General features: G+C 49.2%; 1 protein-coding gene across 3 annotated transcripts; it reads left to right on the forward strand.

The window, feature by feature from the left end:
* Positions 1 to 26894: 26894 nt before the first annotated feature.
* Positions 26895 to 117098, forward strand: crfb16 (cytokine receptor family member B16). 3 transcript variants are annotated; one of them, XM_072474919.1, is made up of 7 exons: positions 26976 to 27119; positions 75615 to 75738; positions 98388 to 98575; positions 105354 to 105478; positions 107401 to 107545; positions 111308 to 111456; positions 113070 to 117098. In XM_072474919.1, exons 1-7 carry the CDS (start codon positions 27041 to 27043, stop codon positions 113391 to 113393), a joined length of 1134 nt encoding a protein of 377 aa, XP_072331020.1. In that variant the 5' UTR covers positions 26976 to 27040; the 3' UTR covers positions 113394 to 117098. The 3 variants fall into 3 exon arrangements, with proteins under 3 accessions (XP_072331021.1, XP_072331020.1, XP_072331023.1); XM_072474920.1 differs by lacking the exon at positions 75615 to 75738 and having other exon boundaries at positions 26895 to 27119; XM_072474922.1 differs by lacking the exon at positions 111308 to 111456 and having other exon boundaries at positions 113070 to 113132.
* The last annotated feature ends 4798 nt before the right edge of the window (positions 117099 to 121896 follow it).

The following is a 121896-nucleotide window of genomic DNA, read 5'->3' on the forward strand; positions in this document are numbered from 1 at the left end:
GCATTCTGCCGCCAATCTGAGCCCTCTCCTGTCTGTTGTGGGCCAACTTCTCCAGAGGGGACATTGTGAACAGCACGCATCATTTATCGCGGGGCTGGGGGTGGGGGTGGTGAGGGGGGAGATTGGGGGTACGGGGGTTAGGGAGTATAGGGGGAAATTGGGAATATGAGGTGATAGGGAGTAGTGGGGTATAAGGAGTAGTGGAGGGGTCGGGAGTTTGTAGGGGGAATAGGGAGTATGGGTCGAAATGGGAAGTATGGGGGGGGCAAGACAGTTAGGGTTGGGAGGGTTCAGAGGAAAAGGTCAGTGGTGTCAATTGTGGAATCCTGGAGAGGGACGGCAAACCGGGGGTACTACTGGTGGGTGGGAATAATAACAGTTAAAGGGGGTTGTATGATGCAGTAGGGTGGTAGGGTGAGGGTCTGTTGGTGGAGGGCCAAGGGTCGGTTTGTGTTGTTGGAGGAGACTCTGAAATCGGCATGGTCCTTGGGGGTGAGCAGGATAAGAGTGGGCATAGCGACCATGACTGGGGTGAACTCATTGTGGGGGAAGGGCAGATAGACGGTGACAGTGATAGGCTGCAGGGTTATGGAGAGGCTTCAAGGGTGACTGTTGAGAGGGTAAAGGTTATTCTTTGGGGGTTGGGGGGGAGGGGAGCAGCTCAATGGTGATGTGGGGGAAGGTGTGGAGGATAGTAGATGCTTGAAAGGAAATGAGCATCATTCTGATGCTGAGGCACTGTACCATTCTCTCCATGTCCAGCTGACAAAATGCAGGTTGGGAGAAGGGTCAATGGGTGGGCAAAGTGCAGCTTAGCCCAACTGGTCAACTGCAGGGAACCCTAATGTGCTGCCCTCACAAGGGAAAGGTGTTTCCACAGACCAGGCAGTGGAGGGCAAGGGAACAGGGGATTTTCTCACACATGTCCCTCAAGGGCTCCGGCAAAGCTCAAGGCCTCCATGCGCAGACATGATTCAGGGGGATATATAATTCCAACCAGGGTCACTCCTTTGAATTGGGGGGATCGGGGTCAGTCAAAGGTAAAAGACATGGAGGGCCTAAAGGATGGGGCTAATGCTGTCCACATGTGGACCTGTCTCATGGTATTGTCTGGTAGAGTCCTTACAGTGTTTGAGTTCACCTAGAACATTTCAATTACCCCACTCAGAGTGATTGCGGACAATGTGAGAAATGAAAGGAAATGAAAATCGCTTATTGTCACAAGTAGGCTTCAAATGAAGTTACTGTGAAAAGCCCCTTGTCCTTTACAATGCATGGAAAGGAGGCCCAACTGAGCCTACAAGTCCAGCCAAGTCCCACAGAGTGACGAGTACAACACTGGCCAATAACATGGACTTCCAATAAAACACAACATTGTTTCTTCCACAGTAAAGAAAATGTCCCCAACTCTCCAATAACCATCAACGTGTCCCGATCACTGGGGCTGACAGAATATTTAGCTCTCGGACTAAGCTAGTCCCAATAAATAATGATGATTATGGTAAGATTCTGTTCACAGAAGGGTGGCACAGTGGCGCAGTGATTAGCGCTGCTGCCTCACGGCGCTGAGGACCCGGGTTCGATCCCGGCCCCGGGTCACTGTCCGTGTGGAGTTTGCACATTCTCCCCGTGTTTGCTTGGGTCTTCCCCCCCCCCCCCCCCACACACAAAGATGTGCAGGGTAGGTGGATTGACCACGCTAAATTACCCCTTGATTGGGGAAAAAAAATTCTGTTCGCATGGATGGATGGATTTGTTTATTGTCACGTGTACTGAGGTACAGTGGAAAGCATTTTTCTGCGAGCAGCTCAACAGATCAAAGAAAAGGGAATAAAAGAAAATACATAATAGGGCAACACAAGGTATACAATGCAACTACATAATCACTGGCATCGGATGACGCATACATGGTGTAGTGTTAATGAGGTCAGTCCATAAGAGGGTCATTTAGGACCCATTGGTAACAGTGGGGAAGAAGCTGTTTTTGAGTCTGTTCGTGTGTGTTCTCAGACTTCTGTATCTCCAGCCCGATGGAAGAAGTTGGAAGAGTGAGTAAGCCGGGTGGGAGGGATCTTTGATTATGCAGCCTGCTTTCCCCAGGCAGCGGGAGGTGTAGATGGAGTCAATGGATGGGAGGCAGGTTCGTGTGATGGACTGGGCGGTGTTCACGACTCTCTGAAGTTTCTTGCGGTCCTGGGCCGAGCAGTTGCCATACCAGGTTGTGATGCAGCCAGATAGGATAAGTTCCTTAGTTTCCTGAGGAAGTACAGGCGTTGTTGTGCTTTCTTGGTGGTAGCCTCGACATCCGTGAGATTGTGGCAGGACCACATGCAATGGGATAGCGGCCAGTGGGACAAAGCACAGCAAGGTTACATCCAATGGAACTGCATGCTAGATTGGTGCGATTTGCCAATTATTTTGAGAGATTGCTGTGGGAGGGCTTTGGGAGGCACCATTTGATTACAACCAGGCTAGCTTGACGGGTGTGCTTCAAAAGGTTGTTGAGAGGTTGTTTCCCTTTGTGGGAGAGTCTAGGACCTGAGGGCATCATGTCAGAGTAAGGAGTCACCCATTTGAGACAGGGATGAGGAGGAATATCTTCTTGCTGAGGATAGTCAAGTGAATCTGTGGATTTCTTTCTCGCAGAGGGCTGTAGAGGCTGTGCCATTCGGTATGTTCAAGGCTGAGATAGACAGATTTTTAATCAGTAAGGGAACAAAGGCTTTTGGGGATAAGGCAGGAAAGTCGAATAAAGGATTATAATGTCATTTCAGTCATGATCTCATTGAATGGTGGAGCAGTCTCGATGGGCTGAATGGCCTACTTCTGCTCCTACATCCTCTGGTCTTATAGTCTAAAAGGTAAATAAGAATACTGGAAGCCAAAAACCCACTCAGCTTATTTCCATCCTGCTTAAAATAATAAAATTGAAGCATACGAATATTGGTAACAGGTCTGGAAGTAGGCCATTCGGCCCCTCGAGCCTGCTCTGCCAATCAATATTATCATGGCTGATCTGTTTGCGTTGAGTTACCCATTCTCATCTATCCCCGATAACCTTTAATTCACTTTCCCAACAGGAATCTATCCACCTCCTTCAAATTATTCAGTGACCCTGCAATTTAAAGAACTGTTGACCTGCTTCCAAAAGGTATTGGGCTGTGGGCAGTTGGTCAAGTCGGGTAGGGTGGCGCTAAGGGCCGTTTGGAGTGGGGTTAGAGCAGCGCACTAAGCCATGAACTAATCTGTATTACGTTCTGGTGCTTGGTCGGTAGGAATGATGCACAGCAGAACGTCTAGTTCTTCACTAGTTAAAGTATTTTATTATAAAATAAATGCACGGTAAAGATAACTATAAGAAATATATTACAAACTACTCATACTGATAAATTATCCTCGGGCTACCGCAAGTATGATTATCCACTAACACGACTAACTCCCAGCTCCGCGAGGTACAGAGTCACATGGTAGATTTACACTGACACCTGCTGATCGCAGGTTGTTTACATCATTATATACATGATTGCTTCTGCATATCATAACAACCTGGAGCCATACTGTGCCAATGCAGGGGCTAGCCGAATTATGCAAGTAACTTTAAAATACATTTTACTCAATTAAAAAGCGATGCACTGAACATTATAAAAGCTTCTGCCTTTTGGACAGCTCCAGTTTTTCGGCAGCCGGACTTGAGACACTGTATCTGTATTTAACCCAAACTTGAGCTTTCAAACGCACATCATCACTGAGATCATCTATTTTAATATTGCCCTAATCTGATTTGCTGACGAAGATTTAATCCAGGTGTTGTTAGTCTTATCTCGACTATTCCAACGCCCTCCCGGCTGGTGTCCTGCCGTAAGCTTGGGATCGGCATGGTAACGCAGTGGATAGCACTGTTGCTTCACAGTGCCAAGGACCCGAGCTCGATTCTCTGCTTGGGTCACTGTCTGTGCGGAGTCTACATGTTCTCCCCCTGTCTGCGTGGGTTTCCTCCGGTTTCCTATCACAAGTCCCGAAAGACGTGCTTGTTCGATGAATTCGACATTCTGAATTCTCCCTCAGTGTTCCCGAACAGGTGCCGGAATGTGGCAACTAGGGGCTTTTCACAGTAACTTCATTGCAGTGTTAATGTAAGCCTACTTGTGACACTAATAAAGATTATTATTATCATCCTAAACTCTGCTGCCCATGTCCTAACATTTAAAAAATAATAATTTAGAGTACCCAATTCTTTTTTTTCCAATTACGGGGCAATTTAGTGTGGCCAATCCCTCTGCACATCTTTGGGTTGTTGGGGTGAGACCCACGCAGACAAAAGGGAGAATATGCAAACTCCACTCGGACGGTGACCCGCGGCCGGGATCGAACCCGGGTCCTCAGCACCGTGAGGCAGCAGTGCTAACCACTGCGCCACCATGCCATCCCCCTAGCCGTCACCCATGTGCTCGCTGATCTACATTGACTCCTGGTCAATCAATGTTTTGATTTAGAAATTCTCATCCTTGTTTTGAAATCCGCTCGGTGTCCCTGCCACGCCCTATCTGTGTCATCTCCTCCAGCTTTACAGCCCTCGGAAGTCATTCCCAGGAGCAGTAACAGTAACAACAACATGGGAGGAAGGAGGTTACAGCAGACGAGTTGGGGGAAGGCGCAAAGTTGGGCAGTGTTACAGAAGTGGATGTTTGCAGTTTTGGTGATGGAGCAGACCTGATGTTAGAAAAGGCAGCTCAGCATTAAATAGGATGCCAAGTTGTTGAAGAGTTTGGTTCAGCCTCAGTTAGTCAGCAAAGAGAGGGATAGAGTTGGTGGCGAGGGAGCAGAGTTTGTAGCAGAGAATGAAGCTGATGATCAGCCCAGTAGCTCTCAGATATTTATCAAAATGTGTGCTGCATTTGCCAGCCAGTCTTCTGATGCTTTATTTTTTCTCAATCGTAAATTATCTTGTTCACATTCGACGTGGGAAATAAACAATTTCCTTCCGTTACAAAACCGTCTGATCTGAAACTTGGCAGTCCTACAAAATATTTATGGATTTCCTGAATACACATGTTGTTTGTGTATTGTTCCTTTTAAATTTATTTTAATACTGGAAAGAATTTACATTCCTGTAGCACCTTTCACAGTCCAGGAACGTCCCAAAGCACTTCATGGCTAACAGAGTTCCCTTGAAGTGTTATCTTTGGGAAAATTCCACAACTGATCTGTACACACAGCTGGGGAGAACTGTGTGTTACCAGTGTACATATGTGTAACTTGAAGTTGTGTTTACAGGTTAGCATATAGATAAGAAATAGTGTGTTTGAGGGTGGGTAGGGAATAAGAACAGATTGTTTGGATGCTACAGAGGGAACAGTAGGGAAGGGGAAGAGCGGCCATTGCAAATGTTTCTCTGGCTATGGCTGTATGGAACCAGATGAGTGCAGGCCCAAAAGAGAAAATGCTGGAAAATCTCAGCAGGTCTGATAGCATCTGTAGGGAGAGAAAAGAGCTAATGTTTCGAGTCCAGGTGACCCTTTGTCAAAGCTAAAAGACACAGAAAGTGGGAGACATTTATACTGTGGAGTGAGGGAATGAAAGATGAGTCATAGCCACAGAAACCAAAGGAAAAGAGTGCTCATAGCCACAAAATTCAAGGGAAAAGAGTTCTAATGGCAGTCCCCAGAGAGAATAAAAGGTGTGAAAGGCCAAACAGCAGAGAAACTAAAATCAGAGGGTAAACTCTGACAGATGTAGGTGGGGGGAGGAAGCAAAGGGGAGAAAAGGTAAGGAGAGGGTGGATAAGATAGGGTGGGGGAAATATATATATAAAGGAAAGGAATAAAATGTAAAAGACAGTTAAAATGAAATGGAATGAAAACAAATGGGTCGAGGTGGGGTTGAGCTAATCATCTGGAGTTGCTGAATTCGATGTTGAGGCCGGAAGGCTGTAGCGTGCCTAACCGGATGATGAGATTACATTCAACCAGTTTGCGTTGAGCTTCACTGGAACATTGTAACAGGCCAAGGACAGACATGTGGGCATGGGAGCAGGGTCTTGTGTTAAAATGGCAAGCAACACGCTACCCCCGACGATGTCACAGGCTACCATTTCGCTGATATTAAATCGGGATAAAGACCCGGAAGCGTGTGGGTCATATTGACAATCTCCCTGATCAACGTCAACGCCAAGCTCCTGGCTAAGGTCTTGGCGCTTAGAATTGAGGACTGTGTCCCGGAGGTGATCGGGGAAGACCAAACAGGGTTTGTGAAAGGCAGACAGCTGGTAGCCAACTTGAGAAGACTACTCAATGTGATCATGATGCCCCTGGAGGGCAGAGAGGTAGAGGTAGAGGCAGTGGTGGCAATGGATGCCGAGAAGGCCTTTGACCGGGTGGAGTGGGACTATTTGTGGGTGGTACTCGGACAGTTTGGGTTCGGGGAGGGCTTTTATATTTTTTTATTTTTTTTAAATTCTCCTCCTTTTTCACATTTTCTCCCACATTTACACCCATCAACAATAAACAATAATCAGCAAGATATGTCAGTCCCCATAATAACAACGATCCCATCCGCCCACCAACCCCCAAACATCAGCCCGCATGTTTACATAAACAAATGACAAAAAGGAATCAGGGATTACCCATAGTCACCCTTAATCTACACAGCGCCCCCCCCCCCCCCCCAAACTAATGTTCGATGTTATCCAGTTCTTGAAAGTGCATAATAAATAGTGCCCATGACTTGTAGAACCGCTCCGAGCTTCCCCTCAGTTCGAACTTAACCTTCTCAAGGGTCAAGTATTCCAACAGGTCCCCCCGCCACGCCAGGGCACTGGGTGGAGAGGCTGCTCTCCATCCCAGCAGGATCCGCCTTCAGGCGATCAACGAGGCGAAGGCTATGATATCTGCCTCCGCTCCCGTTTCCAACCCTGGCTGGTCCGACACCCCGAATATGGCCTCCTGGGGACCCGGGTCCAGTTTCACACGCACCACCTTGGAAATTACCCTAAACACCTCCTTCCAGTACTCCCCTAGAGTTGGACAGGACCAAAACATATGAACGTGATTCGCGGGCCCCCCCCCCGCAACGCTCACACACATCCTCTACTCCTTCAAAAAATCGGCTCATCCTCGCCCTCGTGAGGTGCGCTCTATATACCACCTTCAGCTGTATCAGCCCCAACCTCGCACATGAGGTGGAGGCATTCACTCTCCGGAGCACCTCACACCAGACCCCCTCCTCTATAACCTCTCCCAGCTCTTCCTCCCACTTTGCTTTGATCCCTTCCAGTGGTGCCTTATCCTCTTCCAGAATAGCTCCGTACAACGCTGACACTGCCCCCTTCTCCAGTCCCCTTGTCGTCAACACCTCCTCTAGCAATGTGGAGGCCGGTTCCTCTGGGAAGCTCTGTATCTCCTTCCTGGCAAAATCCCGAACCTGCATGTGCCTAAACACTTCTCCCTGCTCTAGCCCATACTTCGCTTCCAGCTCCCTCAATCCTGCAAACCAACCCCGAAGAAACAAATCTTTTAGCGTCTTAATCCCCTTCTCTTCCCATTTCCGAAAACTTCCATCCCACCTTCCTGGCTCAAATCTGTGGTTTCCCCGAATCAGCATTTCCCTTGACCCTAAACCCAACCTGAAGTGTTGGCGAAACTGCCTCCAGATTTTCAATGAAGCTATTATTACCGGACTCCCTGAATATTTCCCTGGAGCTATCGGGAGTGGCGCTGTTGCAAGTGCCTTCAGCCCTGACCCCCTGCACAAACTCTCCTCCATTCTGACCCACTGAGAATCCACCCCTCTGACCCAGCTCCGCACTTTCTCCACATTCGCCGCCCAGTAGTAGTACAACAAGTTCGGGAGACCCAAACCCCCTGCCTGCCTTCCCCTCTGTAGCAGCACCTTTCTCACTCTGGCCACCTTCCCTCCCCATATGAATGAGGTAATCCTTCCCTCAATCTCCCTGAAAAAAGACTTTGGCAGGAAAATCGGTAGGCATTGAAAAATAAACAGGAATCGCGGCAACACATTCATTTTAACCGCCAGTACTCGACCCGCCAGTGACAGAGGAAGGCCATCCCACCTTGCCAGATCAGCTTTCACTCTCCCTACCAAACTAGTGATGTTGTACCTGCGAAGCCTCCCCCACTCCCGGGCAACCTGCACCCCCAGATACCTAAAATGAGTCCCTGCTCCACAGAATGGCAGCCCCCCCCCCCCCCCCCCCCCCCCCACCCCTGCCCCCACCCCCGGCCGAGACACCACAAAGTACTCACTCTTGTCCAGGTTCAACTTGTAACCCGAGAAAGACCCAAATACCCGCAGTAGCTCCAATATTCCTCCTATCGACGCACTCGGCTCCGACACATACAGCAGCAAGTCGAGGCATATAAGGACACCCTATGCTCTATCCCACCCTGCACTATTCCTTTCCATGCTCCCGAACTTCTCAATGCGATGGCCAGCGGCTCAATCGCAAGTGCAAACAGCAGGGGGGACATAGGACACCCCTGTCTCGTCCCACGGTGGAGAGCGAAATATCTTGAACTGATATTATTTGTGCGGACACTCGCCTTCGGTTCCTTATATAATAGCTTTACCCAGTTCACAAACCTTGGTCCAACCCCAAATCGGTCCAGCACTGCCATCAGGTACCCCCATTCTACCCGATCAAACGCCTTCTCGGCGTCCAATGCCTCAACTACCTCTGTTTCCTTTCAGGGAGGGCTTTGTTGACTGGGTTAGACTATTGTACCAGGCCCCAAAAAAGCTAGCGTGAGGATGAATAGGACAACATCAGAGTACTTTAGACTACACCGGGAAACCAGACAGGGATGCCCACTCTCCCCATTGCTGTTTGCACTGGGTATAGAGCCGCTGGCGATTGCCCTGAGAGCTGCGAGGGGGTGGAAGGGAATGATTAGGGGAGGGGTGGAACACAGGGTATCGCTGTACGCGGGCGACCTGCTCCTGTACGTATCTGACCCGCTGGCTGGGATGGACAGTATACTAGGAATATTGAGAGAATTTGGCAGGTTTTCAGGGTACAAACTGAACATGGCTAAGAGTGAGATGTTTGTAGTGCAGGCAAGGGACCAGGAGAACAGGTTGAAGGGGCTGCCATTTAGGATGGTCGGAGAAAGTTTCCGATACTTAGGGAAACAGACTGGGGCAGGCTGCATAAGCTAAATTTGACTAGAGTGGTGGAACAAATGAAGAGCGAGTTCAGGAGATGGGATGCACTCCCGCTATCACTTGCGGGGACAGTGCTGACGGTAAAAATGACAATCCTCCCAAGGTTCCTGTTTATTTTTCAGTGCCTCCCGATTTTCATCCCGCGGTCCTTCTTCAAAAGGGTCAACAAGATTATTATGGGCTTTGTCTGGGTGGGGAAGTCCCTGCGGGTGAAGAAAGCGATGCTTGAGAGGAACCGTAGCGAGGGGGGCTGGCGCTGCCGAACCTCAGCAACTACTACTGGGCGGCCAACATAGCCATGGTAAGGAGTTGGATGGTGGGTACAAGGTCTATTTGGGGCGAGTGGAGGCGGCTTCGTTCCTGGGCACCAGTTTGGCAGCCCTGGTCACGGCCCTGTTAACGCTCCCGCCGGCCAGGTACTCCACCAACCTGGTAGTGGTGGCAGCCCTGTGGATCTGGGGCCAGTGGAGGAAGCATGTAGGGGAGGTGGGAGCATCGGTTTGGTCTCCAATATGTGACAACCACCGATTCACCCCTGGGAGTATGGACGGTGGATTCCGAGCGTGGCGGCGAGCGGGGGTGGGAAGGATGGGTGATATGTTCTTGGGGGGGAGATTCTCGAGCATGAGGGCCTTGGAGGTGAAATTCGGACTAGTCAGAGGGAATGACTTTCGGTACAGGTCCCATCCTTCCCATGCCTTCCGCCAAATGGGATCCAGGACAGAGTAGTGTCTAGGGGAGAGATAGGAGAGGGGAAAGTCTTGGATATTTACCGTGAACTTATGAAAGGGGAGGAGTCCCAGACAGAGGAACTGAAGCTCAAGTGGGAGGAGGAACTCAGCGAGGAGATGGAGGAGGGGGTATGGGCGGAAGCCCTGAGTAGGGTAAATTCAACTGCAGCATGTGCTAGGCTTAGCTTGATTCAGTTCAAGGTCATCCACCGGGCCCACATGATGGTGGCCTGGATGAGAAATCTTTTGGGGTGGAGGATAAATGCGTTAGGTGTGCGGGAGGGCCAGTAAATTACGTCCACATGTTCCTGGCATGCCCAAAACTTAGGAGATACTGGGAAGGATTTGCGGACATCATGTCCCAGGTACTGAAAACTAGGGTGGTGATGAGTTCAGTGGTGGCAATTTTTGGGGTCTCGGAAGACCCGGGGGTCCAGGAGGAGAGGGAGGCCGACGTCTTGGCCTTTGCCTCCCTGGTAGCCCGGCGACATATACGGCTGGCGTGGAGGGACTCAAAGCCCCCAAAGACCGAAGCATGGCTCTCGGACAAGTCGAGCTTTTTAGGGCTGGAAAAAAAATTAAGTTTGCCTGAAGAGGATCTGTATTAGGGTTCGCCCGAAGGTGGCAACCATTCATCGACTTCTTCACAGGGAATTAAATGTCAGCGGGGGAGGGGGGTAGACTCGAGTAGAATAGGAGGGATAAATAGGCGGGTACTGTTTATGAGAGATGAGTGATCTTTTGCACTATGTTTCTGCTTTGTGTTGATATTTGCACATTACTGTACACTGTAACTGTTTACAATGCCAAAAATACATCAATAAAATTGTTTATTAAAAAATAAATAAATGGCAAGCAACAGGAAGGTCAGGGTCCTGAATGCGCACAGACCGAAGGTGCTCAGCAAAGCGATCACCCAGTCTGCATTTGGTTTCTCCGATAAAGAGGAGACCACATTGGGAGCAGCGAACGCAATAGACCAAATTGAAAGAGGTGCAAGTGAAGCACTGCTTAACCTGGAATGAGTTTTTGGGCCTGGGCTGTTAAGCATGGAAGAGGTAAAGGGCAGGCATTGGAGGAGGGAGGTGCGGTCAACCGGGTCAAAAGCTTCAGATGAGGAAGATGAGAAAGGATAGTTTGCTGTGGTCACAGACATAGGATGTTGTTATAACCCGCACGGGTCTTACGGGGTATAGTGATCTCTGTATGTAGTAATACAAGATCAGACTATGTTAAGCAAGTACAGGCAATTGAATACTAGATGGCCACACTATCAGGACCTACATGAATGTTTTCCCGCTCTTTTCTACAGGAGTGTGTGTCAGGATTGCAGAGAGAACAGAAGTGAGAAAACTAGAGAGAAGAAGTTATTAGTTATCAGAGTATTGTATCATCTAATTTAATAGTTTATTCTACAGTTGTTTGTTTGTTTTACTAGTTCAGTATTAAGTAAAAAGAACATCACGAAATTATTTTATATTACTCAATAAATTACTTATCATCACTGGAAGACTATGGCTATATTTCGACAACTCGGCTAGATAAAAAGAGTAACATATATATTACAACATCGTAATATAACACGGGGTAGGGATGATCCACTGCCCCATGGAGCTTGCAGAATACGGGCTCCCCCGATAAGGGAGCGGCGGACCCTTAACTAACGCAATGAGCCTTTGTATAAATATAATCAGCCGGTCAGGCACCTGTGGTGATGTGCATCACTGTAAATACATGTAAGCTAGCCAGACACTAGAGGGAGCACCAGAAACATCACACACACACACACTCAACCAATAGATAAGTTAGATAGGAGGCGACCAATGGACATTCACGATACACAAGGAGGTGACACGACCATATGGGCATTACACCAACCCATATATAAAGGACACCACACACATGATCTCCCTTTTTGGCCAGTGGAGACAGTCAGTGAGGAGAGGCACAGGGTTGATTCAATATTACACCCACCACGTGGAAGACAGCAGCTGGTTAGTCAGTTTAGGTAGCTATAATAGGATTAGCAGTAGTATCGAACTCAAGTTATAAAAATGTACATAGTGTAAATAAATGTGTTGAAGTTATCTACACGTCTGGACCTCCCTTTGACAAATGCAACACAAGGAAGCCGCTTATGTTACAAAGGAAACATAACAAAACATGGTACCAGTAGTGAACTGTTTAAATCCAGATAGCAATACCTCAGCATACAGTAACAACCAGCAATACACAGGCAAGATGTTCGAGCTCCTGGTTCCGCAGCAGCTCCAGTGCCACGGCGATCTCTGCGAAAACTGGCAGATATTCCGGCAAACGTTTGAACTCTTCCTGGTGGCAACCGAACTTAAAGACCTGGCCGATGATGAAAAAACAGAGCTTCTCCTCACCATCGCCGGTGCAAGAGCAGAAGAAATCTTTAAAGATTCAAGTTCTCCAAGGGGCAAAACAAGTGCGACTTCCAGGCAGTCCGGGACAAATTCGGCAAATACTGTGAGGAAAACACACTCCAATCGGCAAGAAAAGGTAAGAGAAGCGCCAGTACTCACCGCGAGGCCGAAATCCCGGACCAGAGAACGATTTGGGTCGGGGTCGGCAGCCATCTTGCTAAAGGGACTACACTCGCGCAGTTGCGCGAGAAGTGCGCAGTACCGGGAGGTTCGTTTGCGCATGCGCGAGACGCCGTGCATGCGCAATCAAGAAAACGGCCATCGATAAAGGACCAGCGATCTGCGCATGCACAATCGCTTCCGACGTGCTACGTCACGTGCGTCATGACGTCAGAGGCCCCAGACCGCACCAATTTAAAGGGGAAACGTCCCAAATCAAAGAAAAAATCTTTTAAAGCTGTAAAACAACCTTCCTTCACCTGGAATGTCAGCACAATGCCTCAAATTGAACAAGGAAATGAATTTAACCTCCGAAGAACCCTGCAACAAGTGGTTACCTACGCACAAACCGATAATTCCGTCCTTGAATACTTCGATACCGACCTTTACATTTTCTCTGGACCTCGCGAGCCCAATGACAGCTCCATGGTCCTAGACGACTACGACTCTACGAACCTTTCACCTTGAGAGGCTACCCCAGTACCAAATCCGAACCGCAACTGGACGTGTTGCACATTGGCGACCCCCGCATTGAATCCGACGCAGATGCGGATTCATTCTTCGGATTTGAGGATCTTCAACCCAGCAGATATGATGTCCCCACTCATCAGTGCCGGATGATGCTGCAGCCTGAAATTAAGAGACAGAGAGCGGTACAAGCCCACAGAGAGCGGCCTGCTGCCACACAGAGCCTGGTCCATGCCCCGCTCAGGGTTCCCGACTCTACGAAAGAAGACAGGCAAGACTCCACACCGCAGTCCTTGCATGCACAAGAAGTGACTCCAGTATCACAAGACTCCACAGCAAGCTCGTGGACAGACTCCACAACGGCAGAAACGCATGACTCCGATGCGCAGTCCTTGCAGGAACAAGACCATGAGGGTCTAGCAACCTCCTCTGACCAACTAGCGGCAGACGATGCAAGTCTGCCATGCTCACGTAAACAGCAAGAAGACTATAACAGTCTACCACGCTCCACTGCACAGCAGGACGTCCATGATGGTCTATCATGCTACAATGAAGGACAAAGCGATGATGACTGTTCAAGCCCAAATGAAGGACAACGGCAAGACAATGACAGTCCACCCACATTGTTTGCACCACCAGATGAAAACTCTGACAATTTACCCAACCCTAGTGAACAGCAAGCAGCTACTGAGGATCTACCCACGGTATGTGAGACGAGTGACGACAACATCCCACTTCCCATGCAAGAGGTACAAAGTGACAGACCTCAGCTAGTGTGTACAGAGGCACTCGACGATCACTGTGAGACTACTGGTGACTCCGGTGACACCACACTACTTCCACCCTCAATTGCTCGAACCTCTCCACTAGTCAATGCATTCCTGCATGTTCCGACTCCAGACGTGCAGCTTCAAGAAATCTCAGCTGACTCCAGTGAACCTGCTAAGACTCCGGACGGGGAGCATCAACAAAAAACAGACCAGACTCCAGATGGGGAGCAACCAAACGCCGACTCTGATTCACGTAAGCCAGACTTTACTCCAGACAGGCAGTGCAGCAACCTCAGTGATGGCACGCTCAGGGTGACAGCAGATGCCACAACGAGAGGAGATGCATCACGTAACACACCCAGTGACCCACAGCAATAACAAGCAGCGGCCACAGTCCAAGAGGAATACACCAATTTTCACCACAGCTATGCCCACACATTTGTTCCACACCGACAGTTTGGTCAGTGACAGCTCATGCTGGACAAACCCAGTATTCAAGCCTGCAGCAGCCAGCAGTCTATGCAGCATATTCTCAAACAGGCCAGCACTACGGATTGCCCACTAATGGAATCAAGACCGAAGGAGGACTACTGCCAGTGCAATCTGCACTACAGACTGGATGCCTTAGTTACAGCCCAGGATTTGCTGCACCACAGCCTGGCCAGACAGCATATTCCTATCAGATGCAAGGTTCTAGTTTCACACCATCACCAGACATTGATGCGAGCAGCAATTCTGTCTCCAAATCGACAAGCTTCAACGCTTCTCAGCAGAATCACCCTTCCAGCACAGCATGTGGCCAGAACCAGTATGCACAGTCTCATCCGACTTCAACATCTGGCACATCCATGACCTCGAATTATACTGTTGATGGTACCTCTTCAATGTCAACGACCTATCAGCTACAAGATGCCATTCGACAGCACCACCACAAACATAAAAAAAGGAAAAGACTCCAAACCAGATAGCGAAGTGATTTGACCACTTCTTGGTTCCTGTGGCACAGGGACGTTGATGGCGATCATAACCAAGAGAGACATTTGACCATGATGATTGATAGTTTATGGACTCACATGAATGATTTGGACTTATTGTTTAATCACCGTTCCCATGACGTGTATATATCTTACCTTATCTACCTGTTCTTTGTTCAGTTTTTCTTAAAGTGTACAGAAAATATGAACATATAAAAAAGGGAGGATGTGGTGATGTGCATCACTGTAAATACATGTAAGCTTGCCAGACACTAGAGGGAGCACCAGAAACATCACACACACACACTCAACCAATAGATAAGTTAGATAGGAGGCGACCAATGGACATTCACGATACACAAGGAGGTGACACGACCACAGGGGGGCATTACACCAACCCATATATAAAGGACACCACACACATGATCTCCCTTTTTGGCCAGTCGAGACAGTCAGTGAGGAGAGGCACAGGGTTGATTCAATATTACACCCACCACGTGGAAGACAGCAGCTGGTCAGTCAGTTTAGGTAGCTACAATAGGATTAGCAGTAGTGTCGAACTCAAGTTATAGAAGTGTACATAGTGTAAATAAATGTGTTGAAGTTATCTACACGTCTGGACCTTCCTTTGACAAATGCAACACAAGGAAGCCGCTTATGTTACAAAGGAAACATAACAAAACAGCACCGACTAGAGAAGACACGGTAGGGAACTACTGGAGCTGTGTATACAGTTAATGTGTTAAAGGGTGGCACAGTGGTTAGCACTGCTGCCTCACGGTGCCGAGGACACAGGTTCGATCCCAGCCCTGGATCACTGTCCGTGTGGAGTTTACACATTCTCCCCGTGTCTGCGTGAGTCTTATCCCTGTAACCCAAAGATGTGCAGGGTAGGTGGATTGGCCACGCTAAATTGCCCCTTAATCGGAAAAAAGAATTGGGCACTTCAAATTTATTTTTAAAAAGTTAACGTGCAAAATAAAATACGTTTTGTTTTTCTCTACAACTCAGTGTGGACTCCTTTTGTTGCCCCTTTCAAAAGATGTCATTGACTTTGATAAAAACATAAATATGGCAGGAGTAGAGAGGGATGATAACAGCATATTTGAAAGAGAGGGAAACAATACCCTTGAAGAGAAAGCCATTGTCAATACCAGCTAGCATGGAGGCTGTGCTAGCTAATATACTTACAGTAAACAGAACTGATGACTGAAACTACAGCAACATGGAGCTGTTAAAAGCATGGTGATTTCTACAAACCCTATGTACAAATTCTGTGTGTACAATGAATTCTAGTCACTTAGAGCAGGGCAACTTCTAAATGTGATTGACAGGGAAATTACTCAATCACCTCCATTCTGGCTTGAAATTGTGGCAGCATTGCACACAGCTAGAAATGTATATTTGCATGTTGTGCGCATGTAGCAAGTCTGCATGTATGTGATGAACGTATGTATACAGGAGTAAGTCCTAACTGCAACTTGGAACTGAAGTCTAGTGTGCTGACACAAAGCAAAATAATGTGTTTTAACATCGAACTCCACAGCGACACACTCTTGCCTGACCTGTCAAGCTAGTTTGCTGAGGAGCTCTGAAAGAGAACAATAGAAACATCTGCCCCCCTTGCTTTCTGCTCATTCACACCCTCTTCATGCGTCAAGGCATTTCGACAAGGCCATTTTCTATAGCGCAGCGCATTAGGCCTAATGTGCGAGCAGTTTCAAAGCTCCTTACAAAGCACCAGGCAGTCAAGTCTTATCAAAAGTAGAGGCCCCCAAAAATGGCCCCTATGCTGGGCTGCTGCTGGGTTATTGTCCTGTGTCAGTGTGAGCCCGAGTTTTGTGTCGGACACAGGAAGGTACGTGAGTGACAATTGCAATGAAAATTTATCAGATTAATAAATGGATCACAATGGATGATTGGCATTGGGTAACTGGCTTGGACAGACAACGCTCTTGGATTATCCTCGAATCTGCTGGAGAAAAATAGGAGAAATCATTTTTTATAAAAATGGTGTATTTTTTCTCCAGTTTAGTTTATTGTTCTAAACATATTGGAGATTGGGGAATAAAAGCAGTTTGGGCATGTAGGACAGTTAGAGATGCTGGGTCATGTGGCATTACCTCCAAAAATATGCCCAGCCAGAGTAGGCAGCCCACGGCAATGTGTCAGTTTGCTTCCAAAACTGTGATCAGCGACCATGTGATCAGCACAGTTCAGAGATTTACTCTTGGGCATTGCATTCTTCAGCCATACACCATGTAGTGCATTTACCTCACTGGGGGTGCTCTCTGCTGATTTAAATTACACCAGTCACAAAGGCGACATAAGAGCATTCAAAATAATGTTGTGGAGGTGCTGGCGTTGGACTGGGGTGAGCACAGTAAGAAGTTTTACAACACCAGGTTAAAGTCCAACAGGTTTGTTTTGATGTCACTAGCTTTCGGAGCGCTGCTCCTTCCTCAGGTGAATGAAGAGATGGGTTCCAGAAATATATATATAGACAAAGTCAAAGATGCAATACGATACTTTGAATGCGAGTCCTTGCAGGTAATTAAGTCCTCAGGTCCAGACGGAGCAACTGGAGAGAGGGATAATCATAGGTTAAAGAGGTGTGAATTGTCACAAGCCAGGACAGTTGGTAGGATTTTGCAGGCCAGATGGTGGGGGGTGAATGTAATGCGACATGAATCCAAGGTTTCGGTTGAGGCTGTACTCATGTGTGCGGAACTTGGCTATAAGTTTCTGCTCGGTGATTCTGCGTTGTCGCGCGTCCTGAAGTCCGCCTTGGAGAACATTTACCTGAAGATCAGAGGCTGAATGCCTCTGATATATATATGTTTCCGGAACCCACCTCTTCATTCACCTGAGGAAGGAGCAGTGCTCCAAAAGCTAGTGATTCGAAACAAACCTGTTGGACTTTAACCTGGTGTTGTAAGACTTCTTACTGTGCTCACCCCAGGTGAGGAGCGAACTTCATTCATTTCAATTTCATTAGCGAGGGATTATGTGTCTGTGAGGCCTTCAAGCCATGTTTAAATATTGTGGAGACCCATAGCAGGGGCAAGCTACAACCTGTATTACAAGACACTTCCGGGTCAGAGTCTTGTTTTGCCTTCAATGCTGAAATCATTTCCCTTTCTTTGACTGTGAGCAGCCTCTAGCTGCACAGCTGAAGGCTACTGCAAATGGCGAATTAGCCTTGCTAGTTGTGACAACACTTCACATTCCTCAACTCTCAGGTGCCTACCCCAGGATATACGTGCCATGCCTCAGAGGATGATTAGTGATTAACATCTCAAGGAAACTTTGAAACTTGAACACTGTGCCTGAACTCTAGGAGCGTTGGCACCATACAGGCAGCTGGCAACAATCACTAAAGACCAGAGAATCCCGCCTCCAGAGAATGGCCTGAGAATTCCGGCCCATATGATCCTTCTACAGAACTGACAAGGGATAGAAACATGAGGCCTCTGGCTGCACGGCTGAAGGCTATTGCTTATAGGGAATTGGCAATCGTAGTTAAGTGAGCACTTCATACCTCCCAAGTGGATCCTCATGTGGGTGTCTGGGGTTCGATGAGCAAGGGGTGCATTGGCAGGGCTTTCTGGGTGGGTTGGGGGTGTGTGAAAAGAAGCATCCAGGACTTCCATGTTCGGGGAGATGCGGCATGGGATTGGTGCTTGGTCCGCATTGCGGAAGAAATGTCAGAGGCATCATGTCGATCAAGGGCAATGATTTTTATTATTTAACAAATGTCAACTGCTCCAATTCCCCTTGCCCACACCTCCCAGATTCTGCCCCACCTCTCCCGCACGCGACGCACCCCACCCACCCTTACCCCCTCCCCAGTTTCTTCCACCCAGTGCCCTCTCAGTGGGACTAAAGTGTGTCCCCACGATGCACATCAGAGGTGGAGGCAGCCTGCTGCTTACCACATCCCATGGCCTTCGATGCCCATGGTGGGCATCCTCTGTGGGCTCTGGGGCCAGAGGTCACCGGTGCACTTGCTGGTGGCACTTGCCCCGCCCCATGCCACTCTGTTCCAGGCTGACTCTGAGAAGACGCACCAATGAGAGTGGGGTGGGTCTCAGTGGAGGGGTAGCTGTCGTTGTCAGTCCATATGTTGGCTCGGGATGGCACCCAGTGCTCCCTCCTCCATGTTGGTGCCCATAGGGCCCTGGGATTCACCTCGGGACGGAGGGCCAGTTGGATCGAGCCGCGGCTGCCCCTGCGTCATCTGGCTCTGCCAACCTTGCCAGCTCTCCAATGTCTGCAGCGCAGTGTCAACACACACGGCAAGACGCCTCAGTGACATGGACATGCTCTGGAGCACCCTGGCAATGCACACCTGTGACTGGGACATGTCCTGCAGCACCTCAGTTATGCCCACATGGGACTGGGAGACCTCCCCTAGTGACCGGAGATTCTCTGGAGGGCCTCGGCAGTGCACACCTGAGACTGGGACATGGCTCATCAAAGTCTGCCTGGTTGGGCGGCATGTGGCGCAGTGATTAGCACTGGGACTGTGGCGCTGAGGACCTGGGTTCGAATCCCGGCCCTGGGTCACTGTCCGTGTGGAGTTTGTACATTCTCCCCATGTCTGCGTGGGTTTCACCCCACAACCCAAAGATGTGCAGGTTAGGTGGATTGGCCACACTAAATTGCCCCTTAATTGGGAAAAAAAATAATTGAGTACTCTAAAAATTAAAGAACAACATTATTGGGTCACCTACCCCAACGAGTGGGACACACTGTCGAGGCACTCAACCATGGCCGTCACGGACTGAGCCTTGCCTTGGACACCTCCACTCATTCTCCTTCCCTACAGGATATTAGTGAGCCAGGTAGTTCTTATGACAATTGACAATGCTTTCATGGTTATCATTGGGCATGTAATTCCAGATTTTTATTGAATTCAAATTTCGCCATCTGCTGTGGTGGGATTCGAAACCGGGCCCCCAGAGCTTTACCCTGGGTTTGCTGGATCACTAGTCCAGTGACTTTACCACTATGCCACCGCCTCCAATGCACCAGGCTCTCCACTACGGTCGCCGCCCTAGCAATGATGGTCTCTGCGACACGCATTGCCGACGCCATCTCCTGCACTAGTAGCCTCTGGGAATCTTCTAATCGGCTATGGAGCTGCTGGAGTGTCGCTGACGTCCCACTCTTAATCTGACGGCCACATAATAGCGCCTGCATCAGCTCCGGGTAAACCTGATCCAGAGGCTCAGCATCTGATTGAGACCCAGCTGGGTTCTGGGATCCAGCAGATCTCCGATTGCTGCCTCACCTGGGGGTTCCTGCCTCCATCCGATGTGCATCAGCAACTTTGAGGTGCTCACCAGAATGTGCCCCAGAAATCTGACCACTACCGTTGCCCACCAAGGCGCCTGTCTCTGTGCTGGTGGAGGGTGGGGGTGACCGCTGTGATGCTTCGATGATTGTCCCTTGGTGCTCTCCTTTGAGGTGTTCGCATGGGAGGGAAACCACCCTGGATGGACTGGCGCCATCGGATGGAGATCCTGCGGGAGAATGAACACGTGGTCAGTGGGAGGGATGGGTCAGTCTGTTTGATATCAACAACTCACGTGTGACAGCTCATCTGGCGGGGGGCTGGTGGAACCTCACCTCTGCGGTGTACACAAACCTCTACGTTGGTTACTAATCTGTCCTCGGCCACCCCCATGACCTCCAGGACCCGATCCTCGTATGGGGTGAAAACTCTAATGTCCGGCGCCCCACCACCTGTCAGGGCCCTCTCCCGTCTATTGTGGGCCAACCATTTGGGGGGGAGGGGGAGGGGCAGTTAGTCCTGAACCACGGCTGCACAATGCTGATGTATAACCAAACTGTTTATCTATTCTTTTTCTGTTTCTCATGTAAGTTAGTTCAAGATATCTTTTATTTATTTCTTGTTTCTATAAAGTCAATAGAACTGAGGATCTTCCTAAGCTGCATGTACATAACTTACAAGTATTATGGGTAAAAAGTTAATGAGGAAAAGAATAGGGCCCATTAAGGACCACAGTTGTAATTTGTGTGTGGAGCTGGACGATGTAGGTAGGTGATATGTTATGTACTCTGGGATAACACAGGCTGCAACTGGATGCAGCTTTAACCAAAAGATACTCCAGACCTTGAAGTTAGTTCAATCTGATTTATTGAACCAGTAGCAGAGTTAGCACAGTTCTCTATGAGTTTGACTCTCTGCTAACCTAAGTGTGATTACTCTGTCTGACTGAACCAGACTAGCTCTTAGCCACGTGCTGGAGGTGTGATACTGTACATACATCCTGACTCACTCTGTAGATGTTCATCAGTGGAAAGAGACGGAGTGTGAGTGCCTCGTGCCTTTTATAGTGAGATACCACCCCTGAGTGACCTGCCTGTTCATTGGTCATGTCCTGTTTTCTGTGTTAATTAGCTGCCTGTCTATATATCATTATCTGCATATCATGACATCTCTCCTTTGTTTAATGTTTTGTTGGCATATGGGAACGTACTTACATGTGGTGGCATATATTAACATATTTACAAGTGGTGGCATATGTGAACGTATTTACATGTGAAGACAGCTGTCTAATGTGAGAAAACAGAACATAGCAAACAAAACAAATGTTCATGAGTCCAGTCTCTGGGGCTTGCGTCTGATCCTTGTCGACCGCCGGAGAGGTGGTGGTGGGGACGACAGTGTCTTGACAGGCGGTTTGGAAGCCTGACTGGTGGCCTCGTGGTTCGAGGTATCAGGAGGTGGCAAAACAACGGACGGAAACGGAGAAGAAAGCGGTTACGGGCAGGCAACTTTGCACAGTGCCCGTCTGTTTCGTCGCACAACAGAACCATCAGCCATACATACAACATACGAGCGGGGCGCAGCCTGTCGAACAACGACAGCTGGAGCAGACCAGCCACCATCTGGTATCTTGTTCCTGACACTGTCTGCCGGGGATAACACGGGCAAATCGGTGGCATGAGCATCATAGCCCTGCTTTTGCTGGTTTCGGAGCTGCTGCACCTTCTGCAGCAGCGGGAGGTGATCCAGGTTGGGCAAGTGTATGGCTGGAAGGGTCGTCCGCAGGTCGCTATTCATCAGGAGTTGAGCCGGCGACATGCCAGTGGACAGTGGGGTCGCCCTGTACACAAGCAGCGCGAGGAAGATGTCAGAAGCAGAATCCGTGGCCTTGCAGATGAGCTGTTTCACAATGTGCACCCCTTTTTCAACCTTCCCATTGGACTGCGGATAGTGTGGGCTGGAAGTGACATATTTGAAATGGTATGACTTGGCAAACATAGACCACTCGTGGCTGTTGAAGCACGGGCCATTGTCACTCATGACAGTGAGTGGGATAGCATGCCTGGAGAACGTCTCCTTACAGGCCTTGATGACGGTCCGAGATGTGAGGTCTGAGAGCTTCACGACTTCAGGGTAGTTGGAGACATAGTCAATAATCAACACGTAGTCACGATCATTCACACGAAAGAGGTCAATGCCAACCTTGGACCACGGGGAGGTCTCGATTTCATGCTGCTGGAGCGTCTCCTTGCTCTGCGCGAGCTGGAAGTGTTGACAGGTTGCCCAGTTGAGGACCATGTTCGAGATGTCCTGGCTAATACCGGTCCAGTAGACAGCCTGCTTGGCTCTGCGTCTGCAGTTGTGCGTGTGCCACCTCACTGGTGGATGTTGTTGTGTAAACCCACTGCACGAGATTCAGCTGCTTGCAGGCCTGCGCGCCAAGTAGGGATGCCCTGTCTGGCTTGACAATTTCAAAACGTAACCGTGCATGGGTGCTCCGGTTGGAGACGATTAGATGGCAGGATCGCAGTGCCGTGATGGCATTTCCATTGCAGTCCAGGAACCTGCAGGCTGCTGAAAGGACCTTGGGCGGCTTCTTGAGGCGTTTGAAATCTGCCTGTGAGAGGAGGTTGGCAGAAGCACCTGTGTCCAGCTTAAACTGGATGTAGCAGTGGTTGACCTGCATCACCACATGCTATTCATCCTCAGTATCCACAGCAAGGATGGATTAAATTTGTGATGAGTTGGATGTGGCATATTCACATTTGGTAATGATGCCCACACAGTAGGCGGAGTCCAGGCATTCTTCCTCTGGATCCGTTGTGCTGCCAGGTTCAGAATCCTGTAATCGTTGTTGCACACTCTGAACGCGCTGTTGTCGGAATTGGGAGCGCTGGCCCCTGACTGGTGGTGCAGACCTGCACAAGGCTGCATAGTGTCCAGGCTTCCCGCAGTTTAAACATCGCCTGCCTCTTGCAGGGCAGTGTTTCTTTGAGTGGACATTACCGCAGTTCGAGCACGTCATGACGTCAGCATCCTGACGCTCCGCGCACATGCGCAGTGTGGGTGTTGGCCGCTTTGTTATCCCGTTCGCATCGCGCATACGTGGGGCCCTGGGAAAAGCTCACGAAATGGCCGCTTTCATCAATGCTGAGGCGCTGCATCCGGGAGATGGCCTACCCACTCGCTGCCTCGTGGGAGGCACGTTTCTCATTTTCAGCCGATTTGTACTGGGCATAGCGATTTTTGGCATGCTCATGCACTGTGCATGTTTCAATCGCGACTGGCAGGGTCATATGCTTGATTTTCAGTAGCTGCTCTCTCAGGGGATCAGAGTGAACTCCAAAAACGATTTGGTCTCTGATCATGGAGTCAGCAATATCACCAAAGTTGCAGGACAGCGCTAGCAGGAGGAGGTTAGCTAAGAAGGAGTTGAAAGATTCATCTTTACCTTTTAGACGCTGTTTGAATATGTAGCGCTCGAAGATTTCATTGGTATCCACTTCACAGTGACTGTCAAACTTATCCTGCCTGCTACCTTGTAGACGCTGTTTGAATATGTAGTGCTCGAAGATTTCATTGGTGTCCACTTCACAGTGACTGTCAAAGATGAATCTTTCAACTCCTTCTTAGCTAACTACATCTTTAACCGATGTTCAGTCGTCCCTCCATCTTGGAGCCAACATACCAGGGCTGGGTTTTGAAAGAGCAATCCAGTTTGTGCATTCTCTTGCTTTTCCCAGAGATCGGGAATATTTTCCTTTTGTAAGCATATACCCAATCACCCTTTCAAATTGTGCATTCCCAGATCGCCAGTAACTCCCTGCGTAAAAATCATTTTTCTCATTAACCCCCTGCATCTTTAGCCAATGAACTTAAATCTGTGATCTTGTGTCACTGGACCTTCTGCCAGTGGAAACAGTATCCCCTTCATAATTTTGAACACCTCTGTGAATTACCTGTCAATCGTCCCTGTTCCAAAGGGAGCAATCCCAGTTTCCTTAATGTTATTGAAACGTCGATAGTATTTAAAGACTGTGTTACCATTCGGTGCGGTAATCATTATTTCCTGACAGCAACACCTCTACATCCAGCAGCAATTCGCCGTTGTTTTTTATTGGTGATATTAGCAGAGGAATGTCAACAACTCTGCTGCTCTGTGAACAGTGCTATGGGACATTGGAATGCCGTATGCATGACTGTAAATGGAAATTAGGGCCGCAATTCAATTTCATCGAAAGACAGCACCTCTAACTGTGTGGCACTCCCCCAGCACTGCGCCAGAACACCAGATTACAAACTGGAATCATAATCTAACATGCAAACTCACAACCTTTTTGAGTCGGCAGTGAGAGAACCTGCAACTTGGCTCGGCGCATGCATACTTTGAAATATTTTAGAAGGGACAGAGCATATTGGGGTACTGATTAACCTGTTCTTATTCTTGGCTTAGTTATTCGCACTCTTTGCCTCTAAGTAAGAAGAATGTGAACACTTATCTGACTTCAGATATCCTGATCCTTGTTATGATCGCAGTTGATGTTATAACTGAATGGAAAGACCCCAGGGTGGAACCCTGGCTTAAAAGGCAGTAGTTTTAATTTTCTTTTATGGAGGAACAGAGTCACAGGACCACTAATTAGTTTTAACAACAAAAAAAAACATTTATTAAAAACGGAAAAATTGGATTGCAATAAAATACTCCCCTTAGCTTAACAATTAAACACATGTTTTAAGATTAATACGGATGACACAGTAAATTTGAAGCTACAGTGGTCTCACTGACACACAAAATCCTTCTTAAAAACGCACAGATTGCCTGTGGCCAAACATACATTCCATTGAACCCAAGTTATTGTCTGCATTTCTCCTCAGAATCCTGTCCAGATGATTTTCATGTAAGAGTTTCAAAACCCCACTTCCACAAGCATGCTTTAAAATCTTCTCTCATAATCATATGTTTCCATTTAAGGTTTGCATGCTGAAATCCAGTCCACGTTTTCCAAAAAGACTCGCGAGTACAGAACTTCCTCTCCACATATACGAGCAAATCCACTCCAGGATTTACCACCAGCCCTGTCTCCACTGACTTCCACTGTGAACACAAACTCTGATAACCAGCCAAGACTGTCTTCCCAATTACTCTAGAATTTTTTTTGCAGACTGCAGTAAGACAGTCCAAACTTCAGGATTACTTTAGAAACCTTTAGAAACTTATCTTCTGACCAGCCGATTCTTTCTCGGCTTTGTCTGTGCTACACATGAATACTATCCTGTTCTATTTACAGGTTTCTAGAACCAACTGTCTTTTTGTTTCCCTGGAGTTTGCTTTCTTGCATTGTAGAGCTTTGAGCAGAGCTACGAGAGCTGACTTCTTGCTCTCTCCAACTTCTGTTAGCAATGCTGTGGTTAATGCTTCTTCCCCAGTGGTCTATTTGCACTAACTGCTTTGACTTCCAGTTAAAGAACAAAGGAAAGTTTTTTTGCCCTTACCAGGGTCTCTAGTTGCCAACAACTATATTTACTATACACGCTGTAGCTCCCTCTATCACAGTTGGAATGTAACCAACACACACACACACACAAACACCTTTGTCACAAACACGTTTAATGATAGGTTTCTTTCAGGCACAGAAACATTAAATTAAATGTACCTAACACTATATTTTATTTCTAATATTTACTCATACAAATATAAATTATTTTAAACTACCTTTGTTTTCATAACAGCCTACTTTTTAAGAACATAAGAACAATGGAAATAGGAAGCTGAGTGAACCACATGGCCCATCAACCCTGCTGTACATTCAATATGACCATGGATCACCTTGGGTTTCAACTCCATTTTTCCATCCACTCCTCATATCCCTTAATTCCCTGACAGACCAAAAATCAGTCTATCCCTGCCTTAAATGTATTCAATCACGGAGCATCCATAACCCTTTGGGATAGAGAATTCCAAAGTTGATTTACAAGGTTGTGTGTTCAGAACAGAGGCAGTTGGAGTTATGCACAGGAAACCTTGATGTATGGGTTTGTTGAATGTTCGTTGTTTTTAACTTCAGGAGGTGTCTTATATATTTCGCTGCAGCTTTATTGTTTGACAGCACCATGACAGGCAAGTTGCCTACCTGGGCAGAAAAGCTTGTCACACAAGGCCGCATTTAAGCAGAGAGCAGGTAGGAAGGCAGAGAGAGATCAGAGTTTGAGGTGTTCAGTGGTGGTTGAGAGGTTTTGTGGTAATTGGAGGGGGAGAGGTGGCGGGAGAGGGGTGTGGGGGGCACAGATTGCGCATGATTGTGAGGGACAAGATGGTATTCAGGGGAGTCAGATGATGATCAGGTGGCAGTGAGAGGCAGGTTGACAATCATAGGGAATGAAGCATATACGCTTATTGGTCCTCGAGAAAACATTTGCTACTCTAAGCCCACAAGCATTGCTGTAAAGCCATTTATTTACCTTATGAAACTGATCCACTTGCCTGCTTTCATCTGCCAGGTTTCTTGGGATTTCTACTGTGGCTACATTTCAAACTTCATTGGCTGTGAAGCACTCTGGGATGTCTGAAGGTTATAAAATGTGCTTTATAAATGTGCTACATAAATGCAAGTTCTTCCTTTTTCTAATGAATAGCACCAAAGGGTGACTTGTAGCAGTTAACAGAGTAATAAATTAGTTTTTTGGAGAGTCAGTGATGAAACTTTACTATTTTTTGCACTTTAATGAGATAAATACCTTTACTTCCCTCAAGGCATTTGCATAACATCCTCCTAGTTGAAAAATGTTTTTCGCAATCAAGACCGCCTACTTAGCAGGAGAATGTGAACTGACAGGACAAGGCTTGACAAGCAGAAGTCCAGGCGCCTGGGAGAACCGGAATATATCATCAACGCCAGGTTTTCAATGTAAAGCGAAAGAGGGGAAAGAAACGAGGGAGAGAGAGAGAGAGGGAAAAAACAGAGAACAAAAAGAAAATGTACGGCAATGGGGAGGAAGAACGCAATTCAGAATGGTTTTAAGACAATTTCTGAACGCAATGGGACGTGTCATGTTTACATCAGTCTTTCTGGTTTCAACATCAGGGAGAGGTAAGTGCATATGGGGTGAGGGATTTGATTATACTCTGGGTGCAAATAGACAGCACTCTGGGTCACTGCACTTCCAGGCTGTGCAGAGCCAACTAGAATTATAGTTCGGAGAAGTTAAAAATGAGTGAGAGGAAAGAGCAGCTTTGCAGTTCCCCTTTTGACTCAGGTCGTCGAGGAGAAGGACAATCCAGCTCTCCTCAAATTGGAAACAATTTTCAAACTATCGTTTCAAAACATCTCTTCTCAAGATATTTTTTCTCTAAATAGTTTCACGAAATTCCTTTCTATGATAAAGGTGCTGCCTGAAGTTAAACACAGGAATATAATTTTTGCAGCAGAGGGTGTAAACTAACCACCTTACTCTGTAACACGAGAAAGGTTTTTGTTTTCATTCAACGGCGTGTCATTAATTTTGAGGAGATGATGGCAATCTGTGGGTTTACATTGGGGATTTAACCCAGCTTTTCACATAACCACACATCGGCGTCTTGCATAACCACCAACACCGATCCGCTGCCTGCTTAACTCTGCTGACCAGTGAGACGCAGCACACTTTTAAAATTTGTGAGTCCCTGAGGTCTATAAAGAAAAAAAAAAACAACAGCTGCCTCACAGCGCCGAGGATCCGGGTTCAATCCCAGCTCTGGGTCACTGTCTGTGTGGAGTTTGCACATTCTCCCCGTGTCTGCATGGGTCTCACCCTCACAACCCAAAGATGCGCAGGTAGGTGGATTGGCCACGCTAAATTGCCCCATTAATTGGAAAAAAAAGAATTGGGTACTTTAAAATTATTTTTAAAAAGGCAACGAAAAAGGCCTTGGGCGGGATTCTCCAATAATGGGGATATGTCCCCACCCCAGTGTAAAAATGGTGACGAATCACTTTGGACTTTCCTTAAGAAAGCCCAAAGTGATTCTCCTACCTGCAGGGGGCTAGCAGGGCCCCAGAGTGCTTCTCGCAGCTCTGGCTGCAGATACGGGACCCCGCACATCCGGTCAGGAGTCCGCGCATTCGCACATCGGGGGCCTGCAGCGGACATGGCGGACTTGCACGGTGGAGTGGCACAAGAAATGTAGGCGCCCCCAGGTCTGTGACGCGCGATCTCCTCCCTGGCCGTCCATGAGGCCCCCCCCCCCCCGGTGATCGATCCCCTGCGCCCCCCACCAGGGCGGCCGCGGAGTGGGTCCGCAGCCGCCACCAGCCATTCCCGATGGCCAATAGGTGGTTAGAACCACGCCGTCGGGAACTAGGCCAGTTTTCCTCCGAGAATTGCAGGGGGGGGGCCTCTGTCAATGGCCCCCTACCCGCGCCACGTAGTTCGTGCGCGAGAGACTCCCGAGCGATTCTCTGAGAATTGCGGGAGCGGCGTCAGACCGGATTTTGGGGTAAACACCCATTCTTTTTGCAAGTGAAGCTGCTGTTCTAATGTGAGACACCTGGCAGCCTATTAGCGCACAGCAAGCTCCCACAAATGGCCATTTGTGATGACCAGATGATGATTGGGGGATAAATATTGGTCTGTGTATCAGGCAAAACCAGCCCTGATCTTCTTCAAATTAACGTTATGGGGTCATGTACATCCACCTAAGAGGCCAGGCAGTCCCTCGGTTTAACATCCCGACTGAAAGTTCTTGTGCATCTCCAATTATAATTGCTTGTGCTTCCGACTGCTGAGGCGTTAAACACTGAACTCTCCTCCTTAAACGTCTTTGCTTCTCACTCTCTCTCTCACTCTCCACCTTTGAAATGTTCCTTGTATCCTACGTCTTTGACGAAGCTTTCAGTCACCTATTCTAATGTCTTCTTACATCAGTGTCAAATGTTGCTTGAGATGTTTTACTATGTTAAAAGTGGTATAGAACTGAACACCACTGTTGTTGTGAATGCTTGAGTTTACCATCTCGGTCAAGATCTCTGCTGTTTGGGAACTGCTGTGACAATGCTCCCCGTGATGGTATGTAGCTCGCTCTGATGGTCATGCACCGCCGCAAAGGTGTAGGTATGGATTCCCTTAACTGTGCAGATAGCTTGCACTGCATTTGAATGTAGGAGTGTGAGTTCAAAATCCTTGGGCTTATCAGCTGAAGGCACGTTCATGGTGATCATGTGGCCTGCAACCCACATGTTCATCTGGTCTTGCTTCTTCTCACTTGGGCTTTCACTTGAAACTGAGTAAATATGTGCAAATGGATATAGATAGGTTAGGCGAGTGGGCCAAAATGTGGCAGATAGAGTTTAACGTGGATAAGTGGGAGGTCATCCATTTTGGTCGGGGAAAATTGAAAGGCAACTTATTGTCTAAATGGGGAGAGACTTTGGGGTGCTCTGGTGCAGAGGGAGCTGAATGTCCTCATGCACGAGTCGCAGAAAACAAGCATGCGGGTACAGCAGGTAATAAATAAAGCCAATGGAATGTTGGCATTTATAACTAAAGGAATAGAGTATAAAGGTAAAGAAGTGTTGTTGCAACTGTAGAAGGCATTTGTGAGACCACACCTGGAGTATTGTGCACAGTTTTGTCCCCTTATTTGGGGAAAGATGTAGTGGCATTGGAAGCAGTTCAGAGGAGGTTCACTAGATTGATTTCAGAGATGAGGGGCTTGTCTTATGAAGAGAGATTGAGCAGTTTAGGCCTATACTCTACAGAGCTCAGAAGAATAAGGGGATATCAAATTGAGGTATTTCGAAGACAAAAGGCACGGATAAAGTTGGTGTGGAGCAGATGCTTCCTCTTGTGGGGCATTCTAGAATGAGAGGTCATAGTCACAGGATAAGGGGTAGCAAATTTAAAACAGAGATGGTAAGAAACTACTTCTCCCAAAGGGTCGTGAATCTGTGGAATTCGCTATCCCAGAGTGCGTGGATGTTGAGACAGTGAGTACATTTGAGGAGTTAGACAGATTTTTAATTAGTAATGGGTTGAAGGATTACGGAGAACGGGCAGGACGTTGGAGATGAGGCCATGATGATGTCAGCCATGATCATATTGAACGTGGAGCAGGCTTGAGAGGCTAAATTATCAACTCCTGCTCCTACTTATTATGTTCTGAGAAACAACTATTCTGTCTAATTCTACCTTCCAGCTCTTGGTGTGTAGCCCTGTAGGTAAACAGCAAGTCAAACACAAATCTGGTGTTCTTGATCAATAAGGGGATTTCTTGATTAATTAGGAGATCAGGGGTTATGGGGAGAAGGCAGGAGAATGGGGATGAGAAACATATCAGTCATGATCGCATGGCGGAGCAGACTCAATGGGCCGAATGGTCTAATTCTGCTCCTATCTCTTATGGTCTTATGACAACCTACATCCAACCCGCCACAGCAGCACCTCCATACCACCTCCAATGGTCAGTGATGCTGTCAATGTTGTTTAGGCAGCTTCGGGTACTGGCTTTACATAGGAGCAGAATTAGGCCACTCGGCCCATTGAGACTGCTCCGCCATTCAATCATGGCTGATATTTTTCTCATTCCCATTCTCCTGCCTTCTCCCCGAAACCCCTGATCCCCTTATTGATCAAAAGCCTACCCAACTCTGTTTTAAAGACACTCAGTGATTTGGCCTCCACAGCCTTCTGCGGCAAAGAGTTCCACAGATTCACCACCCTCTGGCTGAAGAAATTCCTCCTTATCTCTGTTTTAAAGGATCGTCCCTTTAGTCTGAGATTGTGTCCTCTGCTTCTAGTTTTTCCTACAAGTGGAAACATTCTCTCCACGTCCACTCTATCCAGGCCCCCAGTATCCTGTAAGTTTCAATAAGATCCCCCCTCATCCTTCTAAACTCAAACGAGTACAGATCCAGAGTCCTCAACCGTTCCTCATACGACAAGCTCTTCATTCCAGGGATCATTCTTGTGAACCTCTTCTGGACCCTTTGCAAGGCCAGCACATCCTTCCTTAGATATGGGGCCCAAATGAGCGGCATGTGGCGCAGTGGATAGCACTGGGACTGCGGCGCTGAGGACCCCGGTTCGAATCCCGGCCCTGGGTCACTGTCCGTGTGGAGTTTGCACATTCTCCCCATGTCTGCGTGGGTTTCACCCCCACAACCCAAAGATGTGCAGGTTAGGTGGATTGCTCATGCTAAATTGCCCCTTAATTGGGAAAAAAAATAATTGGGTACTCTTAAATTTTAAAAAAGATATGGGGCCCAAAACTGATCACAATACTCCAAATAGGGTCTGGCCAGAGCCTTATATAGCCCCAGAAGTGCATCCCTGGTCTTGTATTCTAGTCCTCTTGACATGAATGCTAACATTGCATTTGCCTTCCTAACTCACTCGCCATAAGGGGATGAAATTTAACTCCACCCCCTGCCCCACCACCATATTTGAAGGCAGGGGGCAAGTATATTAAAGTGGGTGGCCAGTCCCACCAATTCCCCACCACCACAAACTAGCCCCTAGACTAAAGTGGGCGGGGTCAGGTATCAGGCAGCCTGTCTATCCCTAGGCCAATTGAGGCCTGTAAGTGGACAATTCACTGCCACTTAATGGCCTCATTTCACCTCCACCACAATTTTGTGGTCCATGGAGATAGGCAAACAACCCAGCAGCTTTTTTTGCACGGGCTGCTGCATGTCTGGAGGGGGGTAGTTCCTTTGGGGGGATCATGTGTGCCCAGATTGGGCAATCCCTCACTGGGTGGTACCCTCCCAATGTCTTTACCTGCCTGGGCTCTCTATCCTGACCCCCAAAACACGGTGGAGTTTCCCAGCTGGGCCTGCCCAAAATCCCTGGGTTTAGGTGAAGTCTGGTATCCATCTTCACCTTTTTGCGAATGGTTGTAGTACCAGCAGTGCCCACTGCTCTCTTCTGGCATTGCTGGGGCTACAGAGCTGCCGGCCAATCTAATTGGTGTTGATGTCCTACCCAGGTCCACTTAAGGCCAAGTCCAGGATATCATCACTGCAGGGGTAACCTTTATTTTGCAAATGCATACTTTATTCAAAAAATATATCAAACATAAAAGATTTCAAAATGTCCATCACAGAAAGTGCAATAATATTCAGGTTTTCTATTTAGATCATGTTACACCCGGAGGTGCTTCAATATCGTGGGCCGAAGGGCCTGTACTGCGCTGTATTGTTCTATGTTCTATTAAAAGTTTATTGGATAAACATATGGATGATAATGGTATAGTGTAGGTTAGATGGCTTTTGTTTCGGTGCAACATCGTGGGCCGAAGGGCCTGTACTGCGCTGTATTGTTCTATGTTCTATGTTCTATGTTCTAATACAGTCAAAGGAACATTACAGACATTCCAAAATAGTCATTACAAATGGTGCAATGGTATTTAAATTGTCTACATCAATCATATTGCATTCTGAAGGGCTTCATTGCAATTGCGATACATGTAAAATTCACTCGACACATTCGATGTGACTCATACTGCCAGAGGGTTCTGTAGAATTCCCAGTCCCTCAGGGCACTATGGTTGAAAGGTCTTAGACAGCAACCTTTACCATTGCGGGGTAACCAGATTTCATACTGGCAAGATGCCAACCAACTTTTAGGTTGAGGGGTGGATAATCCGTCCTCCCACCCCTTAAAGTCTAGCTCAAGGTGTCATAGACTACAGCCTGCTTCTGGTTACCTGAAGTCTTTCGGCACTAACAGATAGAAAAGGAACATACGTCAGGAAAAGAAATGTGAGAAAATTACTGAAAAACGAAACATGTTGTCAAAGTTTTTTGCCTTGCACGGATCGGGACAGATGTGCAAGAATGTTAATTCTAAAGGGAATAATGATTTGTACTGCATGAGAAGCGAGTGCTGATTGGTTGCTGGCTTTCTTTTCAGCAAAGCTGCAATAGGAGAAAAGGTGGTGTTCTGGAAACCAGCCGGGTTATGTGAACGTGCAGCATTCAGTCCCGTGAACTAGCAACATGTTATTTCATTGCCACTAGCAATATTTAATGGGTAACAAAGTGAACATACTGTTAGGAGAACAATGCACAAAAGCTTGTGTACGTACAATGCATCTTAGCAGTTGGAAAAAAGTAGTGAATCATGTATCTGTGATTGCAGGCAAGATAAGTACAGACAATACTGTACCATGATATCCCGTGCAAACATGTTGACAATAAAACCACCAACATCAACAACTTTAATGTAAAGAATGTTCTGAGGCATTTCACAGATAGATGTTGGCCTGGATTCTCAGTTTGGGACACTAAAGGTGGGATTTACCGAGAACCCGTTTTTCGGCAGTGGAGATGCCTCCCCACCGCAGCAGGATTTTTTGCCCAAGCATTGTCAACGGGATTTCCTGTTGACTGCACCCCTCGTTGCCAGGAAACGCGTGTGCTGAGAGTGGAACCGGGATATCTTGCCGGTGTGAACAGCTGATAAATTCGGCCCAGTGTCGCCAGCCAGAAATGAATTGCGTGGAATTTGCATTCCCACTGGGAATTCCCAGCCCTGCTGGCATGAGATTCACTGGGGCAGGGATTTGCGTTAAAGAGCCTGACAAGCTGGAGCTGCTAATAAGCGCTCCACTCACCACACACTCTCGTTCCAGCCAAGACGATGGCTCATAGAAGACCTGAGTCCCCAATTGCGGGTGGCTGGAGTGTACTGACTGCCCGATGCCATTGAGGAGACGAGGGACAACCTCCTCCCTAGGGTGCGGCAGAGACTCAAGCAGGCACCTAGAAGAGCACCTGGGTGGAGGTGGCAGAGGCAGTCAGTGCTGCCAGCTTCACCAGGAGGACCGGCATGTAATGTTGGAAGAAGATGAATGATCTCCATCGGCTGGGCATCCTTGTGGGCCCGGTCCATATTGAAGCTGAAATAGCCTGATGCCTAGGAGCATAGGGCATCCATCACAGCGTGGATGCTCAAGCCCTGAAATGAGCCAGAGGCATAAATGTTCAGGCGACCATCACCTTAACGACCACCAGAAGTGGGTGTCCTCCTCCAACTACCTGCGGTGCCAGATTCACCACCATTTGGCACAGGTGGCGCATGGCCTCCCTAGTGAGTCGGAGTTGGCGATGGCACATGTGGTCCGGCAGCTCCTTGAGCGACATGTGCCGATGGTACACATGTCTCCAGATGTGGCGCCTCCTTCGCACCTCCTCCTCAGCTTGTTGAATGGTCGGCACCTGAGGCTCCTGACTGGTCCCTGCCCTCCTCAGGTTGCTCCTCCCTGGACTGGCTCTGGTGCTCTAGCCTCTGTGCATCCGCAACAGCAGCAGCGGCCAGGTAGATAGTGAGCATTGCTGGCTGTACTCCAAAATCCGAAAGAGATAGAGAAAGTGAGCAAGATGAGGATTCCCTTGACCATCCAAAACCATCAGGTTAGATAGTGACCCTGCATCACCCTCAACATGTCTCCCCCACCCCTCACCTGGCCTCTTTGATATGTTGTTGTCTGCACTGCACCCCTGTCCCCATCAGAGAGTGGTACCTGGCCTGTGATGGGGGCATCCTCTATTCTCACCACCCGTCCCTGTCAACAGGGGTACCAGTGGCAGCTGCAACCATGTCAGCGATAGGCTCTGTGGCCCCAGTCCTGGTTCCCCCAGTGGGATCTACTGTGGGACTCCTCACTGAATGGGCCATATGTTACCCCGCCAGCAGGGTGCAAACTTGTTGTGTGGTAGAAACAGTCAATGTGTGCCGCCATGCTTAGAGGCCTGTGTGCGGGAGGTCCTATGGGGGTGAGGGAGGGATGTGTGCAATTGCTGGGACCTTACCTCCAGTGTGATGTGGGGCCTGGGTGCCACGCACCCAGTGACAGAGAGCTGGTCAGGTTTCCTGGCCAGGGCAGGATGGATGGAAGCAAGGGCACAATGGACATTCAGCGCTTTGAGATTTGAGATATTATGGGGTGGGCAAGCTGATAATGTCACTTGTGAGGCTTCTACTCTTTTTTTAATTACTTCATGGGATGTGGGCATCACTGGTTGGGCCAGCATTTATTGCCCATCCCTGAGGGCATTTACAACTATATTGCTGCAGGTCTGGAGTCACATATATAGGCCAGATTTCCTTCCTTAAAGGACATTAGTGAACCAGATGGGTTTTTACGACAATCGGCAATAGTTTTCTGGTCATCATTACATTTTTAATTCCAGATTTTATTGAATTCAAATTACACCATCTGCCCTGGTAGGATTCGAACCGAGGTCCCCAGACCATTACCCTGAGTCTCTGGATTATTAGTCCAGTGACAATACCAGTTCACCACTGCCTTCTCTCTGAGAGGGGCTGTGAGCTAAGGAAGGTGCCTAAGGCCATGGTGCATGTCTATATTGTTTGGAGAGCTCTGCTATTCCTCTACTTCCTGTGCTGTGGGACGGCATGGACGTGGCACCAAGTCACTCAAGTCATTTACTTCTGCGGCCCAGGCAGCTACTCTCCAGCAAGTCTGACAGACTTAGAGAGTCTTCTTACATTCACTCTCCCCCTCAACAGCCATGGTGCCCAGGTCCCGTTTGTAAATACTTGCTAAGTTCACACACGCGCGACTCCCGCCTGAGAGCTGTGGAGCATCGCGGAGTTAGTGTCCAACCTGCTAATTGCAGTCAAACCCATGCAAATGACGGATTTGCATGGGCCCGCCGATGTGGGGCATGACCCTTGCTAACGCAGCCAGCGAGGGACTGGAACGTTGTGTCGGAATCGGCGACAGGCGAAAGTTCTAATTATGGCTTCACCCAGTATTCTCTGCTTGATCGTGATGATCGCTACCTGCTGTCCAGCCTGTTAGCAAATATGAGCCGCACGGTAGCATTGTGGATAGCACAATTGCTTCACAGCTCCAGGGTCCCAGGTTCGATTCCGGCTTGGGTCACTGTCTGTGCGGAGTCTGCACATCCTCCCCGTGTGTGCGTGGGTTTCCTCCGGGTGCTCCAGTTTCCTCCCACAGTCCAAAGATGTGCAGGTTAGGTGGATTGGCCATGGTAAATTGCCCTTAGTCTCCAAAATTGCACTTAGTGTTGGGTGGGGTTACTGGGTTATGGGAATAGGGTGGAGGTATTGACCTTGGGTAGGGTGCTCTTTCCAAGAGCCAGTGCAGACTCGATGGGCTGAGTGGCCTCCTTCTGCACTGTAAATTCTATGATGAGAGCCAAGCCAGGAAGAGAGACAAGGGTCTGGGACAAGGATCAAACTCCTACTGGAACAAAATGGAGTCTGAAAAGGATTTTAAGCAGTTTCAGAAATTAAAGATGTTTACAAAAGAGAAAATTTGCATTTATTGAGCAACTTTCCCAACCTCACGCTGCCCCAAAACGCTTTATGACCAATTAAGTATTTTGGAAATGTTCTCATTGTTGTAATGCAGGAAATGCAGCAATCAATTTGTGCACAGCAAGATCCCACAAAAATCAATGAGCAGATGACCTGGATCAGTGAGGTGGGTCAGAAGTTAATTGTAAATAGTAGGGTCGACGGCGGTGAGGGGGGCGGGGGAGGGGGGGGGGGGGGGGCGCTGAATTGTGTAGCAAAGAGATGATGGGTTGCAAAAAAATGTCCAGAGTCAGGAGTGTTCGGGATGAAGTTGAAGTAGATTGAAGACATAGGGTGGGATTGAGGCTATGAAGTAAATTTAAACCAATGGCAAGGGTATTCATGCAAAATCAAAATGCTGAAGATACTGGAAATCTGAAACAAAAGCAGAAAATGCTGGAAATACTCAGCAAATCAGGTGGCATCTAAGGAGAGAAACAGAATTAATTGCTGGAATCTTCCATTCTGCAGTCGAAGAGCTGTGGTGGAGGTGGAAGTGGGAGCTCCAAGCTTCCCAGTATCTGTGGGACTGGAAAATTCCACCCAATGTTTCACATCAATGAACTCATCATCAGAACTGGATGGGTGAAAGGTCATCACCTGAATATGTTAATTCCTGTTTCTCTCTTCATAGGTGGTGCCTGACCTGCTGAGTATTTCCAGCATTTTGTTTGTTTTTATTTCAGTTTTCAGATGATGATTCAGTACTCCTCCATGTTGAACTCATTTGACAGAAGCATTGAGGGCGGCAAGGGCGCAGAATGTGCTCTGGGTGGAGCACTTCAATGTCCATCACCAAGAGTGGCTCGGTAGTACCGCCACAGACCGAGCTGGCTGTAAGGACATAGCCGCTAGACTGGGACTGAAGCAAATGGGGAAGGAACCAACAAGAGGGAAAGACATACTTGACCTCATCCTCACCAATCTGCCTGCTTCAGATGCATCTGTCCATGATAGTATCGGTAGAAGTGACCACCGCACAGTCCTCCATCGTGTTGTGTGGCACTACCACCGTGCTAAATGGGATAGACTTCAAACAGATCTAGCAACTCACGACTGGGCATCCATGAGGCGCTGTGGACCATTAGCAGCAGCAGAAATGTATTCAACCACAATCTGCAACCTCATGGCCTGCATATTCCCCACTCTACCATTACCACCAAGCCAGGTGATCAACCCTTGTTCAATGAAGAGTGCATGCCAGGAGCAACATCAGGCATACCGAAAAATGAGGTGCCAACCTGGTGAAGCTACAACACAAGACTACTTGTGTGCCAAATAGCATAAGCAGCACGTGATAGACAGAGCTAAGCAATTCCACAACAAATGCATCAGATCTAAGCTCTGCAGTCCTGCCACATCCAGTGAATGGTGGTGGCCAATTTAACAACTCACTGGAAGAGGAGGCTTCACAAATATCCCCATCCTCAATGATGGAGGAGCCTAGCACATATGTGCAAAAGACAAGGCTGAGGCATTCACAACATTCTTCAGCCAGAAGTGCCAAGTGGATGATCCATCTTGGTCTCCTCCAGAGGTCTCCAGCATCACACATCTTCAGCCAATACAATTCACTGCACATGATATTAAGAAATGGCTGAAGACACTGGAGACTGCAAAGGCTATATGCCCTGACAATATTCCGGCAATAGTATTGAAGACATGTGCTCCAGAACTTGCCACAACCCTAGCCAAGCTGTTCCAGTACAGCTACAACTGGCATCTACCCGGCAATGTGTAAAATTGCCCAGTTGTGTCCTGTACACAAAAAACAGGACAAATGCAACCCAGCCAACTACTGCCCTACCAATCTACTCTCCATCATCAGCAAAGTGATAGAAGGAATCATCAACAGTGCTATCAAGCAGCACTTACTCAGCAATAACCTACTCACGGACGCTCAGTTTGAGTTCCGCCAGGATCACTCAGCTCCTGACCTCATTACAGCCTTGGATCAAACATGGACAAAAGAGCTGAATGCCAGAGGTGAGGTGAGAATGACTGCCCTTGACATTAAGGCAGCATTTGTCCAGGTGTGGCATCAAGGAGCCCTAGTAAAAATGGAGTCAATGGGAATCAGGGGGAAAACGCTCCTCTGGTTGGAGTCACAAAGGAAGATGGTTGTGGTGGTTGGAGGTCAATCATCTGAACTCCAGGACATCACTGCAGGAGTTCCTCAGGGTAGTGTCCTAGGCCCACCAATTTTCAGCTGCTTCTTGAATGACTTCTCTTCTAGAATAAGGTCAGAAGTAGGGATGTTTGCCGATGACTGCACAATGTTCAGCACCATTCGCGACTCATCAGATAATGAAGCAGTCCATGTCTAAACGCAGCAAGACCTGGGAAATATCCAGACCTGGGCTGACAAGTGGCAAGTTACATTAGTGCCACAAAAGTGCCAGTCAATGACCATCTCCTACAAGATGGTGTAGGAGGGAGGGTTTCCATTATCTGGACCACTGGGAGCTCTTCCGAGGCAGGTGTGACCTATATAAGAAGGACGGGTTGCATCTAAACTGGAGAGGCATAAATATCCTGGCCGCGAGGTTTGCTAGTGTCACACGGGAGGGTTTAAACTAGTATGGCAGGGGGGTGGGCATGGGAGCAATAGGTCAGAAGGTGCGAGCATTGAGGGAGAACTAGTGAATAGGGACAGTGTGGCTCTGAGGCAGAGCAGACAGGGAGAAGTTGCTGAACACAGCGGGTCTGGTGGCCTGAAGTGCATATGTTTTAATGCAAGAAGTATTACGGGTAAGGCAGATGAACTTAGAGCTTGGGTTAGTACTTGGAACTATGATGTTGTTGCCATTACAGAGACCTGGTTGAGGGAAGGGCAGGATTGGCAGCTAAACGTTCCAGGATTTAGATGTTTCAGGTGGGATAGAGGGGGATGTAAAAGGGGTGGCGGAGTTGCGCTACTGGTTAGGGAGGATATCACAGCTGTACTACAGGAGGACACCTCAGGGGCCAGTGAGGCTATATGGGTAGAGATCAGGAATAAGAAGGGTGCAGTCACAATGTTGGGGGTTTACTACAGGCCTCCCAACAGCCAGCGGGAGATAGAGGAGCAGATAGGTAGACAGATTTTGGAAAAGAGTAAAAACAGCAGGGTTGTGGTGATGGGAGACTTCAACTTCCCCAATATTGACTGGGACTCACTTAGTGCCAGGGGCTTAGACGGGGCAGAGTCTGTAAGGAGCAGCCAGGAGGGCTTCTTAAAACAATATGTAGACAATCCAACTAGGGAAGGGGCGGTACTGGACCTGGTATTGGGGAATGAGCCCGGCCAGGTGATAGAAGTTTCAGTAGGGGAGCATTTCGGGAACAGTGACCACAATTCAGTAAGTTTTAAAGTGCTGGTGGACAAGGATAAGAGTGGTCCTCGGGTGAATGTGCTAAATTGGGGGAAGGCTAATTATAACAATATTAGGCGGGAACTGAAGAACCTAGATTGGGGACGGATGTTTGAGGGCAAATCAACATTTGACATATGGGAGGCTTTCAAGTGTCAGTTGAAAGGAATTCAGGACCGGCATGTTCCTATGAGGAAGAAGGATGAATACGGCAATTTTCGGGAACCTTGGATAACGAGAGATATTGTAGGCCTCGTCAAAAAGAAAAAGGAGGCATTTGTTAGGGCTAAAAGGCTGGGAACAGACGAAGCCTGTGTGGAATATAAGGAAAGTAGGAAGGAACTTAAGCAAGGAGTCAGGAGGGCTAGAAGGGGTCACAAAAAGTTATTGGCAAATAGGGTCAAGGAAAATCCCAAGGCTTTTTACACGTACATATAAAGCAAGAGGGTAGCCAGGGAAAGGGTTGGCCCACTGAAGGATAGGCAAGGGAATCTATGTGGAGCCAGAGAAAATGGGCGAGGTACTAAATGAATACTTTGCATCAGTTTTCACCAAAGAGAAGGAATTGGTAGATGTTGAGTCAGGAGAAGGGTGTGTAGATAGCCTGGGTCACATTGAGAATCAAAAAGACGAGGTGTTGGGCGTCGTAAAAAATATTCAGGTGGATAAGTCCCCAAGGCCTGATGTGATCTACCCCAGAATACTGAAGGAGGCTGGAGAGGAAATTGCTGAGGCCTTGACAGAAATCTTTGGATCCTCACTGTCTTCAGGTGATGTCCCGGAGAACTGGAGAATAGCCAATGTTGTTCCTCTGTTTAAGAAGGGTAGCAAGGATAATCCCGGGAACTACAGGCACCCGGTGAGCCTTACTTCAGTGGTAGGGAAATTACTGGAGAGAATTTTTCGAGACAGGATCTACTCCCATTTGGAAGCAAATGGGCGTAGTAGTGAGAGGCAGCATGGTTTTGAGAAGTGGAGGTCGTGTCTCATTAACTTGATAGAGTTTTTCGAGGAGGTCACAAAGATGATTGATGCAGGTAGGGCAGTGGATGTTGTCTACATGGACTTCAGTAAGGCCTTTGACAAGGTCCCTCATGGTAGTCTAGTACAAAAGGTGAAGTCACACGGGATCAGGGGTGAGCTGGCAAGGTGAATACAGATCTGGCTAGGTCATAGAAGGCAGAGAGTAGCAATGGAATGATGCTTTTCTAATTGGAGGGCTGTGACCAGTGGTGTTCCGCAGGGATCAGTGCTGGGACCTTTGCTGTTTGTAGTATATATAAATGATTTGGAGGAAAATGTAACTGGTCTGATTAGTAAGTTTGCAGACGACACAAAGGTTAGTGGAATTGCGGAAAGCGATGAGGACTGTCAGAGAATACAGCAGGATTTAGATTGTTTGGAGACTTGGGCAGAGAGATGGTAGATGGAGTTTAATCCGGACAAATGTGAGGTAATGCATTTTGGAAGGTCTAATGCAGGTAGGGAATATACAGTGAATGGTAGAACCCTCAAGAGTATTGAAAGTCAGAGCGATCTAGGTGTACAGGTCCACAGGTCACTGAAAGGGGCAACACAGGTGGCGAAGGTAGTCAAGAAGGCATAAGGCATGCTTGCCTTCATTGGCCGGGGCATTGAGTATAAGAATTGGCAAGTCATTTTGCAGCTGTATAGAACCTTAGTTAGGCCACACTTGGAGTATAGTGTTCAATTCTGGTCGCCACACTACCAGAAGGATGTGGAGGCTTTAGAGAGGGTGTAGAAGAGATTTACCAGAATGTTGCCTGGTATGGAGGGCATTAGCTATGAGGAGCGGTTGAATAAACTCGGGCCTGTTCCTGTGCTATACATTTCTTTGTTCTGTGTTCTTTGTAAGAGAGGATCTAACCACTGCTCCTTGACATGCAATGGCATTACCATTGCTGAATGCCCGCAATCAACATCCTGGGGATTACCATTGATCAGAAATTGAACTGGACTAGCTATATTAATACTGTGGCTACCAGGGCAGGCCAAAGGCTAGGAATCCTACGGTGAGTAAATCATCTCTTGCCCTCCCCCAAAGCCTGTCCATCATCTACAAGACACAAGTCAGGAGTGTAATGGAATACTCTCCACTTGCCTGGATGAGTGCAGCTCCAACAACACTCATGAAGCTCAACACCATCCAGGACAAAGCAGCCTGCTTGATTATTCCCCCTTTCATTCAAACATTCAAACCCTCCACCAGTGATGAACAGCGGCATCTATGAGTACCATCTACAAGATGCACTGCAGTAATTCACCAGGGTTCCTCAGACAGCATATTCCAAACCCACGACCACTACCATCTAGAAGGACAAGAGCAGCAGATACCTGGGAACCCCACCAGCAGGAGGTTCCCGTCCAAGTCACTCACCACCCTGACTTGGAAATGTATAGACATTCCTTCGCTGTCGCTGAGGCAACATCCTGGAATTCCCTCCCTAATAGTACAGTGGGTGTACCTACACCTCAGGGACTGCAGCGGTTCAAGAAGGCAACTCACCACCACCGTCTGAAGGGCAACTAGAGATGGGCAATAAATGCTGGCTAACCAGCGACGCCCATATCCCATAAATGAATAAAAGAAAAATGGCCCTCCGGCCGCTTTCTCACTCTTTTCCCATGACCCCTCCTGATATTTCCCTGAGTTTTCTCCTTGATGCCTCCCCTCCTTTGTTCCTATCTGTTCTATGTGGTCCTGTCTGCCTGCATTGGGCTTCCTGTCCCCCTCCCTTCCTATCGGCTATTGGCATCGAACGGGTCTTGGAACAGGCTGATGAATAGCCCCACGCTTTGTGGAAGCCCTCATCCGACCCTCCTCCAGGTGGATGAATTCCCACAGGTCTGCCAGCCAGTCTGCAGCTGTGGGTGTTGCTGCTGATCGTCAGCCGAGACAGGATTCTCCAGCAGGCAATTAAGGCAGCAAAAGCAAGGGATCGGCCCTCCTCCCCATATGTAGTTCTGGCTGGTCCGATACCCCGAAGACTTCCACTCTCCAGCCTCACCCCCACAACCTTGGACATTGCCTCGGAGAAGGTTATCCAGAACCCGACAAGTCTGGGGCAGGCCCAGAACATGTGGGCGTGGTTGGCCGGGCCTCCCTGGAACCCTTCACACTTATCCTCCACCTGTGGGAAGAACCTGCTCATTCGGGTTCTGGTTACGTGCTCTCTGTCCACCACTTTAAACTGCATGAGGCTTAGCCTTGTGCAGGAGGAGGTAGAGTTGGACATGTTCAGTGCTTCACTCCATGGACCTCACCCTACTTCCGTCCCTAGTTCGTCTTCCCATTTCTGTCTTGCTCTAGTGGTGTTCTCGCCCTTTCTAAATGTCGTCCGTAAATGTCGCCACAGTTTCCTTTCTCCCTACTGTCCGCAGTTCCTCCAGCAATGTGTCACTCGGGGCCCTAGGGTACCTCGTCGTCTCCTTCCGGAGGAAGCTTATTGATTTGCAAATGTCGGAGCTTCTGTCCGTTCGGGAGCTCCAGTCTCTCCGTCAGCTTGTCCAGAGTTGCGAGTCTTACCCCCATGTAAAAGTCCCTGATTGCCAGCATCCTCCCGTCCAGTCTCCACTTCGTAAAACAGGCGTCTTGGATGGCTGGTGGGAATTTGTGGTGACTGCTGATGGGGGGCATGGTGGACCCCTCGGTTAAGCCGGAGTGTTGTCTCATCTGGTTCCAAGTTTTTAGCGTTGCTGGGCTGGATGAGAGCGTCGCCGGGGGGATGGGAGCTCTATCGTGGCTAGGGCTCAGAGGATTATTCCCGTATTTCACCCATTCCTTGCTCAGCTCCCTTGCTCTCTCGGCTGTGGTTGCCCAGTGGTGGCATTGCAAGTTCGGATGGGACAGTTTCTTCTCCTCTGCAGTGTTATCTTGGGGATTCTTGGATTCTTCCCCCACACAAATCCCATAATCATTTTATCTATTCCCTGGAAAAAGGCCTTGGGGATGACGATCAGTATGGATATAAACAGGAAGAGGAACCTTGGCAGTTCGTTCATCTTGATCATCTGCACTCGCCCTGCCAGGGAAAGCGGGAGTGCATCCCATCTCTGTTTTTGACTTACTCTGCCAGACAGGACAAATTCCACTTGTGGATCCGTGTCCAGTCATGGGCTACCTGGATCCCCAGGTAGCGGAATTTGTTTTGGGCCTGTTTGAATGTTAGACCCTCCAGCTCAGTCCCTCTCCCGTGTGGGTTCACCGGGAACACCTAGATTTTGCCCAGGTTAAGCCCAAGAAGGCCCTGAACTCTTCCAGGAGCTTCATGATTTCCTTCAAGCTGTTCTGCGGGTCCCAGATGTAGAGGAGCAGGTCATCCACATTGAGTGAGACTCTGTGCTCTCTGCCTCCTCGTGCCCTTCCAGCCTCTTGTGTCTCGCAGAGTATTCACCAGGAGTTCAATTGCCAGGGCGAAGAGGAGTGGGGACAATGGGCATCCCTGCCGAGTGCCTCTGTGAACAGGAAGTATTCAGAGCTGGTGGTATTGGTCCAAAGGCTTATCTTGGGGGTGGTGTACAAGAGTTTCACCCACGAGGTGAACCCCGTTCCTAACCCAAACCATTCCAATACCTCAATGAGGTACTTCCGTTCGACTATGTAAAAGGCCTTTTCTGCATCCAGAGAGATGATTACCTCTGGTGTTTTCTCCCCGGATGTGGTCAGTATCACATTCAACAACCTTCTGATGCTCGCAGTTAGCTGTCTACCCTTGACAAAGCCCGTCTGGGCCTCTGCTACCACTTCTGGTACGCAGTTCTCCAGTCTCTTAGACAGGATTTTCGCGACTACATTATGCAGCACAATGGGTTATATTATCCGCATTCTGTTGGGTCTTTGTCTTTCTTGGGTATCAGCGATATGGTTGCCTGTGTTAGCGTAGCAGGCAGGGTGCCCCTTGCTACCGAGTCTGCGAACATCTTCTGTAGGTGCGGGGCCAGAGCTGCTGCAAATTTTTTATACAAGTCCGCCGCGAACCCATCGAATCTCGGCGCCTTCCCCGCCTGCATGGAGTTGATGCTCTCCATGACCTCTCCCAGTCCTATAGGTGCTTCCAGCTCCCTCTGTCTATCATCTCCCATGACTGGCATGCCCAGTCCATCGAGGAATTGTTTGATCCCCCAGTCCAGGGGCTCAGAGGTGTACAGTCCCCGGTTGAAGGCCTCAAATGCTTGGTTGACCTTTTTTTGGTTCGGCTACCAGTCCACCTCTGCTGTCCTTTACTTGGGCTATCTCCCTCGTGGCTGCCTGGTTTCTCAGCTGGTGAGCCAGTAGGTGGCCAGCCTTCTCTCCGTCCTCATAAAAGGTCCCCCATGTCTGGCGGAGTTGGTGCACTGCTTTCCTGGTGGATAGCAGGTTAAAGTCCATTTTAGCAGAGTATTTTGCTCTGACTATTTCTGGAAGCACTATTTCCCCACTGCTAAGAAGTCGATATGGGTATATATCTTGTGTACTGGTGAGAGGAAAGCAGGAGTGGGTGCAGAGGAGGCAGAGGGAAACAGCTATCTAGTGGGAATTGGAAAGGGGTAAGATCAGCCCGGTGAGAGGGGCCACCACACAAACGGGCAAAGCTAAAACTAGGAAGCACAAAGCAAGGGGAGGCCGATGATTGGGTCGTCGGTCTATCTCTCTCTGAGGTGTCCGGGGACCCCTCACCCCGTGGGTCTGCTGACTCTCTCACCCGCTGCTCGTGGCTTTTTCCTCCGCCCTGCCGTCTCTGCGGCCTCTCGAGCTCTCGTTTGCTGGCATGTTGTTCCTATCCTCTCCCTTTCTTAATTGTGGGTGAGGTAAATACGAATTTTCAGGCTAACTTTGACTAAATGTGCCTATTTGTTTGTGTTCTGAAAGAGGTAGACCGGAAGTCTACCTCTGTAAATATGCCAACAACCATAGCTATGGTATTAATTTTTATGATGTTATTGTTGGAGTTGGTAAGAAATCGGTTGTGGCTGTCTTTCAGAGAATGAAAATGTCATTGTGATGCAAGCCTTGGGCTTCAGATGCAATCTCAGGGCCATCACAAATCTAGTGAGGGCAATTAATCTTTGCAGTTGGTTGACCGTTTGTCATTGGCATTGGCAGGAATTTGTACTAACACTGTTTCTCTCCCCAGCGTCAACATACTGTTCAGTTCAACAAAATAACGTATTCTGAAATAAAAGGAAATTCATTTGAGGAACTGTTTGGAGAGCTTCCTTTCCGTAAGGACTTTGCAAAGCAACCAGGTTGTGTGGGTACATGGGAAGTGTGAAATTAAGCTGGTCAGTTTTTTTTTCAGGCTTGCTTCCTGCTCTTTATTCTATTGTTTCTTTCTGTCCCTATCTCTCATCCTCTCTATCATTCTACATGAATGAGAAACAACTAGAGCCTGAGCGAAGTTTGTTTTGACGTTGGTATCTTATGTAGAAGGAACTATTTCAGGATGGGGAATATCTGGTGCTCTTAAGTACTCTGGTGCCAGCCATGTGGATAGTGCTCTTGCCTCTGCACCAGGGGGCTGTGGGTTCCATTCTAACTCCAGAAATTTGAACAAATGTTGGCTTGTGTTGGGTGCTGTCTTTTGGATGAGAAGTTAAAATGAGGGTCCAGCTTCAGGAGTACCTAAATGTTTTCTTGGTACTGTTTCAAAGAGGAAGAGGGAGGTCTCCCCAGGATCCTGGCTAATATTCATCCTTCACTTGAAAAAACCCAAAATATATGGTCGTTATCACGTTACTCTTTGTGGAATCTTGCTGTGCTGTTTTCCTACAGTGACTATGCTCCAAACGTATGCAATCCTCTGTAGAGGGCTTTGGGGCATGCTAAGATTATGAAAATCATCATATCTATAATCGTTATTATTGTCACAAGTAGGCTTACATTAACACTGCAATCAAGTTACAGTGAAAATCCCCCAGTCGCCACATTCCGGCGCCTATTCAGTTACACAGAGGGAGAATTCAGAATATCCAATTCACCTAACAAGCATGTCTTTCGGGACTTGTGGGAGGAAATCGGAAGACCAGGAGGAAACCGGAACACCCGGAGGAAACCCATGCAGACACGGAGAGAACATGCAGACTCCGCACTGACAGTGATCCAAGCCTGGAATCGAACCTGGGACCCTGACACTGTGAAGTAACAGTGCTAACCATTGTGCCACTGTGCTTCCCATATATAAATGCAAGTCCTTCCTTTACACTGTCATTATGGGCCAGGGTTTAGAGAACCCCAAAGTGTATCATGACCCATACCTTTTAATAGATTTTGGCTATGGGGAGTACAAGGACCCACTTTACAGGTGTGGTGCAACAGAGAGCTAAAATACTTTTAAATTAAAACAATGTTTATTCTATGAATCCAGTTAACATTTTTATAAACACACAGTAAACATGTTAGCAACTATCAACTCAAATACTTCCCCCAAAGAATACAGTACTCTATAAGTAACCCTTAATCTTTCCTTGCAACATCCATAAGACAAATACCCTCTTCAACACAGATATCAGATTTAAATTCTCTATTGAGAGCAGTTATCACTTTTAGATTAGCAAGTGATTTGAAGTCATTCCTTTCAACCAGAAATAAATCAGAATTACACCTGGTTTTGCTGGATGCAGTTTCCAATCTGCAAAATGAAACTAAACACACCCTGTAGCTGCTAGCAGAAAGCAAAAGTAAAACAGACAGACAGCCCAGCTCCACCCACACTCTGACCTCACTGCAGCTATTTGATAAACACCCATTTCTTAAAGGTACATCCACTACAGCCATTTGATAAACACCCATTTCTTAAAGGTACTCTCACATGACACTGTTAACTCCTATACTACGCCTCTAAAATCAAATTGACTGGGATGAAGTAGATAACTTCATGGAATCATAGAATTTCTACAGTGCAGAAGGAGTCCATTCAGCCCATTGTGTCTGCACCAAACCTCCAAAAGAGCACTTTACCTAGGGTCACTCCCCACCCACTCTGCCCTTATCTCCATAACCTAACCTGCACATCCCTGGACACTAAGGGGCAACTATATCATGGCCAATCTACCTAACCTGCACATCTTTGGACTGTGAGAGGTAACCGGAGCACCCGGAGGAAACCCATGGGGAGAAAGTGCAAACTCCACACAGACCAGACCTGAATTGAACACCGGGTCAATGGCGCTGTGAGGCAACACCGCGAACCACCGTGCCACCGTGCTGCCCAGACAACTTAGACCAGAAATGCTTTTGCTTTTTACATACTAAAAGCCAAATAATACCTTACTTGGCATTCAGATTCTGGAGGATGATCATCAGCTAATCATTCAGTTGTAGAAAGTGCTGGTAGAGTCTTACAACTATTACATTGTTCCCAATTTTTTTTTAAAATTTAGAGTACCCAATTATTTTTTTCCCAATTAAGGGGCAATTTAGCGTGGCCAATCCACCTAACCTGCACATATTTTGGGTTGTGGGGGTGAAACCCACGCAGACACGGGGAGAATGTGCAAACTCTCACGGGCAGTGACCCCAGGCCGGGATTCGAACCTGGGTCCTCAGTGCCGTAGTCCCATTACTAACCACTGCGCCACCGTGCTGCCCCACATTGTTCTTAATTGATTATAAATGAGATGGGCATCCATGAACCAATGCCAACTCTGTCAACTGAATACGGCAGGTGGATGGAAGGGCCCATTTTATCTGGAAAGTTTATCAGGCTGGTGCTGCCAGCCACATGCTTGGCATCAAATCAATTATCTTGTATTAATTCATAGTACGTAGGCATCTCTGGCAAGTGTTTGCTGTTCTTCACTAATTTCCCTTGAGCAGGTGGTGGTGGCCATCCTCTTGAACCTTTGCTCCCCAGATTGCGAGGATTGTACGGGGAACGAGATGATGCTTTACTCAGAACTCTATACATAGTTAAAATAAATTCATGTTTAATTTTTGCCCACTTACTAAAGTTACTAAAGTCACAAAGAGCAAAGTTTTACAATAGGCTTTGTGAACTGGCATTAGGATGAAATGGGGAATCCTGAGCCTGCAATTGATGGTAACAATATACCTGGTAGTGGTCTCCTAATTGGCCCCTGATACACTATCAATTACGACGCTGCCGAAATGGCTGCAGCTCGGTGAGCGCCAACATTTATACTCCGCCTACTCGGCGGAGCCAGCAGGCAGGGATCTACCCCCGTACCTGTCGTATAGGAGCGTTACCGTATTACATCTCGTATGTGATATATACAACAGTGTTGACTACCACATTCACCCCCTGTTAAAAAACAGTCCAGTGGGGGTGGTGGAAAACTATTTACATGCATTTTAAGGTTAACATTTTGGGTAAAGTTCACAAATTCAGCCGATCGAGTGCCTTGATCCTTCGTTGTGAGCGCCGCAGACCCGGTGGCGATGCAGGCGTTGGCTCGGTCGTCGGTGACTCCGGGAGCGTGTAGACCTCATCTTCATCCCCGGGTGGGACCAAGGGGAGGACGGATCGTCCTGGAGCGGGGGCTGTGGTGAGGTGCGCTGGGGGGAGGAAGGGTGGCGCCGGGGCAGAGGGGGGGGGGTGGACCCAACTGGTGCCAGGTCCCTGAGGGAGACTGTGTCTTGGTGGCCCGTCGGGGTACGCCACGTAGGCGTACTGCGGGTTTGCATGGAGTAGCTGTACCCTCTCGACCAATGGGTCCGCCTTGTGGAGCCGCACGTGTTTACGGAGGAGAACGGGTCCTGGAGCTGCCAGCCACGTTGGGAGCGAAACCCCGGAGGTCGACTTCCTGGGGAAGGCAAGGAGAGGTTCATGGGGGGTTGCATTAGTCGCCGTGCAAAGTAGCAATCGGATGGAGTGAAGGGCGTCGAGGAGGACCTCCTGCCAGCGGGAGACGGGAGATTTTTGGACCGTAGGGCCAGCTGGACGGCCTTCCAGACCGTCCCATTCTCCTGCTCCACCTGCCCGTTTCCCCAGGGGTTGTAGTTGGTCGTCCTGCTCGAGGCGATGCCCTTGCTGAGCAGGTACTGACGCAGCTCATCACTCATAAAGGAGGATCCCCGGTCGCTGTGGATGTCGGCAGGGAAAACGAACAGGGTGAAGATGGCGTTGAGTACTTTGATGACGGTGGCAGACGTCATATTGGGGCATGGGACGGTGAAGGGGAATCTGGAGTATTTGTCGACCACGTTAAGGAAGTACATGTTTCGGTCGGAGGAGGGGAGGGGCCCTTTGAAATCCACGCTGAGGCGTTCAAAGGGGCGGGAGGCCTTCACTAGATGCGCGCGATCTGGTCGGTAGAAGTGCGGTTTGCAATCTGCGCAGACCTGACAGTCTCTGGTGATAACCCTGACCCCCTCAATGGAGTAGGGCAGATTGCGGGCCTTTATGAAGTGAAGGAACCGGGTGACCCCTGGGTGATGGAGAGCGTCGTATAGGGTCCGGAGTCGATCCACTTGTGTGCTGGCACATGTACCTCGGAATAGGGCATCGGGGGTCTCGTTGAGCTTACCGGGGCGATACAAAATCTCGTAATTATAGGTGTAGAGCTCGATCCTCCACCTCAAGATTTTATCATTTTTGATCTTGCCCCGCTGTGTGTTATTGAACATGAAGGCAACCAACTGTTGGTCAGTGAGGAGAGTGAATCTCCTGCTGGCCAGGTAATGCCTCCAATGCCGCACAGCTTCAACAATGCTTGGGCCTCATTCTCGACGGAGGAGTGACGAATTTCAGAGGCATGGAGGGTGCGTGAAAAGAATGCCACGGGCCTGCCTGCCTGGTTGAGGGTAGCGGCCAGAGCGACGCCTGATGCATCGCTCTCGACTTGGAAGGGGAGCATCTCGTCGACCGCGTGCATTGCGGCCTTGGCGATGTCGGCCTTGATGCGGTTGAAGGCCTGGTGAGCCTCGGCCGTCAGGGGGAAAACGGTGGAGTGAATGAGTCGGCGGGCCTTGTCCAATAGTTAAGGACCCACTGGGCGTAGTATGAGAAGAACCCCAGGCATCGTTGGAGGGCCTTGGGGCAGTGGGGGAGGGGGAATTCCATGAAGGGGCGCATGCGATCGGGGTCGGGCCCTAGAACTCCATTTTGCACCACATAGCAGAGGAGGCTAAGCGGCTGGTGCTGAACACACACTTCTCCTTGTTGTATGTTAGATTGAGGAGTTTGGCGGTGTGAAGGAATTTGGAAAGGTTAGCGCCGTGGTCCTGCTGGTCGTGGCCGCAGATGGTGACATTATCAAGGTACGGGAAGGTGGCCCGCAGTCCGTACCGGTCAACCATTCGGTCCATCTCCCGTTGGAAGAACGAGACCCCATTAGTGACGCCGAAGGGAACCCTAAGGTAGTGGTAAAAGCGGCCGTCCGCTTCAGACACGGTGTACGGTCCGACTTGCGAATGGGGAGCTGGTGGTAGGCAGATTTCAGGACCACTGTCGAGAAGACCCGGTACTATGCAATCTGATTGACCATATCAGATATGCGTGGGAGGGGGTAGCACCTTCTAAGAGGCGCTGGCGGATGTATGCCGACCCTATGCCCGTAACGAAAGCGTCCCTAATTTGGAGTTCGGAATGTTCAACGGCCGAAACGGCTTGGCAATCGCAGTCCCTCGCCAGGGCGTGCAGGGCAAGCCAGAAACCTTCCACAAACTCACCGGGGAGTTGATGCCGCGTGGACAGGAGGTGCCTGGCGTAGAGCTTGTTGGTCTGCTGAGTGTAGTTCTCTTTCAGTAGCGCCATGGCCTCAGCGTAGGGAGGTGCGTCCTGGATGAGGGGAAAGATATCGGAGCTCAGCTGCGTATACAGGATCTGGAGATTCTGTGCCTCTGAGGGTTGTTCTGTCACAAATCCGATGTAGGCTTCAAAGCAAGCTAGCCAATGTGCAAAGGCCGACTTGGCGTTGTCTGCTTGAGGGTGCAGCTGCTGGCGTTCCGGCTTGATGCGGAGGTCCATTGTTGTAAAATCTCTGCTTAATAAATTGATGCACTATCAATTACGACGAGACGAGAGTAGAATGTAATCGAGGCTTTATTAAGCAGAGATGTGTAGCCTCCTGCAGCTGCTGCTGAAATGGCTGCAGCTCGGTGAGCACACACATTTATACTCTGCCTACTGGGCGGAGCCAGCAGGCAGGGATCTACCCCCGTACCTATAGTACAGGAGCCTGACCGTATTACATCTCGTATGTGATATATACAACAGTGGTGATTACCACAGCCCCTTCTGGTTATGCACTTTAGCTTGTCAGCCGAGCTCCCAATATTCCAGTTCAATTAGCTGGCTGCCAGCTCTGGAATCTCGGCAGCCCTAACAGGGCAGGTGAGCACTGTTGAGATAGATTAGGAACCGAGGCAAGTTTTTATTTATAATTCAAAGGGGCCATGCAGATAGGCTCCTTCCAGATGGCTCACTATGGCATCAGAGGTGGCTTTCCATAACATTGCCGCATACACCGAGGGGGGGATTTTCCATCCCTTCCTGCCAGCGGGATCTTGCCGGCGGCAGGACAGGTGAGCCAGGCAAAACATAGACATCAACAGGACCGGAAGATCCTGCTGGTGGGCAATGGCGTGCCATCTCCGCTGCTGGAAAACATGCCACAGGAGGACCATAAAATCCCCCCACCAAATGCAACCTGGGAACATGGATCTGTTTCTCCTGCTGTTGCTGATTTACCTCCATACCCACAAGAGAATGAAGACATTTCTGATTCTTTCAATTTCCATGTTGTCCTGCTCCCAGCCTTCATGCCATCCTGCCCTCCACCCATCCTGGTTGCTTGCAATTTCTGTTCCCTGTTCTATAGCTGCTCTTCATCTCTCTATTGTCTCCTACCAGTCATCACTTCCGCTACTCTCTTCCACTATGTGAAATTCTATCTCCCTCAGCTGCACGCCTCGTTTCCCTATCTTTCTGTGTTTTTTATTATAAAGTTTTAAATTTTTTTAATAGTGCCCAATTCTTTTTTTCCCAATTAAGGGCCAATTTAGTGTGGCCAATCTACCTATCCTGCAAATCTTTAGGTTGTGGGGGTGAAACCCATGCAGTTACGGGGAGAATGTGAAAACTCCACACATACACTGACCCTGGGCCAGGATCAAACCTGGGTCCTTGATGGTGTGAAGCAGCAGTGCTAACCACTGCACCACTGTGTCACCCTCCCTTTCTTCCTGTTGAATGCCACTTTTCCCATTTTATTGATAACCGAATGGTAAGATTTAATTACCTGGTCAGTGCTTTGGGGTGTCCTAAGGTTGTGAAAGGTGCTAAATGCAAGTCTTTCTTTTTCTCCTTTCTTTGGTTGCGTTCGCTTTCCTTCAGTTACTCTCCACTCTCCTCATTCTCCTTTGTTTCCTCTCTACTCTCCCACTCTCTTTCCATTTCTGTCCACTCTCTCCACCAAACTTTGGTTAGTTCCCTGCTCTCTTCTGTTTGTTCCCCCCCTCCTTTCTCCCATTCCCCTTAATTTGCTCTCAACACTCTCCCCATGTGATGTAACGTAACGTGATCGGAGCGGTGGAAAAACTTTAAGAAGAGTAGCGAACCTTCACTGCTCCTGAGGTAATGTCAGGATTCAGAAAGTGACACGGCCAAGAGGAAGCAGCTGATTGGGTCAGTGGGGGCAGATGCAGGTCAGGGCAGGAGAGCTGGGGCATAAGGTGCAGTAGTACAACAGTAAAGAGTGAACACTCTGGGTTGGAGGGGTACCGCCAGGTGTTGGTGTCCCCATGTATCTGCTGCCCTTGTCCTTCTAGCTGCCGAATCGGCCTTGAGCACTTCCGGTTCCGTGGCCGGGCATGTGCACGGCGGTGACCTGCAGCGGTCGCGCCGTGTTACATGACAAACTCAGGTCGCGGACACAGACCGCTAAAGTAGTGCCTCCCTTCAGCCGCTCGTGTGCCCCCGATTGCCCACCCACAGTGCCCCCAGCCCCGAATGAAGCCTCCCCTGCCCATGGATCGGCCCTCCCCCAACTGTGCCGGCACTGGACTGAGTCTGCAGCTGCAACGCTGAGTTCACGAACGGTGTGAGCACATGTAACCCACGGCGTCGGGAACTCAGCTGGTCAGGGAGCATCGCGGGATGGGCCTCAAGCAATGGCCTAAGGCCGTGGATTCTTGGCGCGGCGTACTCCTAGAGTATGCTGCTTTTCAGGGGGCGGAGAATCCAAAAACCGGCGCCGCTCCGGATTTCGGCATCAAAATGGATTCTCCGCCCCGGCGTTGAACACGATTTCAGCGTCGGGGAGTGGAGAATCTAGCCGAAGGAGTTAAACTGTTCTGTGTTGTGCTGTCGCATAATTGCTGTTTACTAAATATTTTTTTAAAATTTCTTTATGGGAGGTATACGTCACTGGCTAGACTCGTTTTTGTTGTTCATCCCTAGTTGCCCCTGAGAAGGTGGTGGTGAGCTCCTTCTTGAACCGCTGCTGTCCCTGAGGTGTAGGTACACCCACAGTTCTGCTAGGGAGGGAATTCCAAGATTTTGACCCAGCGACAGTGAAGGGACAGCAATATATTTCCAAGTCAGGATTGTGAGTGGCTTGGAGGGGGTACCTCCAGGTGGTGGTGTCCCCATGTACCTGCTGCCCTTGTCCTTCTCATTCATTCATGGATCCCATGGAAAATTGCTATGGACTCTTAGTCGTGCCTCTCGCAACCTTGAGCTAAGCAAAAGTGGTTTGCTGCCTATGAAGTACTTTTCAAGTGTAATGACTGTTCCATCCATCCAACCGTCCATCCCTCCGTCCATCCATTCACCCATCTATCCATCCATCCATCTATCCATCCATCCGACTGCACAGAGTATACCAGACAGAAACAGGTCACTGTGCCCATCCGGTTCAGAGCACTTGAGCCTCTTCTCATCTTTCCTCATATGAGTCTACCATTGTAACCATATATTCCCTTCTCTCTCACTTTCCTGTCTAGCTTCTCAATTCTATTAACCTCAACTACTCTCTGTGGTAGCGAGTTCAATATTCTTACTTGGGTAAAGAGGTTTCTTCTGATTTCCCGATTGGGTTTCTTGGTGCCTGTCTTATATTGATGACCTTTGGTTAAGCTCTTCCTCACAAGAGGAAACATCTGTATCTACTCTATCAAAACCTTTCTTATTTTTTAAAGACCTCTATCAGGTCATCCCCTCAATCTCCTTTTTCCAAGACACGAGCGGCCCAACCTACCAGCCATTTCCTGCATTCATGCATTTCTGGTCTCATCCTTGTAATTGTTTCCTGCACCTTCTTCAGTACCTCTACATCTGTGTTTTTCAAACTTTTTTTCCCGGGATCCACTTTTACCAACCGGTCGACCTTCGTGACCCACGCCGCCCGAACTTCAGGACACACCATTTCTGCTGACCTTTAATGCAACAGGTGAGCCTGCTTGGTCCTCACGATCTCACTTGCTTTGTTATTCAGTGTTACATTTCTGCTAAGGACTTCAGCCGATGAGTTAAATTCTCACTGCATGCTCCGAAAAAAATCAAGACGTTTGTCCTCGAACTCGCCATGCTTAGTAATCAAATGCCTTTGAAATTTTGAGGGTTTTAAACTCTCATTTTCCAGCACTTTGCTGCATATAACAAACATGGGCTTTGCATCCTGATTTGCATGAGCAAAATTAACAAAGTCATACCTCAACAAATCATCTTAATATAGCTTTGTTCCCAATTTCAGTTGTTTCATTGATGGCTGTTCACTAGAGGTCCTGGAGCTCTGTACAGAGCTAACACTAGCACTGCTCGGTCCTGCCTTGGACTCTCCTGAGCAGCTCTCTCCAGCAGATTCAGTTGTGAGTTCCTGGCCAGTAGGTACACTGCCTTTTTTCTCTCAGAGGGTGGTGAGCCTCTAGAACTCTCTTCCTCAAAAAGCAGTGGAAGCAGAATCTTTGTATATTATAAGGCAGAGCTAGATAGATTCTTGATTAACAAAGGGGGTGAAACGTTTTCTGTCTGGCCGTCTCTTTCTTATAATAAAACATAACATCTTCAGCTCTTCACAGTTTCTTGTCTTACTTCCTCACAGCTACAAAATCTTTCCTCCATGATTTCACGACAAAATCACATGACATCAGTGGCTGTGCCAGTCGCGTGACCTGTTCTCTGCCATCGCTTCTGACTGGAAGACTGCATTGTTCCATTCAGAAGCTGGTTGTGGCTGGCGATCTCAATTTAAAAGCCGGTTGCGGCTGTTGGGCGTTTCTCCCGCGATCGGGAACTCCGTGACTGGTCGCTCCATGTCCCTCCCTGCAACCTCCACGACCCACTCGCTGGTCACGCCCCACACTTTGAAAAACCCTGCTCTACATCCTTTTTACAGAACTGCACATAGTACTCTAAGTATGGTGTAACCAATGTTCAGAACAGGTTTAGCATATCTTCTCAATTCTCTCCCTTTAGAAGTAAAATTAAATCTTGGCTGGCATTTCTATGTCCTTTTTAACCTGTGGAACAACTTTTAGCAATGGATGTATTTGAGACCCCTTTGTTTCTCTGCCTCACCTAGACTTCAATTAATAAGTGACCTCCCTGTTCTGTTGACCTACCTACCTATTTTATTAGTTATCTATCTATATGTATATTTATAATTTTCATTGGAGCTCCATCCATAAACATGCATCATGTGTATTTCCTTTTTTAATTTTAATTTTTAAAAATAAATTTAGAGTACCCAATTCATTTTTTCCAATTAAGGGGCAATTTTGCGTGGCCAATCCACCTAGCTTGCACATCTTTTTGGGTTGTGGGGGAAAAACCCACGCAGATACGGGGAGAATGTGCAAACTCCACACGGACAGTGACCCCGAGCCATGATCGACCCTGGGACCTCGGTGCCGTGAGGCTGCCGGGCTAACCCACTGCGCCACCGTGCTGCCCTCGCATCATGCGTATTTCCAATAGAATGTAGAACATTTGTGTGACGGCTTTTACGCTCCGGAAATTGAACTAGTTGTTTTACATTCCTTCAAATTCAGACAAAGGTACTATTTGAAGAACCTTCTGGGATGCATTCGTAGAGCTGTCATCCATTTCGTTTCATACTGAACCTCAATCCTAACTCCTTAACACTTTGAGAACTGAAAGAGAAGAATCATAGAATTTACAGTGCAGAAGGAGGCCATTCGGCCCATGGAGTCTGCACCGGCTCTTGGAAAGAGGACCCTACCCAAGCCCACACCCCCACCCTATCCCCATAACTCAGTAACCCCACTCAACACTGAGGGCAAGTTTGGACACTAAGGGCAAATCTTACCTGCACATCTTTGGACTGTGGGAGTAAACCAGAGCACCCGGAGGAAACCCACTCACACACGGAGAAAATGCGCAGACTCCGCACAGACAGTGACCCAAGCCGGCAATCGAACCTGGGACCCTGGAGCTGTGAAGCAATTGTGCTAACCACTATGCTACCGTGAAGTATATCCATTCTAAACAGAAAATCTTAACAAGTCAAAATATTCAAAGTAATGTTAAACCTGGCTTTATGATACATATATTATTTGTTCCAGCAATGTTTTGTGATAGTATACCTTCTTGACTTTTGGCAAAAAGGGGCTGCACAGTGGTACAGTGGTTAACACTGCTGCCTCACAGCGCCGGGGACCTGGGTTCAATTCCAGCCTGGGTGACTGTCTGTGTGGGGTTTGTACTTTCTCCCTGTGTCTACGTGTGTTTCTTCCGGTGCTCTGCTTTCCTCGCACAGTCCAAATGTGTGCAGGTTAGTGGATTGACCATGCTAAATTGCCATCCAGTGTTCAAAGATGTGCAGATTGGGTTATTGGGATAGAGCGGGGGAGTGAACTTGGATGGAGTGCTCGTTCAGAGGGTTGGTGCAGACCTGATGGGTCGAATAGCCTCCTTCTGCACTGTAGAGATTCTATGGGTTATATGACTAGCAGCAGAACACCAGCTGAATTGTTTCTTTTATGACAGCCTAGAACAAAGTTTTCATTGCTCGTCCACATTTAGCACAATCAGTAGAAGAGAATCAATCCAGGCAGAAAGAGAATCACGATATGGGTAGAGTGAGAGAAAGAAATTTGAGGTCAAACCAGAAGGTTGAGTTAAAAAAGCTTCATCTTAAGTGGTTGGAGTGGCGACTAGAACGAGTCATGAAAATATGTGGTCCTTGCACAAATTGGGTCAAGGTGTTTGGTACTGGAATGTTTAGGTTTGTACAAACGGATCATGTTTTACCTTCAGAGATTCGCAAAGAAGACAGTAGTTGGGAACAATCTAATGAGTCTGATGGATTGAATAGTTGGGGTACAATTAGAATACCAATAGTTACTCCAACCAAATTACACCTGAGACTAGTCAGTCAGACAGATATGTCTGATGAGGTAACTTGATTGAAGAATGTAGGATCCTGAGGGGTCTGGGCAGGGTGGATGTGGTAGGGATGAGCCCCTTTGTGGGAGAATCTAGAACGAGGGGCACTGTTTAAAAATAAGGAGCTGTTCATTTAAGACAGAGGTGAGAAGAATATTTTCTCTCAGAGGGTGGTGAGACTCGAGAACTCTCTTCCTCAAAAGGCAGTTTGAATATTATAAGGCAGAGCTAGATAGATTCTTGATTAACAAGGGGGATGAAAGGTTTTCGGGGGTAGGTAGGAATGTGGAATTGAGGCTACAATTAGATCAACCACGATCTTATTGAATGGCAAAGCAGGCTCGAGGGGCCGAGTGGCCTACCCCTGCTCCTAGTTTGTATGTTTGTATGTAAGTGGAAACCTCAATTAAGGGTCAAAGCCAAAATCAGTCTTATTGGAGAAAACCTCCTCAGGTTCAAGATGGGTCAAGATCTTTCCAAAATTTCTAATTGTTTCGGTTAGGAAAGGATTAGGATTAGGAAACCAGTGGTTAGGTTAGATTTGTAAATAAATGAAAAGCAAGAAATGAATAAACACCCTCTCTTTTGTGCCCTGCAAAGTTATCAGGTCAGTGGTATAGAATTTAAAGGTAGTGAAGTTATGTTGAACATATCGAGGGCCCTGATCAGGCTACACTTACAATACTATGTGCGGGTCTTGAATTTTTACTATAAAAAGAACATAAAGGACTGGAGAAGGTGCAAAAGACCCTTACAAAGATGGCAACAGAATTGAGAGATTATAGCATTTATAAAGATTGAAGAAGCAGCAGCTCTTCTCTTTACAGCAGTTTTGGACTCCTTGGGCTGGATGTTCCGCAGCCCCGCGCAGAAATTGCGGCCGGTGCCGGGGCAGAGAATCCAGTTTCACGCCGTAATTGGGCCCGGCGCTGATTCGCCGATTCTCCGGAACCCAAAAATCGGTGTGACCGCGGAGTCTGCCGCGCAGCTGGGGGCCCATTGATAGAGGCCCGCCCAGCAATCCTCCGCCCCGGGCCGGCCGTGTTCCCGACGGCATGGAACTAGCCACCTATTGCCGGTCGGGTGCTGGCGTGTCGACTGCGGACTCAGTCCACGGCCGTCCTGGTCGGGGGCGGGGAGTATTGGACGCCGGGGGGGGGGGCCCTTGTAGGCAGCCGGGGGTTAGATACGCACGGTTTTATGTTCGGGCACACGGCTGATCGGGGAGTCTCCTTCCTGTGTGTGGCTCCGCGGTCCGAGTCCGCCATAGTGCTCGGCACGCCCACTAGAGGCTGCCGTCGTGCACATGCGCGGACTCCAAACCAGAAGTGCAGGGGCCCATATCCGCAGCTAAAGCTGCAAGATTCAATCCAGGTCCCTGCTAGCCCCCTGCAGGGCATTCCCCTGCGTGGGGAAATAGTCCCATTTTGGGAGAATCCAGACCCTTATCTGAGGAAGATGTTCTTGCCTGCGAGGGAGTTCAGCAATGGTTTACCAGACTGATTCCTGGGATGGCAGGACTGACGTACGAGGAGAGATTGAATTGGTTAGGATTGTATTCGCTGGAGTTCAGAAACCTATATAATTCTAACAGGACTAGACAGGGTAGATGCAGGAAGGATGTTCCCGATGGTGGGTGTGTCCAGATCCAGGGATCTGAGGATCCGGGGTAGGACATTTAGGACAGAGATGAGGAGAATTTTCTTCACCCAGAGAGTGATTGGCCTGTGGAATTCGTTGAAGGGGTTAAACAGGATGGATGTAGAGAGACTTTTTGCAGTTGTGGGAGTACCCAAAACTTGGAGTCATAAATACAAGAGAGCTCCTAATAAATCCAACAGGGAAATAAGGAACGTGTTTTTACTTACAGAGGATAGAATGTGGAACTCTCTGCCAGAAGAACGGTAAAGATAACCATCTGAGAGATGGGTGAATAGAATGGTGTGTTGAAAGTCTGAGCTGAGGCAGATAGTGAGAGGAGTCTCATGTGGATATAAACTCCAACACAGATTGGACTAGATGGTTTGTTTCTGTATATGTTCAATAGAATTCTGTGTAATACCTGGTTGTAATGCATTTTCCAGGAATTGATGCTCTCAGACTTTCGTTAATCAGACTGTGGAAATAGTATTCCTGACTTTTGGAGGCTTGCTCATTCCTGCATGAATTCTCAGTTTAGGTGACAATGGCAGATGGAAGGGGCAAACACACACAAGAAATGTTTTTTTTTAACAAACAATTTTATTGAGGTATTTTTGGCATTGTAAACAGTTACAGATAACAGAAATGTGCAAACATCAATATAAAACCAATACTTCAATCAAACCATACTGCACATGCCCGCTCCTTTCCCCTAGACACTACCTGCCTATTTATCCCTCCTACTCTACTCTAATCTCCCCCCTCTTCCTCCCCCCCCCGCCCCCCCCCTGCTGACGTTCACTCTCCTGCAAAGAAGTCGATGAATGGTTACCACCTTCGGGCGAACCCCAGTACAGATCCCCTCAAGGAGAACTTAATTTTTTCCATACCCAGAAAACTTGACATGTCCGAAAGCCATAGTTCGGTCTTTGGGGGTTTTGAGTCCCTCCATGCCAGCAGCATTCGCCGCAGGGCTATTAGGGAAGCAAAGGCCAGAACATCTGCCTCTTTCTCCCCCTGGACTCCCGGGTCTTCCGAAACCCTGAAAATTGCCGCCCCTGGACTCATCACCACCCTTGTTTTCAGCATCCGGGACATGACCCCCGCAAATCCCTCCCAGTACCCCCTAAACTTAGGACATGCCCAAAACATGTGAACATGGTTCGCTGGTCCTCCCGCGCATCTAGCGCACTTGTCCTCTACCCCAAAGAATTTGCTCATCCGAGCTACCGTTATGTGGGCCCGGTGAACGACCTTAAATTGAATCAGGCCGAGCCTGGCACACATTGCAGTTGAGTTTACCCTACTCAGAGCTTCCGCCCACAGCCCATCCGCCATCTCCCCGCCAAGCTCCTCCTCCCATTTGAGTTTCAGTTCCTCCATCTGGGACTCTTCCCCCTTCATGAGCACCTTGTAGATATCCGAGACTCTACCCTCTCCTCCTTCTCCTCTAGAGACTATTCTGTCCTGGATCCCTATTGGCGGGAGGCGTGGGAAGGATGAGACCTCTCTGCGTACAAAGTCCCGCATCTGTAAGTACCTAAAGTCATTTCCACTTACCAGCCCAAATTTCTCCTCCAAACCCCTCAAACTCGCAAAGCTCCCCTCCAGGAACATATCGCCCACCCTCCCCACCCCCGCCCGCCGCCATGTTCGAAACCCTCCATCCATGTTCCCGGGGGCGAATCGATGGTTATCACATATTGGAGCCCGGACAGACGCACTCACCCCCCCCACATGCCTCCTCCACTGGCCCCATATCCGCAGGGCCGCCCCCACTACCGGGCTGGTGGAGTACCTGGCCGGCGACAGCGGTAGGGGAGCCATGACCAGGGCTGCCAAACTGGTGCCCCTGCACGAAACCGCCTCCACTCGCTCCCAGATAGACCCAGTACCCACCATCCACTTCCTTATCATGGCCATGTTAGCCGCCCAGTAGTAGTTGATCAGACTCGGCAATGCCAGTCCCCCCTCGCTGCGGCTCCTTTCAAGCATCGCCTTCTTCACCCGCGGGGATTTTCCCGCCCAGACAAAGCTCATGATGATTTTGCCAGTCCTTTTGAAGAAGGACCGTAGGATAAAGATCGGGAGGCACTGGAAGATGAACAGAAATCTAGGGAGGATTGTCATCTTTACAGTCTGCACCCTCCCCGCCAGTGACAGCGGGAGTGCATCCCATCTCCGAAACTCCCTCTTCACTTGTTCCACCCCTCTAGTCAAATTTAACTTATGCAGCCTGCCCCAGTCTCGTGCCACCTGTATCCCCAAGTACCGGAAATTTTCCTGCACCAGCCTAAATGGCAGCTCCTTCAGTCTATTCTCCTGGCCCCTTGCCTGAACCACAAACATCTCACACTTGGCCATATTTAATTTGTCCCCTGAAAACCGGCCGAACTTCCTCAATGTTTCCAGTATATTTTCCATCCCGGCCAGTGGGTCCGACACGTACAGGAGCAGGTCGTCCGCATAGAGAGAGACCCTGTGCTCCACACCCCCCCCCCCCCAAGTCATTCCCTTCCACCCCTTCGCAGCTCTCAACGCCATCGCCAACGGCTCTATGGCCAGCGCGAACAGCAACGGGGAGAGTGGGCACCCCTGTCTGGTCCCGCGGTGTAGTCTGAAATAATCTGACATTATCCTGTTCGTCCTAACGCTAGATTTTAGGGCCAGTTACAATAGTCTGACCCAATTAAATTAAATGAAATGAAATGAAAATCGCTTATTGTCACAAGTCGGCTTCAATGAAGTTACTGTGAAATGCCCCTAGTCACCACATTCCCGCGCCTGTTCGGGGAGGCTGTTACGGGAATTGAACCGTGCTGCTGGCCTGCCTTGGTCTGCTTGCAAAGCCAGCGATTTAGCCCTGTGTTAACCAGTCCCTCCCTGAACCCAAACCGTCCAAGCACCTCCCACAAATAGCCCCAACTCCACCCGGTCGAAGGCCTTCTCAGCGTCCATTGCCAACACTACCTCCACCTCCTTGCCCGTCGGGGGCATCATAATCACATTAAGCAATCTTCTCAAGCTAGCTGTCAGCTGCCTGCCTTTCACAACCCCTGCTTATTGTTCATAATTGCTACCCCCCTGGACTTAGAATCCAAGTCCAAGTGGAAGACCTGGCTGATCCAGCCCTTCCTTAGCCTAGTCTGGTCAGACACTTTCAGATGTGTCTCCTGCAACATAATTACGTCCGCCTTTAGACCCCGCAAATGCATGAACACACGTGCCCTTTTAACTGGCCCATTTAGTCCCCTGACATCCCCGGTGATCAGCCGGGTTGGGGGGCACCCCCTACCCCCCGCCCCCCCCCCCCCCCCCTCCCCCCCACCGGTCAGCCATAACCTTTCTTGGGCCTGCCTCCGGCCCATGCGCCGTGCCATTCCTGGCTCGCCTCTTGGCTGCCTCCACCCCCAACCTCCTTTCCATTACCTACCCCCCACGTCAGCAAAATAACCCCCCCCCCCTAGTAACATCCTCTGATAACCCCACCCCTGCCATTCACTGGCTGTATTCTCCCCCCCCCCCCACCTGACTCCCTTGACTAGCCAATCTGCTAGCCCGGTGACTCATCGCTCCGGCGCCTCGTTGTCTCACTCCCATTGTTTCCCCGACCTCATCTCCCCCCTCCCCAGCACACCATCCCCCCTTCCGACCCACTGGAGCAGTCTCACTAAGATGGGAAAGGTCAAACAAGATGTAAACATCAAACAGCAATGCGAGGCTGCTCCAGGTACAATACAGTTCCAGTTGTGTACACAGAAAAGTGTTAACCCACGTCCCTTTCTGAGCACCAAAAAAATATATATATATAACACCGCAATAACCTAGTACCCATACATCCCCAATCCGAAACAAACATAAAAACCATAGACGTAAATGAAACAAAAGCCTCTAACCAACATCTTTAATCTCCATTGCTGACCGGCCACCCTTTTGTTACAATACAGGCTCCAGCGCACTCAGAGAGCCCAACAAAAGGTACCCACGGGGGGATACACTCCCCCCACATCCCCCACAGGCAAAAACTGCCCACATAAAATACACCACAAGGCACCTTTAAAGCAGTAAACAGTCAACCTGCAGTCCAGGCACAGTAGGCGTCCCTACAACCAGTAATTCCTGGACCCTAGCTTGCGTCCGTGGGTCCTTTTTTCGAGACCAGCCCCTGATCCCTCACAAAGTCCATCGCTTCTTCGGGCTCGGAGAAGTAGTGGTGTTGGCCCTGATGCGTAACCCAAAGACCGGCCGGGAAGAGCAGACCAAACTTCACGTGCTTTTTGAACAACACCACCTTAACTTGTTTAAAGGCTGCTCGCCGCCTGGCCACCTCCTGGCTTAGGTCCTGGTAAATGCGAAGGACACTGTTATTCCACGTGCTGCTCTTAGCGCTCTTTGCCCACTGCAGCACCCGCTCCTTCTCCACAAACCTGTGGAACCTAATCACCATCGGACGGGAGTCACCATCGGACGGGAGGGGGGGCCCCCCCGGACGCACCTGTCTCGCCTGTACTCTGTGTGCCCCCTCCAGCTCCGGCGGTCGCGGACAGGCTTCAGCCCCCATCAGCTCCATCAACAGGTCCGCCACAAACGCCGTGGCATCAGCTCCCTCCGCCCCCTCCGGGAGGTCGATGATCCTCAGATTTTGTCTACGGGCTCTATTTTCCAGCTCCTCTACTCTATCCAGCAGTCTTCTCTGTCTCGCCTTCAACCGTCGAATTCTAGCGCAGCAATCGCCTGCGCGTCCGCCTGCTCCTCCACCGCCTCCCCCAGCTCCTTAACTTTTTCGTCCTGGGCATCCAGTCCCTGGTTCAGCTGATCCACTGCCTTCTGAAGTGGATCCAAGTTATCCCGCTTCAACGACTCAAAACTGCTCTTTATCACCTGCAGCATGTTTTCCAGCACCTGCTGGATCGCCGGGTCCGAGGTCCGCAGGTCCGCCATCTTTGTTCCCGGGTCAGCTTCTCCTGCACCTTGCCTTTGTCCCTTCCTCTCCCGTTTGCCCTGCCTTCTGCTCTCCCGCAGTTCCATGCAGCTCTGCTCGCTCCTTAACCTCCCGTGGCCGTCCTTTCACAGCCCCGCAAAACCGGGGAACCAGATCCTCAAATCCCGCCGGAGTGAGAGCCCCCGAATGTGCGGCTCACTCACTCATTACCGCCTCCGGAAGTCACACACAAGAAATGTTTGATCAGCGAGCAGACCATGGAATCGAAAATGGTTACGGTATAGAAGGAGGCCATTCGGCTGATCAAGTCTGTGCTGGCTCTCTGCAAGAACGAGTCCCACTCTCCCTGCCCTCTCCCCGCAGCCGCCGTGCAAACATTTTCTCTGCGGGTGGGAGGAAGATCAAGGGCAGGCAATATAAATCCAAAGATACAATTCTAAAAGGGTTGATCTGGGGTTAAATGGGCACAAATCATTGATGGTAGCCGGGCAGGTTGAGGAAGTGGTTTAAAAGGCACGGAGGATCGTAGGCTTTATAAATCAAGGCTTAGAGCGCAAAAGCAAGGAAGTTATGACGAAACCAAAACATTGGTTTGGCTTCAACTGAAGTATTTGTTCAACCCTGGACTCAACATTTTAGGAAGGATGTGGAAACATGACAGCGGGTGCAGAAAAGATTCACGAGAATAGTTCCAGACATGAAAGGCTTCGGTTAGACAGGTGGATTGGGAAAGCTGGGTCTGTTCGTAGAGAAGAGAAGGCTGACAGGAGATTTGATAGAGGTTTTGTTCAATCATGAGGGGTTTGAACAGTGTAGATAGGGAGAAACTGTTCCCACTGGCGGAAGGGTTAAGATCCAGAGGACACTGATTTAGGCCAAATGGCGAAGGAAACCAAAGGCGACACGAGGAAACACTTATTTTTACTCGGTGAGTTGTTAGGAAAGGAAGGCACTGACTGAGAGTGTGGTGGAGGCAGATTCAATTGTGGCTTTCAAAAGGGAATTGGATCATTATCTGAAGACAAAAATATTGCAAGACTATGGGGAAGAGACAGGGCAGTGGGTCTAGCTGAGTTGCTCTTACAGGGCGCTCACACAGATCTGATGGACTGACTGGCCTCTTTTTGTGCTATAACTATTCTATAATTCAATGATTTGATGAGACTTGATCCCCTTGACCCACCTCATTCTCCAGAATTGGATCCAGCAATGCCACTTTCCTCTCTGGGCCAGAAGCATATGGGTGGAATTCTCTGTCCCATTGCACCAGGTTTCTGGTGCGCAGGGGCCCCGGGATTGTCTGTCTCGCCAGCATGCCAATGAGATTCCCCATTGTGGGCAGCCCCAAACCATCAGGAAAGTCCTGGGCTGCCGGCGCAACGGAGAATCCCGACAGCGGAGAATCCAGTATATGATGTAGAAAACTCTCCTGAATACGCTTTAGAAATTCCTCCCCACTCTCCCCTGCTGCATTGTTATTATCTCAGTCTATTGTAAGATAACTAAGGTCCCTGATTATAACTATTCCATGGTTTTGTACATAATAACACCTTGCAAATTTGCTCCCCTATATTGTTCCCAACCGTCAGTGGCCAATATAATACACATAATGTAATGGTATCTCTATTGTTCCATAACACTGACTAAATAGATTCTGCCCTTGATCTCTCCAGGATATCCTCTCTGACCAGCACTGTAATTTCTCCTCAAACAAAACTGCCACCCATCCTCCTTACTTTCTTTCCCCATCCATTGTAACCAGGAATATTTAGTACCCCGTTCTGTTCTCTGAGTTAGGTCTTTGTTATTGCCACAACATCATAATTCCATGTGGCTATTTGCACTTGCAGTTCACCAACCGTATTTACCATGGCTTAAATGTAAATCTAATTTAGAACTCATTACATTATCACTAAGTCGGACTCCAACTCACACCTTATCTGTCTCTTCTAATCTTTAGCACATCTTGTTTTTCCTGTATTATTCTATATTCTAGCTGTATTGGCTTAAAACCGCTCCCCTAGCACTAGCAACAATGCTGGTCAGGACATTGGTCCCAGCCCCTTTGAGGTGTAGCCTGTCCAGTCTGTATCGGGCCTACCTCTCAAAGAGCCCGGAATTTAAAGCATTCCCTCCTGCACCATCTACAGCCAAGCATCCATCTGCTCCAAGCTTCTATTTACATACTCAGCAGCCACTGCGCCTGTTTCATGATTTTTAAAACCACAATTGAATCTTGCCATCGGGAATTCGTCCCACTGGAGCCAGAAAATCGCAGACGCCCCGGAAAATATCGGGCTGGGCCGGCTAATGACATGCAAACGGTATTTACTGTACATGCGGAGGGGACGCTGTCGAGACACCGGAGAATTGCGATTTGGCATGAAACCGGTGCCCACCATAATTTTGGTGCCAAAACCGATTTTCCGCCCAATCGCGTTTCCCAATTCCGGCGTCAGCCAATGGAGAATCCCGCCCGATATGGTTGGGAGCTGCTGTCGAAGAAACTTTGACGAATTGCTGCAATTCACTTGTATGTACTTCTTCCAGTGGTGGAAGAACTGGTTGTTTAAGGTAGTGGATGCCAGTCAAGCAGGTTGCTTTATCCTGGATAGTGCAGAGCTACTTGGGATTTGTGAATTATTTCAAAATGTTTTCCCCCATCTCTTCTTGCCACCAGGTTCTGAGTTCTTGGTGAACTACAGTTTTCAGTGAGTAGGCCCTTCTTCCCCATGATTAATGCTGGAAGTAAATGCTGTCAGATTCTCTCCTCCCCTTAACCTATCTGTTTATGAAATGGCTATTGAATTTAATCAGAAATGACTGAAAATGGCTTGCTGCAATCAAGAAAAATAAACATTAGCATACGTTACAGATACATTGGTGCATATTGGCACCATTGTCTTAAGGCAGCATTATTCTTTAATTAGACAACACAGGAGCTGGTTTAGCACAGGGCTAAATCTCTGGCTTTGAAAGCAGACCAAGGCAGGCCAGCAGCACGGTTCAATTCCCGTACCAGCCTCCCCGAACAGGCACCGGAACGTGGCGACTAGGGGCTTTTCGCAGTAACTTCATTTGAAGCCTACTTGTGACAATAAGCGATTTTCATTTCAATTTTTCATTTTTCATTCACCCCTTCATGGTTTTGTATGTACGTAGAGTACCTGGTAAGAAAATTGGCCCTAAAGGCCTAGAAGGTGCCAGATTGAATTCCTGGTCTGCGGTTACAAAGTAATTCACGGATGGATAAGTGATATGGACACTGAAATAAGATCCAGAGCCCAGGGCTGGGGAGGGCAGAGCAATGAGCCTGATTTGCCTTTGAATTGCTATCAAGTGACTCCTGACAGTTCCTTAAAGTTGCCAGGAATACTTCTTGATGGTGCTGCCTCAGATGAGGGTGGAATTGGGATCAAAAGTGATGCGTTATTGCTCTGGTCAAATAGTCTGATGATACTTGACGCTTGAAGCATGTTTACTTGGTTGGCAGAGCCAACCTGGGTAATTACAGGCCACTTATTAATATCTGTGCCAGAAAAGGGTGCCTCTTTAATTCAAAATGTAATTACTGAAAATCTAGATGAAGAGAAAGGAAGAACTTGAGATTTTAAAGCCAAGGTATGGCTTTTGTAGTGTCGTCACTGTTGTAGTGACAGCCAATTTGTCATCAAGGTCCCAGATAAAGCAATGAGATAAATGACCAATTTTGGCCATTTATTTTGATTGAGGCATTAAATATTGGACAGGACCCCAGGAGAACTCACCTTCCTTTCTTCAAGCAGAACCAGAGCTCTTTTATGTTCACCTGAGAGAAAGGATGGGGCCTCTGTTTAACATCTCATCCTAAAGACGGTACCTCTGACATTGCTACACTCCCCCCAAGCTCTGTGCTGGAATGTTCAAGTCTCAAGTGTGGGACTAAGAATGTCTGACTAAGAATGCATTACTGAGCCAAAGCCTTAAGAATGACGTAGAGAAGATGTTGGCATAGTGGTATTGTCCCTGGGCAAGCAATCCAAAGACCCAGGGTAATGCTCACGGCAGATAGTCAAATTTGAATTCCATAAAAGTCTGAAATAAAAAGTCTATCTGGTTCACTAATGTCCTTTAGGGAAGGAAATATGCCGGCCTTACCTGGTCTGGCCTACGTGCGACTTCAGCAATGAGGTTGACTCTTAACTGCCCTCCGAAATGGCCTAGCAAGCTGCTGAGCTCAAGGGTTGGGCAATAATTGCTGGCCCAGCCAGCGACGTCCACATCCCATCAATGAATTTTAAAAATAAATTTGGAATCGGGGTCATGAATTTTAGGAAGGCTTTTGAGGAGATGATGTTGTGCTTGATAAGGGATATACAGTGTTGTGTTTTAGGCAACCTTTGGTAAGGTACTGCACAAGACGTTGAGAGAAAATTAAGGGGTCTGGAATTAGAGGTCGAATACTGCATTACAAACTGGTCGGAAGAAAGGAAACATAATAGGTAAGGCCGGTTACCCAGAATGACAGCAAGTAGTCTTCCACAGGATTCTATTCTGGGTCACTTCTGCTCATTTGGTTTTGATATAGAACCAGAGGGAGTGCTTTTAAAATTTGCAAGCAATGCCAAAATAGGTGGCAGTGCAAATAATCTTGAGGAGCGAAACCAATAAGATGTTCGTATGGGCAAAAAAAGTAACAGATGGAATTCATTAGCACTATATGCTAGGTGATCTAGGTGATAGAATTTAGTTCTGGAAATGTAATTATATTTTGAATGGGGTAAGCTGGATGGTGTGGAAAATCAGAGAGACTGTGATGTTCAGATTCAGACCTTAGAATCAGCTGATGATTGAATAAGATCATGAACGAAATATAGGTGTTATGGTGAGAAGTGTGCAATATAGAAGTTGAAATGTGCCAGTGAACCTTTATAAAGGCATGGTAAGATGACAGGTAAAGGAGTGCATTCTGGACAAAGTGTGTTGAAGCAGCGGAGGTAGTGCAGCGCAAATTCATTAGCTGGCATGAGCAAATAAAAGCAGAAAGGAAGACTTGAAGCATCAGGGCTGCTTTCATTGAACAAAAATGACTGAAGGATGATTTGATGGAGATGTTTAAAGGTTACATAGAAATACACAGCATCTACTGGACATCGAAAGGACATTTGGTTCATCTGAACTATTCCTCTCTTTATGTTCCACACACAGGAGCCTCCTCCCTAAAGACCTTTTCTCACTTTCCCTCCTTTCCCTCTCCCTCAGATATGCACCAGGTCTCCCTTTAAATGCATCAATACTCTCCATTCCCCCCACTCCATGTGGATCCTTCTTTCTATTCGCTTTGTGAATCAATCTGATTTGATGTTAATGACTATATACATTTTCTGGCCCTTAGTTTGGCACGACCACTACCATCTAGAAGAACAAGAGCAGCAGATAGCTGGGAACATCACCATCTGGAGGTACCCCTTCAAGTCACTCGTCATCCTGACTTGGGACTATATCGCCATTCCTTTACTGTCGCTGGGTCAAAATCCTGGAACTTCCTCCCTAACAGTGCAGTGGGTGTACCTACACCACAGGGGACTGAAGCGGTTCAAGAAGGCAGCTCACTATCAACTTTGTTATGGGTCAGGGTTTAGAGAACCCCAAAGTGTATCATGGAGTTCACCTGACCCACAACTTTTAATAGATTGTGGTATGGGGAGCAGACGGTCCACTCTACAGGTGTGGTACAGCAGAAAAAGACAAGTATTTCTTTAAAACAAAACAATGTTTATTCTATGAATGCAAGTTAACCTTTTTAAAACAAACAGTGAAAATCTAAGCAACCATTAATTCAAATACACGCCCAAAGACTACAACATTAAGTAACCCTGTAAGCTGTCCTTTTAACATCCAAAAGACTGAACAAACCTTCAACCAGGAGCACATTAGGTTTACATTCAATACTGAGACCTTTTACAATTCTGGGTTCACCAAATGATCCATAGATAGTCTTTGGATGGCAGAGATCAACAGTACAGCTCTACTTCAGATGCAGCTCACTGAAAAACACAGACACACCCAAGCTTTTATCAAACTGAAACTAAAAAGCAGAAGTAGAGCTCAGCCCCACCCACACTCTGACATCACCCCAGTAACATGAGCAGCTCCATTTCTCAAAGGTCCATTTCTTAAACACCCATTTCTTAAAGGTACTCTCACGTGACACCTTCTCAATGGCAACTAGGAATGGACAATAAATGCTGGCCTAGCCAGTGACACCCACATCCCAAAAAATTAATTTAAAAAAGTTCTGGGCTCACCCACAAATGGAAACCATCTCCACCCTCCACTCCATCACACACCTTAGTGATTTTAAAGTCTTTGATTTATCCTCCTCTAAGTCCTTCAACCCAGCCTACTCAATCTTTCCTGATGATTGCATCCTCTCAATTCTGGTAGCACCTTTCCAAATCTTCCCTTCACTTTCTCCAGTACTTCAATATCCATTTGAACCACGGAGGCCAGAATGACACATTGTACTCCAAGTCTAACCAGTGTCATGTGAGAGTTCCTTTAAGAAATGGGTGTTTATCGAATAGTGTAGTGGGTGTACCTTTAAGAAATGGGTGTTTATTAGATAGCTGCAGTGATGTCAGAGAGTGGGTGGAGCAAGGCTGTCTGTCTGCTTTTACTTTCGCTTTAGGCTCGCAGCTACAGTGTGTTTAGTTTAGTTTTGCAGAGCTGGATAGCTGCAGTCACAGCAAGAAGGTGTATTAGTCTCTCTCTGCAATCTAAAGACAATCTCCAGATCCTTTGGTGATTTAAAAATAATACCTGTTTCTGTGGAGAAGTTATACCTGATGGGGGCGATTCTCCGCGGCGCGGACCAAGTGCCCGCGCCATCGTGAACGCCGTCGCGTTTCACGACGGCGCGAACAGGACCCGGGCACAACCTATTCTGGCCCCCATAGGGGGCCTGCACGGCGCTGGAGCGGTTCACGCCACTTCAGCGTCCTTACGTGGCGCCAAATGGGCGCTGCGCCAACCCGCGCATGCGCGGGGAACTTCTTACGCGCGCCGGCCCCTCACCAACATGGCGCTGGTGTTCTGGGGCCGCGCGCGGAAGGAGGTAGGCCCAGAGGAGGAGAGGCCGTCCCGCCGATCGGTGGGCCTCGATCGCGGGCCAGACCCCATCGGAGGCCCCCCCCCGCCAGTGAAGGAGCCCCCCTCCCCCACCACAGGCTGCCCCCCCCCAGCATTCCCGCAGAGATCCCGCTGGCAGCGACCAGAGGTGGATAGCGCTGGTGGGAACCTGTCGTGCCGTAGCGGCCGCTCGGCCCATCTGGGCCGGAGAATCGCCGCTCGCCGTTTGCGGCGATTCTCCGAGCGGCCTGCCGCGAGTCGCACGCCGCTGGTTTCGGGGGGGGGGTGGGTGGGAGAATTGCATGCAGGGGTCGGGGCGGCGTGGCGCGATTAGCGTGGCGCCCCAGCGTTTCTCCCACCACCGTGGGGGGAGGGGAGAATCGCGCCCGATGTCTTTCTGTAAAAACGGTTTATTTTTTGTCTTATTGATGTTGCAAGGAAAGATTAAGAGTTACTTATAGAGAACTGTATTCTTTGGGGGATTTATTGGTATTGATAGTTGTTAAGATGTTTACTGTGGGTTTATAAAGTGTTAACTGGTTTCATAAATAAACATTGTTTTAATTTAAAAGTACTTTAACTCTCTGTTGCACTACACCTGTAAGGTGGGCCCGTGTGCTCCCCATAACCACAATCTAGTAAAAGTTGTGGGTCAGGTGAACTCCATGATACACTTTGGGGTTCTCTAAACCCTGGCCCAGAACACCAGGTTCTGTTGAAATTTGTGGTCTATTCTGCCGAATGAACCTGGCCTTTTGTTTGCATTCTTGGGGCCTTATTAAAATGTGTTCATGCTTTTAGTGATTTATGTATCTATATTTGCAGATCATTTTGCTTCTCTGCCCGCCCAATTTACTTTTGACCTTCCAAGGAATAAGCAGCCCCCACCTTCCTCCTGCCAGACTGAACTGAATCACCTCACTAAATGTCCGCTCACTCAGCAAGCCTTGTCATGCTTTACCCTGCATTCTGGTGTAATCCTCCACATTACATCCCCAATTTGTTATCAATTTCAAATTTCTGCAACATGTCTCCAATTTCTGAGTCCAATTCACTTGGGGATATGGTAAACAACAAAAGCCCCAGAACTGGTCCCAGTGGAACATCACTTCCTACTTTGTATCAGCCTGAGGAGCGCCCATGAACTCCCACCCTCTCTTTTCTGTTTCGCAGCCACCTTTCACCACATTCAGTTACCTGGTCGCTGACTCATTGCACTCTGTCCCTTGTTCTCAGTCCAGCCTTATCAAAGGCTTTCTTAAAGTTCACGCAGGCCACATTTTCCATATTGTCCTTCTCTACTCTGAAGCAACAGACAGAACACATAGAAACAGACTGCTCCCAATGTGATTGGGGAAGTTTAATATAGGGGTATGGATATAAGATGAAATATAATAGCTGAGGGATAGGAAGACAAGAAAGAAACACACCAATATAATGCCTTCCACAACACCAGGATGCACCAAAGCATTTTTTTTTAGCCAATGATGTAGTTTTGAAGTGGAGGCACTGTTGTAATGTGGAAGAAGGTTCTTCTTATACAGAGAATTGTAAGCCTATGGAATGGTATTCTAGAGTTAGAGATTGAATCCGACATCCTCCCTGGTGGATGTAAGAGACCTATGACACTATTTCAAAGAAATGTAGTGGAGTTCTCCCCTGTATCCAGGTCAATCTATATCTCTTAAAAAACAAAAAATAGCACTTTATCCTTCCCTCAAGTTCACACTGGCTGTCTTTTACTCTGCCCCTCTTCATGTTCTCCTCCTTCTACTCTTCCCCATCCCATGCTGCCACTCTTTTCTCCCTTCTAGTTTCACATACCCATTCTCCTTCCCTCTCTCCTCACCACTGTTCCCAGCTCTTATTAGCTCTGAACGGATTCAATGGGCAGAATTTAATTCTCCCCCCAAGATGGGTTCTGGGGCGGGGGAAGAGTAAAATTGAATGGACAGGATTCCCCCCGGGAACCCGCAATTTCATGCTTCAGTGGGCAGGGCCTCGGGCGGGAAACCCGCCCTTTCACCTATCAAAACCCTTTTCCTGCCCAGCCTCAATTTTTAGGCTGGCAAGAGCGGGTGTGGGAGGGTGGGAAACTGATAAAATCTTTTCTCTATCTCAGGCAGGAAGGTGGGGGGGCATCTCACTCTGAAGACCCCACAGAGTTGGGGCACCCCCCCCCCCTCCAGGCCCTTGGAACTCTGTGCTTACTCCCCTCTGCCCTAACCCCTGAGACTGCCCCCCCCCCCGACCCTTCAGGGCATTCTCTACCTCCTGCCCTCATGATTTACCTTGAGGACGGCCTTGGGGCTTAGTTCCAGGCACAGAGCAGCTGTAACGCTTCTGGCCAATCCAACGCTGCGCCCGACCGGGTTGGAGAGCTGTCGGCCAAGCTGATTTACTAACAGCTCTCACAGGCGGGTCTTCCTTCCAAGGGCAGACTGAAGTAAATGCTCAAGTGAGTGTTAAATGGCCGTTGGATTTCGAGGGTTGGCGGTAGCGTGATATGCGCCATCTCTCGGAATGGCAGATGTCGATCGCTCACCTTCCTTAAAATTCAACCCAATGAGGCTTCATCCTGTGGCTGTGGACTATTACTGAAGACTGTTTCAAGATGAGGTATCTCCTCCCACATCGTGCAGCAGAGACCCACCTTAGAGCCAAGATCAGTGGTGAGAATAGATACATCGAAACATTAGGAAGAGGAGAAAGCCAGTCAGTCCCTCACGCCTGCTCTGCCACTCAGTTAGGGCATGACTGATCTGTATATCAACTCCATTTAGCTACCGCAGCTCCATATCCCGTAAGCTATCAATGATAAAAACAGAAAATGCTGGAAAAACTCAGCAGGTCTGGCAGCATCTGTGGAGAGAGAAACAGAGTTAACGTTTTGAGTCCATATGACTCTTCTTCAGAACTAAAGGGAGGGAGAAATGTGATGGGTTTTATACTGTTTAAGAGGGGGTGGAGCAAAATAGGTCAGTGATGGGCGTGAACTCCGAGGGATTGCAACAAAGATATTCAGGGCACAAGACAAAGGAAGTGTTAATGGCAGTGTTAAAGACTAAAGAAGGTGCTGATAGTGGCATAACGGTAAGTACGCAGCATGTGTTAATAGGGGAACAAAGACCAGTGCTCAGTGAAAGCAATACTAAAGAAGTGACAGATGGCCATGGGGGGAATATTAATGTAAGTCCTGAAAGCTCTAAATGTCCCTCACTCTCTGAAGACTTTCAGGGAGAGAGAGTTGCAGACCTCGACTCTCTTTAATGAAGAAGTGCTTCCTGATTTCACTGCTGAATTTTATAGCACAAACTTGTGTCCTCTTAGTCTCTCTGTATCTGCTCCAAGAAATCCTTTCACATTTTACACACCTCGATCAGTCACTCCACTGGGGCTGGTTTAGCACACTGGGCTAAATAGCAGACCAAGGCAGGTCAGCAGCACGGTTCAATTCCCGTACCAGCCTCCCTGATCAGGCGCCAGAATGTGGCGACTAGGGGCTTTTCACAGTAACTTCATTTGAAGCCTGCTTGTGACAATAAGCGATTTTCATTTCATTTCACAATCTTCTCTACTCAAGGGGAGAAACAGAGTGCGGCAGAGAGGGGTGGAACCCGGAGCAGAGATAAAGGACAAAGCTGGGAAATAACAGTGGAGGATGGTGAGAGATGGAACCTGGGAGCCACAGTTAGATGTGGAACCAGGTTTTCCCCTTGCAAATGTGGACAAACCCCGATGGCCTGAGTGAAGGCTTCCAGCAAGCCTGTGACACGGTAGCCCACCATCACTCACTCAATAAATAGGAGAAGGGATACTGTTGCAATGTTTGTTGGACATAATAATCTGCCTGTTCTGTTTATGTTTCAAATGGATTTGATTACTTGTCTCTTAAACCTGTAGGCCTTGAAAGATTACCAAAACCCAACAATGTGTTTGTAAATTCGACCAACATGAGACATATTCTGAGGTGGAGCCCCGTGAGATTTCCTCTGGGAGGCATCACTTACTCAGTACAGTTTCAAGGGTATGTACGCATGGGTTTCATTTTGACAAAGGTTAATCCTTCCACCACTTATAGAAAGAAAGAATTTGCATTAATTCTAAAATGCTTGATAGTGAACGGTGTATGGGTAATTACAACAGACATGCAGTATCCGATATTCCCACAAACAGTAATGTGATGATGTCCTATGACCGTGTTCTAATGATACTGATAAAGAGATAATTACTGATCAGAACACCCAGAAATTGTACCTCGATGGAATCTTTTTTGTCCTTCTGACCTCGGTTTATCATCTCATTCAAAAGACAGTTGGCGGAATTCTCCCATCTGGGACTAAGTCCCCGGCAGGGGTGGGAATGTGAAGTATTTCCCACTGTGGAGGTTGGTGGGAAACCATGCCATATCGTCTAGACCTGACCTCAATAATTATGCACTCGGTGGGGGTTTAGTGCAGTATTCCGTGGTGGGGAGGGCATGATGGTAAGCATCCTGCATTTATATCTAGGTGCCATATTTAAAAGGCACCCAACATCACTGTTGGGCATCAAAAATGATCCATTTGTGAGTTTAGAACATCACTGACCCACCATAGAAGAAAGGAGATGGACCTCCTGACAAAGATGTTGGATCTTCAGGTACACTCTGAGGCTGGAAGATAGACGTCAATGACACTGGATCCGGAAGATCCAGCTGATGGATGTGCACCCCGCCCCCCCCCCCCCCCCCCCCCCCACCCAGTACTGTGGTGCTCCAGAGTCCCAGGATTACTGGTATCTCCACCCCGAACACTGGAGGCAGGCCCAGTCATTCTTCAGGGATTCCCAACTTCTGCACGTCACATTGTTCTGTACCGGCATGTTTTCCCACTGGCATCGCGAAGACTTGAACATGGTGGGAGCAGTTTCCGCCGGCCAACAACGGGTTCTCCGGCCTCCCTTCATGGGCACCAACAGAAGATCCCGTGGGAAATTCATGCCGGCATAAAACTGAATTTTGGACACCCACCGAATTCTACCCTGTCCCACCTGCCATTGAACCCATTCATTGCAGATTTGCACCCTGTGTTTCCAACAGTGCAGCACCTCCCTTGTCAATGGACGGGAGTGTAGTCTAGAATATAGCATAACATGATATAACATAACATGGGCAGCAGGACGGCACAGTGATTAGCATGGCTGCCTCACAGTGCCAGGGACTGGGTTGATAACACCACAAATGTACACAATGGACTATGAAGTGCATTGATGTCCTCGAAGGTGCTATATAAATGCAAGTTTCATTTTTGTGCAGATTAAAAGGTTAGTTTTGAGTTTCAAATGATGTCAGGAGTCTGGACATGTTTGCCTCAGTTGCAGTGAGGAGTATTTCCCCCCAAATTCAAGAGTTTCACTCCTTCTATTTATTACCTGAGGCGCATTCCCTATGAGCCCCACTATCCGCGAGGAGCACTGGATCATGGAATAACAATGACAATCCTGGCAGTACGCAGAACACCATACAATATACATACAGTACTCATGTACTTGACACTCAGGGGAATGATGGCTCAATTGGTCAAGGCAACATCAGTACAAACACTGCTGGGTACCTTAATTTGACTGAGGAATGCTGACTGTATTATATTGAAAAATCTGAGCGTTTTGTTACACTGTCCTATCTGCTACCCTCCCTGTTGGGGAGGTGTAAATAAACGCTGCCTACAGTTGAGTATGTGCTCATCTTGGTGCAATACACAAACAGGAAGGTGACAAGGGGCGGGAATGGGATTTTCTTCTGCACTTCATGAGAAATGAAAGACAGACGGACATTGTGACACACTTTTTGACACACTCTAAAGTCGATTTTGAGGGTGTTTGAGCAATTTGAAAGATTGCTTTGTGTGCACATCATATTCAGGCACACAGTCAGTCAGCATGGTCTGTAAATGAAGAAACGGCATTGAAGGTGTATCTGCGGAAAGTGGGGGAATTCAACCCTAACAAAGAGGACTGGGGTAATTACAAACAAAGGTTGCACATTTAGCTGAAAGTGGATAAAGTGGGAGATGAGGACGAAGTAAATATTTTCTTTGCCATGCTGGGGGCAGGTGCTATTAAGATAGTGTCTAACCAATGTTGCCAACATGACCCCAGTATCATGGACTATTCATAAATTAATGAGATTCTGAACTCATATTCTTGTGTGAACATAGAAATCAACCGTAGACACATTATGAGGCCCAAAGAACAATAAAATCCATGCCAAGCTTTCGAGCAAAGGCTGACGTGGATTGAAGTGCTGCAATGAGGCTGTAGCCATGGAAATAGCAGAAAGAGATAGTTGCAAATGTCAAGGGAGCTCTTTTCCTGACCTGGCAGAGGAGGGCCAATGGATTTCAGCGGGGTACAGGCCATGGCAGCTAGGTTCACTGTCTCAGAGTGAACCATGGTAGACACCAACCATTCAAATGCCCCCATTTCCAGTCAAAGTGCCAGGACAGTGGGAATGTCAGTCATTCCAGACAGCATACAGGAGTCGAGGAACACTAATGCTCCAGATCGTAGTTGTTTCATATATGAGGACAGCAGTGGCCTTCAGTGTCTGCTCCTGTGAGAGGCTTCCTGAACTGATCTCCTGATCCCGCTGCTGTCAATGGGGTTTCCTGTTATTCGCACCCTCCACCGTCTGGGAACCCACAGCAGGGGGTGCCATTGGCAGGATCAGAAGGTCCCGTCACTGGCTGAGCCAGCATTTATTTCCCATCCAAAGGCATTTAAGAGTCAACCACATTACTGTGGGTCTGGAGTTATATGCCAGACCAGGTAGGACCGACAGATTTCCTTCCCTAAAAGACATGAGTGAACCAGATGGGTACTTATGACATGGTCACCTATGACTTTTAATTTCAGAGTTTGTTTTTATTGAAATCAAATTTCACCATCTGCCATGGCAGGATTTGAACCTGGGCCCACTACTCTGTAGTACTCTGTTTCTGGATTGCTAGTCCAGCGATAATACCACTGCACCACTGCCTCCCCTGGTGTCCCTGGTGTCCTGGTCAATATTTATACCTCAAACAACATTGCAAAACAAAACCTGCTGATTGTCACATTGCTGTTTGTGGCAACTTACTGTGTGCAAATTAGTTGCCATGTTTCCTACATCACAACACATTTCAAAAGTACTTCATTATCCATTAGTTGTGAAAGATGCTCTATATGTGAATGTGATTCTTTCTTTCTCCTTTTTATTGGCTATAGGATAGCTTGCTGGATTTAATTTTGTTTAAAGGTTCAGATTTGAGCCTCATTGCTTACTGAATTACACAATGCATTAACACCACCCTTTCAGCCCCGAGACCTGGGTCCAGCATTGATTGCTGGGGTGGTTGTGAAATGTGTGTTCATTATTTCTCAAGCTGGACCCTAACATGTGTGGGTTCACGGCACAGAAACAGATCTGGGAGTGATTTAACGGCTGCAATGCACCCGGCGAGGATCTGTGCGGTCCGGTTAGATCGCCGGAGAGGCCCAAATCAGGAACCGCACCAGGCGCCAAGCGGTTTGCAATCTCTTATTGGCGGGATCCAGATCCCCTTAGACACAGCGCAAAGCCAATTGAAGATCAATTAAGGACACTATCCATCTTTTTAGTGAAATGGGAGCCCAATCTAACGCCTCCCGTGATATAACTGGCTCCCCAGCGAGTGGTCACCTGGGCGCCGTGTAGCACTGCTACTTAAAAAGGGAACCTAACGCAATGGCTGCTGAGGAGAAGGTGAATAGCCATCTTCAATTTTGGGCAGCAGCCCAGGGGCAATGGGACTGATACCCCAGTGCTGGGTGTGGGTTGGCCTGAGGGGGGCTGGGCCTGTCGGGGAGCTGTTCCTGGTTGAGGGGGCTGGGTGCCATCGGTTGGGGCTTGCCCCTGGGCTGGGTGGGTCCTAAAGCCCATCCCCCTCAGTGTATATACTGTCAAACCGCGCCACGACCGAGGGGACGGCGAGACCGATGACCAGACTGCGCAGGTGCGTATGTCGTTCGACCGCACTGCGCATGCGCGATGGAGCACGGAACGCGCTGACATTGGCGTCATGACGTGTCTGAATTGTGCCTCCGCCCATTTAAGACGGCAATGTCCGGCAAAATCACGACGGTGTCTACAGTGTGGCAAGCTTGGCCACTACGCAGCCCTTTGCAGATCTGCTCCACTGCCCAGCATCCCGCGATCAATACAGCAGGCCATGCCAGACTCCGACCCCAACAGCCCAACAGATCCTGATGCTGAGTGCCTCAAATCTCCATACCGGGTTGGCATCATTACGAAGCATGCGCTGCCTTTCTCCAAGACAGCGAAGCACCTCCCGATCCTCAGCGTGGATCCCGACGACGAGTGGTGTGCTGTCCTCACAGTCAACAAGGCTCGCATCCGGTTCAAACTGGACACCGGCGCATCGGAGAACCTCATCTCCAAATCTGATCTCAACACCATCCACGTCAGACCAAGCATTCTTCCACCGGCCTGCCAGCTCCTTGACTACAATGGCAATGCCATAGCTGCCAGTTTCCAAAATGTCAGTTAAAGCAACACTGCGATTTGAGATGGTGGGACCTGACAGAGCATCCCTGCTCGATGTTCGGGCCTGCAAACTCCTGAACCTGGTTCAGCAAGTCCACACCATGTCATCCTCACAGGCGACGGTCTCACCTGATGAGAACTTCCAGGCTGAAATTGATGACATCATCACGCAGTACCACAGCATGTTCGACGGAATGGGCACACACCCATACTGATACAAAACCCTGCTCAAACCAAACGCCACCCCTGTGATCCACGCACCACGCCGGGTGCCGGCACCCCTCAAGGACCGCCTCAAGCAGCAGCTACAGGACCTCCAGGACCAGGGCATCATATCAAAGGTCACAGAACCCTCGGACTGGGTCAGCTCCATGGTCTGCGTCAAGAAGCCGTCAGGGGAGCTTCGAATCTGCATCAAGGATTTAAACCACAACATCATGAGGGAACATTACCCGATACCAAAACGAGAAGAGTTGACCAGCGAGATGGCTCATGCCAAACTCTTTACGAAGCTGGACGCCTCCAATGGGTTCTGGCAAATATAGCTGGATGCATCCAGTCGCAAGCTGTGCACATTCAATACCCCGTTTGGTCGCTCCTGCTACAACCGGATGCCTTTTGGCATCATCTCTGCCTCAGAGGTATTTCACCGCACCATGGAACAGATGATGGAGGGTATCGAGGGGGTGCGCGTGTATGTTGACGATGTCATAATCTGGTCCACAACTCCTCAAGAACACATTGATCGCCTTAAGCAGGTAGTCCACAGAATCCATGAGCATGGCCTCCGACTCAACAGAGCCAAGTGCTTGTTCGGTCAATCAGAAATCAAATTCCTTGGTGACCACATCCCGCAGCAAGGCGTGCGGCCAGTTGCTGACAAGGTCTCAGCGATCAACGCCATGAAGACCCCAGAGGACAAGAAGGCGGTCCTCCGCTTTCTAGGGATGGTCAACTTCCTCGGGACGTTCATTCCCAACATGGTGGCACACACCACAGCCCTCCGTCATCTCGTCAAAAAGTCGACGGAATTCCAGTGGCTGCCCGCTCATGAGAACGAATGGCGTGAGCTGAGGGCAAAACTCACCACAGCCCCGGTTCTGGCATTCTTCAACCCTACCAAAGAGACCAAAATATCCACTGACGCGAGCCAGGACGGTATTGGGGCGGTGCTCCTCCAACGGGATGACTCCTCCTCATGGGCCCCAGTTGCGTATGCCTCCAGAGCCATGACGCCCACTGAGCAACGGTACGCTCAGATTGAGAAGGAATGCCTGGGCCTCCTAACGCGAATCGACAAATTTCACGACTATGTGTATGGCCTCCCAAAATTCACGGTTGAGACGGACCACAGGTCAGCAGTCCACATAATCCAGAAGGATTTGAATTTGAATGACATGACGCCTCGGTTACAACGAATCCTTCTCAAACTACGCCACTATGACTTTGAACTTGTCTACATGCCAGGCAAAGAACTAGTTGTTGCAGGTGCCCTTTCCAGGTCTATCACCACACCGTGTGAACAAACTGACTTTGTCTGCCAAATCGATGCGCAGGTGCAATTGTGTGCCTCCAACCTTCCGGCCACTGATGAGAGGGTCATCCAAATTCGTGAGGAAACGGCCAAGGATCCTCTGCTACAGCGTGTGATGCCACACCTCACAAATGGCTGGCAGAAGGGACAGTACCCCAAGTTTTACAACGTCAGAGACGACCTGACGGTGGTGGACGGCATTCTCATGAAGCTCGATAAGATTGTGATTCCGCAGAGCATGCGAGCTATGGTGCTCGGCCAACTCCATGAGGGTCACCTGGGAGGTCGAGAAATGTCGACGCAGAGCTCGAGAGGCAGTCAGGCCGGGCATCAGCCAGGACGTTGCCAACACGGTCCTCAACTGCCCCACATGTCAGAAATTTCAGCCAGTTCAACCCAAAGAAACTCTGCAGCAACATGAGATAGTGACCTCCTCATGGTCCAAAGTCGGTGTCGACCTTTTCCACACCAAGGGGCGTGACTATGTCTTCCTGGTCGACTACTTCTCCAATTACCCTGAAGTGGTGAAACTGTCCGACCTCACGTCGAAGACGGTGTTTAAAGCATGCAAAGAAACGTTTGCCAGGCATGGGATACTGCTCACAGTGATGAGTGACAACGGTTCCTGTATTTACAGCCAGGAATGGTCTGATTTTGCCCGCCTCCAGCCCGCACTACCCACAGTCAAACGGGAAGACCGAAAAAGGGGTCCATATTGTCAAGAGATTACTATGCAAGGCTGCAGACTCAGGCTCCGACTTCAACCTGGCGCTGCTGGCATACAGAGCATCCCCGCTGTCCACTGGGTTGTCTCCCGCGCAGATGCTCATGAATCGCACTCTGTGAACCACGGTTCCAGTCATCCATGTTCCAGACCTTGACCACCTCACGGTCATACAAAAGATGCAGCAGTCTCGGGCCCAACAGAAATCAGCATACGATGCTCATGCCACGGATCTCCCTGAGCTGGTCCCAACTGATCGTGTTCGTGTGCAGTTGCCTGACGGTGGCTGGTCCGCCACAGCTGTGGTGGTCAAGCAAGTGGCCCCGAGATCGTTCCTCGTCTGCATGGCTGATGGCTCCTTCCTACAATGCAACAGACGGGCGCTGCACAGAGTTCCACGCCTGCCACCTAACCATGATGTCCCACCTCACACAATACTTCCTCCGGACGTGCCCTACCACGAGGCTACCGATCTACCAGCAATCCTGCTGACCTCTGCGACCACTGCATTGGCGGCGGTCCCGCCTATCCAAGTGCAGGCGGCCCCTGATCCACCCTTGAGGTGGTCAACCAGAATTCATCGCCCGCCGCAGAGACTAAACTTATAGACTGAACTTTTGCACAACTGTGTTACCTTATCGTTTTGACCTCTGTAAATATCGTTGTTACCGTTTCATCTGCCCTATATCTGCACTAGCGACACCTTCCTGTGTACATAAGGTCATTCTAGCACATTCTGTATATAGTCACGCACATATACACATCCACCTTAATATTTATTATCTCAACACACACAATACAGAACAAAAAAAAGGGGGGGGAGATGTCATAAGATACATCTATGTATATAATGGAGTGCAGACAGGCAGTGATTGACACACAGGATGATCAGTAAGCTCACCAGACAGGACACGACCACTATAAAGCCAGAGGGCACCAGTTTTCACGCTCTCACGGGACCCAGCCCCTGAGACAGTCAGAGTTAGTGAGCTGGCCAGTGCAAACACCATGTGGTAGCTAATAAGTCTGGTTAGGCTAGTATCAGGGGCACGATTCTCCGACCCCCCACCGGGTCGGAGAATCGGCGGGGGCCGTCGTGAATCCCGCCCCCGCCGTGTCCCGAATTCTCCGTCACCGGAGATTCGGCGGGGGTGGGAATCGCGCCGCGCCCATCGGCGGAAATCCCCCAGCGATTCTCCGGTCCGCGGTGGGCTGAAGTCCCGCCGCTGTCAACCCACGCCAGCTGGCGTGGATTCAACCACCTTTCGAACGGCGGAACAAGGCGGCGTGGGCGGGCTCCGGGGTCCTGAGCGGGGCGCGGGCCAATCTGGCCCCGGGGGGTGCCCCCACGGTGGCCTAGCCCGCGATCGGGGCCCACTGATCCGCGGGCGGGCCTCTGCCGTGGGAGCACTCTTTTCCTTCCGCCTTCACCATGGTCTCCACTATGGCGGAGGCAGAAGAGACCGCCTCCACTGCGCATACATGGGGATGCCGTGAGCGGCCGCTGACGCTCCCGCGCATGCGCCGCATGGCTAAGTAATTTCCGCGCCAGCTGGCGGGGCACCAAAGGCCTTTCCCGCCAGCTGGTGGGGCGCAAATCAGTCCGGCGCGGGCCTAGCCCCTCAAGGTGAGGGCTCGGCCCCCCAAGATGCGGAGAATTCCGCACCTTTGGGGCGGCGCGATGTCGGATTGATTCGCGCCATTTTTGGCGCCGGTCGGCGGACATCGCACCGATTGCGGAGAATCCCGCCCCAGGTCTCCAGTCAAGTCAGCATAGTGTCAACCCACAGTTGAACATGTATAATAGTTTAGATGTTAAATAAAATCGTGTTGCATCTTATCAAGTGTTGGAGGTCTGTCTCTCGCTACACTGCATTAAGTGCAGTCCACATCGACCCAGCCTACCCAACACATCATATACCATATCAGGGGCAACTACGGTTGCTGCTTGCCTGACCTACCAAAGACATCCATGACAGAGCCCTGTGCTTGGTTATATGCTGATAGTCATTTTGACTCCCTTTAACTGTGAGCAGCCTCTGGCTGCACATCTGAAACTATTGCTAATAAGGAATTGGAATCATTAGTTATGTGAGAGCACTTCACAGTGCACTTCACAGCTGCAGATTGTATTTGCTGCTTGTGGCTTCAAATGCCTGGAAGCTGCTGTTCCTGTTTCCTTCCTTTTCTGTAGCTGGAAAGAAGGACAATTTTTTCTAAGATACCTGGGTCCTGGAACATCGGGCGCAAGGAGACATATGAGTCCAGAAGGCAATCAGTTTAAAGTAAGAAGACGTTTTGGCACCTGGTGCATGACATTGATCAAAATGGGCCACCTGATAACGCAGTTGAAGAAATACATTTACAGATTGCTGATGCTTTAGTTTCTGGTGTGGTGAGTGCTGCCTGTAACTGGCCTGGGTTAAACACGCTGGAAGTTGAGGATGTTCAACTGCAACTTGAGCGGCAGTGGAATATGTGGATGACAGGGTTTGGTTCCGGTGAGATCGGGCCGTGTGGGAGGGACTGGACCGCTGCAGCTCCTGGATGGAGAATGGCACTGATACGTGGAACAAGTAACACATTGATGCTCAGATCATTTCTACGACAAAGTTCTAGGCATGATAACACATTCTCAGGCTTGTCCTCCATTTCTGTTGAGGAACCTGTGAGGGGTGATACCGTGTGTTTTTTTGTGAAGAAGCTGATATGGTGCCAATATGGAAAGGCGACGTTCCTTCTTGTTTAATGGTTAGTGTGATATGTGGAATGTAACGTAGTTGATTTTCAAATTTTTGTTGCCATTAACATTGGATGAACAAAATAGTCTCAAAGTGCATTCTCGTGGGTACATGTGCCATGTCTCAGATGGGTTTTATTGGACTCTGTACGTTCTCCCGTGTCTGCGTGGGTTTCCTCCGGATGCTCCGATTTCCTCCCACAAGTCCCGAAAGACATGCTGTTCGGTAATTTGGACATTCTGAATTCTCCCTCTGTGTACCCGAACAGGCGCCGGAGTGTGGCAACTAGGGGCTTTTCACATTAACTTCATTGCAGTGTTAATGTAAGCCTACTTGCAACACTAATAAAGATTATTATTATTATATTGCCTAGCATCCCAATAAAACTGTGAGGTTTGGACACTTTACTTAAACCTTGGGGTGTTGACATCGCAGAGGCAGCAGCCAACAATCAAATACTCAAGAGCTGGGCTGCTGCATTGAGAATATCCCTGCGCCCAGAGGGCGAGTGTGTGGATCAAGGGAGTGTCCCCCGAGTGTGCCCGGCAGTGGTCCGGGGTCTGGGATCGAGGGGCTCCGCCCTGTGGCCGGGAGTGAACGTGCAGGGCTGGGTACTCCAGCAAAACTGGCTTGGTCTGAGATAAGGCGGGACCTGTAAGGGTGTGTGGGGCTTGGAGGATTCGAGGGTCCCGCGGTGGACGCCCTAACACAATGTCGGTCTCTCTCCTTCAGGTCCTGACAGATATAGCAATATGGATTGTTGACACCGCAGCAGGTGTCCCTCGTGGTGCTGGTGGCAGCACAGGTGACCAGATGCCGGAGAGGACGACGACAGCAGTGTAGATGAAGGCTTGAGGCTGCAGCCCAAGTTCAGGTGCTCGCCACATACCCTGAGGACCCGGTTGCCCATCAGGCTGGGGAGGGACCCAGAGGGGGACACTGGCAACGGCCCAAGGTGTACAGATGTCGCTGATCGTTTGGGCAAATGTCACACAGCGTGTGCCGCAGCAGGCTCTGTCTCAGCAAGGAGACGGTGCGGCACCTGCTCCATGTCCTTGCGGACCTGGCACCACATGGAGGAGGAGGAGGGTACCCTCCCCTGGTGGCCGTCAAGGTCACCGCAGTCCTGAACTTCTATGCTAGGCTTCATTCGAGGGCTCGAGTGGGGTCTTGTGTGGCATTTCTCAAGGTACGGCTCACAAGTGCATCCGTGAATTATGACCAAGCATCAGACTCATAAGCATTGAGCTGTATCAAGCCCATCAAGATGCCTGGGCAGCAGGACTCTCTGCAATCACCAGGATGCCACAGGTCCAGGGGGTAATAGATGGCATGCACGTTGCCTTACGCAGACCGGGGCATCAGGGAGTGCACTTCATTAACAGGAAGTAATTCCGCTCTCTGAATGTTCAGTTCACGTGCGACCGCCACCTCCGTGCATGTGTGTGCACGCTTCCCAGGGAGTGTTCATGACAGCTACATCCTGGAATACTCGGAGATTCCCGGTGTCTGCGAGGACCACCGCAGGATGCCGGGTTCGCTCTTGGGGGATAAGGGATACCCACTGAGGTCCTGGCTAATGACACCAGTACGGAGGCCGGTGACTGATGTGGAGACCCAATATAACGAGGTGCATGTGACTACCTGTGCTGCAGTACATCCCGAGAGGATCTCCCACTTTGTGGTGGTCTGCTGTGCCCTTCACAAGCAGGCACAGCAACGAGGCAAAATGCTGGAGGAGGAGGAGGAGGAACATGCAGCCTCAAGTAAAGGGGTGAAGGGAAGCCGGGAGAGTGAGTGAGATGATGGACAAAACCTCGTCCTATGAGAAGCATGTGAGGATGAGGGCCTCCCTGGCCCTCCGAGCGTTTCGGACCCTCGGGGCAGCCTGTCCTCCATCCTCTGGCTACTCCTGTGGGTCCTCCCGGACATGTCCTCCAGCCCCAGCTGGTCTGGCCCCATGATAAGGTGGGGCTACATAGTGGAATCCTCAGAGCTCTCCTCCGAGGTGTTCTCTTGGGTGGCAGCGGAGGGCCAACCCGAATGGCCCGGCCCAATCAGGTGGAGATCCTGCAAGAAAATGGACACCTGGTCAGTGTGAGGGATCATTTTATCTGACATGAACAACTCACTTAAGGCTGGTCATTTGGATGAAGGGGCGATGACTCCTCACTTCTGCGGCACAGGCCAACCTTGCTGCCGGTAACCTTGGCCAACCCCGCAATCACCAGGGCCTGTTCCTCATAGCGGTTGAGGCCTCAGATAGCAGGTGGCATGTGTGGACACCACAACTGGACATGGAGCGGTTGTGCTGGTGGGTGCCAGGGCACGGGTATGGTACTCTGCTGGAGGTGAGGGTGAGGTTCCAGCCACTGACTTGTTGAGGGAGGGGGGGAAGCGATGGTCAGGAGGTGGCAGGTGGGCCCGGTGCCAGGGGGTTGGTGTTCCTGGTGACCCGGTGGAGGTTGTTGGTCTTCTTACGACATTGGAAAGCGGTCCTCCCTGTCACGCTGCCCGAACTGACAGCTACTAACACTGCCTCCCAGGTGGCATTGGCAACCCTGTGGCAGGCCCTCCGATCCCCTGGGGGGTACAGAGTGTCTCACCTCCAAGGTATCCAACAGCCTGGCCAGGTCAACGTCCCCGAAATGAGGAGCTGAGTGAGTGTGTTCGGAGGGAGCCTTCATGTGCAGCTCCCCCTTGTCCCCAGGGAGCCGCCCTGTGCGGTTTGGGCAAATCAGCTGACGGCCAGCTCTGGAATGGAGCTCATGGGAGACCATTTCCGGCATCAAGTGCCATTAAATACCGCAGCGGGCTTTCCGGCCACCAGGAAGCACACGGAAATCCCGCCTGCTAAGGCACTTAGAATTTCTCCCGTTAAATCACGCCCAGTGTGTGAGATTCGTTAAGCGCAGTGGCAATGGAAGACTTATGCCCAGTGTGGTAGTCACCACTGTTGTATATATGAAGCATATGAGAAGTAAAACGGTAAGGCTCCTGTACTACAGGTATGGGGTTAGATCCCTGCCTGCTGGCTCCGCCCAGTAGGCGGAGTATAAATGTGTGTGCTCACCAAGCTGCAGCCATTTCAGCAGCAGCTGTAGGAGGCAACACATCTCTGCTTAATAAAGCTTTGATTACTCTCTACTCTCGTCTCGTTGTAATTGATAGTGCATCAATTTATTAAGCAGAGATTTTACAGCGATGGACCTACGCATCAAGCCAGGTCGCCTGCAGTTGCACCCTCAAGCAGACAACGCCACGTCGGCCTTCGACCACTGGCTGGCTTGCTTTGAAGCCTACATCGGATCAGCTACAGAACAGCTCTCAGAAGCACAGAAACTCCAGATCCTGTACACACGATTGAGCTCCGATACTTTTCCCCTTATCCGGGACGCGCCCAACTACACTGAGGCCATGGCGCTTCTGAAAGAGAACTACACCCGGCCGATCAACAAACTCTACGCCAGGCACCTCCTGACCACGCGGCAACAACTCCCCGGTGAGTCCTTGGACGATATTGTATGTGCCCTGCACGCCCTGGCGAGGAACGGCGATTGCCAGGCAGTTTCGGCCGTTGAACATTCCAAACTCCTAATCAGGGACGCTTTCGCTACAGGCATAGGGTCGGTGTACATCCGCCAGCGCCTCTTAGAAGGGGGTATGCTCGACCTCGCAGCGATAAAGAAACTCGCGACCTCACTAACGGTAATCTCCCGTAATGTACAAGCGTACGCCCCTGACCGCACGGCGCCCCCCCTCCTGGACATCGTGGACCCCACCAGCAACCGCCCCAGCCAACTCCAAGCCTGAGCCGCGTGGCAGCCAGCCAGCTCCGGGGGGCCCAAGTGCTATTTCTGTGGGCAGACAAAGCACCCCCGGCCGCGCTGCCCGGCGCGGAGCAAAATCTGCAAGGCCTGCGGGAAGAAAGGACATTTCGTTGCGGTGTGCCAGGCCCGGTCGATCGCCGCTGTAACCAGCCCCATTGTTCCTGCACCCCCCACGTGCGACCCATGGGTGCCGCCATTTTCGTCCCCGCAACCCATGTACGGCCTGTGGGCGCCGCCATCTTTCTCGCATCAGAACACGTGCAGCCCATGGGTGCCACCATCTTCCCCCAATGAGACTTCATGCGGCCCGTGGGCGCCGCCATCTTTAATGCCACCGGCCACGTGCGCCCCGTGGACGCCGCCATCTTCTGAGCCATTTTGGACCGCGCCTCAGGTGCCCTGCTCGATGAGCACCCCTTACAGTATGCGGCCTCACGACCCTTAAGCTCGACCCGCCTTCCCTGTTTGCAAACCTCACCCCGGATTGCAAACCCGTCGCCACCAGGAGCAGACGGTACAGTGTCCAGGACAGGACCTTCATCAGGTCGGAGGTCCAGCGGCTACTGCGGGAAGGCATCAATGAGGCCAGCAACAGCCCCTGGAGTGCCCAAGTGGTAGTTGTAAAGACTGGGGAGGAACACAGGATGGTCGTTGACTACAGTCAGACCATCAATCGGTACACGCAGCTCGACGCGTACCCCCTCCCACGCATATCTGATGTGGTCAATCAGATTGCACAGTACCGGGTCTTCTTGACAGTGGACCTGAAATCTGCCTACCACCAGCTCCCCATCCGCAAGGCGGACTGCCAATACACTGCGTTCGAAGCAGACGGCCGCCTTTACCACTTCCTTAGGGTTCCCTTCGGCATCACTAATAGGGTCTCGGTCTTCCAACGGGAGATGGACCAAATGGTTGACCGGTACAGACTGCAGGCCACCTTCCCGTAACTGGATAACGTCACCATCTGCGGCCACGACCAGCAGGACCACGATGCTAACCTTTTCAAATTTCTCCACACCGCCAAACTCCTTAACCTCATGTATAACAAGGAGAAGTGCGTGTTCAACACCAACCGCTTCGTGCAAAATGGAATTCTAGGGCCCGACCCCATGCACCCCCTCATGGAACTCCCCCTCCCCCACTGCTCCAAGGCCCTCAAACGATGCCTGGGGTTCTTCTCATACTACGCCCAGTGGGTCCCTAACTATGCGGACAAGGCCCGCCCACTCATTTACTCCACAGTTTTCCCCCTAACGGCCGAGGCTCACCAGGCCTTCAACCGTATCAAGGCCGACATCGCCAAGGCAGCGATGCACGGAGTCGGCGAGACCCTCCCATTTCAAGTCGAGAGCGATGCATCAGATGTCGCTCTGGCCGCCACCCTCAACCAGGCAGGCAGACCCGTGGCATTCTTTTCCCGCACCCTCCATGCCTCCGAAATTCGGCACTCCTCTGTCGAAAAGGAGGCCCAAGCCATCGTGGAAGCTGTGTGGCATTGGAGGCATTACCTGGCCAGCAGGAGATTCACTCTCCTCACTGACCAACGGTCGGTTGCCTTCATGTTCAATAACACACAGCGGGGCAAGATCAAAAATGATAAAATCTTGAAGTGGAGGATCGAGCTCTCCACCTACAATTACGAGATTTAGCAACGCCCCGGTAAGCTCAACCAGCCCCCCAATGCCCTATCCCGAGGTACATGTGCCAGCACACAAGTGGACCGACTCCGCGCCCTACACGATGGTCTCTGTCACCCAGGGGTTACCCGGTCTTTTCACTTCATAAAGGCCCGCAACCTACCCTACTCCATTGCGGAGGTCAGGGCTGTCACCAAAGACTGCCAGGTCTGCGCGAAGTACAAACCGCACTTCTACCGGCCAGACCGAACGCACCTGGTGAAGGCCTCCCATCCCTTTGAACGCCTCAGCATGGATTTCAAAAGGCCCCTCCCCTCCTCCAACTGAAACACAGACTTCCTTAACGTGGTCGATGAATACTCGAGATTCCCCTTCGCCATTCCATGCCCCTATATAACGTCTGCCACAGTCGTCAAAGCCCTCAATAGCATCTTCACTCCGTTCGGTTTCCACGCTTACGTCCACTGCAACCGGGAATCCTCCTTTATGAGTGATGAGCTGTGTCAATTCCTGCTCAGCAAGGGCATTGCCTCGAGCAGGACGATCAGCTACAACCCCTGGGGAAACGGGCAGGTGGAGAGAGAGAACGGGACGGTCTGGACGCCCTCCACTCCATCCGATCACTACTTTGCACTGCGACTAATGCAACCCCCCATGAACGTCTCCTTGCCTTCCCTAGGAAGTCCACCTTCGGGGTTTCATTCCCAACGTGTCTGGCAGCTCCAGGACCCGTTCTCCTCCGCAAGCTCGTGTGGCTCCACAAGGCGGACCCTTTAGTCGAGAGGGTATAGCTACTCCATGCAAATCTGCAGTACGCCTATGTGGCGTACCCCGACGGCCGCCAAGACACAATCTCCCTCAGGGACCTGGCACCAGCTGGGTCCCCATCCCCCGCCACCCATACTCCCCCCAGCGCACCTCACCACAGCCCCCGATCCGTCCTCCCATTGGTTCCACCCGGGGATGAAGATGAGGACTACACACTCCCGGAGTCACCGGCGACCAAGCCGGTGCCTGCATCGCCACTGGGACTGCGGCGCTCACAACGGAGGATCAAGGCACCCAACCGGCTAAATTTGTGAACTTTGCCCCAAACTGTACATTTAAAAAATGCTCACATTCATGTAAACAGATTTTCCACCCTCCCCGCTGGACTCTTTTTTTTAACAGGGGGTGAATGTGTCATCACTGTTTGTATATATGACATATATGAGAAGTAATACGGTAAGGCTCCTGTACTACAGGTACGGGGGTAGATCCCAGTAGGCGGAGTATAAATGTGTGTGCTCACCGAGCTGCAGCCATTTGGGCAGCAGCTGTAGGAGGCAACACATCTCTGCTTAATAAAGCCTCGATTATTCTCTACTCTCGTCTCATCGTAATTGATAGTGCATCACCCAGCTGATGTTCAGCCTTCATGATTGGTAGCAGAACATGGCAACTCATGTTGCACAGGGGCCAAACGGATCCAAATGGAGGGGAGGGCAATATGTAACAGGAAGGGGGCAAAATGAGGCAGAAGGCAGATGGGTGAACAGTCAATCTACGACTTCAACAGGCCGGAGTAAAAGACAAGCATAAGGGCCGGAATTCTCTAGCCGTTCGCTGGCAGCGGGATTCTCTGGTCCCGCCGGCAGCGTACCCCCACCCGTGGGTTTCCCGGCGGTGCGGGGTGGGGGCTTCAATGGGAAATCCCACTGACAAGCAGCGGGAGCAGCGACTCCCACTCCCAGCGGACGGCACGCCGACGGGAAACAAGCGGCTGGGGGTTGGAATGGGGAGTGGCAGCGAGGCGGAGCAGCCAAAGACGATACAGGAAAAAAGAAGAAAGGTCTTGCATTTATATAGTGCCGTTTCATGATTTTCACAGTATTTCACAGCCATAAAGTATCATATTGGAGAAAAGACTGCAAACAAACCTAAGGGTAGAGAAGGTGCAAAATAAACAAAGGATAGATGAAAGGAAGGAATGACTGGGAAAATGGAGCAAAGTTTGAAAATAAATGCCAGTCAAGTGAAGCAAAGAGAAAAACATAAATATTTACACAATATTTACCAGTGTGAAATGTTGCAACACAAAAAGGGCGGATGCCATGATATTGTGGCATTCTTGTTATGAAGGAAAGGCTGAGGTAAAAGGCAGAGAAATGCAAAAGAAAAAAGGAAGTGCACATAAACAACAGCCTGGTGGTAAGATGAGCAAAGTATTTCCCCACCTCAGAGCGATGCAGATGCATCTTGAGCAGGGATGTCCTGCTGCAATTTTACAGAGCCTTGGTGAGTCCACACCTGGAATATTGTGTGCAGTTTTGGTCTCCTTATCTGAGGAAGGTTGTTCTTGCTCTAGAGGGAGTGCAGAGAAAGTTTACCGGACTGAGATTCCTGGGATGGCAGGACTGAAGCATGAGGAGAGATCAAGTCGGTTAGGATTATATTCGCTGGAGTTTAGGAGAATGAGGGGGGATCTCATTGAAAACCGTAAAGTTCTGACAGGACTGGACAGGGTAGATGTTGGAAGGATGTTCCTGATGGTGGGTATGTCCAGAACCAGGGGTCATGGTTTGAGGATAAGGGGTAATTCATTTAGGGCTGAGATGAGGAGGGATTTCTTTACCCAGAGAAAGTAGTTGAGACCAAAATGTTGTGGGCTGGATTCTCCCAAAATGGGACTATGTCCCCACGGCGGTGTAAAAACGCTGGCGTTTCACTTTGAAGATTCCTGTAAAAAAGATCAGCCAATTCACTCACCTGCAGGGGGCTAGCAGGGGCCCAGAGTTGTTCACGCAGCTTTAGCTGCGGATACCGGCCCCCGCACTTCCGGTTTTGAGTCTGCGCATGTGCACGGCAGCAGCCTCGCCGAGCGCCATGGCGGACTCGGACCGCAGAGGCAGATGAGAAATGTAGGCCCCAATCGGCCACACGTCCGAAGATCCGACCGCGCCGATCTGTCCCCCGGCTGCCTATAAGGCTCCCCCCCCCGGTGTTCGATCCCCCCCCCCCACCCACCAACATGGCGGCCGCGGGCTGACTCCGCAGCTGCCACGCGAGTCTCCCAAACGGCAATAGGTGGTTAGAACCACGCCGTCGGGTACTCGGCCGGTCGGGAGCGGAGGATCGCTGGGTGGACCTCTGGCAATGGCCCCCAGCCGTGCGGAGTACTCCGCAAACACGGCGATTCTCGGGTCCCGGAGAATTGCTGGAGTGGTGCCGGGCCCAATTTCGGCGAAAGTGGATTCTCCGCCCCCGCGCCAAACTTGATTTTGGCGTGGGGGCTGCGGAGAATCCAGCCCCGTATGTTTTCAAGAAGGGATTAGATATAGCTCTTGGGGCTAAAGGGATCAAAGAATATGGGAAGAAAACGGGAGAGATTACTGAGTTGGATGATCAGCCATGATCATAAAGAATGGTGCAACAGGCCTGAAGAGCTGAATGACCTACTGCTGTTCCAATTTTCTATGTTTGTACTAGTCCACTGTTATTAGGCTTACAGTCCCCGCCTGTGGCCGAGATGGTACTGCAGCCTAGCAATTGCTCTTTAGGTTCAGGAAAAGCGGCCATTCAATTTAGGAGTAAATCCACTCGACATGTCAGGCTGTTACTTGAGAAGAAGATGAGAGTTTGGAACAATGCAGTTATCTGTCAAAGGTAATCGTGACTCAGTTCTGAAGAAACACAAGCTAAAATTCATCTGCAGAGGAATATTAAAGGAACTTTAACCAATTGTGTCAACTTTGGCTCAGTGGGCAGCACTCTCTCCTTTGCAACGTGAGATTGTGGAATCAGGCCTCACTCCAGGTGGGTGTTAAGGTTTCCTTGGCACTGTGGGAGGATGTTTCCACTTATGAGAGAGCCTAGGGCCAGAGGGTATTGTCGCAGAATAAGGGGGTGCTCATTTAAGATGGATTTGAGGAAGAATTTCTTCTCTCAAAGATTGGCGAGTCTTTGGAATTCTTTATTCCAGGAAGCTATGGAGGCCGAGTCCTTGAACATTTTCAAGGCTGAAATCGCGAGGTTTTTAATCAGTTAGGGAATTAAGGGTAATGGAGAGAACGCAGGAAAGTGGACTTAATGAGTGCCAGATCAGACATGATCTTATTAAATGGCGGAGAGGCTCAACGGGCTGAATGGCCTACTCCTGCTCCTATTTATTATGGTCTTACTTTTAAGAGGATGGGAGCACTCTCCAGCCTCCAGGCCAATATTTACCCTTCAACCAACATGTCCTAAACCAATGAGCCAGTCAGGATCACATGGCTGGTTTTGGGCTCTTGCAGTGCACAAATTGGCTGCCTCATTACAACAACAACCGCATTTCAAAAGAACTTCGCTGGCTGTAACGCAATGTCTCGAGGTCGCAGAAATGCGACTTCCTTCTTCCACTAAACAGCTATCAAGCGTGGACTAAACTGCCAGGGAAGCCCGTTGAAAAGACACAACATGAACGGGGTCAAAAGCTAATCAGATGGGTTTGCACAGAGAAGAGATGGATGGAGGGAAGGGGTTGAGGGAGATGGTGATTCGATGAGTTGGACGAATTGATCTCCAAAAAGGGTCGCTGATGCTTTACATAGACATAGACATAGAACATACAGTGCAGAAGGAGGCCATTCAGCCCATCGAGTCTGCACCGACCCACTTAAGCCCTCACTTCCACCCTATCCCCGTAACCCAATAACCCCTCCTCACCTTTTTTGGTCACTAAGGGCAATTTACCACGGCCAATCCACCTAACCTGCACGTGTTTGGACTGTGGGAGGAAACCGGAGCACCCGGAGGAAACCCACGCAGACACGGGGAGAACGTGCAGACTCCGCACAGACAGTGACCCAGCGGGGAATCGAACCTGGGACCCTGGCACTGTGAAGCCACAGTGCTATCCACTTGTGCTACCGTGCTGCCCTTTTTTTTTTTCAAACATCATATATGAGTTACCTTGAGTTCACAAAAATACTCGTGGTCTACTGGGGAATGAGGATCCCGTATTTGAGAAAATCAAGAATATCACAGGCACCTGGCACAATGGTTGCAAAGTCCAGTTAAAGCTGGGCTACGGCGATACAGTTCCTTATTTCTCACAGTCTGAACCCAACGGGGTAGATTTTTCGGTCCCGCCTAGTGCTGGAATCTCTGCGGGCGGGGTGGGAAACTTGACGGGACCTTTAAAGGTCCATTGACCTCGGGCAGGAATTTCCGGTCTTGGAACGGGTGCTGCTGGAAAATCCCGCTGGGCCCCAGGAATTCTATGACATGAGGACTTGATCATTATGGCTTCTTCACTCCTGTGTTGTTGAGGGCTATTGCCCTCCATCACAGCACAATGCAACATTAAGTCATACAAAACAGAGGGAGGTCAATTAGTATCAGGGGCCCGCTATTCCATCAGCCAAAAGGACATTAGAATCAAACAGTAGAGAAGAGGCCTTCAGCCTATCAAGCCTGTACTGACAAAAGAACTACTCTAAATCTACACTCCCACTTCCCAGCACTTGAAAGTTATGACATTTAAAGTGCTCATCCACGTACCTTTTAACGGTTGTGAGGTTTCCTGCCTCAACTACCTTCCCAGGCAGTTCATTCCAGATTCCCACCACCCTCAGGGTGTATTTCCTTTTCCCCAAATCCCCTCTAAACCTCCTGTCTTGCACCTTAAAATTATGCCCCCATCGTTATTGACCCTTCAACTAAGGGGAACAGCTGCTTTCTATCAACCCTGTCCATGGTCCTCATACTCTTGTACACCTCAATTAGGTCCCCTCTCAGACTTCTCTGCTCCATAGAAAACAACCCGAGTTTATCCATCCTCTCTTCATAGCTGAGATGCTCCATCCCAGGGAACATCCTGGTGAATCTCCTCTACACCCTCTCTAGTGCAATCACAGTCTTCTTATGGTGCGGTGACCAGAACTGCACACAGTACTCCAGCTGTGGCCTAACCAAAGTCCTGTACAGCTCCAACATAACCTTCCTGCTCTTAGAACCTATGCCATGACTGATAAAGGCAAGTGTCATGTATGCCTTCTCAACTACCCTATTCACCTGTCCTGCCACCTTCAGGGAATGGTGGACCAGCACCCCGAGATCCCTCTGTTCCTCTGAGCTTCTTTGTCACCCTGCCATTCATTTAGTACTCACTTGTCCTGTGACTCCTTCCAAAGTGCATCACCTCACACTTTTCAGGGTTAAATTCCATCTGCCATTGATCCCTACATTCACCAAGCTTGAATCGTGCTGGTGGACTTGTGGGGGCGGGCGGCGGGGGTCTGGGGGGAGGGGGGTGGGGTGCGATGCACAGGAGCAGTCCAAATACTACACTCACTGGAGATACACAATCTCTGAGCCTTTCAGCAACATTTACACAGATAACGATTGGGAACAAGAACCCCTGGGGTCACAGCCAATGTTAGCTGACTCAGCACAGATGAGTGGGCAGGGAGGAGAGGGGTGGAACCACTGCAGACATGGGGGGTGGTGGATGTGGGGAGTGTGATGTTCCCTATGAGTCCCTCAATATGGTTAAAAGTCGAAGTGCTGACAAAGAACATCAAGTATTTCAAACAAAGTTAGTTTATTTACACTACTTTTAACGATTTGCACACCTTACTAAGTAATAACTAAGAATATAACAGTATTAAATATATGGAACAGAATCTATAATATCTCTATAATACAACTAACAGCCAGGGCGGGATTCTCCGACCCCCGCCGGGTCGGAGAATCCCCGGGGGGGGGGGCGGCGCGAATCCCGCCCCACCACCCCGATGCCAGCCGTTGTATTCTCCGGCGCCGGTTTTCGGGCTGGGGTGGGGTTCATGCCCCGCCAGTCGGGGACGTTGGCAGTGGCTCCCCCGGCAATTCTCCGGGCCCCGATGGGCCCAGCGACCGTCCATTTTTGGCCAGTCCCACCGGCGTGGGTTACACATGGTCCCACACAGCGGGACCTGGCAGGTAAATCGGCGGGGGCTGTCCTCGGGGGAGGGGGGGGGGGGCGCGGGGGGGATCCGACCCCGGGGGGCCCCCAAGGTGGCCTGGCCCGTGATTAGGGCCCACCAATCTGTGGGCGGGCCTGTGCCGTGGGGGCACTCCTTCCTTCCGCGCCAGCCCCTGCAGGGATCTGTCATGGCCGCCGCGGAGAAGGGAATCCCTTCGCATGCGGCAAAAAATGCCGACCGGTCTGTGCATGCGCGGAACCACGCTCACTGGAGATACACAATCTCTGAGCCTTGCAACAATATTTACACAGGTAACAATTACACGGAGGAGAATTCCGCACTTTTGGGACCTGTTGACGCCGGAGTGGTTGGCGCCGGTTCTCCCGCCGGCGTGGGGACTTAGTCCCCAGAAGGGAGAATCCCGCTGCCTTTCTCAACCTTTCACTAACACCTTCTCCCAGAATCCTAGGAGTCGCAGTATATTTATATGACTACTCTGTGGTGCCATCTAGTGTTGAGATACATTAACGTCGTCTTGTTAACCCTTTACATTCCCTACATTATACATATAATTACAGGGAGTGCGAAGCTGCTGCTTTGTTTTTTCTCCCTTGCACATTTAGCTTTACGACAAAGATATTGTGCGGAGGAAAGGCTGCGGATAGTTGGGACCGGGCTCCCAGATTTAATGTACTTCTGTGCCCCTCTGTTTCAGTGAGTTTGAAAGACATCACAAGAAGACTTGGGTGGTAATCTCAGAATGTTCTCGCATCACCGAAACATGGTGCGACGTCACAGCAGATATCTCGTCAGATGTCGACTATGATCTGAAGGTTCGCTCACAGTTTGAGAACATCACTTCAAAATGGGCAAACCTCAGTAAACTCTTCAACCGCAAGGAGAGTAAGTATCCTGTGCAGTGGGGTCTGATTTTACTATTCCGACAGTAGCATTTACACCTTACTAAGTAAGGTACCAGACTGGGTAGCTTCAGTCTGCACCTTTCTGTTTCCGTAGCTGCGTGTGGAACTGTCCCCCAGCATGAGTAGTGTTGAGAGACTGTTCCAACCAATGGATGAATATTGGGGGCAGTTCCACTGACTTGTGCTGAGGGACAGTTCCACACACACGGACTTGTGCTGGGTGACAGTTCCACACACACGGACTCGTGCTGGGGGACAGTTCCACACACACGGACTCATGCTGGGGGACAGTTCCACACACACGGACTTGTGCTGGGGTCAGTTCCACAGAGACAGACTTGTGCTGGGGGACAGTTCCACACACACTGACTGTCATAATATACACCAGTATATCATGGTGCAGACACACACACACTGATGGACACACAGCAAGACCAATCAACGCACACAACACCGCAGCCAATCACCAGTTAGAGCACACTCACTATAAAGACAGAGGGCATCAGAGTTCCCACTCATTCGGGATGCAGCTTCTCAGAAGGACAGAGCTTACAGCTTACAGCACAGATCTTCACCATGTGCTGAGTGCATAGACTGGTTAGGACAGGCATAGGTCTTTAGTTTAATCTAACACCGTGTTAACCCACAGTGAAAGTATGTTCAACAGTTTCTAACTTAATAAAATAGTGTTGTACTATTTTAAGTGTTGGTGACCTGTATGTGTTCCACGGATCCAGAGCACCCAACACAACATGATACCAGGAGATGAGGGATATTAGAACTTCTTAGACCTACCTGCAAGTGATCTGCCTTCCACCAGCATACTGTCATCCTGCAAAATGGACAGCGTCCGCCCGCCGCCGCCGCTCCGCATCACCGGTAACCTAGGGGCCAACTGGAAGATATTCAAACAGCGCTTCCAGCTCTACATTGAAGCCACAGACCGGGAAGCTGCCTCAGACACCAGGAAGATCGCTCTCTTCCTATCCCTGGCCGGGGAACATGCCATCCACATTTTCAATTCTCTCACCTTTGCTGATGATGAAGATAAATCAAAATTCAAGACGGTCCTCCTGAAAATGAAAGGAAATGAAAATCGCTTATTGTCACGAGTACGCTTCAATGAAGTTACTGTGAAAAGCCCCTAGTCGCCACATTCCGGCGCCTGTTCGGGGAGGCTGGTACGGGAATTGAACCGCGCTGCTGGCCTGCCTTGGTCTGCTTTAAAAGCCAGCGATTTAGCCTAGTGTGCTAAACCAGCCCCTGAAGTTTGACAGTCACTGCAGCATCGAGGTGAATGAAAGTTTCGAGCGCTATGTATTCCAACAGCGTTTGCAGGGTAAGGATGAACCTTTCCAGTCCTTTCTCACCCACCTCCGCATCCTTGCGCAGTCCTGTAATTACGGGCCCGCCTCCGACTCCATGATACGCGACCAGATCGTTTTCGGTGTTCAGTCGAACCCCCTACGCCAGCAGCTCCTCAAGGTAAAGCAGCTCACCCTAGCGATTGCCATCGAGACCTGCGTGCTACACGAATACGCCATTAGTCGGTATTCCCACATCCAAGCAACTGAAGGTCCCCACGAGGCAGAACGGGTCCAAGCAATCGAGCAACTCTAGGGCCTCGGCCGAGATGAGGGCGGCCATTTCGCGCGCTTTTCGCACACTCCCGCGCTTGTGCGCACCGAACGAGGGGACGGCGATGTTCACGAACGTACTGTGGAGACGCGCACCACATACGACCGCACTACGCATGCGCGGTGGCGCAGCAAACGTACTGACACTACAACGTGCAGCAACTGTGGCTCCGCCTACTTAAAGCGGCAATGTCCTGCCAAATCCCGACGATGCCTGAGATATGGCAAACTTGACCACTATGCTGCTTTATGCAGATCAGTTCAGCCTGCCAACTCTTTCGCTCCAGCCAGCCTCGCAGGAATGTCCGGGCCATTCAACCCACGGTCACCGAGCCCGATTCGGACCTGCTACCCGATATTGACACCGAGGACCCGAAGGCGCCTTTTCGAGTCATGTATCATTACAAAAAACAGGGTGTCCCCGAAGCAAAGAATCCAGCCTCTATCGGTATACAGCATCGATCCAGACGATGAGTGGTGTGCCACCCTTACGGTCAACCGGTCCCAAATACGATTCCGCCTGGACACTGGTGCCTCCGCCAATCTCTGACCTCCACAGCCTTCGTGTCAAACCAGCCATCAGCCTGCCATGCCAGCTATTAGATTATAATGGCAATGCCATTGCTGCCAGCGGCTCATGCCAACTTGAAGTGACGCACAGGTCACATAAAGCCATCCTTCCCTTTGAAATCGTGGGCTCCTTGAAAGCCTCCCTGCTTGGCGCGCAGGCATGCAAGCTGTTGAACCTAGTTCAGAGAGTTCACTCTCTCTCTCTCCTGCTGACGCGTCTGCCTTTCAGGACACTGACTTCAGGGCGCAGCTCGACGCCATTATCAACCAGTACCCCGACGTCTTCGAGGGCATGGGCACGCTCCTGTACATCTACAAGATTTTATTAAAACCGAATGACACGCCTGTGGTGCACGCACCTCGAAGGGTTCCAGCACCCCTTAAGGACCGCCTTAAGCAGTAGCTGCTGGACCTCCAGAACCAAGGAGTGATTTCCAAAGTCACGGAACCGACCGACTGGGTCAGTTCCATGGTATGTGTAAAAAAGCCTTCCGGCGAATTGAGAATTTGCATTGATCCCAAGGATCTAAATCGCAACATTATGAGAGAGCACTATCCAATTCCCAAGCGCGAAGAGCTCACATGTGAGATGGCTCGCGCCAAGCTCTTTACCAAACTTGATGCCGCAAAAGGATTCTGGCAAATCCAGCTCGATAAATCCAGCAGGAAACTCTGCACATTTAACACCCACTTTGGCAGATATTGCTACAACAGGATGCCGTTTGGGATCATCTCTGCATCAGAGGTGTTCCATAGATGGAAGGTATTGAAGGTGTTCGCGTCTATGTTGATGACATAATCATTTGGTCCACCACCCCGCAGGAGCATGATAGTCGCCTCCAACGCGTATTCAGACGCATACATGAGCATGGCCTCCACCTCAACAGGGCCAAATGCTCTTTTGGTCAGACGGAACTCAAGTTCCTCGGGGATCACATCTCCCAATTGGGTGTGCAGACGGATGTGGACAAGGTAGCTGCCATCACAGCTATGAAAACACCAGATGACAAGAAGGCGGTCCTCTGATTTCTGGGCATGGTCAATTTTTTAGGGAAATTCATCCCTAACCTCGACTCTCATACCACGGCTCCCAGGAACCTGGTCAGGAAGACAACAGACTTCCAATGGCTCCCTGCCCACGAGCCCGAATGGAGAGAACTCCAGGCAAAACTGACCATGGCCTTGGTCTTAGCTTTCTTTGATCCAGCAAAGGAGACCAAAATTTCGACCGATGCCAGTCAATCCGGCATTGGGGCAGTGCTCCTTCAACGTGATGAGGCCTCATCATGGGCCCCCGTTGCATATGCGTCACGTGCGATGACCCCCACGGAGCAGCGCTACGCGTAGATAGAAAAGGAGTGCGTGGGCCTTCTGACCGGTGTTGTTAAGTTTCATGATTATGTCTACGGACTTCCTCAATTCACCGTCGAGACCGACCATCGCCCGCTGGTCAATATAATACAGAAAGACTTGAACGACATGACGCCTCACCTCCAGCGTATTCTTCTCAAGCTCCGCCGATACGACTTCCAGCTGGTATACACCCCAGGCAAAGACCTCATCATTGCTGATGCTCTCTCCAGGGCAGTCAATACTCCATGTGACCCAATGGGATTTGTCTGCCAGGTTGTCGCCCATGTGGCATTCACGGCCTCCAATCTACCTGCTTCGGATGAACGCCTCGTCCAAATTCGCCACGAGACGGCGGCTGACCCCTTGCTACAGCGTGTCATGCGCCACCTAACGGACGGGTGGCTCAAGGGCCAATGCCCTCAATTCTATAATGTCAGAGATGATCTAGCGGTAGTTGACGGGGTTCTTCTAAAACTGGACCGCATTGTCATCCCGCATAGCATGCGCCAGCTTGTCCTGGAACAACTACACGAGGGCCACCTTGGCGTGGAAAAGTGCCACCGACAGGCCCGAGAGGCAGTGTGCTGGTCCGGCATTAATGAGGACATAGCTAAGACAGTGCTCAACTGCCCCACTTGTCAGCGCTTCCAGCCGGCCCAACCACGTGAGACCCTGCAGCCCCATGAGTTGGTCACGTCACCATGGACCAAGGTTGGCATCGACCTGTCCCACGCGCTGGGTAGAGACTATGTCCTAATCGTGGACTACTTTTCGAATTACCCGGAGGTGATATGGTTGCACGACCTCACCTCGTCTGTAGTCATTCGTGCATGTAACAAAACCTTTGCTCGACACGGCATCCCGCTCACGGTTATGTCGGACAATGGCCCCTGTTTCGCCAGCCAAGAATGGTCCAGCTTTGCCAGTCGGTACAATTTTGCCCATATGACGTCCAGTCCCCTGTGACCTCAATCCACCGGCGAAGCAGAGAAGGGAGTACATATCATCAAAAGGCTTCTATGCAAGGCTGCCGATGCTGGGTCTGATTTCTACCTTGCCTTGCTGGCCTATCGCTCCGCCCCACTGTCCACTGGCCTGTCGCCAGCCCAGTTACTCATGAGTCGCACCCTGAGGACGATGGTGCCGTTCATCCATGTCCCAGACCTCGACCATGTTCCGGTCCTTCGCCGGATGCAGCTGGCTCGTGCACAGCACAAGGCGGCTCATGACTCCCGTGCAGCTGATCTCCCTGCTCTGGCTCCAGATGACAACGTCCGCGTCCATCTTCCGGATGGTGGCTGGTCTGCAACTGCTGTTGTCCTTCGGCAGGTGGCCCCCCGCTCGTTCCTGGTTCGTCTACCGGATGGCTCTATTCTGCGCCGCAATCGATGTACCCTTTGCCTCGTTCCACGCTCGCCACGTGATCCTCCAGTGTCGCCTCGCCCTCCTGTTGACCCTGCCACGGACTATGCAGAGCTCCCTGTCACTCTGCCTCCCCCTGACTTTGATGCAGTCCAGCCCGCTCCTGAACCGGCGGCTCTCGACCCACCCTTGAGGCGGTCAACCAGAATTTGTCGCCCACCTCAGAGACTAATTTATGAACTTTTCGAACTTCTGGACTCTCTGAATTGTTTCATTGCTTTGTTTGATCGTTTCCCTGGTTTGTATATAGTGTTGATCTCGTTACTCTTGTTGCATACTGCTTCTCTGCACCAGGCACCTTCCCATGTAAATAGCTTAGTTCTCATGTACGTAGTCCTGTAAATATGTCTTTGCACCCCATACGTAATTAGGAACATTCCCACCACACATTATTTATTGCCACACACATACATTTCTTTATAAAAGTGGGGATGTCATAATATACACCAGTATATAATGGTGCAGCCACACACACTGATGGACACACAGCAAGACCAATCGACACACACAACACCGCAGCCAATCACCAGTTAGAGCACACTCACTATAAAGACAGAGGGCATCAGAGTTCCCGCTCATTCGGAATGCAGCTTCTCAGAAGGACAGAGCTCACAGCTTACAGCACAGATCCTCACCATGTGCTGAGTGCATAGACTGGTTAGGACAGGCATAGGTCTTTAGTTTAATCTAACATCGTGTTGACCCACAGTGAAAGTATGTTCAACAGTTTTTAACTTAATAAAATAGTGTTGCACTATTTTAAGTGTTGGTGACCTGTATGTGTTCCACGGATCCAGAGCACCCAACACATCACTGACTTGTGCTGGGGGACAGTTCCACAGAGACAGACTTGTGCTGGGGGACAGTTCCACACACACTGGCTTGTGCTGGAGGACAGTTCCACAGAGACAGACTTGTGCTGGGGGACAGTTCCACACACACTGGCTTGTGCTGGGGGACAGTTCCACAGAGACAGACTTGTGCTGGGGGACAGTTCCACACACACTGGCTTGTGCTGAGGGACAGTTCCACAGAGACAGACTTGTGCTGGGGGACAGTTCCACACACACTGGCTTGTGCTGGAGGACAGTTCCACAGAGACAGACTTGTGCTGGGGGACAGTTCCACACACACTGGCTTGTGCTGGGGGACAGTTCCACAGAGACAGACTTGTGCTGGGGGACAGTTCCACACACACTGGCTTGTGCTGGAGGACAGTTCCACAGAGACAGACTTGTGCTGGGGGACAGTTTTACACACACGGACTTGTAATGGAGGACAGTTTCGCATCAGAGACTCCTGCCGGGGGACAGTTTTACACACACAGACTTATGCAGGCCACAGTTTGACAGACACAGCCTTGTGCTAGTTTCATTCCAGGGATTGAAGACGACAATTATGGGCAATCTCTCCAGTGCAGTGCCGAGGAGTGCTGCAGTGTTGGTTGTGCTGTCTTACAAATGAGACCTTAATCCAAAGTCCCATTCTGGCTGCTTGGGTTGATGTGAAAGATCTCCTCCCACTCTTTCCACTGTAAGAGCAAGGCTGTTGTCCTGGGAAATGTTTATCCCTCAATCAACATCACAGACAGCAGATTGTCTGGTCCTTATCACAATGCTGTTTATAGCAGCACACTGTGCACATATTAGCTCCTGCAATTTATTACATTATAACAGTAACACCTCCAAAATACATAATTGACTGTACAGATAAAGTGTCTTTAGATAGCCAGTGCTTGAAAAAAGTGCTAAATGGATGAAATCTTCCTTTTTAAAGGCAATCTCAGAACCCCGAGGCTGACAGTTAATGTAAGAGGTGGTTTGCTAACCTTGGATGTCAGTGAAATAAGCAAGAACATCAATGCTCGTATTTATTACTGGGAGAAAGGTGCGGAACAGCAGGTATGCAACTGACTGTGATCAGAGTGTGTGAATCATTGAGAAAAAACCTTGCTGGGTCGAGAAGGGTGTAGCATTCACCATTGTTGGAACTTTCACCTGCGCCTTTCAGTTTGGAAATCTTTCATGCTGTAAGTTGCTGGAAATGCGAGGTGGTAACAGCACAGTGAGAGGAATAGGGGATGGAATTCTCCAACCCCCCGCCGAGTCGGAGAATCGGCGCGCGAATCTCGCCACGCCACCCCGACGCCGGGATGCAATTCTTTGCAGAGCGGAGAATCGGCACCATCGGCACCAGCATGGTCGGCGCGGCGCCGGTCGGGGTATGCGCCGACTCTCCGGCCCGGGCTGGCAAGGGCTGGTGTGCCAATTCTCTGGCCCGTATGGGCCGTCACAAAAAATCCGAGTCCCGCCGGCGCCGTGCTTACACCTCTGAGCCGGCGGGACCTCGGCGTTGAAGGGTCCGGGGGTGGCCTGTGGGGACAGTGGGGGGGTCCGACCCCGGGGGGGGCCTCCGTAGTGGCCTGGCCCACAATCAGGGCCCACCGATTGCCGGGCCAGCCTCGCTGGCTGGGTGCCTCCTTTCCTCCACGCAGGCTCCTGTAGTCCTGCGCCATTTGGCGTCGGGGCCGGAGCGGGGAGGAAGGCCACTGCGTGTGCGCTAGTTGGCTCCGGCCCAACTGCACATGCGCGGACCCCGCGACAGCGGGTTCATGCTGGGATCGGCAGCTGGAGGGGCGTGAGCCGCTCCAGCACCGTGCTAGCCCCCTGTGGGCCGGAGAATGGGGTCCCGGAACGGGCGACGACGCCGGAGTATAACACTCCCGGTTTTACGCCGGCATCAACACTTAGCCGCCCAATGGGAGAATCCCGCCCAGGATATCTTGGATTATAAACACTGGGACTAATTGTGTATCTCCTTAAAGAAACAAGAGGAATGATGGAAATAGGGTGAATTAAAGTGAAGATGCAAATAGTCAAATGCAGTGAGGGAATTAAAGATTGGATACTGAAAAAGGAAAATATAAACATTTTAAATTTGATATTTTCAAAACCTAATTGACAATTTAGTGCTCTAGATCTGAACTGCTGACATCATCGCTCTTCTCAAAAATCTAACACTTAACCCTCAACGTTCCCTCCCCCACCTTTTTAATGACTGCCCTACCCCCAATGTGGAGATGCCGGCGTTGGACTGGGGTGAGAACAATAAGAAGTCTTACAACACCAGGTTAAAGTCCAACAGGTTTGTTTTGAATCGCTAGCTTTCGGAGCGCAGCTCAGGATGAAGGAGCTGTCCTATCCTCAACTTCCCTTTCATCTCCAAAATCCTTAAGACCAGTGTTAGTGAGCAAAATAATTAATTAATTCCTAAACCAGCATCCCAGCAGGGTTGTGCTGCAGCCTTGGAGATAGTGAGAACATTATTACAGTGAATAGGGTGCACGTTTGCACATTGTTTGTATCAGAGACTCGTCATTGCAATTGGCTCCGTTCTCATCACTGCTCCTGGCTCCACCCCTCATCATTGCTCTTGGCTCTGCTTTTCATCACTGCTCCTGGCTCCACCCTTCAACACTGCTCTATGCTCCGTCCTCATTACTGCTCCTGGCTCTGCACCTCATCACTTCCCCTGGCTCCACCCCTCATTATTGCTCCTGGCTCCACCCCTCATCATTGTTCTTGACTCCGCCCCTCACCATTGCCCCTGGCTCCACCCTCCACTACCACCAAGGTTCATGGAACTAATGTGGTTAAATGGATTTGAAATACAGACCAGCCAAGATCTACAGGAAATGCCAAACAGGCTCAGATGGTTCAATGACCTGAGTTGGTCCATACATTGAGTTCCATGTCTATTAGTTTTTTCACTGAAGAGCGCTGTTTACCTATCCTACTATTCCTGTTTTTCTTTTTGATTCTAGATTCTGAATATTTCCATGGACCACAATCCTTTCAATGTCAATCTGCGGAGCGGGATCACGTACTGTTTCCAAGCACAACTCTATATTTCAGAATACAACAAGTTCAGTTACCGCAGTGACCCCATATGTGAGACAGTCAATAAAGGTGAGTGAATTTCCGGTGACCAAGAAATAATCATGGCAGCTTCCAATTTTCTCTTGTTATGTCAAAGATTTCAGGGAGAACATGGCGTAGGTTTTGCACAGAATATCCAGCATAGATTCCAGCTATTCAGTCCAATCAGTCCATGGCTGTGTTTATGCTGCACATGACTGTTGGCCCATTCTTTCTCTATTCTCTTGTCCCTCATATGCTTATGTAGCCTTCTCTTTTTTATTTATAAATTTAGAGTACCCAATTATTTTTTCTCCAATTAAGGGGCAATTTAGCGTGGCCAATCCACCTAACCTGCACATCTTTGGGTTATGGGGCTGAAACCAACGCAGACATGGGGAGAATGTGCAAACTCCACACGGACAGTGACCCAGGGCCGGGATTCAAACCCTGGTCCTCAGCGCCGCAGTCCCAGTGCTAACCACTGCGCCACATGCCGCCCTTATAGCCTTCTCTTTAATGCGTCTATATTATTTACCTGGACTATTTCTTGTGCTAACAAGTTTCATAATCCCATTGCCCTCCGGGTAAGGATGCTTCCCCTATTTGTTTTTTGGGGTAACTGTCTTACAGGGAAGATCAAGGTTGGATCAAGGTTAGATACAGGTTTAACATAACATCTGCACTTTTCAATTCTGTCCCTTTCGAAATAAATATGAATGCTTGTTTGTTTTTGTTATGATCTTATTGATCTATATTACAGCTTTGTACTGACACAACCTTTTGCTCCTCCACCCGATTTACATTCTTCTTTTTCAAGTAATATGTGAGGTCTTTCTTCTTCCTTTTTACACTAATGGCAGGACACTAGGAACAGACTCGGACACTAAGAGGAACAGGGGGATCTTGGGGTGCTTGTCTACAGATCCCTCAAGGCCGGCATGACAGGTGAATAGGGTAGTTAAGAAGGCATACGGAACACTTGCTGTTATCAGTCGTGGCATAGATTAAAAGAGCAGGGAGGTTATGTTGTAGCTGTACAGAACGTTGGTTCGGCCACGGTTGGAGTACTTGGTTCAGTTCTTGTTGTCACACTACAGGAAGGATGTAGTTGCATTAGAACGGCGCAGAAGAGATTCATTAGGATGTTGCCTGGGAGGGAACATTTTAGCTATGAAGAGAGATTTGATAAGCTCGGAATGTTTTCTTTGGAGCAGAGAAGGCTGAGAGGGGACCTGATTGGGGTGCATTGAGGGGCATGGACAGGATGGATAGAAAGCAGCTGAAGAGTTAATAACAAGGGGGCATAATTTTAAGGCGAAAGGTTTAGAGGGGATTTGAGGAAAGGATTTTCACCCAGAGGGTGGTGGGAGTCTGGAATACACTGCCTGGGAGGGTAGTTGAGGCAGGAAACCACACAATCTTGAAAAAGTACTTGGATGAGCACTTTCAAGGCTATGGACCAAGTGGTGGGAAATGGCATTAGTGTAGATTAGGGTAGTTTTTGTTTTACCAGTGCAGGCTTGATGGACTGAAGGGCCTCTTCTGTACCGTATGATTCTATGATAACTTCTGTTGAAATTTATTTGTCAATTGTAGGTTCATTTTATACCTTTATTAATGTCTTCCTTAGTGTTGTTTATCCCTTCCAAGTTGGCATTATCTGCAAATGTAGTAATTGTGTTTGCGATTGTAATGCCTAGATTTCATAAACTGCGAACAACAATGGTCCAGTACTGATCCATGTGGGAATCCATGTTCCATCTTCTGCCACCATGAATATCCATCATTTACCCCTACTCTCTGCGTTCTGTCTTGCAGTTTGCTAACTAGCCAATCTGCTGCTTGTCCCCTGAATCTGCATGTTCCGACCTTATTTTCATGCCTACTATACGGTACCTTACTGAAGGCCATTTGGAAATCAAGATATGAATTACCCTTGTCTAATCTCTAAGTTATCTCCTCAAAGAATTCAATGAGTTTGGTTTCACAATACTTCCCCTTTTGAATTCCACTGAACACTCGTTATATTTTCTACACAGTAGAGATTCCAATATGTTTCCTTGTGCGGATGTCAAGCTGACTGCTCTCTAGTTATTCCAACATGCTTTATCACCCTTCTTAAAGATAGGTATTATGTTAGTTATCTGTCACTCCTCTGGCACTTGACTGTTCTCTTGCAAAGATTAAATATGCTTAATCGTACCTCTGCTATCACTTCGCAAGATCCATTTAAAATGCATGGTTGTAATCCAGTCGGATGAGGTGTTCGGTCCTCTTTGAGTTTGACTAGGTAACTTAACATTTCTTCTTTTATTTATTTTAAATGCAATATCATTTCTAATATCATCTCCCGATGTCGCGTCCATTTTCCTGGTAAATACAGAAGCAAAATAATTATTTGCTATTTCCGACCCAACCATCTTCAGTTGCTTCATCAATAGCCTTCCCTCCATCACAAGGTCAGAAATGGAATGTTCACTAAGGGTTACACAGTATTTAGGACCATTCACAAATCCTCAGATGCTGAAGCAGTCCCTATGCAACAAGATCTGGACAGTATTCAGACTTGGGCTGACATGTGACAAGTGACATTCATGCTACACAAGTGCCAGGTAATGACCATCTCTGGTGGGAGCATGTGTAACCGCCTCCCATGACCATTGCTGAATCTCCCACCACCATTATCCTGGGGCTTACCACTGATCAAAATCTTAACTGGACCAGCCACATTATTACAGTGGATTCAAGAGCAGGTCAGAAGTTGGATATTCTGTTGTGAAAACTAATTCCCCGACGTTTAAATGCCTTTTCACCATTTACAAGGCACGTGCCAGAAGTGCGGATGGAAAATTCTCCATTTGCCTGGGTGGGTGCAGCTCCAACAACATTCAAGAAGCTCCGCATCATTCAGGACAAAGCTGTGTGCTTGACAGGAGATCCAGCCAGCCACTCAAATATTCGCACCCTCTACCACCATGTCTACAAGATGCTTCTTCAGCAATAATTTCCAAATTCCAAGCTTCTATTAGCTAGGAATTTGGGCAGCACGGTAGCATAAGTGGATAGCACTGTGGCTTCACAGCGCCAGGGTCCCAGGTTCGATTCCCCGCTGGGTCACTGTCTGTGCGGAGTTTGCACGTTCTCCCTATGTCTGCGTGGGTTTCCTCTGGGTGCTCTGGTTTCCTCCCACAGTCCAAAGACGTGCAGGTTAGGTGGATTGGCCATAATAAATTGCCCTTAGTGATCAAAAAGGTTAGGAGGGGTATTGGGTTACGGGGATAGGGTGGAAGTGAGAGTTTAAGTGGGTCGGTGCAGACTCGATGGGCCGAATGGCCTCCTTCTGCACTGTATGTTCTATGTTCTATGTTCTAGGAACAAGTGAACACCACCACATGCAAATTCCCCCCAAATCACACATCATGTTGACTTGGGACTATATCGGTGCCCCTTCACTGCCACTGGATGAACTCCCTCCCTGACAGCACTGTGGGTGCACTTACCCCATATGGATTGCAGTGGCCCAAGAAGGCAGCTCATAATTTTCACAAAGGCAATTAGGAATGGGAAACAAATGTTGGCCTGACCAGCAGCATATAAATCCCATGAGGGCGTGAAAGAAAATGGCTCGTTCCTCTTACAGGTGCATGGTTAAAACTCAGTAACTCAGAGAATTAGTTAGCTTGCAACTGTCCAGAAATCAAATCTGTAACACGACAATTCTATTTACCCACTTTTACTCCATTACTCTTGCTTCCCCTCCCTAGAAGTTGACTAATCAATGTTGTTCTGATCTTGTGTCCATGACTCCAGATGCCACATCCAATGAAATCGTTGTGATAGTGACCACAGTGTTACTTCTTGGAGTGTCCATTGTAGTGGTGTCTTTGTTTCTCACATGGAAGCTGTGCTGTAGAGTTCAGTCTGCGTGGTTTCCCAAAGTTTCAGCTCCCTATTTTCCAGTAAGTACCTTTTCTCACAGCTCCCATCTTCTGCGCCCTTTTAACCTGGCAGACTGATTGCAAACGATACTGCTACTCGACGTGCTTGAAGGAGTGGGGCCTCAAACATAAGTAAATGCCCCAAGGTGGTCCATGGGAGCATAATCACACAGAATACTGGGGTAAAGAAGGAAACATTAACTCAGATGGCTGAAACCTGGTCAGAGAGGGAGATTTTAAGGAAAGTGGGAGAAATCTAGAAAGGGAATTCCAGAGGTTAGGGGCTAGTTGGCAGAAAGCAAGGCCGCCAATGTTGGAGCAAAGAAAGCCGGCGATGAACAGAAGGCCAGTGTTGGAAGAACATAAAAACCTTGGGGACATGTCAGACCAGAAAAGCTTCCAGAAATAGTGGGGTGGAGAGCAAAGCCATGTAAGAATAGGGAAATAAGAATGGAAATTTTAAATATCAAACTTAAAGTCCGTCCCAACGTGAATGAATGTACTATGAGTAATCAAATCCCAAGTTCACTGGGTTGGTCAGGATGCAAGGACAATGCAAATTTCAAGAATGTACCTATTTCTGCTTTGTTTCCATTCCCTTGGCATTTGAAAGTGGGTCGGTTTTGGCCTGAAGTGGGATGGATTGGGTCAGGTCCCCTTGGTGTGGACAGCACAGAAAGAGGCAGGACAACCAGGTTGACATCAGAGCAGCAGAAACAGATATGCTGGCGTGTTAGAACCTTACCTGGGCAGATCTAGGGTTCGCAATGCCTCCAGACGACAGTTTGCCAATGCTTCACTGGGCAGCGGGAAAGTGAGAGATTTTCAACATTTAAACTCTTGACAAATGTCAGATCACTTGTGGCCGGCATGGTGAATCCCCTTTACACAGCAACAATTAGATAGATTTTTCTGTGTCTAGTCGTGTGTGAGGGAACACATTTCATCCACTAATGTCTGTCCAAGGGAAAAGATTGCACTGGAGCATGACTGTGCCTCACATCCACCAGATCGATAGTGATACACCATGGCTGATATTTATATTTGTCAAGCTGTAACAGTCTTGGCTTTTCTGCAGGGTTATATCTGTAACGAAAAGCACCTTTATGTGGAAAGATTATCAGCCTGACTAAACAGGCCCGCTAACTGGAGGACTGCTGGATTGGCCTTTAATCTGGGCCTAAGCTTACGACTTGCCCAGCTCAAGCAGGAAATATATTACCACCAGCATAGCTCTCAGGGTCATGGGAGCTCAGAAGCCTTCATACCAAGGTGCAGTCCTTATAAAGAAGATACTGCAGAAGAATAAGAGCTCCCCTTCACCAGACACACCCCAACCGCCCTCCCCCCCCCCTCCATACACACAAACACACACACAATTGGGTGTACAAATCATTAAATGCTTAAAGTGTTGTGGGTGTCTATCTCTTCCCATAAGTGCATGCCCCTGGGATCAGAAACGCACAAAATTGGCAGTCAAAAGTCTCACCCAGAGCAGAGCTCTGGGACTTGTAAATTCTCAGCATCTTCTGAAGAACGGTTTAGCTAAGGTTGTAGAGTGTATGCTAAGGAAAGAGAGAAAGAGGCAAGAACATTGAAATAAGTTGAGTGTTTGTGTTGCATTGCTCTTGCAGAATTTTGATACCCTACAAGTGGACACCATAAAGGAAGAAGACCGCAGGAAAGAGTTTTGTGACACTGTTCAGGTTCTACCTCAGTCAGAGCCGTTACTCAGTCAATGTCAACCATTGACAGGAGAGGAAAGGTCAAACTGCAAAACTGATACAGAAAGTTGGACTATCAACTCCGTGATGTCAGGGAATGTTTCCCAGTTGCAATGTCCAATGGCGATTCAGTATTGGAAAGAATACCAATCCCAACAGAACTCAGAATTTTCTAAATTAACCAACAATGGCACAGACACAACACAGATATTTGAAGAATTCAATATACGATGACAAGCAAGCCATTAAATCCACAGGGGTGTACCGTTCGTGGAATTGGCTCGACAGCCTGACTGCCTCAGGTTTTCATTCTTGACCTGCAAAGATTTCAACCAGGGCGGTGCACTGAAGTGTTTGATGGACTTTATCAACACAATCTCCATTCATTGTCCACAGTCCAAAGCAAGCTATCCTTTAAAGTGCTTGTCTTCTCTGAACTGAGTATTAGGTGGTGCTCCTTGACCAACTAATGCACAAAGTGGTGGATATTCTTCACCCCATTGACTAACTCAAGATGATATTGGGAAAGTTTCAGACTTTGAAGAAAGAGATTGGAAGGCATGGATTTGCTGTTGTCCACCAGGTCCTGTATGCTTCCCTGTGTCTTTTTCAAACTTCAGGACAATGTTCACATGGTGGCCTAATGCTCAAATGCTGGCAAGCTCTTCAACCATAGCATAACAATTGAGTCTGATATGTTCAGTAAGCCATTGAATAGCAATTAGGAACTGATATTTACTGATCCGCTCCCCCCCCCCCCCCCCCCACCCGATTCCCAGTCCCAACGCAGTATTGGCAGTCAAATCTGGATACTCTGGTATGTGAATGACTTGAATGATGCATTCACCCACTGGTCCATTGGTAAACGTCTACAGTTTTCCAATTGGCATTCATAGGAACATGGACTCTTTGAGCCTGTGTGGTTATTCAACTAGATCACGGCTGGTGAGTATCTAACCCCAGCCACCCATCGTGGTTCCAAATCCATAAATATCCTTACCTGACAAAAATGCATCCAATCTCAGTTTTAGAATTTTCAATGACTCCCAATTGAGGAAAGGATTCCCGTTTTCCCCCATCCAATTGGGACTAGCTTAGTGGTAAAAACAGGGCGGCATGTACAAGATGGGCCAAAGGGGCTGTTTTTATGCTGCAAATCTCTATGACTCACCCATTTTGACGAAAAGGTTCTCCCTGGAATCAGTGTGGCCTAGCTCGAATTTTAAGCTGGATTTTCCCACCAGAGTGAATAGTTTCTCCATCAATCCTTTAGTCAGCTTAAACACCTCAATTAGATCACATTGCGGCCTTCTACATCAAAGGGATATCTGTGCAACCAATGCTCATAGTTAAACCTTTTTGTCCCCGGTTATAGTAAAAGAGACAATAGAAACACACATTCTTGGTATAATCGGACATTCAGGATTTCAACCTGATTCCATGACACTTTAAAAAAACAACTGTAAATATATCATATGTGTGTAACATGGTTCATGAGTTATTTAAAAGTCGCATTAATCCAGAACACTTGCTTCTGATTGGTAGACAGTGAAGTATTTAAGTTGTTACATTTCCCCCTTGGATAGATGTTTGAGTCCAGCATAGCGGGGGGGGGGGGGGGGGGGGGGGGAGGCGTGGAGTCACCTCTATCAATAAGTTGGGTAGTTGCAATCCAGTTCTTAGTTCAGTATCAAGTGGCAATAAAAGGTTACCTGCAACTGACTAAGAAACAAACATGCACCAGAGAATTGGTCTTCACCCCTTGTGCTATAAGCCATGATGTGGAGATGCCGGCATTGGACTGGGGTGGGCACAGTAAGAAGTCCTACAACACCAGGTTAAAGTCCAGCAGGTTTGTTTCGAATCACTCGCTTTCGGAGCGCAGCTCTTTCATCAGGTGAAGGCTCAATAAGACTTCTTATTGTGCTGTAAGGTCACCTCTGGCCCACCCAATGTTCCAATCATGGCACCTTCATCTTCCCTGTAAACATGCTGCCCTGTGAAGACAAAATCCACAACCAGGGAGGAGCTTCCATGTACCTGCTAATGTTATCCACCCTTCAGCCCACGTCATATTGTCTGATTATTTATCTGACACCAAGTTCTGCAAGAACCAGAACTTAACACTGGCAACATCGAGAACTTCAACAGGAACTGTGTACGGCATTCTGTCTGTTTGCAGAATCCAAATTAAACATCAGTGTACCTTATTGACCTGGGCTGACCTTAAATCCAATATGCCATCAAGCACCATAAGCAACATTATAGCTACCTCTAATACAACCCTCCCCCCCCCTCCTCCCCCCCGCTTGCGTCCTTATTTGATCCCCCACTGCTTCCACTTGTGCCTTTACTGCCTCCAGGCCTCCAAGGCTCTGTCCTTCAGTGATCCAATTTACACAAGCTCCAACACATCTAAAATGACTCTGCTACCCTTACCAATCCCTCCCATCTTCACCAACCTCACTGCAACCCAAATGCATTGATATCAAAATCTTTGTCTTTTGTGGCTTTGCCCCATCTCTGCACCATAATATAAATCAGAAACGCAGGCCTTCTGACTCCCCTCCCCACCAACAATATCATCCCTTCACTTCACCGTTATACCTCTGCAATTCCCTCCCCAAACCCCACTGACTCACTAACCCTCTTTCCACTTATGAAACCTTTCTAATAACTCATCTCTGAGACCATGCATTCAAACGCACCTCCGCCATTCCAACCAATTCTTTTGATGTGCACTTGTCCTGCTATGAAGTGTCCTTATACATTTGTTTTGTACTGGGACGTGGACAGGGATGAATTTATCACACTTTCCTAGTTGCTCTTTGGGCATTAAGAGTCAAACATTTACTCTGGGTTTGGAGTTACATGTAAGCCAGACAAACATGAGGAGTAGGTTCCCTTGCCCGAAAGGACAGCGGTGAGCCAATTGAGTTTTGGCAGCAATCCTGGTTGTTTTATTGTCATTCTTTTTGGTATTAGCCCCCACCCTCTCAGACATCAGCATTACAGACTACTGAGATACAATTTAAATGCATGTCCTTGGGATTGCTAGTTAAAGTATATAAGTATAAGTAGTAGCAGTGCATTTGGGTGCCATTGCATTAAATGGTATTTTCGCAGGGGCAGAGACACATTGTCGGCACAAAATGAAGCTCCCCCTTATCCTCCACTTGACCTGATGTGGGGCTGAGGATGCCGACATTCAAGGTCCAGGGCAAAGTATTTCCTCATGTTTCGTCTTGCACAAAATTCCCAATTTTATTTAAAGTGATTTACTCTACCGATAAGAAGAAAGAGCTTGCATTTGTGTAAATCCTTTCCTCAGCACCTCCTGCTCAACTATTTATTTTTGGATGTGCATTTATGGTCGGTTTTTAATACCTACTTCTGCTCCTAATTCATATGTTTGCATGTATGTAGGCCCTGAGCTGTGACCTAAGTCTCACCTTTACATTACTTACGATCCAGGAACCAAGCACCCTCACCTGCTAGTTAATATGATAAAGATCTCACTATCGGTGCTGGCTATTTCTTATTCCATCTCCATATTCGGACAAAGTTCCACAAGAATCTGGTGTCTTGCCGACGTAACCACTCTTCAGGTGCGGGCTCCCCACAGAATATCCACAGGCAACGAACCCACTGCCTACCTCATTCTGCCAGCAACCCCCTCCTCTCTATCTTATCACTACCTCAAGGTTCCTGCAGCAAACACAATATTTATTATTATCCCTCTCCCCTACAGCCAGGGTGAACAAAATGGAGTAAAGGTGGGATATCCTGGTCTCGTTTGATCCCATTTGCTGAGAGTCTACAGAAATCTCTTGATGTTGACTCATTTTTCTTGTATAGAATACTAATTCTAATTGTCGTTCTCACTTTTTATGTGACCAATAGCACAGCGTAAAGCAAATTGAAGTTGTGAAAATAAAACTTAAGATGTATTTCTTTCAGTTATTTCTAATAAAAGTGTTTTTCACTTGATATAAAGCACATTTCTGGGCATTTATTGCTCAATATTAAATATATAATACAGAGCTGAATGAGGCGATACATTTGACAGAAAGGTTGAGAAGGAGTCAAAATAGACTTCATGTTCTGAAGAAGAGTCATAATGGAATGAAATGCTAATTGTTTTTCTCACCACAGACCTCATAGAATTTACAGAATTTACAGTGCAGAAGGAGGCCATTCGGCCCATCGAGTCTGCACCGGCTCTTGGAAAGAGCATCCTACCCAAGGTCAACACCTCCACCCTATCCCCATAACCCAGTAACCCCACCCCACACGAAGGGCAATTTTGGACACTAAGGGCAATTTATCATAGCCAATCCACCTAACCTGCACATCTTTGGACTGTGGGAGGAAACCGGAGCACCCGGAGGAAACCCACGCACACACGGGGAGGATGTGCAGACTCCGCACAGACAGTGACCCAAGCCGGAATTGAACCTGGGACCCTGGAGCTGTGAAGCAATTGTGCTATCCACAATGCTACCGTGCTGCCCGCCTGCTGAGTATTTCCAGCACTCTCTGCTTTTATTATCAACTTAATGGCACAATTCGAAAGAGTGACCTTTAGGTTCATGTATATAAATCCTTGTAGCTACAGTGGGAGCAAAACTGCTTCACTTCTGGGGCGTCATTCTCCGCCGGCGGGAGTCTCCGTTTTGCCGGCGCCCGGGGGTTTCCTGACGGTGTGGGGCTGCCCCACAATGGGAAACCCCATTGACCGGCCGGTGTTACGGAGACTCCCGCCGGCCGGTCGGGGCAGAAATGTGACGGGGCGGGTAGGAGAATTTCGCCCCTGGTCACAGCTTCGTACAGCTCACAACTGAACTGCTTTCTACAAAAATGGCTGATGCCTTAGCTCTACCCAGCAACGGCACCATCTTACCAAGCTGGAATCTAATGAACACCACAGGGAATCCCTTTAATAAAAACAACATTCCATTAGCCCAAGCTTTTTATGATGCTTTGATTGCACCCATGCCTTCAAAGTTTTGTTGTCTTTCAGACTAGGGTATCTTTTTAAAACATGACTGCAGCAGTCGCACACACGGGCTTTTAACCCTTACTGCACCAAATACCTATAATACAATACATCCAAAATGTCGATATTCATCACATAGGCCTGAGGAACTCCTGCAGTGATGCCCTGGGACTGAGATGATTGACCTCGAACAACCAAAACCATCTTCCTTTGTGCCAAGTATGACTCCAACCAACAGGGAGTATCCCCGATTCCCATTGACTCCAGTTTTGCTACTGCTCCTTGATGCCTCATGGTCAAATACTGCCTTCATATTAATGGAAGTCACTCTCGTTTCATCTTTGGAGTTCAGCTCTTTCGTCCATGTTTAAACCAAGGCTGTAATGAGGTCAGGAGCTGAGTGACCCGAGTGGACCCCAAACCGAGCGTCCGTGAGCAGGTTGTTGTTAAACAAGTGCCGCTTGATACCCCACCATTTTGGCCCTAATCTCTGAAATTCTCTCCCTAAACTTCCCCATCGCTTTCCTCTTAACCCCAAAACTGCATTTCAAACACACCTTTTTGACCAGGCTTTTGCTCACCACCACTTTCCATTTTCAGCTTGCCAATCTTTTTTTCCCGCGTTAGGCCTGTTCTAATACATTGGGATATGTTCCCACCTGAAAAGCTTTCTATAAAGGTAAACTGTTTGTGTTTATTATTAGGAATGAAATTGACTGTCTTTCTCTGATAAACAATTTTATTGAGGCATTTTGGCATAGTAAACAACAACAATACAAAACAGTGTGCAAAGAACAATCAACATAGTGCAAAAACCAGCTCTCCTCCTACAAGGACCTGCGACCTGCCTAACTAACCCCCTAATCTACATTGCCCTAACTCCCTCTGCCCCCCCCCCCCCCCCGCTGACGGTTAATTTTCCGCGAAGAAGTCGATAAATGGTTGCCACCTCCGGGCGAACCCTGACAGTGACCCTCTCAGAGCGAACTTAATTTTCTCCAGACCGCGGAAGTGCGCCATATCCGATAGCCAGGCCTCCGACTTCAGGGGCTTTGAGTCCCTCCACGCCAGCAGAATTCGTCGCCGGGCTACCCGGGAAGCAAAGGCCAAAACGTCAGCCTCTCTCTTCTCCTGGACTCCCGGGTCCTCCGAAATCCCAAAAATTGCCACCTCTGGACTCATCACCACGCTTGTTTTCAGTACCCGGGACATAACGTCCGCGAATCCCTGCCAGTACCCCCTGAGTTTTGGACATGCCCAGAACATGTGGACATGGTTCAATGGTCCTGCCGCACATCTGGCGCACCTGTCCTCCAGTCCAAAGAATTTACTCATCGGGGCCACTGTCATGTGGGCCCAGTGGACGACCTTGAATTGGATCAGGCTGAGCCTAGCTCATGTTGCGGTCGCGTTAACCCCTACTCAATGCCTCCACCCATAAGCCCTCTTCTATCTCACCTCCGAGCTCCTCTTCCCATTTAAGCTTCAGCTCCTCGGTCAGCGTTTCCTCCGCCCCCATAAGTTCTTTATATATATCCGAGACCCTCCCCTCCCCCACCCATCCACTGGACACTGCCCTGTCTTGGATCCCCCTAAGTGACAGGCGTGGGAAGGATGGAATCTGTCTGCGTAGAAAGTCCCGCAAGTACCTGAAATCATTCCCTCTCGCCAGCCCAAATTTCTCCTCCAGCGCCCTCATGCTCGGGAAGCTCCCTTCTAAGAACAGATCCCCATCCTCTCAATCCCAGCGCTCCGCCATGTTCGAAACCCACTGTCCATATTCTCGGGGCAAACCAGTGATTGTCGCAAATTGGGGACCAAACTGATGCTCTCACTTCCCCCATGTGCCTTCTCCATTGGCCCCAGATCCGCAAAGTCGCCACCACTATAGGGCTGGTGGAGTACCATGCCGGTGGGAGCGGCAGGGGCACCGTAACCAGGGCTGCCAAATTGATGCCCCTACACGAAGCGGCCTCCATTCGCCCCCAAACCGACCCCGCATCCCCCATCCACTTCCTTATCATAGCTATGTTGGCCACCCAGTAGTAATTACTAAAGTTTGGCAGCGCCAGCCCCCCTTGCCCTTGGTTCCTCTCGAGCATCAATCTCCTCACCCCCGGGGACTTTCCCGCCCACACAAATCCCATAATCATTTTATTGACCTTCTTAAAAAAGGACCGCGGAATGAAAATGGGGAGACACTGGAAGACGAACAGGAATCTCGGGAGGATTGTCATTTTAACCGTCTGCACTCTCCCCGCTAGTGTCAGTGGGCGCGCATCCCACCTCCAGAACCCGACCCTCATTTGCTCCGCCAACCGAGATAAGTTCAACTTGTGCAACCGGCCCCAGTCCCGCACCACTTGTATCCCTAAGTATCTGAAACTGTCCCCGGCTAACCTAAACGGCAGCCCCCTCAGCCGACCCACCTGGCCCCTCGCCTGGACTACAAACAACTCACTTTTTGCCATGTTCAGTTTATACCCCGAGAACCGGCCGAATTCCCTCAAGATTCCCATGATTCCATCCATCCCAGCCATTGGATCCGTGATGTATAAGAGCAGGTCGTCAGCGTATAACGAAACTCTGTGTCCCCCCCCCCCCTCCCCGTACCATCCCCTTCCAACCCCTAGAAGCTGTCAAGGCAATTGCCAGCGGCTCTATTGCTAGCGCAAACAGCAGTGGGGAAAGGGGGCACCCCTGCCTTGTCCCTTGGCACAGTCTAAAATAGTCAGACGTCGTCCTATTCGTCCTTACACAAACCTCTGGAGCCTGGTACAGCAGCCTAACCCAGTCGATAAGGCCCCCGCCCTATGGTAGTCACCACTGATGTATTATACTGTATAGCTATGGGTTTTACGGTAAGGCCCCTGTACTACAGGTACGGAGATAGATCCCTGTCTGCTGGCTCCGCCCAGTAGGCAGAGTATAAAGATGTGTGCTCTCTGAACAGCAGCCATTTCATCAGCTGCTGTAGGAGGCCACACATCTCTGTGTAATAAAGCCTCGATTACATTCTACTCTTGTCTCGTCGTAATTGATAGTGCATCAATTTATTATACAGAGATGGACCTCTGCATCAAGTCGGATCGCCTGCAGCTGCATCCTCAAGCAGACAACGCCAAAAAAGACTAGCCTGTTTTGAAGCTTACATCGGGTCTGCACCAGACCCAATCCCAGAAGCACAGAAGCTCCAGATTCTGTACACGCGGCTGAGCTCCAACGTTTTTCCCCTTGTCCAGGACGCGCCGACCAAGCAGAAGCCATGGCGCTACTGAAGGAGAATTACGCTCAGCAGACCAACAAAATCTACGCCAGGCACCTCCTATCCACGTGGCGCCAACTTCCCGGTGAGTCTGTGGGAGATTTCTGGCGTGCCCTGCTCGCCCTAGTGAGAGACTGTGACTGCCAGGCCATTTCGGCCACTGAACACTTGAACCTGCTGATGAGAGACACGTTCGTTACGGGCACAGGGTCTGAATACATTCGCCAGCGCCTCTTAGAAGGGGCCACGCTTGACCTCGCAGCGAACAAAAAACTAGCGCTCTCGCTTACGGTCGCATCACGCAACGTTCAGGCCTATGCCCCCGACCGCGCGGCCCACCCCCCCTGTGCATCATGGACCCTGCCGACGGCCACCCCATCATGGACCCCATCAGCGACAGCCCCCGGCCAACCCCGTGCCTGCGCCGCGCGGCAGCCAACCAACCCCGGGGGACCCAAATGCTATTTCTGTGG

The sequence above is a fragment of the Scyliorhinus torazame genome, chromosome 14, assembly GCF_047496885.1.
Source record: "Scyliorhinus torazame isolate Kashiwa2021f chromosome 14, sScyTor2.1, whole genome shotgun sequence".
NCBI lineage: Eukaryota > Metazoa > Chordata > Chondrichthyes > Carcharhiniformes > Scyliorhinidae > Scyliorhinus > Scyliorhinus torazame.

Bases quoted from the DNA above. Each gene is read 5' to 3' on its own strand.
- crfb16 (XM_072474919.1), top strand. From the start codon at position 27,041: ATGGTTTTAAGACAATTTCTGAACGCAATGGGACGTGTCATGTTTACA. The intron at 75,739-98,387 runs GTATGTACGCAT...CCTCTGTTTCAG, and splicing joins TACTCAGTACAGTTTCAAGG to TGAGTTTGAAAGACATCACA. The intron at 111,457-113,069 runs GTAAGTACCTTT...TTGCTCTTGCAG, and splicing joins TTTCAGCTCCCTATTTTCCA to AATTTTGATACCCTACAAGT.